This window comes from Drosophila navojoa, chromosome 4 (assembly GCF_054131105.1).
Source record: "Drosophila navojoa isolate 15081-1374.11 chromosome 4, UAZ_NAV_1.0, whole genome shotgun sequence".
NCBI lineage: Eukaryota > Metazoa > Arthropoda > Insecta > Diptera > Drosophilidae > Drosophila > Drosophila navojoa.
This window is the reverse complement of record NC_142892.1, coordinates 6,414,217-6,545,109: the sequence shown is the minus strand read 5'-3', so window position 1 is coordinate 6,545,109 and position 130,893 is coordinate 6,414,217. Positions and strand designations below refer to the sequence as shown.

At 41.8% G+C, this 130,893-nt stretch overlaps 14 protein-coding genes and 1 long non-coding RNA gene across 25 annotated transcripts; 3 read left to right on the top strand and 12 right to left on the bottom strand.

Annotated features, from left to right (window-relative positions):
- Positions 1-4,907: 4,907 nt before the first annotated feature.
- On the bottom strand, positions 4,908-17,157 carry Cad74A (cadherin 74A). 5 transcript variants are annotated; one of them, XM_089259157.1, is made up of 9 exons: positions 17,134-17,157; positions 15,814-16,112; positions 10,654-11,018; positions 9,060-10,551; positions 8,738-8,999; positions 7,061-8,678; positions 6,700-7,002; positions 5,504-6,645; positions 4,908-5,438 (listed from the first exon to the last, which is right to left on the bottom strand). In XM_089259157.1, exons 2-9 carry the CDS (start codon positions 15,995-15,997, stop codon positions 5,312-5,314), a joined length of 5,493 nt encoding a protein of 1,830 aa, XP_089115283.1. In that variant the 5' UTR covers positions 15,998-16,112; positions 17,134-17,157; the 3' UTR covers positions 4,908-5,311. The 5 variants fall into 5 exon arrangements, with proteins under 5 accessions (XP_089115283.1, XP_017956885.1, XP_089115280.1 ...); XM_018101396.3 differs by lacking the exon at positions 17,134-17,157 and adding an exon at positions 16,858-17,127; XM_089259154.1 differs by lacking the exon at positions 17,134-17,157 and adding an exon at positions 16,913-17,127.
- Positions 17,158-17,821: 664 nt separating this feature from the next.
- LOC108650129 (uncharacterized) lies at positions 17,822-20,971 on the bottom strand. Its single transcript, XM_089259776.1, has 2 exons — positions 20,296-20,971; positions 17,822-20,240 (listed from the first exon to the last, which is right to left on the bottom strand). Exons 1-2 carry the CDS (start codon positions 20,440-20,442, stop codon positions 17,895-17,897), a joined length of 2,493 nt encoding a protein of 830 aa, XP_089115902.1. The 5' UTR covers positions 20,443-20,971; the 3' UTR covers positions 17,822-17,894.
- A 489-nt stretch (positions 20,972-21,460) lies between these two features.
- On the bottom strand, positions 21,461-26,829 carry LOC108650128 (uncharacterized). 5 transcript variants are annotated; one of them, XM_089259031.1, is made up of 4 exons: positions 26,595-26,829; positions 23,833-23,901; positions 22,856-23,766; positions 21,461-22,813 (listed from the first exon to the last, which is right to left on the bottom strand). In XM_089259031.1, exons 1-4 carry the CDS (start codon positions 26,595-26,597, stop codon positions 21,919-21,921), a joined length of 1,878 nt encoding a protein of 625 aa, XP_089115157.1. In that variant the 5' UTR covers positions 26,598-26,829; the 3' UTR covers positions 21,461-21,918. The 5 variants fall into 5 exon arrangements, with proteins under 5 accessions (XP_089115157.1, XP_089115156.1, XP_089115158.1 ...); XM_089259030.1 differs by having other exon boundaries at positions 21,461-22,849; positions 22,892-23,766; XM_089259032.1 differs by having other exon boundaries at positions 21,461-22,828; positions 22,892-23,766.
- A 9,284-nt stretch (positions 26,830-36,113) lies between these two features.
- On the bottom strand, positions 36,114-65,416 carry blot (solute carrier family member bloated tubules). Of its 2 annotated transcripts, none has more exons than XM_018101397.3 (6): positions 65,055-65,416; positions 49,449-50,078; positions 40,994-41,225; positions 38,686-38,831; positions 38,491-38,627; positions 36,114-38,432 (listed from the first exon to the last, which is right to left on the bottom strand). In XM_018101397.3, the coding sequence occupies exons 2-6, from the start codon at positions 50,067-50,069 to the stop codon at positions 36,683-36,685; spliced, it is 2,886 nt and encodes a 961-aa protein (XP_017956886.1). In that variant the 5' UTR covers positions 50,070-50,078; positions 65,055-65,416; the 3' UTR covers positions 36,114-36,682. The 2 variants fall into 2 exon arrangements, with proteins under 2 accessions (XP_017956886.1, XP_017956887.1); XM_018101398.3 differs by lacking the exons at positions 49,449-50,078; positions 65,055-65,416 and adding exons at positions 42,789-42,983; positions 43,929-44,098.
- A 146-nt stretch (positions 65,417-65,562) lies between these two features.
- On the bottom strand, positions 65,563-68,643 carry Sec3 (exocyst complex component Sec3). The gene is made up of 6 exons (XM_018101399.3): positions 67,966-68,643; positions 67,686-67,913; positions 67,182-67,631; positions 66,620-67,122; positions 66,057-66,564; positions 65,563-66,001 (listed from the first exon to the last, which is right to left on the bottom strand). The coding sequence occupies exons 1-6, from the start codon at positions 68,641-68,643 to the stop codon at positions 65,654-65,656; spliced, it is 2,715 nt and encodes a 904-aa protein (XP_017956888.1). The 3' UTR covers positions 65,563-65,653.
- Positions 68,644-68,736: 93 nt separating this feature from the next.
- On the top strand, positions 68,737-69,486 carry COX7B (Cytochrome c oxidase subunit 7B). The gene is made up of 4 exons (XM_018101408.3): positions 68,737-68,867; positions 68,935-68,985; positions 69,121-69,290; positions 69,346-69,486. The coding sequence occupies exons 2-4, from the start codon at positions 68,940-68,942 to the stop codon at positions 69,400-69,402; spliced, it is 273 nt and encodes a 90-aa protein (XP_017956897.1). The 5' UTR covers positions 68,737-68,867; positions 68,935-68,939; the 3' UTR covers positions 69,403-69,486.
- Polr3G (RNA polymerase III subunit G) lies at positions 69,463-70,362 on the bottom strand. The gene is made up of 3 exons (XM_018101407.2): positions 70,104-70,362; positions 69,920-70,048; positions 69,463-69,869 (listed from the first exon to the last, which is right to left on the bottom strand). The coding sequence occupies exons 1-3, from the start codon at positions 70,251-70,253 to the stop codon at positions 69,501-69,503; spliced, it is 648 nt and encodes a 215-aa protein (XP_017956896.1). The 5' UTR covers positions 70,254-70,362; the 3' UTR covers positions 69,463-69,500.
- Positions 70,363-70,411: 49 nt separating this feature from the next.
- Positions 70,412-71,831, bottom strand: Gorab (Golgin, RAB6 interacting). The gene is made up of 3 exons (XM_018101404.3): positions 71,632-71,831; positions 70,839-71,505; positions 70,412-70,775 (listed from the first exon to the last, which is right to left on the bottom strand). Exons 1-3 carry the CDS (start codon positions 71,720-71,722, stop codon positions 70,574-70,576), a joined length of 960 nt encoding a protein of 319 aa, XP_017956893.1. The 5' UTR covers positions 71,723-71,831; the 3' UTR covers positions 70,412-70,573.
- Positions 71,832-71,886: 55 nt separating this feature from the next.
- Positions 71,887-76,308, bottom strand: Coq4 (Coenzyme Q4). Its single transcript, XM_018101406.2, has 5 exons — positions 76,193-76,308; positions 72,715-72,934; positions 72,448-72,652; positions 72,152-72,375; positions 71,887-72,061 (listed from the first exon to the last, which is right to left on the bottom strand). The coding sequence occupies exons 2-5, from the start codon at positions 72,930-72,932 to the stop codon at positions 71,911-71,913; spliced, it is 798 nt and encodes a 265-aa protein (XP_017956895.1). The 5' UTR covers positions 72,933-72,934; positions 76,193-76,308; the 3' UTR covers positions 71,887-71,910.
- frc (UDP-sugar transporter UST74c fringe connection) lies at positions 74,131-75,906 on the bottom strand. The gene has a single exon (XM_018101403.3). It carries the CDS (start codon positions 75,581-75,583, stop codon positions 74,423-74,425), a length of 1,161 nt encoding a protein of 386 aa, XP_017956892.1. The 5' UTR covers positions 75,584-75,906; the 3' UTR covers positions 74,131-74,422.
- Positions 76,309-76,410: 102 nt separating the features above from the next.
- Positions 76,411-80,818, top strand: LOC108651592 (uncharacterized). Its single transcript, XM_018101401.3, has 6 exons — positions 76,411-76,621; positions 76,678-76,822; positions 76,880-76,942; positions 78,844-78,903; positions 79,007-80,076; positions 80,142-80,818. Exons 1-6 carry the CDS (start codon positions 76,427-76,429, stop codon positions 80,418-80,420), a joined length of 1,812 nt encoding a protein of 603 aa, XP_017956890.1. The 5' UTR covers positions 76,411-76,426; the 3' UTR covers positions 80,421-80,818.
- On the bottom strand, positions 76,999-78,852 carry LOC108651594 (uncharacterized). Its single transcript, XM_018101402.3, has one exon. It carries the CDS (start codon positions 78,783-78,785, stop codon positions 77,085-77,087), a length of 1,701 nt encoding a protein of 566 aa, XP_017956891.1. The 5' UTR covers positions 78,786-78,852; the 3' UTR covers positions 76,999-77,084.
- Positions 80,819-81,937: 1,119 nt separating the features above from the next.
- On the top strand, positions 81,938-102,686 carry LOC108652106 (uncharacterized). 2 transcript variants are annotated; one of them, XM_018102185.3, is made up of 2 exons: positions 81,938-82,093; positions 93,433-102,686. In XM_018102185.3, the coding sequence occupies exon 2, from the start codon at positions 93,447-93,449 to the stop codon at positions 97,533-97,535; it is 4,089 nt and encodes a 1,362-aa protein (XP_017957674.1). In that variant the 5' UTR covers positions 81,938-82,093; positions 93,433-93,446; the 3' UTR covers positions 97,536-102,686. The 2 variants fall into 2 exon arrangements, with proteins under 2 accessions (XP_017957674.1, XP_017957673.1); XM_018102184.3 differs by having other exon boundaries at positions 81,967-82,509.
- A 2,528-nt stretch (positions 102,687-105,214) lies between these two features.
- Positions 105,215-106,194, bottom strand: LOC149091356 (uncharacterized). The gene has a single exon (XM_089260111.1). The coding sequence runs from the start codon at positions 106,027-106,029 to the stop codon at positions 105,343-105,345; it is 687 nt and encodes a 228-aa protein (XP_089116237.1). The 5' UTR covers positions 106,030-106,194; the 3' UTR covers positions 105,215-105,342.
- Positions 106,195-119,909: 13,715 nt separating this feature from the next.
- LOC149091355 (uncharacterized) lies at positions 119,910-126,982 on the bottom strand. Its single transcript, XR_016196661.1, has 2 exons — positions 120,369-126,982; positions 119,910-120,046 (listed from the first exon to the last, which is right to left on the bottom strand). It is a non-coding gene; the product is annotated as an uncharacterized LOC149091355 (long non-coding RNA).
- Positions 126,983-130,893: the final 3,911 nt, after the last annotated feature.

The following is a 130,893-nucleotide window of genomic DNA, read 5'->3' as shown; positions in this document are numbered from 1 at the left end:
TCAGAAATTTAACCCTTCTGCAGCACATGTGCATTAACGTAACCCCTTCTGGAAATCCCTCTTTCTCTTGTTTTTTTTTTTTTTTTTTGGCAAACAGAATTCGCTTTGGTGGGTCGAGTTGAGCCGAGGCGAGTCGCTCGACCTTTTTAGCGATTCATTGCCCTGCTCGAATTGGTTTATCTGTGAAATCTGTGACGCTGCATGTATATGTAGGTCCTTTTAGTCCTGCCCTACCTTGAGTTGTGTGCTCATCTAACCGAAAAACATTGGATAAACAAACAGCCGCTCGAGTATTTTGTTACATTTGTTGCCGCGCCGAGGAAGCCAATCTGTCGCATTTGTGTGCATGCTCGTCCTTGCAGGATAATCATTAGACACACACACATTCTCTCTGTGTGTGTGTGAGTATAAACTGTAAACTGTGCTCGCAAGTTTTGATTGCGATTTTAATCCGATCTGAGCGGTTTTAGTCAAATTTAAGCAGATTTGTGTCACATTGTTGCAACAGAAAGTGGAACGCACAAAATGTAAACACATGTAAATCAAAAATCATATTCGATACACACGATTCGAATTGAGATAACAGCGGCCGAATAACTATTTGAATAGCTTGAGTTCTTCTGATGAGAGAGCTGAGCGTAGCTCTTGAGCAGATGAGCTGCCTAAGTGAAGCTGCTGTGGTAGTAGTCGTAGGGTAATGAAGGTACTATGAGAGGGGAATGCTATTGGCTGAACTGATAGTTGATTATAGTCGAAGAAATACTCGTTGTGAAAGCATACTCTGAGTATGCAAATGTCTGTCTATACTGAAAGACTATAGAGACTCAAAGACTTGGAGCATCTTCTTGGATTCCCGTCGGGAATCATTCTTGGTATGACCTCTCGGATGGTTGACTGGGTTCATCCACTCAGTGTTGACTTAGATTTTTGTCTTGGATCGTCAAATCAGGCAGCTAGAATTCCCAAGACTTGCAGGTGGATCACTGCTGTTCCCCTCTTTATTTGTAATTATATCAATATCAGGATACATGATATATGTGTTATGTTTGAACATAGTTAAGGCATGCCTTTTGCAGCATATTTACAAAAGATTGTTTTTCTATTATTTCCCCTCTATAAAAGTTCATAAATAATTTGCTTTTTACCTGAGATTTTGTAGGTCAACGAAATGGAAATGGTTTTAGCTATTAGGCGTTTGGCAGGCGCCGGAAATGTCAGTCGTTATTTGCAACCCCAACGGGGAGAGAGAGAGAGTGTGAGGTCGCTGCAGACATAGTTATATTTCATATTCCAATCACATAACGAATATTTCCTTTTCCTTTTCCAAATGAATAAACTGTTAGACAAACAATACATTAAACTTTACAACTTCACACCCGCTGGCTCTGTGTATGAAAACCATTAGAGAGCCCTACCCCGGCAGCAGGAGCAGGAGCACGAGCAGGAGCAGCAGCAGGAGCAGGAGCACGAGCAGGAGAGTCTGGCATTGTACATATATATAGCCAGTAGCTGAGGCTGTACCACAAACTACGAGTTGATTGTTATGCAAATGAGCTGAGTAGCTCAGGACGAAACCAGGACGAAATACGGAATGGAGAGTGCAACCCTAAATAAAAAGTGCTTGGGTTAGCTTTGGCTGCAGTTCATCAAGTGGTCATAAATATATTGAGCCAAAGGAAGAGCGCCAGCCTAATTAATATGCAGCGCCATGTGCATAATGAATGTGACATTTGTAATTTATGGTTGATATTTGTTAACATTCCGACTCTACTGCTGTTCCACTCTTTTTTTTTTTTTTTTGGTTTTGCAGTGCATAAATTGAATTTGTAGGCTGGTGCTAAAAGGTCGTCACAACAACGGTTTCATGCCCAGTTATTGCGAGTGTAAACAACCTTTGATCGAGTGCAAGGGCCGAGCTGACAATATTTGCTATTCGCTATTGATTCGCATACACATTTCGCTTTTGTGCCTTTTAAGCCGCAGCAGCCTGGACTTCCGTTGCATCTATAAGACCTACTTCCGGTTTAGCGCAAAACTGCGCGAAAATCCCCTGATTAAGCCTTCATTGTGCTGCTGTAAAAAATGAGCGAAAAACTGCCAATTTTACCCCCAAAAAAATTGAAATTGATCGAACGGGGAGAGCCGACAAGTAGTTAGCTGCAATTACAATTGCGTGAATTTGGTCGACGCGGGGTGTTGCCCTAAGTCGCTTTTTATGGCACCTCGAGCGGGCCAACTCGGCGTTGGCAGTTGACAGAAAGCGACCGTTATGATTTAGTTAGATATATGGCATTGGCACGCAAGGACTTAATACCCTGCAGGGAACTGAGCTGGAGAAGGTATATGGTTAGTGTGGATGAATAGAATAAACAGGAAATGGGAAATAGCTAAATTGCTTTACTAAAAGTAACTTTGGCATATAATTTAATATAAGTTATATATTTATGATATAATAGTTATATATTTATGATATATGTATATATATAATTTATTTACTTATGATATATAACAATTTATAATGATAGTAAATATATGATATAGATATGATATATAGCTATGATATATGTATATATGAATTTTAAATTCCAACAATGTTTTTTTTTTTAGGAATAAAGACATAATACAACTGATATGGATTATAACTATGTATAGCTATATATGTAAAAGCATATAAAAATATATGTTAAATGCTATTTTCAATGCTACTTAAATTACAATCAATATTAAAATATTATTAAAATTTAATTTTCAATTTTTCATTTAAATTAAATCTCATTAGCTATCTCTTTAGTTAGCCCTTCCCATATATGTATCTCTCACATATCTAATACACGTTCAGCAAATATACAGGGCATTTGTTGGTCATTCACATGTGCCAACTAGGCGCTGCCTATTCATTCATTATCCTCACATAAATTGTTTGTGCCGCAAATGTTAAGGAAATGAGCGACTTCCCTCAAGCGCGAACGTCCTTCGTACCACGGCTCACTCATTAATTGTTCGCATTGTTTGTCCGCTGAAGTTGGACATCTGGCCAGCTGCCCTTCCCACTCGCTGACAGACAGACTGACTAGCTGAATCTAGGGTAAAAGCTGATGTGAGCTGTAACTACATTTGCCGGGACACCTGCAATGGGCCAATGGGCGCTAAGGGTGCTCGACTCTCAGTAGCTGATGTGAGTGTGTGTGTGTGTGTGTGTGTGTGTGTGTAGGGATAGCTGCCATCGACAGCTCCTCTTGGGGCTGGCGCCTCACGTATCGAGCGCATTAAATGCTGATTACCTCAGCTTAGTTAGCTCAGAGCTGGCGCCGACCTTTTGTTTGGCCATAACACAGAAAGGGGACGATGCAGTGTCACTCGAGTTTGAAGTGTGATTTACGATCGACATCATCAATCAATGTTCAAGTGGAAAGTGATTTGGCAACATTTCACAGACAAACTCAAATGCCAGTTGGGTTTTATGCTAATTGCACTGGAATATATATAGAAAATTCTGCTAGTATTTTGAAACGGGCAAAACCTCTCACTCTCCGTATATATATTGCTGTAATTAAACAAGCCAGAGACAACCCTCATAAGAGTGCAGTCTGACTACACTTGATTTGCTGATGTTGACTATGTAGCTGTCGTTGTTGTTGTTGTTGTTGTTGTTGTTGTTGCGTTTTAAAAAGTTATAAAAATAACTCGTTAGATGTGGCAGCAGCGGCAGCTACAGTTAACTATAATGCTTGAACTGCCCTGCAACAGCAACCCCCGATCAGTTCATCTACTGACACACACACACAGACACACACACTCTGCCACCCTTGTATACCAGCAGCAGCATCATCATCATCATCATCCCTTGCAGCACTCGCCAAGGAGCTCAGCCTGAGGCTAATGAGCGCCGCACATTAGTTTTAACAACATTTATTATTTATGGGTTTCTTACTCATTTTTTTTTCTATATAAAATATAAATTGTTAGACGTTACAACTTGGCATTGAAAATTCCCGTTTGCAATTAAAACAAGCACACAGATTTTAATTGGCAGACGCATTTTCTTATTTAACTCATTAATATTGGATGTTTTATATAGGAATATGTGTCTTGGAATGAATGATATTTTTAATTGATTTTAGAGTGGGGTACTAAGGGAATTTCAACTGTGAGCTGTAAGCAAATGAAATGTGAACTACATTAATCATATAGATCAATATACGTATTCATATATTCTTAGATAGTGTATAGGACTCGAAATATAGCCCATTTAAGATGCCGTAAATGCGTCTTGTATGTAGTTTAAAGTACGGAATGTGTAAAAATAGTCAAGAATTGAGAGTCAATTAACCTTATTACGATATGAGCACCTTTAACTTTGACTATCGCCTTATTATGAACAAGATAGGAATCTAAAGATCTCGAAGATGTCCTGCCATCACTTTGTTCCAGTCAAGGAAACTGAGTCCACCAAATGCTTGTCTATGTTTGGCTGCTAAAACAAAGCTAATCATAGCCTGATATCAGTTATATTAGGCACATTATGAACTCCAAAAGTCAGCCATAAGCTAGACTATTTAGTTGAATGCTTTGTTGACTTGCTTTCACATATTTAAGTGCGCCGTATCGCTTTGCATGTCCACGGAGTATAACCAAGTATTCGTGTGTTTTGTTGTAGATACAATTTATTTGCACACATGCTCACATTCCAAAAAAAAGCTAACTAAATACATAACACATAACATATGCATAAATAAATATATGCATGTATGTATTTAGTTTTAGTTCGAACACGTCAAGCTCAGACGTGCAAAAGATGTGGAAATTCCTGTTGGAAATCGAGCTGATATTTATATTGAACTTATTACGCACTTGCCAGAGAATAAAGAGAAGTTATAGTTTCATATACATACAAGTCATTTATTTAATAATATTATTTATTTCAGGCGTTGCAAAAATCTCTTCAGCAGATGACACACATACATATAATTAGAATGACTTTCGATTCGTTGTTTTTGCTAGTTTATGAGAGAACTTAAGCCTAAAAGTTTCGCTGTCGACGAGTTTATACAGTAGCTAATATTACACAGATGTACTCTATATACTCTAGACATAGTCGTATATTATGTACATACTAGATCACATGCATAGTGTGCTTATGCTTATGCTTATGTATGGACTGTTTGGGACCCGCTCAGCCCAAGCCGCGCTGAGCTCTACCTATAGATCATATGCTCAGGCGTGGCTTGGGTATCGGGTCTTGAGCACTAATTTACTAGAATTGAGTTGTTCAGTAATGCCGCCGGCTGGCCGTGCAGAATATGAGTGGGGGCTACAAGGGTCCGTAGATGGGCTCCGAGTAGAGCACGGCGGGCATTGAGTAGCTGTACGAGGTGGGCGTATGCTCTGTGGGCGTGCGCAGACTTGCCTGCAGACTGCGTTTGCTATAACGCTTGAATCTGTCAAAGAAAATATACATTCAATTATAGCTCCCTCTCTCTCTCTCTCTCTCACACACACTCACTTCTTTCTCAGGCAACAGGCCGTGCAGAGCGAGACCAGCGCTGCGATGCCAATGAGCGCCGCCAGTATGACCAGCCAGGCGCCCGCCGACATTAGCAGATTGCCAAAGAGAGCCGCCGTATGGGTGCGTCGCACCGAGCAGGACTCCAGATCGCTCACGCCGTACGCCGCATAGATGTCGATGAGCTCGTGTCGCAGCTCCTTGGAGTTCATCAGCTTCTGCATTTCGCTCAGCGATAGGGCGGCGCCGTTGCGGAACATCTGGAAGCACGAGCTGGTCGCCGTAAAGTCCAGGCTCATGTCCGCGCGCGTAAACACCTGCGTGTCCAGCACGTGCAGCTCCAGACCTAGGGGCTTCAGTTTTTTCTGCAGCTGCTCCTGGAAGGGCCGTATGTTGTGTTGAATCTCGTTCGGCGGCCGTGCGAAGACAAACTTCAGCAGCGACTTGTCCCGTATGACGAACACTTTGATGTTGCTGTACGCCTGGCGCTTGGCCTTCGCCGAGTTGTTGGCGCAGATGCGCATCTGGAAATAGCCGTCCACGTAGTCGGCAAAGGAGCCGCCCGTGCGCAGCTCGCCCGTCCGGTTGTTGAGGGTGAACAGCGTTTGCAGGTTGCCCGTGGCCAGTTTCCGGCTGCGCTTGTAGAACTGCGGCACGAACGTCACGTTCTTGATGGAGAGCGCGATGGGCGCTGCCTCGGCATCCGCGTCGGTGGCACGCAGCGTGGTTATCACCGTGTCGATGGGCACATTGATGCGTATGCCCACCGTTGAGTCGGGATTCTCGAACTTGGGCAAATTGTCATCAAGGTCGAGAATCCGCACGGTGACGCGCAGATGCGAGGGATCCTGCCGGTCGTAGGCATCGCCTATATACTTGTACGCCGGCTCGCCCAGCTTCAGGCACTTGATAGTCAGCGTAAAGGACTCAACTTGCTCGCGATCAATGGGCTGGCTGGTCTTCAAGATGGCCAGGCTGTTGTTATCCCGCTCGATGGTGAAGAGCTGCTCGTTGTTGCCCTCGATGATGGCATAGTCGATCGCCGCATTCTCGCCAATGTCCTCGTCAATGGCGCTGAAGTTGCCCACAACGGTGCCCGCTGGCTGCTCCTCGGCCACGGACATGGGTATCGGCCCCGCATCCTGTTGGGAGTTGACTTTCAGTAAAGGAAATTGAATGTTGATTTCGTAACTCACAATCTCTCTGGCGAATCGGGGCACATGATCGTCCATGTCGAGCACCTCGATCTTCAGTATGCGCGTCACCGACTGCTTGGGCTGTCCATTGTCGCTGACCTCCAGCAGAACCTTGTACATGGACTTCTCTTCGCGATCGAGTACCTCTCGTGTGGTTATCAGGCCCGTGTGCGTGTCTATGGCAAAGGACTCGGCATCGGGCGTATCGGGCAATATGCGATAGGTGATGGTGCCGGAGGGCGTGCTGTCATCATCCGGATCCGAGGCAATCACCTGAAAGACTGGAGCACCAACTGCCGCATTCTGGCGGAGGATGCGAAATTAGTTCAACCTCTCTTCAAGCCATCCCAGCTCCACTTACCTCCGTCACATTCGCCATTTGACCCACTCGCGGCGCCACAAAGTATGGCACTCCATCGTTGGCACTCACATCGCCTATAAATATGCGCACCTCAGCGTCCGTGGACAGGCTGGACTGCTTGGGCACCTGACTGCCATTGTCCTGGGCGCGCACGATTAGCACATAAGCCTCGGCGCGTCCCTTGCCCGTCAGGTTGCGGCGTGTGGTCAAGAGTCCGCTCTGGGCATTCATGCTGAACAGCCCATTGGCATCGCCTTCATTGACCAGCTCGTAGCGCACCTCGCCGCCAGGTCCTTCGTCCGCATCGGTGGCTTCCAGCTGCAGGACAGTCTCCATCTTGAGAGCATTCTCCGGTATGACTGCGCTGTAAACCTTCTTGGTAAACTCGGGTGCATTGTCATTCACGTCCAGCACATCGATCAACAGCTCCACAACGCTTTGCTTGGCGTCAGTGGGCTTGCCCGGCGAGTCCTCCGCCTTCACTTGCAGGCGAATGGAGGGCGTGCGCTCCCGATCGATGGTTTGATTGCGAGCCACGATGATCTGTCCGGTTAGGTTGTTGATCTCGAAGAGCATTGCGTGCTCGCCCTGCAGCGAGTAGATGATCTTGTGATAGCCCAAGCGCTCATCGCGTGCATTGAGGGCAGCATCCTTGTCCTGCGCCCTCACCTGCAACACCGGCTCCGGGTGGCCCTTGTTCTCAATGATGGTGGCATGGTAGGAGCTCTGATCGAAGATCGGACTGTTGTCGTTCACATTCTCGACGGTGATGTTCACCCTGCTGATGGTGCTGCGCTGGCGATCGGCGCTGCTCGCACGCACCTGCAGCTCGAACTCTGCGCTGCCCGACTCCGCCAGCGCCTCGTAGTCCAAGCGCTTCTTCAATATCACCTCGCCAGTGCGCTCCGAGATGTGGAAGTACTCCAGCTCCTTGGGTGTGACTAGCTCAAAGCTGGTTATCGGCTGCTCGGTAACCGGATCCTCGGCTTGCAGTATGAATAGCGCGCTGTCTATGGGCATTTCCTCTTTGATCTTGACATTGACGACGGGGCGGGAGCTACTCCAGCCGGGATTCTTGAACACAGGATCCTTGTCCTTGAAGGACTGCACATAGACCGTCACCTCAGTGGTGTCCACCTGCTTCTCTGGATCCACCTCAGCGTTCAAGTCTCGCACAGCCACAGTGAAGATGATGATGGCTGCCACATCGTGTCGCAGCGTGCTGTTCACAAAGATCTCGCCGCTCTGCTTGTCCACCCGAAAGGCCTCTTGCACGGGATAACTGCTGCGATTGGCTATGCTCACGCCCGCCTTGGTGGTGGCTTGAACCGGTCCCTGCAGACTGTACTCCAGCCGCGAGTTGAGATCCTTATCGATAGCCTTGACGCGCAGCACACTCTCGCCAACGACTGTGCGCTCGGAGACATAGGCGGCATAGCTGCTCTGCTCGAACTTGGGCTTCTCATCGTTGATGTCCTTCACATTCACGTAGACCGTCGTGGTTGCTGTTTCCGGTATGGGCGTGCCAGAGTCCACGGCATTCACAATGATCTCAAAGCTATTCATGTTCAAATCGCGATCAATGCGCGCTTGAGGCGACACTGTGATCTGGCCAGAGCTGAGGGCAGGAAGATGAGCATGAAATTAGGGTTTAAGTTTAGTTCAGCTTAGACTTACAACTCATTGATCTGGAAGTTGTCGTTGGCGCCCACAATGCGATATCGGAGCAGGCTGTCCAGGCCGTCCGGATCGTGCGCAGAGACTGTGGTCACATTGTAGCCTGGAGCAGCGTTCTCTGGTATGGATACGCGATAGCTGGGCGGGCCAATCACTGGCAGGTTCTCGACATTCTGAAAGTGACCCTTGAAAATGGGTCGCTGATTGCCGGAGATGCCGACGCGTATCAAAACACGTGTGGTATTGGTCAATGGGGGAATGCCTGGAAATTAGTAGGGTATATATAGATATAGGTATTCGCTTAATGAGATTAAAAACCTACCAAAATCTGTGGCAGACACGACCAGCTCGTATTCGCCACGCTCCGTGTCCATGGATCTGGCTGCCTTCTGCAGCGTTATTTCGCCCGTGTCTGGCTCAATGCGGAACACATTGCCAGCTATGCTGTTCTCCGAGACAATGGCGTACCTCACTCGGCCGTTACCCTGGCTGGGCCCGTCTGCGTCGTGGGCGCGCACAAAGAACTGCGGCTCGAAGATGGAGGCGCCCTCTCGGATCGTGCGGCTGTACTCGCTGCTCTCGAAGCGCGGATGATTGTCGTTGACATCGAGCACGTCCACATAGAGATTGGCATTCGATTCGCGACCGCCGCCGTCGACAGCCACCACGGTCAGGCTGTAGGTGCTTTGCTTCTCATAGTCCAGGGCTCTGAGCAGATAGATGCCGCCGGTCTCTGGATTAATGTAGAAGTTGTCGGCGCCAAAGCCCTTGAGCACATACTGCACGTGGCCAAACTGGGCTGAATCGGCATCGGTGGCATTCACAATGCCCACCAGGGAGTCGCTCGTCAGATTCTCGGGAGCGGTGAAGCGATACGTCTGCTGGCGAAACACGGGAGCATTATCGTTGGCATCCAGCAGGTGGACCTCCACGCGAGCCTTTGCCTGCTCCACGCCGTGGGTCGTGGCCACCAAGTCGAACTCGAATTTGCGCTGCGCGGGATTATCATAGTCCAGCTGGCTGGCATCGAGCACTTTGACCACAACAGGAGTGCGGCCCTGTCCTTCTGTGGGCGATACGGCGAATACGCCGGCTGCCTTGGAGACGTCCTGCAGCTTGAGCTGATAGCGACTGTTCTCGCCCATGTCACGATCATCCACGAATATGGAGAGGCCCGGCAGGGGCATTCCATTGGCCAGGTTCTCGGCTATTGAAATATTGAAGTGCGAGGCACTGAACTCTGGCCGGTGATCGTCCACGTCGGTCACAACGATGGTCACTCGAGTCACCGAGAACTCGGCGGGTATGGCGCCATCAATGAGCTCTGTGGCTCTTATGGAGAAGACATAGACGCCGCCATTCTGCAGTATATCAGGATTCTCGCGATCCAGTGGCTCGCTTGTGGTCTGCAGTACAGCCGTGCCCTCCTTGGCATCGCCAAAGGGCACCAGCTCAAAGTGCCCGAAGGGCTCGTCCTCCAGCGAGAGGAAGATATCTCTTGGTATGCCCACATCGCCATCGATGGCCTTCACGGTCAATATGCTCACGCCGGCGGGCGTATTCTCGGCCACAGTGGCGGAGTAGGGGGCATTGGTGAAGACGGGCGCCTGATCCTGCACATCGATGACATTTATGGAAACCGTGGCGAATGAGGTGAGGCGGTTCTCTATGGCACTATCCGAGGCTGAGATCGACATGATGTACGAGGGCCGGCTTTCGAAATCCAGAGCTTGTTTTAGAGCAACCCTCGCGGTAAAGTTGCCATCGCTCAGCTTGACAGCGCGCACCTCAAAGATGTCGCAAATGTCGTTCTCCTGGAAGAGGGAATCAAGAGAGACAGAGAGAGACAGAGAGAGAGAGAGAGAGAGAGAAGTTTAAGTCATGGTAGAGCTGAGTCTGCCTTAGATTTGACCTACCTGCACACACTTGATCTGCACCTCCGCATTCAGTCCGTCATCACGATCCACAACTATGATCGGTGGCTCCACGGTCAGCTCGGAGCCCACGGGCAGGGATTCGCTCACGCTGGCCGTATAGGGACGTCCGAGGAATGTGGGCTGATTGTCGTTGTAGTCGCGCACCGGAATCTCCCGGCGCTGGGACACCGTGTTCGGCTCTGTGCCATAGACGCCCTCGTCGGTGATGCTGATGATCACCTCAACGGTATCTTGGGTCTCGCGGTCCAGTTCCTGTCGCAGCCGCACCACGCCCGTCTCCCGATCCACCGAGAAAACTGGCCCAGATATGCTGTACTTAAGTCGTCCACCCTCCGGGTCGATGCCTTCAAATGTGTAACAAAGTAGTTCAAGTCAGTTAGGCGTGTGGGTAATCGTGTGAGGCATTGTAGTAGTAAAAGCTGTTTGTCGACTTCCCATTTTGCTCGACACGCTCACTGCTTTAATTACAACATCTGACACTCTGCGCCGGGGTTATGCTTAAGCGTGTGAAAAATGCTAATCAGGTTCCCACAGCCTGCTCCATTCGCGCTTTGCAGTTTAGTTGGGCGTGGAAATGGAGCTAAGCTATGCAACCAAGTCTGGGAGTTGGGTCAACTCAACTGAATATGGGGCCATCTCTACTTTGGCCAGTTTCTCTTTCGCTTTTGCCTCTCTGCCTATTTTTTGTTTGAGAGATTTCTCAAATGCAGGAAACTGCAGCTTGGGGGCAAACACGAAAAAAAAACATTAGAAATTCTTTTGAATGAAGTGGCTGGGGCCAACAGAAAGAAAACAAATGATCCCAGCAGAGCAGAGCAGAGCAGCCGAAAGACAAACCATAATAAACCCCATGGCAGTCTGGAAAACTACTTTTTTTGGCACACACAACAGACGACAGACAGCAGACAGCAGACGGCAGACGGCTTTTCAGGTTTTCAAGTTTGCTTTAACCATTTCGAAAACGGGCCGAGGAGCAGAGGCAGAGAGGAACAGAGGGACAGACGGCGACCGACAATTGCAGCACAGCCAGAAAGCGGGAAGCAAACAACACGTTCTCTATACAGCATACTCTACTCTCTACTCGACACACACCCAACAACTTACCAATTGCGGTCGCCAACCCGAATCTTTTTCATTGCCTCAAGTCACATTCTCCACTGTTGCCCCTCCCCATGCCCTTCCGCTGCCTCTCCTACATGGGCGCGTGAGTGCCCACTTTTAATGTACATAATCATTTTTCTAGTTTTTCTTTTTCGGGTCTTAGACATATTTTCATGTGATTTCTCATATACACGAGTTGCGTATGTATTGGTGCTGGAATTTGGTGTATCAAACGATTGTTGTTGCTGCCACATATGGCATCTGGTTGGTGGGCAAAAAACAAACTGGGAAGGCCTAACAGAGCTCAGTAATAGTAACAATTATCCAAGTTTTTCAATGCTGAAATATATTTGGACTTTTCTACTTTTCACTTGATGTTTTTCTCTTCGTCTTCTTCTCTTCTCTTTTGCCTTATGACACGCAGCATGTGTGTCCGAGTTGTGGCAAGTGGGAGAGTCGCGACTGGGTCTAAGCAATTTCTGTGATTTCATGCTCTGCGAAGCGTATTTGTTAATATTTCGCTATTTATTAGACACACAGCAAAAAAAAAAAAAAAAAAAAAGCATGAGGCGAAAAGAAAGAGAAAGAAACGCCCGCATTGTATTACACGTTTTTAAGCAATTATTCATTTGGCGTTTGTTTTGGGTTTTACTTTTCTGTTTTGTGTGTTGGGAGTCAAAATAATTACAGCACGCCATTTGCTTAATTATGTTGTTTATATTTTTAACTTCATTTAATTTAATAATTGCGTATAGAAAGTAAAAATATGCATGGGCAAATATCATGCAAGTTAGGAAACTTTTTTGCGGCTTGAGCAAATGTATGTATATGTATATATATTTTATGAATATATTTTGCTTGAAAAATTGATTTATTTATTGGCTGATTGATTTAAGATTTTACATTAATATATGCATGTCAATATAATACTAAATACGGCATAGTTTGTAGAAGAGAAGCAGAAAGGCTTTGACAAGTCAAGCTCAAAGAGAGAATATTTTGGGGTGAAGCGATTTCGACTATTTGAATGCTGTTCAATTTAATTGAAGGATTAGAAAGACAAATGGATATAATTTTGAAAAAAAAAAATAAATAAAGAAATAGGTGTATATATTTATATATAATTATATAATTCAAGAAAACGAAGACGAAATGGGAACTGTTATGTTTTTTATGCAATTTTTCATTTATATGCACTTTTTTAGAAAAGCAAATATTCGAAAAATTAAATTATTAAATGCTTATAATTTTTTTAAAAAGAACCATAAACAGAAAATATATTAAAATAATCAATAATTTAAATATTTTAATGTAAAACTAATTGATATTTGCACGCTGGCCACGCCTTCTTTTGCGTTTATCAACTGTGTAAAACGTAGCAAGGCCATCAAGAGCGCCTGCTAATAAAAAGACTTATAAAAATGCCTAATGTTGATATAAAGAACGAATCAATTTCAATAAATTTAAATAAATGTTTCCTAATGTTAATATATAAGCATACTAAGGCTCAACAACAATGCTTAGTTCCGAAAAATGTAAATAAATAAATAAAATCCAAGCACAAACAAAAAATCTAGTTCTTGATAAAAGCGAGGCTATGCTTGAAGAAAACTCGATATATCCAAATATATACATATACATATATTTATATGTGTTAAGCACGACCCTGAGCCTGTTTTTTTGTCCCATTTTCATTTATTGATTAGCCGCTATTATCGCTTGATTTGTCCACTGACCAATTTGTATGTAAAACAGACAGAGCCAAGGGGAGACCTGTAACACGCTTGTTTGTTTACCGCATATACAGCTGATGGCAGCCAGTTGGTCCAGTCGATTGGCCTATTGGCAGCGAGCCGAGTGATGCAAGAAATGTTGATTTTTCTGATGATTGCCTGTCGAAAATTGCAATCACAAATTATGCAGCTGATAGAGGCGAGTCGAGGCGAGTCGAGTCGAGTTGATTGGGGTCTTGGCTGCTTCCTGGCTCACAGTTTAGACAATGTTTTGTGTGCCTGGCAATTTTTCAATTTGTGTGTGTATATACATTTATGTGTGTGTGTGTATACACATTTATGTGTGTGTGTGTGTGTGTGTGTGTGTGTGTGTGTATTTGTGTGTGAATTTATGGCACTCTTAATTTCAAACGCAGCGCGCTGCGAATTGTTGGCCTAAACGTGTTTTTTTTTTTGTGTCGGCGACGTTTATCTCACGGATGCAGCTTGCAAAACTAACTGGCTGGGCGACCGCTCACCCAGCCACACACACACACACACACACACACACACACACACACACACGCACACACATGCACACATATGAGCAGCTCAATGAGCACTTGGCTGAGTATCAACTCCCAAGTTAATGCAAATACTTGTATGCATTTTGAACCTTTAAGTTGAATTGTGAGCTCTTCATTGAAGCGCAGATGCATTTGATATATGTGTGTACATAAAATATGCAGATACAAGATACATTTATAAATAAGTTACATGAAAGTTGTCTGCCTTGGTGTCTGGCCCATTGCTGCTGCTGCTGTTGCGTTGGGCGCATCAAATTACAGGCCGCAGCCATAACTGGGCTAAGGTGTCAACGGGGCATTATTTTGTGGAGCAGGTGGAGCAAAAACAAAAGCTCACACTCGAAAGCAGCACGAAGATGCAACCGATGCAATCACAGGCAGCTATTGTTGTTGCTTGAGCCAAGCAGCTGTTGCAGCCACGCGCCCAGCCCAGCTCAGCAGAGCCAGAGCCAGCTCCTTGGCCATTGCGAAAGTCTGCGATTACGACATTTGCAATAAAGCAACAACAACAACAGTTGCTACTTTCAATTGATTGGCTCCACTTAGCAGAGTAAAAGTGTCGCCAGATTCTATGCGGATAAAAGTGAGCGCTCGGCCAATATCAATAATGGCCAACATTTGCATCTAATGCAGACTTGGCCACACGCCAGATTCCCATAATAATTGGCATCGTTATCGTAGCGATTGCCTTGCTATCGCGACTGCTACGCACAGACGTGCTCAAATGCATTTCCGCCTGTGTCTATCCCACAGATACAAAAGACACACAGACACACACAGATAGACAAACAGACAGAGATACATGTGTATGTAACCGCTGGCATTGTTTTTGGGGTTCTGGCGACTTGATTACCGGAATGCAATCCCAGGCATGCAAGACATACGTATTATCATTTTGACATTACTTAGCGCTTATCGCAACATGCAACGAACATGTCGAGGCACACTTCAGCGAGCGAGCAAACAAAATGAAAGACGAAAAATAAGTGGGAAAAAAAATTGATACTCTGCACAAGGTTGGCCAAAAGTAGGTGGCGTTGCGGCGAGCCGAGCGCTTAATATTTCAATTATGGTCATATAGACAAAGTCCCCCGCCGACCCGCCTCTCGAGTCGCGAAATGAAAGTCAGCAAAGGCAATTCGAGACTTCAAGCACACAAAAGTCAAATTACAAAATAATTAAACTATCAAATGACCAGGCCAAAAGCGCAATACAATTATGATGTATGTATGTATGTATAGACACACACATAAATATATATATCTATATATAGACACTATAGAGAGACTCGCCGAGTTTTAGGCCAAAAAACATTGTCTTAAAATTAATTTAGTATTTTTGTGAAAGGTTTTGGCCGCACATAATGTGAGAATTGGGGCTATTGTTGTTGCCTGTATACCCTGTATGCAATGTAAATGGGTGAAGCAGGGTATATTAACTATGAAATTATATGTATCACTCAAAGAACTAGATAAATAATCTCTATAATTGAATAAATGAAGCTTGATCTGTGGCATACCCTTTTCCAGTTAAAGCTAGGGTAGCATACATAAAAACTTTGCCAAAGTAGCTTTGCTCTAGCTATACTCTATCAAAGTCTGTTCCCAGCTTAGTTCTTAGCTGACCCATTACAGGGTATCTCTTAGTCCAGCACCCACTGTAAACACCACTGTCTGTTTATTATGAAACATGGGTTTGTCCACTGGCTGACCTCAGTGCACAATGCAGCCACGACTTACCTTTCAGTTGATAGACGGGGCTGCCCACTGGCGTGTGCTCGGACAGGCTGAAGCGGGACATGTCGCCCGAGCCGGGCACAAAATGCGGCGGATGATTCAGCAGCTGTGCCCCGGCCAGGCGGCCGCAGCCACAGAGCAGCAGCAGCAGCAGCAGCGGCAGACACATTAGCGACGGCAGCAACATGTTGCCGTTGCTAATTCCAATGCCGTTAACTATAGATATCCGTTAGCTTGGCAGTATTTCGGTTGTATTTACTTGAGTGTTTAGCACATCTAGCACAATATTCACTGTCGAATTTCTTTTGGTAGAGAGAGAGACAGACAGAGAGAGAGGGAGAGATGAGTTGAGAGTGAGATAGAGCTAGAGACAAGTTTGTGTTAAGCTCAGCTAAAATCGAGAAACAATGCATAAACTCTTTCAATGTTAGCCCCCATCCGCCCATTCGACCTTGGCTATGGCTGCAATGCAACGGCAGCAATTACCTGCAGATGCGCAGATTTGTGCTCGCTCAGCGGAAAGCCGTGTGTGTAATGCTTCAGAGTTGTAAAACAAAAACAAAAACAAATATTTGACCAATTCTAGAAAAGAAATTCGATTCAGCTGCCAATTTCACTTTATGCGCATGTGAAAAGTGGCACATGATGATGATGAGGCGACTGCTGATGATGCTCCAATCATTTGGCGCTCAGGCGCTTAACGATTGGCTTTCTTTCGCAGCTGGAGAATGAGGTATGAGGAATGAGGCACAAAGCAGGGGGAAGTCAAAGAAAGCAAGCTAACACACACGCACACATGCATACACCAAAATGTGCAAAAAGGCAGCTCAAATAAATAAGCGCAGAATACAGAACTGGTTGCTCTCTGCGCTGGCGTAGCGTGCAGATACATAAGTATCTGCAAGATACATACATACACACATATACATAGACCGCTGGTCAGTTGGTGTTTGGGCAAAAAAAAAAAAAAAAGAACTAAAATGGAAATGGCCAGGAAGCAGCGCATAAAACATAATACTGCTGATGCCTAGGGTCTAGCCAACTCACGTTGTCTCTCTATCTCTATCTCTGTCTCTCGCTTAATTAGCTTAACCGTTATTACACTTATTAAATGATTATTTCACTTTTATTCACGCGCAAAAAACCAACCAAGTTCGACTATGACGCCAGGCAAAAAACTCGATTCTCGTTCCGAATATATATTTTGTTGCTTTACTTTTTGCGCTTGTTTTTTTTTTTGTCGTTGGTTTTTGTTTCTCTGCCGACTGTTTCCGACGAATTTTTGAACCGCAGCAACGTCTTAACGACGCGACGCTCGCTCACCTTCTGTCGATCTGGCCGTCTTACCTGTTGCTGTTACTGGCTGCTGCTGGCGTCCTTTGCTGGCCAACGGCGTGCGTGATTCGGCCAACCAGTGGTAAATACTGGTTTCGTGCCTGTCGCCGGTTTTGTTTTGATACACATTTCGCGCATGCGCAAAACGAGTGGCAATGAAATATGCGCTAGTGTGTACACACTTGGCGTTGGGAATTTTATGAAGCTAATTTTCTGCGACAGCCCAAAAGTATGCTACACATTTTTGTTATTCAATGAGAAATTCAAGAGGTGAAACATTTAAAGTCCAATTAAGAAAAAACAACTTGTCCAGTTGGAAAATGGAAAGAAAAAATTGAATTTAAAAAGCAAAAAAAAATTGAGCAGAAATTTTATATTATATGCAAATCAAAAAGAATTTTCCATTCGAAATCGATGAATAAATAATGTTGAAAGTTCAGCCCAGTTCGCCTAAATATATTTTAAGGTAAAGGGAATTCTGACTCAATACAGACCTCCCTCCTTTTTTCTCTCTCTCACTCTCTCTCTCTCTCTCTCTCTTTATCTCTCTCTATCTCTCTCTCTCTCTCTCTCTCTCTCTCTCTCTCTCTCTATCTCTCTCTCTCCCTCTCTCTCTCTCCCTGTCTCTCTCTCTCTCAAAAACTAGACTTTTCATGAACCAACTCTCGTTTTGATATAAACACTAAAAATATTTAATGTATTTATTACATGCATATTGTTATTTAGATAAGTCCTACAACTAGAACGATTTAGAGCGCATCATCCACCTGGAACTGTATCAGATCCTCAACGGGAAAGCGAAAGAGCGAAGCTGTTTGCGCCTCGGCAGCCAGTTGATCGATGTGGGGATTCTTGTGATAGCGCATATGCTCGCCTTGAACGCTGTAACGTCCTCCATGATTGGAGGACAGAGCTGGGTGGCCGGTGAATGCAGCAGGTTGTGGTAATTGGGGCGGCTGCGGCACCTCGGCTGCGACAATGGGATGCTCGAAGTCAATGAGCGAGAGATTGTCGCTGCGTGAAATCGGATGATTTACAGGTTGTTGTTGTTGTTGTTGTTGTTGAGTGTGGTTCTGCTGTTGCTGTTGTTGTTGCTGCTGTTGCTGCTGTTGCTGTTGCTGCTGTTGCTGCTGCTGTTGCTGCTGCTGCTGTTGCTGCTGTTGCTGCTGTTGTTGCTGTTGCTGCTGTTGCTGTTGTTGCTGCTGTTGCTGTTGTTGTTGCTGTTGCTGCTGCTGCTGCTGCTGTGACTGTGTGGCAGCAGCCTGCCGTGGCTCAACGGGACTCGGTGGCTTGGGCAGTGGCTGATCCCGTTCGCTGGCGCTGAAAGTATTGCGCTGCAAGCCCGAAAAGTTGTGATTGTAAAAGGGATTTGTGGAGGCGCGCACCACGGGCGAAGGCTTCTGCTTGGGAAAGACATTCAGATGGAGCATTATCTGATTGCTGCTGCTCTCCACGGCTCCACTATTGGCATTGCCGTTGCTGCTGCTCACAGCTGGGCCATAGACGCAGTCATCGTTCTGCTGAGCCTGCGGCGCATACTTGCCGGCCTGATAGACTGCCTGCTGCTGGCTGTAGCGTATGGACTGATCGGGAAAGATCATCGGCAGGTGGCTGGGCGGCTGCGTGGGGAACTTGAAGGGCGTCTGGTAGAGACTCTGCTGCAGCTGCGGCTGCGCGTAGATGGAGCCAGGCGAGGCAGCCAGCGCACCGGCTGTGGGCACTGCGTAGTCGCTCGGATAGGGACTGCGGAGCACGGACGTGGGTCTGGAGGGTGGCAGCACCGGATAGATGTCCAGGTTCACCTTGAAAGGAATGCGCTTGTGCTGCGGCTGGCGCGTCGCATTCAGCGCTATGATGGGCGGAAAGCTCTGCAGAAAGGGATCGACCAAGTAGTGTTGCTGGCTGCCGTGCTCCAGCAGCATGTTGTTGTAGTTGCTCTGCTCCTGCTGTTGCTTCTGCTGCTTCTTGTGCTTCTTCTTGGAGCTGGGCTTGCTGGCTGGCGCCTGCTGCAGGGCCAGCAAGTTGATGTCCTGTGGCGAGCGCGGCTTATACGGATACAGCTGCTCGATGGCTACGCGCTGATGCGGCGCACCTGGGTACAGGGGCATCGGCACGCCCATGGGAAACATGGGCAGCGGAATGCTGAACTGCATCTGCTTCTTGCCGCGCTTGCCCCGAAAGAAGTTGGCTATGCCACTGGACTTGAGGTTCTTGTAGCTGCCCGCAATGTGCAGCCCCGTGGGCATCATGACCAGGCCGGGCATCTTGCTGGGCAGCGGATTGTTGATGTGCATGTTGTGCAAGATGTCCTGGATGTTGTTCAGGCGCTCCGCCTCGCCCTTCTTGAACTGCTCCGGCAGCGGACCGTCGAAGGGAAAGTGAAACGGCTTCGGCTTGAAATCATCGCGCATGGCCAGCGTGCCTGGCGTCTCGGAGTATTGGCGCCTCAGCAACGCCGCCGCCGCCGCCGATGAGGGCGGCCGCTGCGTGGAGAGGCGCGGTGGGCGGGGCAGCTGATCGCGCAAAACATCACGCAGCGGCGTCATGGTGACGGCTCGCTTAGGCAGCCGCTCATACAGATGATTATCGCCAGCGTCGCCATCATCAGGCGTTGCGTGCTGCAGCCCGTTGCCGCTGCTGCTGACGCCTGGCGGCTGGGGTCGTCTCGCTTTCGTGCGCCATGTACCGTAAATGGGCGCAACATCGTCGGCACGCTCCAATAAGTAGGCAGTTTCGCCAGCACCACCACCAACACCACCACCAGTGCCACTCTCCACCTCCAGATCCTCCACATCGTTGGCGTGCAGGTGGAGCTGCTGTTGCATTTGCTGGAGATGCAGCTGCATCTGCTGCTGCTGCAGACGATATTGCTGCTGCTGCTCGTGCTGCAATTGCTGTAACTTGGCACGCATCTTCTCAATGTTTAAACGTTCCGCCACTTGACTCGAGCTGTCGTCACTTTCAGTGCTGGGCGTTGTCTCCGACAGCGTCTGGCCCTCAATCTGGTTGAGTAACTGCTGCTGCTGCTGCTGTTGCTGCTGCTGCTGTTGATATAAGGCTGCTGTTGATGCGACCTTGACGACCATAAGAGACATCTGTAAAATGGAAAGTTTTATTCGCTCTGCACTGATCTAATAGCACTCGTCTCACAATTGTGTACACATAGAGCAGGCCCATAATCCGTGGCCAGCGGCCGCTATTAGCCTTTTGCTTTGCGCCGCCTTTGGCAGGATGTGGATCCCGCTGCGATTTATCGTTTGACTCGGGCTCCGGCTGCACTCTTGGCTTTCTAAACATTGTTCACAGTAAAAATTGTTGATATCGGTATCTGTTGGCGCACCGGACGCGACTTCCTCATCGCGAATCGCAAAGACGACTGCTTGCAGCTCCGGCCAAGCAGCCCCTAAAAAACTTGCGGCTGCACTTCGGCAGCTAATTAGAAAGTTTAACATACGAAAGCAAAAAAATAGACAAATAAATTAATTGCCTAAATGATTTCGTGCGCCCGATCTCTGGGTGGAAAAGAAAATGAGATACTTCCAACGCAGCCACCATGAACAGCACAAGATCGCGCCGCGCCATGCACGCGATAAAGAATTCAAAACGAGAAACAATTGCTTAGCCGAAGTGTCTAAAACTCTGCTCGATTGAGTGCAAAGTCAAGCTGAATAAAGTAATTATCGAATTTAAATTGTTTTAAGGCTAATTAAACAACATTTGACACTAGCGCAAAAGTTGATATTGCGACAGATGAACTGAAATTGTTGATGAAACTAATTTACTTGAATATTTATATAACATAGATAAAGGAGATGAGCTTCCATTTACAACTATAACATAGCAGAGCACCTGGTAAAATATTCAAAAATATTGTAAGACCTTGTCATAACAATACTAAACCAATTATGCTCATCATCATTAAATACATCAACATGCATAGCTATCATGATGAGATCATATCAAGTCAGCGTTAACATCCTTCTACAAACATCCTAATATATCTGATCATGCATCCCTATATATAATCATCATCATGCAATGCTCATCATCATTTTAGGCCTCTTAATTTCGAGTCACGTCTTATTCCATTCATCACGTCCAATACAAACCTTTCGTTACAGTCATACGATCCACACTCTTGAAGTTACAACCTCACGCGAGTTTTATCTGCTCTTAGCATATCTATAGAAAAAATAAGTTATTTACTAATAATAATAACAATAGCAAGCGCTGAAAACACTTCCCGTTGTCCAATTGAATATGCATTGAAACCACATTTAATAAACCCAGTTTTTGGTTGGGTCTGCACAAATGATTATAAATGGTGTTTGTTTTCATTTTATTTGAACATAGAGCTAAATAGTCTTGAGACGGGAGACATAAAACATAGCAAGAGAGCGTATTATAGTACATATTTAAGAAGTTTACAAAAAGTTAGATACATATACAGTGATCCCTAATTGTATGAGTATGCGATTCATTAATTCATAAAAACAAACAAGTTGAATTCTTGCTGACGCTTCAGTGGTATCGCAATTTGGAGCACCCTCATGAAACGCTGTAAAAATCTTTTCGACTGCATTGACTAGATGTATCTAGCCCTATAGATATGGTTGGCATTTGCATTGCTAGATATATTTAGAGAGCATCAGTTATTGCATCCCCTCCCTCAGACGATAATATTTCAATTAAAATGAAATGATATGTCACCCATCTGCCTTTCGAGCGTCGTTGAATTCATCGACGGCTATAACTGTGCTGCTGTGCGGGTGCTTAAAAGTCAAAGGGAATGCTGGGCTTAGGATAATCGTAGCCCACGCGCTTGGTCGTCGGCGGTGCTGTCACAATAGTCCTGGTGGTCCTAGGGGTCGTTATCCTCTGGGTGGTAATTATTATTGGAGTCGTACGGGTTGGCGGAGGTGTTACTTTACGGGTGGTCGATGGAGGCAAGTACGTGGTTGGTGGACGGGTGATAGGTGGACGAGTGGTAGTCGCACGAGTTGGCGGAGGTGTTGGCTTACGGGTGGTAATAATTACTGGGGGTTGGGGCTTATTTGTAGGAGGCAAGTAGGTTGGTCCTACAGTACTGGGTGTGGGCCTACGGGTAACCGGTGTGGTTATTACCTTACGGGTAGTCGTTGTTGGCCTAGGGGTAGTCGTTGTTGGCCTACGGGTAGTCGTTGTTGTCCTACGGGTGGTCGATGGAGGCAAGTATGTGGTTGGTGGACGAGTGATAGGTGGACGAGTGGTAGTCGCACGAGTTGGCGGAGGTGTTGGCTTACGGGTGGTAATAATTACTGGGGGTTGGGGCTTATTTGTAGGAGGCAAATAGGTTGGTCCTACAGTACTGGGTGGGGGACTACGGGTAACCGGTGTCGTTATTACCTTACGGGTAGTCGTTGTTGGCCTACGGGTAGTCGTTGTTGGTCTACGGGTAGTCGTTGTTGTCCTACGGGTGGTTGAGGGAGGCAAGTACGTGGTTGGTGGACGGGTGATAGGTGGACGAGTGGTAGTCGCACGAGTTGGCGGAGGTGTTGGCTTACGGGTGGTAATAATTACTGGGGGTTGGGGCTTATTTGTAGGAGGCAAATAGGTTGGTCCTACAGTACTGGGTGGGGGACTACGGGTAACCGGTGTCGTTATTACCTTACGGGTAGTCGTTGTTGGCCTACGGGTAGTCGTTGTTGGCCTAGGGGTAGTCGTTGTTGGCCTACGGGTAGTCGTTGTTGTCCTACGGGTAGTTGAGGGAGGCAAGTACGTGGTTGGTGGACGGGTGATTGGTGGACGAGTGGTAGTCGCACGAGTTGGCGGAGGTGTTGGCTTACGGGTGGTAATAATTACTGGGGGTTGGGGCTTATTTGTAGGAGGCAAATAGGTTGGTCCTACAGTACTGGGCGGGGGACTACGGGTAACCGGTGTGGTTATGACCTTACGGGTAGTCGTTGTTGGTCTACGGGTAGTCGTTGTTGTCCTACGGGTGGTTGAGGGAGGCAAGTACGTGGTTGGTGGACGCGTGATTGGTGGTCGGGTGGTAGTGATCACTGGAGGCCTAGTCGCACGGGTTGTCGGAGGTGTTGGCCTACGGGTGGTAATAATTACAGGTGGCTGTGGCTTATTTGTTGGAGGCAAGTAGGTAGGTGCCGGAGTAGTGCGAATCGTAGGCTTAGTAGTTGGTGGTTGAGTTGGTCGGCGAGTAGTCACTGGAGGCACAGGCTTGTACGTGGGTGGCAAGTAGGTTGGAGGTGGAGGAGTACGAATGGGAGGCCTGGTGATTGGTGGTAGAGTTGGTCGACGCGTAGTGGTCACTGGAGGCACCGGCTTGTACGTGGGTGGCAAGTAGGTTGGAGGTGGGGGAGTACGAATGGGAGGCCTGGTGGTTGGTGGTAGAGTTGGTCGACGCGTAGTGGTCACTGGAGGCACCGGCTTGTACGTGGGTGGCAAGTAGGTTGGAGGTGGAGGAGTACGAATGGGAGGCCTGGTGGTTGGTGGTAGAGTTGGTCGGCGAGTCGTCACTGGAGGCTGTGGTTTATTTGTCACTGGTGGCGCAGTAGTGCGCGTCGGCAAAACAAATGGCACATCTGGTACAGGATACGAGTATCCCTCTACAGCACGAGCCTTACGCTGAAATTGATCAATTGTTCTATGAATGATCTGCACTGTAGTTCGGTTAGATTTCTCTGTACTTACCACATGCGTGTCAGCCGATGCGGTGGCAAAAGCCACAGCGCAGAGCGCCAAGACAAAAAGTGCACTTCTCTGTGGAAGAGCGAAACAGAAATAAATCGAGTTAGTACGGATGGCTTCAAGAAGATGTTCAAATGGAGTTACTTGGCTGACACCTGAGCTAAGTACCTTAACGAATTGTTGTCTAATACTTGGTACTAAAGTGATTTGCTCTAGGTCTAAATACAAGGCAACACTGTTAATGCATAGACAGCAACGTTTAACGGCACAAAAGTCGTTTGTTAAAGTTCAGACGATGTCTGCCATTTGCATATAACAACAACATCAACAACAGCAACAACAACAACAAATAACTGGCAATTACAATAAAGATGTTAGCGTGTAGAGTCGAAGGCATTCAACTTTGACATCATCTCTAGGTCACGGTAGCGATCCGAAACCTAGCCAAACTCGATTATGCTCTCAAATCTCTGATCCTCAAACCAATTAAAACCACGAAAATCACAATGAAAAGCAAAACGACAAAATACAGATGAGATAATTAATTGACTTTGGAGACAAGATGTCTGACCACAAAAAAAACAAACAAATTAAAATAAATAAAAATGAATAAATGAATAAAATAAAATCAGCATAGATTAAACCTTCTTCCGTGGCTGTCAACGAATCTAATGTCTTATAATTAGCATATTATGCGATCTGGGCAAGGTCGCCAACGGAGAACGTTAACGAAAGTGGTAAATGGCTATGAGTGCAATTAATTTGCGGACATCTCAAAATCACTGACAATTTCTTGATAACTAATGTCCGTGCGGTTGCCATCTACAGAAATAGCTAATTATGCTATAAACCAGCTGCGCTAGTCAGCGAACAAAAATTCTGGCTGACAAGTTCTTTTTTTTGTTTGCTTTGCGTTTTTTTTTTTTGTTTATTGGAGACTACGCGATTATATAACAATAATCTGCGATCGGCCATTAATAAAGTGAGAAAAGCTGAAGTCGTCGCTAAAACCAAATTAGCATACGCACTAATCATTGATCGTCGCCATAAAACTGAGGCCGTATGCCCAAATTCCTACAACAAAAGAATCTTTTCTATACAAGCATATATAATATAAATAGGTATATCTAAATTCGTATGTATTCTAGTCGAAAGTTTGAGCTATCGTCAGATCTTTAAAAAGACAGCAATCACAATTCATAGCATATTGAAATGTAAATGAATTTGAAATTTTGGTTGTTAATGAACTTGAAATTTAATCGAGATAGTCTAAACCCGTTTTATATACAATTGCTTGAATCGTGTAGATGCTCAACTTGGGGCTTAGTTAACACCTCGAAGCTGGAAAGTGAAACAATATCAAAGAAACATCCGCTTCCAGTTTTTGTTGTTGTTGTTGTTTTTTTTTTTTTCATAAAAAGCCTAATGAAGTGATGTTAACTCTAATATTAAGAACTTAAAGACCTGTTAGTCTTCTAGACTTTGAAAAAACAAAAAAGGTTTGCTTTAGCGAGACGTGCTGAGTCCTTATGTCATATTAGGTTTTCTTCATTTGGATTTTCATTTGACTGTAATTTAATATGCTAATTTATGGTTAATTAATTTGTTTTACAACCGATCTGACCTTGCGTTCATATCGGAAACGTCAATGACGACGCTCATTTGGGTCAAGCCATCAACGAAAGTGAGCGAATGCTACACGTTTCCATTAACGAAGATTTTTCGGATGATTTATGTAAAGTGGCTTGAGTGATTTTCAAATTGGAAAAACACGAACCACTTCTGATTGATTTGAAAATTAAATAAATAAAGTTAAGCACAAACAAAATAAAGGACAAAGGTTATATTTTTACCCGTCTAGATATAAATGGAATTTTAATATACAATTCTTGAATATTCTTTTTGCTTTGATTTATTTTTTAACTGCATCAGCACTAATTGCTCTTCAATATATCATCGTTATGGGTTTTAAGCCCCCTTAATCTGCCTTTGGCACTTTGTTTCAATCGCGTCTTTGATCTTTTGCCGTACATCTGAATGTTGCAATCGAATGACTTAGGCAACGAACTTGATGCAGTTGATTAACCGATCGACGCTGATCATCTCTCAATGGCACAGCCAAGAATTTTACATCGAGCTATAACTAAAGGCAACACTTAATGGTCATTTGCCTAAATATGCCAATTCAAATGTCAATCCATGAAATGTATGGATAATTAGCAAACGATGCAAACAAGTTTTCATCTCATTCGCTGCGTTGACATAGAAACCCTGGCCAAAACGATGCCAGCCAGAGCTTCTGCTGCCAACTGAAAGTCATGTTAATGATTAAAGACGCAATTGCTGACAGCTGAGCTAGCCTGGCCTAATGCCACACGGTGCAGACCACGGTCACGTTGCTCTATCCACGTGGGCGCAATGGGCGTATGCGTAATATGGCTAAAGATATTGCCGTTCGCTCACTAGCACTGGCACAATGTGGCCCAACCGGACGTGTAATTACGATTAAATACATAAACTCTAAATGTCACTTGGGTCGTAAGACAAACAGAGCTCTGCACCTGCTCTGCCTCGTTATACATACAAATTTATATAGAGTGTATTGTATATAGAGTATATAGTAAAGGCAAAGTACGAATAATTGATTTTTGTGGTTCCTTTGCTTGTCTTTTCTTTCTTCTCGCTTTTAGCAACACTTCTTTTTGAGCACTTTTCATCACGATTGTCTTTTATTTGCAATACAGATCGGAACTGGGTTTAGTTACCATATTGAGCACTTTTAACTGCAACGGACGGCAGCCAGAAAACGTTTATATATATTTTTTTATACAGAGAATATATATCCCGACAGTTTATTGTGTTTCGTGTATAATCCTTGAGTGTGTCGATCGTATCAAAATTCAATGGTCAATTGAATTTTGGATCGATGCCGAGCAAAAAAATTGCCTCAACTTCTGGGTCGACTCTGGGCTAGCAACTAAAGCATCAAAACTTGTGGATTCTCTACTTATATATACTCGGGGCGTCAGATCCAACGCTGTCGCAGTTACTGCGGCTGCTTCTGCTTCAGCTTCTGCTGCGGCGACGACGACGTCGACTTGGGCGACAGCTGTTAACACTCGCAGCGAGTGAAGATGCTGCCAACAAAGACGCTGACGCCAACAACTGACCAACCCGTTGCCAGTTTTCGGCCAGGTATTCGAGCGCGAGCCTCAGTCGCTCGGCAGCTGCGCAGTCGCAGTGGCGAGTGCTGCTCTTGATGCTATTGTTGTTGGCTTTTAACAGTCGCATAACATAGCTAAACGCACTAAAACAAAATAATCATAGTTTATTAAATTTTAAAATATGCAAATCAATAAAAATAGAAAAAATCACAGCAGCAGCACCTGAGACAATGCCTCGAAATTTTGTTGCTCTTTTATTGACTTTTCTATTTAGCTACTTTTATTTGTGCAAATATATTAGAAGACTATTGACTGGGTCTAAGCCCAGACTAATTCCTCAGCTTGAACTCTTTTTTTTTTTTTTTCTTCTTCTCTATTTTGATTTAAGTTTCTTTAGTTTTTTTTTTTTTTTTTCTGGCTGTTGTTGTTGTTGCTCGCTTTGAGTGATTTGAACGCCCCTGGATAATGTGGTCGCCGTGTGTTAAACATATTGTCATGCCAAGTCTAATTTGTAAACGAGATTAACATTCGAAGACGAAGATGTTGTAATTTTGGCAATCGCTTTCAAGGCTTCAATCGATGCGAAGCAATGGGCAAATACCTATTTAGTTGAGTTGCAAATGAAATTAGCTGATGCTGCTGCTGCTGCATTCCATGCAGGCGTTGTCTATGTGCAAACATGGCCAGGCATGGCTCGCAGAGATTACAGCTGTTTGTGGCTGAGATTAGGCCTAAAGCAACAGAGATGAAGATGAACCGGTTGCTGATGCTGATGCTGGTGCTGTTGATGCTGATGCCGATGCTGCTGGTGCGTATGGCGGGTCAGTCGTGTCGTCCAACTTTGGAATTGAGCTCTGAATGTTAAGGTAGGCGCACACACAGACGCTGCAGCCCCAATAACCAAATGACCTTTAAACGCAAAATGAAAAAAAAAAAAAAATAAAAATTAAAAACATAAAACAACAACAACAACATGAACACACACACACACGCGACAATCGCCCGTACACATTTAGTTTTTTTAAACAGAAAAGATGCAACCAGATGGAGATGGAGATGCAGAGATGCGAATGCGAGATATGCGAGTGCCAGAGCCAGTGCAACTGAAGCCATTGGCGCATCATTTTTGCGCGTCCGAGCGGCTGACAGCAGCAGTCGAAGCAGCAGCAGCCAAACGGGTTTCCAATTCTCTTCTTCTTATTTTCATTATTAATTTAAGCTGCATTTATTAATTTGTGATGCCCAAAACATGCTCAAGTGGCAGTCACGCCAAAGTGTCGTTAAAACGTCTCCGAGCTGAACCATTTTGGCTGCTGCCCACGCGACAACAGCTACAGAAAGACACTCGAAGCCCATCGAAAGCTGAAACTGATGCTCATTGAGCTGACGACGGCTTTGCATATTTCAAATATTTGTCGCTTGTCGCGCATCTAGATCACTTTTTCATGAATGAGGTGCTAAACGGGACAACAATTGGCGTTTGATCTGTGTGTGGACAAGTGAGTAAATACACTTGTCGACAGCCAGCGAGAGCAGATAAAGATTCAAGCAAATCACAATCATTGAGAGCGACTGTAACTTGTTAATACACAAAATATTCTTCGATTCGATTATCGTGGCACACTGAACAAAAATTGATTGAGTTAAGGAAGATTATTGGATGCTAACATGAGGAATCTGGAGGAAGTGCAAAGAAGAAGAGATGATGCAGGGTTTAAAGAGAGCGGGTTAAAGAGAAAGGCCTAAAACAAAAGAGTAAGAACAGAGAAAATATGAAATAGTCTAGAAGGATTCCAAGAGGAAAGAATGGGATAAATAAAGGTGGGAAGGGAAGGAAAAACGCAAATTGAAGAGTAAGGAAAGCTGAAAAATGAGACAACTGCTGAGTGCGAAATGATGAGGGAAGATGGAGGTAAGCAGCAGGCAGACAGAAGAGATAAGACGTTAAGCCAAAGAGTGAAGAGGGGGAAAAAGAACCAAGAAAAGCGAGAGGGACTAACTAACGACTCGAACCACTGCTTTTGCATTTTAATAGATGTGCTCAACAGCTAAAAATAGTAATGTTTTAAGTTTGCGTGTTCGTTCTTCCGTCTGCAAATTGATTTGCAAATAGCCATGTTATGCAGGCAGTTAACTATTTGTCAATAGATTCGCAGCCAGAAATTCGCTCAGTGTACACGCTGCTTGTTCGAATGACATTATTAAAAGCTGTTTATATCTATCTGCCAAAGTGGCTATCAGCGATGTGTGTTAGCAGTCGTAATTGCGTGCTGCAAAGTGAGTGCTATGCAATGGCGGGGGCCATTAAATGCTCCTAAATGAGGCAGACTCGTAAACAGTTTGGCTTTAGGAAGTCACCCCAAGAAGCTAATTGCTTGGATGACCGTCACAAGCACACACTTATGCATCCGCCTATTAGATATTCTTTTTTTATGGGGAAACCTCCACCTAGACGGAGATCAGATGGCCAGATGAACGATGCTGTGCGACCATTCGGGTCGCAACTTGCTTTGCACAGAGGCAATGACATCGACTGACATTTTCGAGAAGTCATTGTGACAAGAAAATAATAGTAATAAAAAAAACTAAATTTTAATTCAGAAAAATCATGCCAAAAACTTGATAGAGGAAAGAAAACTTTTTCAGCGGCATCATGGCTGCTTGCAACATGTGCCTGTTGCTATGATGAAACGAAATTAAAGCTTGAGTGTTATCCAACTGCGATGTAAAGATGCAAATGAGCGAAGAACGTGCCAATACTCTGCTTTTTCGGTATTTGATTGATCAAACAGAGAGTGTCTGTGTGTGTGTGTGTGTGTGTGTGTGTGCGTGTGTGCGCATAAAATTGATTAAAATTAATTACAAAACTGGCTTGTCAAATTAACGCACCCGATGTCCATGACATGGGCCAAAGCCAGATGTATCGACAGCGACGTCTAACCAGATTCTAGACAATGTTTTATATATTATAAAATGTACAATATATATACATGTATAGTTATGCTATTTATGTATGTATGTGTATAAATTAGCAAATTTTTTTTTTGTGGTTTTTACGGAAATAAAATGTAAATTTTGTTGTTAGCCAAAATATCGCGTTTAATTTAAAGCAAGTTTACACATTTAAGTCCATGCCTCAATCTTTCATTTTAGGTGTTAATTAATGGCAAGGAAGAAATGTATCATTATCTGTCTATGCGTAATTAAAGAGTCTCACGCACAGCTCTTTAAAATTATAATCAAAGCCATTCATTATACGGCCTATAGCATAAATATTGTGGCACAGCGCTGACTAGAATAGGCTTTGCGATTTCTCATATTGCTCTTTCAGATGATTCGCCAGCTATGTATATATTATAAATTGGCGGATCTAATAAAATAAACATCGTAAAAAGAACAAAAAGCAGACATGTATTTACCCATGCACATACATACATACACATATACTAGCCAAATGTCAGAATGTGTTGCGCAGCTATAGAGAATACAACTTTTTGGACATTTTAAATTGTGCTTATGATTTATGCAAATTTATCCTTTATACAAATATATGTGTATACATATATGTATATGCGTAGGTATTTATGTATGTGATCACATCTACATACTAGTCAAGGCAGAGCAAATTTTATTACTTGTCAAGCTGCTTTAGATTTATACTTTATACTTATGTAAATGAGCCAGCCGACTATCAGACAGACCCAACCAGACTCGACCAACTAGTTCGGTTTCAGATTTAAGTTATTTGTTATAATTTATGTTGCAATTTTGGCTATTTTCGAGTTTAAGGAAGTTCACGGTAAATTGAAATAGAACTGATAAGGTGTGGGATATATTCGGAATCAGGAGAACAAAGCTCGCTTCTGCTCTTTTGTTTACCAAAATATGGAAAAATCTCGAATTTACTCAATTTCTATGCTAAATATAAATAATATAAATTAGGTTTCCGAGAATATATATTTATTAGAAGCATGCAGGCAGTGTTGCCAGCTTAGACTATTTTGATTTTATTTGATAATAAATCCACCAAAAAGGAGTATGGAATGGAATAGCATAATAAGAGAATGCATAAGAGAATTATAGAATAGTAATAATAATAATATAATAAATATTAGTGTACAAAAGCTAGTTAGCATAGCAGCATTTAGGCTTATCAAGCATATAAGCAGCTAGTCCGATTGAACTATGCGCATTTGTTTGCATATGTATGTGAGCGAATGCCTGCATTCAGTCTCTCCTTCTGTCTCTCCGTCTAGCTCACAGACTGTCTCTACTCACGAAGTAAAACGACGCTAGAATGCTTAGAGCAGCAGAGAGCGCTCCCATTGGCTACTTAAGGCCCGACTACAACGACCCCTAGCTCACTCCAGGCGCAACATTTGAGCACGAGTTGGTGACTGAGCGAAAGTGGCCCTATATAAAGGGCAGCAGCTGCAGCATTTCTTCAGTCGTCCAGGCCTGCTGGGGGTCACTAGATCAGTGCAGTAAAGTGAAGTGATGTGCGTAAGGACTTATAGGAAATTCTTAAAGGAAATTCATAGAGAGAATTCTTAGAGGAAATTCTTAGAGGAAATTCTCGGAGGAAATACTTTGAAGAAATGTTTAGCAGAAATACTGAGAGGAAATACCAAGAGAAAATACTAAGAGAAAATACTTAATAAATACTACACGTTGTGTGCCAAATTATTAAATTTAATTTTTTATTTTATTATTTTTAAGAGCACTAGAAATAATTTGTTATATATATTTACTTTTTTTTTTTTTTTTTTTTGTATATTTTCTTCCATTTGGCCTCTTGCCGGCTTTTCCAGCAGTTCTTCCTGAAACTTTGCCTACTTTTTTCTACAATCTAACCCATTTTATAGCTCGTCAGCTAGAAACACTGCCTTTACGATGTGCGGGAATTCGCAGAATTAGTGGAATATTTTATACAAGTCGTTTGCAAATTTTTAAGACTACTTTCGATTTCCGATTAATTGTATTTCAGGAATGGAATCCGTTAAGTTTATGTGGATTTTGTTTTCATTCTCTTTATGTTATTGTACAATTTGTAGCGCTATAACTCTCGCCATAATTAACATTTAGCATTTGACATAAAAATCGTTATTTGAATAGCAACAATTTTATTGATATATGAACGAAAAAGTGATGACAGTCGATTTTTATTTATTTATCGGCTGCACACGATTCTAACGGTTTATTTTCAATTCAACTTAACATTTATTAACCAGCTGTGGAATTTCATTAAACCCAAGCGCCGAGTCTGAGTACAGAGTGTGAGGCTTTCAGGTTGTCAAAAAAAAAAAAAAACAAAAGTAGAAACAAAAATCGAAAAGAAAACGTGTTTGCTCTTCCATTAAAAACGCGAGAGGAGAAACCATTAATAACTAAGTCGTATCAAGGACACCCTCAGTCAGGCATCAGGGCAACAGGGTAACTGGTAACCAGCGGCCAACCAGTTTCAGCCTGGCCAATTTATTGGCCCAATTGCCGGCCATTGGCATTGAAATCCTTGCGTTCATGAGGGTCACAATTTGGAGCTGGGATACGATGCTTATCGGATTCCATTGAAAACCTGTTGCTCAGAATACTTTTGTGTGGGAATTATGTAATTTCAGCTTACACGCAGCGCGGCCAGCTTAAGCGAAAGTTTCTTTTCAAGATGTTCGCCATTAATCAAGATTTTATTGTAATTAGCCAAGCGTCAAGAGCTGAGTTTCAATGCTCAACCAGCTGTAACTCGACTAAACAAAATCGGATTATCAAACTTTCGACATCTATCGTTACATGCATACATCGTTTACATACATCAAAACAAGTTCTAAAATTTGAAAAAACCCGAAGAGCTCTAAACGTCTGAAATTTGAGTAAATGAACTGCAAGCCTCGTAAAATCTGTAGCTTCTTGAATTTATATAAATCTCTTCGAACTTGCGATTGAGCCAATTATTCATTTGGCTTTCAAGTTCAGCTCGGGCCAAAACGACCAAACGGAAGGTGCTTGGAGTGACTCTGAGTTTTGATTTATGGCCATGCGAGAGTGCTGCACTTCAGCTCAATGGTCAGGCCTGTAAATTAGCCTAGTTAATCTGCAAACAAGAAGAAGCAATGTCTTGAATTTTCGCAGATTTTTTTCTTTTTCTTTTTTTGGCTTGGTTTTTTAGTGCGAATTTAGCCAAAAAAAAAAATTGGAGCAGTGTCGGTCACACGCGCCGACAGACACAAGGCTGTTAGGTGATCGGCGTCGCGAGTCAAAACAAAAGCAATTTTAGAAAAACATACAAAAAATGTAGCCACACATAATGAACCACCACCACACACATACTTATGCACTTATGTCTCAGTGTATGTATGTATGTATATCGAAATATATATGTACGTACATCGATATATGTATTTATACTAATGGTGGGTTCAACTGGCTTTAAGATGCTGCTTAAAACATTCTACTTGTCTTGGCCAAATGTGTGAGCCAAATAAAAATGATCAAAAATTCGATATTCCAAATTAATTTAAAATAAATGACGCGAAGAACGAGTTATTTTATTTAAATACGAACTGGTTCGCTTGCTTGATACGAATGTACATATAGAAACGTACAACCAGACAAACAATCGCACACACACACACAATCACACTTGCTTATGAATTTGGTGTAATCTCTTAGGCTGGTCGGCCAGAAATGTTATTCTTTACAAGTTTCACATGCAAATTATCAAGTTTATTATATACGAATTTATGACTATCGCCGGCCTGTTTTATGTATGTAAATTTAATTATAGAGGGAATTTTCGGGTTCAAGTTTGCTAAACGAATGCGGGACTATGCTGATTTTTTTTGCTGTGTAAAAGGCTGAGCTTGAATTGATTACCGGCCATCAATAACGGAAATTGAGCTCGGTCCATCACTGTCATAATTATGCTATGACGAATCCTTTTCAACCTGTTGGCTTACTACATGACATCGGCTGCTCACTTTAATTAATTGCTGCCGATTAATCGATTACTGAAAGTTCATCGCAGTTATAATTATGCTACGGCAAGTCCTATGTACCTGTTGCTATGCTCATCGTTTCATGCACGACATCGGCTTCTCAATTACGTAAGCCAAGTTACGTCAACAGAACGTAATCGATAGCTTAAATTGAGCAGAGTTAATCGCTGTTACAAATATGCTAATGGAGTATCCTTTGCCCCTTGCTGCGCTCAATTCACAGCGTTGCCAGCTGTCAACGCACTTAAGTGCTGCCACTCCCCAGACTATTTTTGGTCTTGCTGTCTGCCTTAGTCGAAGGTTACTTGGACAAGTTTTCAGATTTTCAGCGTATTTAAATGAAATCGATAGATAAATATATAAATAAGTAAATAGAAATATAATTTGGTTTTAGGCAAAGGCTGTGACCGCAGCGCGTATAGCTTGCAGCCAAAAAAAAAATAGAAGAAGAAGAAAAATCAACCGAGCGCCTAACTATTTATTAGCTTTAATTTGAATTTCGTATGATACTGCGAACAAAACTTGTTCAGCCGCTTCTGCAAAGATGCTTCTACATATTTCACAAACAAAAAAATAAATAAATACAAACTAAAATAACAGCAGCAACAAAAATCAAGTTCACCTCGAGTGTATCAAATTTGTATAAAATTCATCAGTCAACAAATAAGTCAGCTGGAAATATATTTGTATGTGCATACGTATATAAATGTAGATATATACCCACTATATAAATATGTTCGAAGCCACAAAGTCTTGAGTTATGCAAAACAAAGGAAGCATTGCGGTTTCAGCTTGAGCCAAGCCATGAGATAAAGATACGAAAGATACAAAATCATATGCTATTTGGCACGTAGATGTATCTATCTAACTATGTATATCTGTGTATCTAAGTGTAGCTGTTGAGCACACCGATTAGCATTTTAGTGTGGGCATTAATGATATTTTCACAAATGCTGAAGACATAAATCAGTCACTTGTTTGGCCATTAGCCACGGTGGGTATACGTATCTACCTTTATATATTATAATTATATCTTTTATACGCTTGTAGACATCATGTCTAATGATTCTTTTCGATTATAGACCCATCATTATGGCTGTAATATGTACACAAAGTTTATGCTTGAAAGCTGCAGCCGCAAGTCAGTTAGTTGCCCATATATTTTTAGCTAATCACGACTTCTGTGAGTTCTTGAAGAGCTACCAAAGTATAACTCGAAGGTGTGGGCGTAATTGTTGTTTTTTTTTTTTACCGTTCTATAGTGACTGTATATAAATACATATATATAATTAAAATTAACCAAAACTCGATATCTATTAATTAAAAGTCATTCCGAAATAAAAAAAACCAGATCTCATTTAGTGGTATATGTTGTCTAAGAATACATATTAAATATATTAGCATTCAGGTTTAAAAAGCTATTATTGTTTATGACGCATGCAATAAACAATTTTTGATTTTAATCATAGTCTAACAAGCATTAAAAAAAATTAAAAATATATACAAATAAATTACAGTTCTTATTTGAGTAGGAACTGGCAAAAAACGTCTTAAGAAAAAAAATATATATATTTTAATAATGGTAATTATATTGTAAAGAGAGAATATTAATTGGAAGAGAATTGCAATAATAATAATGCACAATAAATGCTAATTATTTATAATATTTCTTAAGGTACGTTTAATATATTTGCTAGATTTTTATAAACTTTTTCTTTTTGTTAATAATAATGTTTATTGAAGCCGTGAATTTAACAGTGAGAATTCAATTCTAATCCGCACTTAGGGTAATTCAATTTATAGCTCTTATTGTGCAGGGCTGTTATGAAAATAATGATGCCTAAAAGCAGGCAACAGATTTTTACGGAGTAAATATATATGGAGCGCGCAAAAGTATGCAATGAAATTCGTTGTATACAAATTAATGTAAACATTACATATTAGCATAGTATGTATTATAAGGTAATAATACCTAAACCAGGTATTAATAAACTCATTTTAAAAATTCGATTACCTCAGCCAGTAATGACTCAAAAAAGGTTTGTCTATCAGCTCATTTCAGTTCTATATTCTATTCCTACAGCTAATTTGTATAAATGTATATTTTATATAAATAAAAACAAGAGCCTTTCGTTTATAATTTACTAATTATATGTTTTATTACATTATATCGTTTCTGTAATCGTTGTGCAGTTGACTAATAGCTAAACGCAGTTTCGTACACTAACTAAATGGTAAGCATTATTATAATTATTATCGTTATCGTATGGGACAAACTAAAAGAGACTACATATATTCAAATGTTTAACAGACTCATACAAAATACATAAACACATACATACACAATACATACGCACATGCATTCACAAAATATATCGAAAGGGTCTAGAGGTCTAAGATAAAGCTTAACTACACGTTATTCTGCTTAGTTGTGGCGGCTGAATGACAACTGAATTGTGTATATATCAAAATTTGCTTAGGCGACTAAACTAATCTTTTATCATTATCGCTATCTCTATGTATATGTACAGTTGAAAACTAGAAGATACACTTTGCATATGGGCATAGTTCGTAGTAGTGGTTCGTAGCTTAAAGATAGATCTGCACAGATTCAGATACATGTTTTCTCTTATTTTGGATGCGACAAGTCTTTTGGGTGTGAATGCTTCGTTTCCGTCAGCTCACAGCTCACACAGCTCACAGCTCCGTGGAGTACTCCTCGGGATTGATATTGAACTTGCGCCAACAGATGTGATCGCCGGCAGCCGCGGACGTCGGCGGAGGTAGCTTGTGCGTGTTGACATTCACCACGGAGCTGGCCGAGCGCTTGATGTGACTCGGATTGTGCGCCGGCGCCGGCGCCAAGCAGCCAGTGGAGCGGCCCAAAGGGTTGCGGGACATGGCCAAATTGGCGCTACCGTTGGCCTTGCCATTGCCATAGGTAATCGACTCGTTGGATGGCGATATCTCAATGCGTGTGGCGTGGCTGCCGCTGCCGCCATCCGAGAGCCGCCTGATGTACACCACCTCGCGGTGCTTCTCCACTGTCGTCGGACCCGGCGGCAGGCGAGTCAACGTTTGTGGCTGCGCTGTTTGGCGTGCCCGCTGCGAATATCTGAGCGGCTTGCCATCGCTGGCCTGGAATGGCACATACTGCTGCGTGATGCCCGGAAACTTGTCCACGCTAATGTCCTCCTCGATGGCCGAGTCGCCAAACATGGAGCCGCTGTAGTTGGGCGAACTGTTGCCCGGCGTGGAGGATTTCCAGTGCGTCTGCTGTGGATGCACCGTCTGGCCGTTGGCGCCGAGCTTTTGGCCACTCGAATACTGTCCCTTCTTGATGGAGTGCGTGTAGTCGCGGGTGCCACGACGACGCAAGGTGAAGTCACGCCGGCCGGTGTCCTGGCAGACGGAACGCCATTGCTTCCACGAGTGGCGCGCCAGCGGATCAGCTGGACCCCATTCCTTGGCTGGCTTCGAGGCCTCGCAGATCATGCCAAAGAAATTGTATTCCACCTGCCGGAAGATCTGTATGCAGGCGATAATCATGATCACCGCCAGGGCAAACAGAATGGGCGCCCAGCGGGGCAAGTAGCCCGCCAGCAGATCGAACTGATCGTCGTCGGCGCACCACCACACCAAAATGCCCGTCAGAATGGCCGGACAGCTGCACCACATCCACATCCAGCCACGGAAGATGGGCCGTCCGATCGAGAACTCCAGATCCGTATAGATATTCTTGGCGCCATAGATCCATGTGATGGCAATCAGCTCGAACACCAGCGCCGTAATGACCAGAGTGCCCACAATGCGTGAGTCCAGGACTCGGGCAATCAGGAACTTGGGCGCCGCGAACGACATGACGGCCACCACCAGGGCAATCAGGCAAATGACATAGCTGGGCCGACGGGGCACCAGGCGCGTCGATGTATAGACGGCGACGGTGATGGAGACGAGCGCCGACAAGATGATCAGCGCATAGATCAACGAGGGTATCAGATGACGCAGCAGCTCGCCCTCCGACTGGGCGCCATAGAGAACCCGATCATAGATGGCAGTCAGCGGCTTCAGCTCGTCCATAAGCGGAAAGCCATTGGACGAGAAATCGAACTGTACCATGAACAGGGTCACGGCAATGGCATTGATCAGCAGATTGAAGCACAAGTAGACCACGGAGGTGCGCACTGCGTCGCCCTTGTAGAGGAACTTGCCCGTCACCATGGGCATGGCGCCGAAGCCGCAGTTCAACGAGAACAACACCTGCATCAAGGCATTGAACCAGATGTTGCTCTCCCCGAGCAATGTGCGGTCGAAGGCCCACAGCTCGGGAAAGTAGTGGCGGGAGAAGGAGTTGCGCACCTCCCAGCCAGTCAAGGCGCAGAGCAAACAAAGCCCCACCAGGCCATAGACAAACAAGCTGCGTCGCAGAACTTTGGCATTGTGCGTGCTGTCAAGGAAAGTTTAAATTAGTTAAAACTAAATAATCTTAGCCTGCTCATACATACCACAACATAACCACTATCCACAGACCAATTAGACCCGCAGCCAGCAGTCCAAAGTAGAGCGGATTACGCCAGAAGGGCGTCAGAAAGGTCTGCTGCAAGCACTCCTGTCCGCTGTTGCCCGTCACCGTATATCCTTGCTGCAAGCAGATCGCGTTAGCTTCACAGATTACGCAAATTCAATATGAGAAGTCTTACCATGCTCAGCTTCAGGTTGCCCACGCACTCGCGAAATGGGATCCCGTTGGAGGCAAACATGCCTATGTAGCCCAGCGCAAGCACAGCCTGCAAGGATATCCATATAGCTGACACCCAAGATGCAAAGCGGCTAATGATGCTGGCCCCTGTTTGAAATTAAAATTTATATATTTAAATTAAGAATTAATTATGAAGAATAAAATGTAGCTAACAATATTTACGATTGCAAATTAAATTTATGATCATCGCCACTTCCGCTTCAAAGTTTCATAGCACTCAGCTAGCGTTGTCAGCTAGCACAAGGAAGTCTGCCTAGAAGTTACGTAACGTAAGTCCTACTACGTACGCTCAATTACAACAAACGCTGCCGCCAATCAGAAGTTAGCTACGTAACGTAATGTAATGAAAGTCCTAACGTTAAAGTTTCATAGCACTCAGCTTGAATCTTGCAAGGCTTGCAAATTAATTTGAATTTTATACTAAATGTGGCCACCCATATAAAAATTAACATAATCGCAACGATTAACTCTCACTAATTGGATGCAAAAGTCTTAAAAAATCAGTTTTGATTTTTATATGTGGCAGCTATCTATCTGATTTACATAAACGTAACATTTCACACTTACTATATTTGGATGGCCAAATGAGAAGCGTTGCCAGCTGTCTTGCTGATTTGCATATTTCTATATATATATGAGGGTAACCGCATATCGAATTCAAATTTGAACATAAATTCAAATGCAATTTAAATTTCCGACTGACTTTTAAAATAAAAATTATTGCATGTGGTTTGCCGATTGCAATCACACGCACGCATTGCCCAATCCACACACATTGTAATTAATTTAAAATAATATTATCTATCAATATGGTGAAAAAAAAGGGGCGATACGGCTATGGCATTCCTTTGCAGCACCCAGCATTATGTGTATTATACTGAGGTCTTTTTCGAAGGTGTTGTGTCGTAATTTGCAGTTTTTTCATTTTTGCTTTTTGCCATTATTAGTATGTTGCTCATATTGCTCATTTTTGAATATCGTTTGTTTCTTCGTTACAATTGTGTTTTTGTTTTTCATTTTTGGTTTTCTTCAGTTTTCATTTTCCTTTGTTTTTCTTGGTTTATACTTTTGTTCATTTAGAATTTGCCTTAAACGTCTCTATGGTTATTTTTTGTGGACGCGCCAAGTCGGCCAAGCGTTATCCCTAGCATATCCTCGGCTTGAGGTGAAGGGGAGGACTGCCGGTCCAGGACTCTGTGTGGCCAATTGACGTGTCAGCGATTACACGAACGGGACACACACACCAATGCATTTTTGCAGTTTTAATATTTTTTTTTTTTAGATTTTCTGAGAGATTTTTTTCTTGTCCTGATAACACGATGATGATATCTTTAATCTACTAGGTCACATTTAAGTTAGTTTACTTTCATTGTTCATTTTTTTAGTGTATTTTTATGCGTTTTATATGTTTTTTTGTTTGCATTGATATACTTTTGGTCAGATAGTATCTTTTGTCTTCTTCATCAATTATCTTTGCGTATCGTGATTTCTAGTTTCAACTTTTGCATTTTATTCAGATATACATGTATAGTATATATTAATAGTTGTTCTGTGCCTTGTACATTTAGCATGTTGCGTTTAGCATCAGAGAATGACGAAAGTTTGCGCAGCGTTTGATTTCTGTTTGTGCGTTTGTAGTTGCTGTTGTTGTTCTACAAGCGTTAACCAAACGGACACAATTTCAGAGTGCGGATTCGACGGGCTGTGTCCAACCGTCTTTACTGCGGAACACACGACCGCCCCAACAGCATGTGGCTGGCATTCGCCTTATATACGATGTCCTCGCGGAATTCCAACTTGGGAATTGTAAACGAAATGCGCCAAAGTGCAGCCAAATGCAAGTTTTTTCAAATGAGCTTTAGAACTTTTCACAAGGACTGCAGCTTTCATGATTCACAGGAAATGCTGGCCGCAAGGGTTGATTGCTTGCCACCTGTTGCACCTGGCATGCCCTTGCTATTGCCAGGAAATGAACCTTAAGCATTCTTGAAAGCTTTACGTAGTGTGCTGCACTTCCGTTAACATAATCCTTTTGTAATAGCTATTGCTGCATCCAAATGCAAGAGCTTTGCCTTCTGCATGAGCTTTACAGCTTGCCACCTGTTGCATCTCTTTCCATATAGTTGTTGCCATAAAAAGTGCACTCAACTGCAAGCTTTCAGCCTGTGCTTTCATAGTTTTTAGAGGACTGCAGCTTTGCCATCTCATGCAGCTTTACAGAGGACAGTTAGTCCATCACCTTTGCTTACCTTTGAATATGGGCGATGCACGCCAGGTGTGCGCCGCTCCTTGGCCCAGAAATTGACCCACAGATATCTCGAGCAGTATCATGGGCAGGCCGACTAGAAACAGCAACACCACATACGGCACCAGATACGCCGAGCCATAGTGGTCCAGTTCGCGTGGGAAGCGCACCACATTCGCATAGCTGACGTTGAGGCAAATGCACAGCACAAGGCCGCGAAATACCGAGCATTTGGTCTGCAAAGAGTTGAAAATGGGGAAGTACATTAGTCATATGATAGGTAATACATATATATGTGTGTTTGTGTGTGTGTGTGCGTGTGTTGACAGACAGGTGTCACAAGCATCCGCTGGCGAATGCTTAAAAGGTGAAACGCCACCCACAATCCAAAACTCATTTCCGGCATTTCCGCTTTCAAGTTGTGTAATTTTCTTGAATTCGTTTAATAATTTGTCTGCCAGTCTGTCTGTCCATTTGTCAATCTGTTTATTTGTTTTACAGCTCCATTTCGCACACACACACACACTCTCACACTAGTTAGCTGGCCCCTACCTGAGCTCGTTCTTATATTATATATTTATCTAAGCGCGTAATGAGCAGCAAAAGAAAGTACGGCCCATTACGGGGGTCCCACAGACCAAAATGCCGCTGCCTGCAAAATGTGCCGCATAAGCCCATTAGATGCGGAGCAAAAACACCAACGCCAACAACAACAACAGCAACAACAACAATAGGAGCAGCAACTATAACAGACTTTGAGTACTTTCAAATATAAAACTTTGCAGCTCGCAGCTAAATTTACAACAACAAAAGATCTTTTTATATATAATAAAACGTACATCAAAAATAAAAAATCGCTTTGCCACTACTGGGGTACGCTTTTAAGTGAAATTCATTCAAGAGCGAGACGAGGCGACGCGACGCGACGCGACGCTCGGTTATCCGGACGAACGGACAGACGTGACGCCCAAGTAAACGCAGTTAATAAAGCGAAAACCGCACAGTGAAAATGTAAACAAAAGCAGCTCGCAGCTCAGCTGAGTGCGCGCTATTCAAATACACCCATCTATAGGCATTGACTGAGCTCCCGACTACTCAGCGAGTCTAATATTATAGGTTTATGAGCGTTAAACATCATGTGGCATATCATGCATGCACTCCAGATATATATAAGCATATAGATATTTATCGACAGCTATTTATATAGATGTAAAGTATTTAAAAACAGAAAACAAACCAAGCTTAAAACTTTAACATTTACGGCTGCATCTTTTTATAGCTTGTTTTCGCACATACTCTTAGAGGGTATTATCGTTTCGACAGGCATTATGTAACAGCTTAGATGCGATATGATCTAGATCATGTAAACAATCTTGTTGATCTGTTTCTATCACCTATTTATCTTTCAGCTTATATGTATCTATATTTCACATCTCATGTGAGTCTGGCTTTGCATAGATTATATGCAGTAGATATGTATAGCAAAATTGTCTGGATTTAACTAGAATATCATATAGATGCCATTAAATAGATTGTTTAACTAAAGTTCTTACATAAAACATCGAAGCTAAATCTTGATATCAGCTCTGGTTTTTCACTACCTTATTAAATTACGATATTAAATTATGATTATTATTACTACTACATTAGTATATTATTTTACATTGATCTATAAAAAGTATCCATTAAATAATTATTTAATAGCTCTGTTATCTTTAAGTAAAGAAGTCCTCCATATGTCAGTCTATATTTTAGTTCATTCATTTTTTTATTATTTTTTTTCTATGCATATTACTTACTTTACGATAATATCTGAAGGGCACATCCTCGTGCACAACATATAGATAATCGGCTAGATATTTAGTCGTTGGTATTTCCATCTTTGGACAGATTTTATATTGTTTGTAGGTGCAACAGAATTTGTCATTTTCTTGCATTTGATATGATTTGCATGTAATCTACTCAGATTTGCTTTTATACAAAACTTATTTCAACTAAAATGATATTAAAACGAACGTCGGATTTTAGAAAACACATTTTTAAGCTCCATCAAGAGCAGGTAAAATTCTATTTTATTTATATTATTTTTTGTTGCATTATTAATGTGAATATTTGTATATTTTCAAGTTTATACAAGATTTTTATATTTCTTTATTTTTGTTTTTGTTTTTGTTTTTTTTAATCAGTATTTTAAGCCTCGACATTTAACATTTCAGTTTTTTTTGGCTAAGAAAACAAAAAGGCTGAGCAAGACAGCGAAACGCATATGTATGCGTGCGTATATATACATCTATATACATATGTGGAACAAGTTATCACGTTACGAGGCAGACGCTTTAAATATTAATTGGCAACACCTTCATTGCTTAGCCCTGAACTGCTTACTGAATGTCTTTAGCGAAAACGTCACAGCCATAGCAACGCATCATATAACAACAATATGCACACACACACACACAAACACACACACACACAATTTATGAAGAAACAAAATGTAGCTGACACCGACGCGTGCTGGTTCCGTAAACGAAGACAATTGTCAATTGCAGCGCGTCTGTTATTAGATATGGATTGTGGCCACTGAGCATCGAGCTGGCAATCGCGACACGCGGCGTATGCGTAATGCACTCCAAAATGCAATCGATCGGCAAATTTCGACTCTCACACACGCACACGCACACGCACACAGACACTCTCAGTGTCTATTCGTATTCACACGAGCAGCACTCCGCATCGGAGCAGCGTCGACTTGCGACTGACTGCCCAAAACGTAAATCGCGCGCGCAGACGGCTTTTGATTCGAGAGGAAAATTCGTATCGAGAAAACATGAAACGAGTTTTCCCATTACAAAAAACTGAGCAGAGCTGAGCAAATGACGATTTATATATGATTTTCCTCTTCAAATCAAACACCAAATGGAATGGCAGCAAACACTCACTGCAGCTGAAGCTGAAGCTGTGCACAGTTGGACGCTCTTTACGAGCTGAAGGTACCGCCGGGGGATGACAAGGCGGGGGACTGGGGAGAAGACACTTGGCAACTGACACTGGGGGCGACCACACGTAGCGTGCGAGCGAGCATGAACCGAACTGCTCTCTCATTAATGCAGAACTGACTCCGGCCGGCCCAGTCGATAGAGTCTAGAGCGTGGCTTTCTACATCGCACACTGGCTGCGAGCAGTTAACGCTCAAGCGCCGTGTCGCTCCGCTCCGTGCCGAGCCGAGCTCTGCCGAAGCGCCCTGCTTCGTTTGGCACGCCTCACCAATTCCCATTGCGTCAACGAACGAGGCGGGCCATGTGTTGTTTCTTTGCTTTCTGATACACTTTGCGTCTTGTTAAACACATTTTTATGTTTTTATTCTCTGCTATCTACTTTTATTATTCCTTATCTACTTTTCACTTGTAAAAACATAAAATGAAGAGAAAAAAAACATCAAACGCCCACGAGCTGCGACTGCGAAAGTTCTGAAGATGTTTAGAAATATCTGAGGCGCCCATTCATTCCCAGTTCTCATATCGTGAGCATAATTAACTCGTGAGCAGAGCAGAGCAGGAAGTGGGCTAAGCCAAACCAAAGAGAACCCATCCATTAGACTCGGGCTTCGTTTGCGTCTTCTTCTCACACTTTAATTGAATTTCGTTTTAACACGTTCTTAGCCGCGCACAGCACACACGGCATAATTTCATAATTTTTTTTATATAATTATTATGTAAGCATGCGAGCGAAACTGGAGCCCGAACTCGAGCCATGGTCCCGATCCCGGGGTCCCATTATTAACAGCACACACTGTAAGCGATTAAAGTCTTGAGCGTCTTGTTTGGTTCGCGTTAATAGAAAATAAAAATATTATTTCTGACGCACACCTCGACTCGAGTCGAGACTCGAAGGCGATCGCATAAGAAATAATGTGCTGAATATTTGGCATTAGCCAGCTACGAGTCGAGCACGGAAATGCGAATACAAATTGCTGCGTTTATTGGCCAACTCAATAAATTTGCGAGTATACATGTATATACATATGTAGATATATATATATCTATTGACTGATCGAACTGGCTGGCCATAGAGCTATCTGTGCAACGGATATGTCGACTCTTGATGGATTGCCGGCCTGAGCGTTGAGAGCGTGACTTACCCGAATTATTTGATAGGCATTATATGAGCGGCACTTGACGTATCGCCTACCCCTTAAAAGTGGCAATAAGGGTATATGGGATTGTTGTTGATTCTTATGAATATGTGAGTAATCATAGATGTAATCATTTAAATACTTTCTGATCTCTACTTTGTAGTAGATTATCTATAGCATAAATATAATTTAAATAGTCTATTTATTATATAAATTACTATTAAATATATTAATTATTTATTGTACTTTAAGAGTTTATATAAAACCTATAAGAGTTACAGCTAGAGACTTGGCTCACTTTTCCACCAAAATGCCATTGCGAATTGCAAAATTTATTCTTATAAAGTCACCTTCAATAAGTCATTTTAAAATTCGCAAGGTATTTTACCAGGGTATCTTACAGTCACATTCGCTCTGCCACAATAACTCGCGTTGTCTGCTTGCGCTTGTATTGGTATATTTATTGTGGCATATAGAACTTAGTGTTTTCGCCTTACGTTTCGTTTAGCATTCATAATTGCTTTATTTTCATAAGCTTTTGGCGGCTCTGGCTCTGTGTGCCTCGCATTGCAAATGGCCAAAGTGGCCGTTAAAATTGTGCTTCATTTGAAAATATATAGCAGCCAAATGAGGTGAGCCAAAGCCAGGCAGAGTAGAAAATAATTTTGTTGAAAGTGGCCTATAAATAAACCCTTTCATTAATTACTTTTATGCTTTTGCCAGCATAGAATCGATTTCGACTGACATTTCTCGACTTCATCATATAGAATTCAAAGAAGGCTGGCTGTTCAGCTGTTTTGTTGCTGTCTCCCACTTATGAATTTATATAGTTTTTAATGCGGCTGTCAATTGTCGAAGCCCAACACGAAATTGGAGTGTGAAAATGCGTTCACAATGCCAACTGGCTTGGAAGTGGAGGCTGCACACAAAGGCAGCATGAAAATCTTTTGTCAACAGATTGAATAAGAGACGAACGAATGCTTTGTATGCTCGGACAATCCCTTTTGTGTCCGTACTCACTTACACTTGCTCAATGTACACTCTATCTACACTGAGTGCTGTTATAAAGGGGGATGCATTTGTTGGGCACTGGAGCATTGCGCTCTGTCTATCCGACTGTCCGACTGTCCGACTCTCCGTCCGTCTGACTCTGTCCGAGGTGTGAGTGTGACATGGGCTATTGTTTTACGATTTTTGGTTGCGTCTCGTCTAATCAGTGGGCAAGTGAAAGGAATTGGAGTCATGAAGCCATATACAATGCTGCCATATCGCTAACTAGCCAAGTGCTCCGTTACACCCAACCCGGTAGCGCAGTGTTCCGTTGCGTTGCGTTGCGTTGCGCCTTTGCCATTGCCCAATTGTCGTCGTCTGCTGAGATTCTGTGAAGCGCGCACACAATATAAAATTCTACTAGCAATCAATGGCACACACACACACACACATACACATTCACATTATACACACTTAAACACTCACATCTTGGCCACTTTCACTGTTCGAACCGCTTTCAACAGTCTTGTTCGTCCATGCAATTCTAATAACCGCCAATTATCATATTGCTGCCCACAACTGCTACAACAATAACAACAACAACAAGAAAAGCCAGCAGGCAGCACAGCCGCAAATGCTGAAGCCGGTTTGAAATTGAGACTATTTGTATCACTGCCTGAATGCAGCCAGCAAATGACGTCATCAGCATTCAGCCAACGCACCAAAACATTCAGCCAGTCAGTCAACCAGGTAATCAACGGGCACTCTCGATCGACCAAAAGCCCGTCATCAACTCGAACTATGTAGCCATGTCTAGAGGGGGCCATGGGGCGGCTTGACGCATAAAACGTGCAATTGACGTCTCCAAATTTGCACCAAAATAAAAGGCAAAAACAAAATAAATGCAAAGCACAAAAAAATCAAATCAAATCGCTGCACATTTTTCGTTTTGTTGAACTTGTTAATCAGCGAATTGGAAACGAAAAGGCATAAGAGATGAAGTAACTGAAACAAGTGCAGCTGTGTGCGTGTGTATGTGTGTGTGTGTGTGCACTTGCTGCACACGCAGAACGAGCGAAGCTGCTACTGGGCGTCTGCTTGCTGTGGCAAGCAATTGCAAATCAGTCTTGAAAACATTCGCATGTGCATGTGCATAATTATAATTAGGAATGCGAATGTGGGTAAATCTTATATATATATTTGTTATTAATATACAGAAATATCCATATGTATCTACATACATTTAATTATCTGTTTATGAGTGTATTTATAAATATTTTATTATTACTGTTCAACATTTAATATGTCTTTGCTTCATGTAAACTTTACCATTCTTGTGGCAACACAAAAGACTTAAGCGACAAACGCATTTTGCCCCTGTGCGTATGCTATACTTTTTATCGTACTCATCTTGGTATCCAATTATGCTGCATGCTTTTAGGCTGCAGTTATTTTCGTTATCGTGTAGATTTTCGAGCTCGAATTATTACTCGACTGTTATACACGCAATTATTAATGAAATTGTACTCAGATTTGTGATATTATCTACAGTAATGCGTATTAAAAAAGGATTATTTATAAATTATAAAATATAAATTATATATAAAATCTTAGATAAATTTCAGTATTTAGTAGCAGTTAAAATAAAAAGAGGTCTTCGAAAATATATTATTTTATGCTTCCCTATCAAATCAAAATTTTATGCCGTACTTTACAAGAAAGATAAAAGTAAAAATATATATTTACTAATATCGAATATAAGTTAAATGCAAACATATAATCTTCATACATATTTCATTTGCAGGGCTTTGAAATTGATTAGAATTTCTCCAAGTGTAACCATGTCTGCAATAAAATTCCACACATCAACATTATAACAACTAAATTAGTCATCCCTAAATTCAAATTAAGGACAAGTGTAAAACGAAATGACTAATTAAAGTCAATTTGCACAGTTCTTTGGCATATATTGTCCGCATGCACTCTGCACTCGTTAATGCCCAAAACATGAATACGAATTGCAATTAGCGCAATTGCGAAAAATCCGCTAGACACACACTCAAACAGAAGGCATTAGGAAAGCAAATTAATGATGCTCTCAGCAACAGCCACAGCCATAGCCCAGCCCATGCCTCACTAACCCAAATAAACAAATTCAAAACGGAGCACTAACTAATGCCGAAACTAGTTTTACGACATTGTACGGACAACCCTATAAAGCTGAAGCATTAAAAGCTGCTGGAAAAACAAAGGCAAACGACTCCAAATTTATGTTGATTGTCCTATTTCTACCTCTTAACCTCTCTCTTTCTCTCTCTCTCTCTCTCTCTTTCAGAGCCATCAAGGCCTAGAGGAAAACAAGTTTGGATTATTTTGACAGATTTTCGATTTCAGCTGATCATCGAATGTAATCGTCGCTCAACATGTTAATGAGCAAGGCAAATAAAAAGTGCGAAAATAAATGAATGAGAAAAAATGTCACAAACAAAACATATTCATATATGTATGTGTGTGTATGTATGTGTATATAGACAGCCACGGAAGCTTTGCGCTTAGATAAGTCGTATTACAAGTCTGTATTTCATATCACACGTAGAGTCGACCATAAAACAGATCTAAGACGATCTTAGGCGCCCCAATCGATCGATTCGTCTGAGAATATTCTCAACTGGCGGCGGCGCTTGGGTCACGTACATTCCAAATTTTTTACCCATTATTCAACAGTTCGCAGAGTTTTTGTGGCGTGAGTAATTGATTCATTCATGACTAGCTAAAAAGACGAGCAACTGATAAGCAGACACTCTATATGGCATCTATATATATTATTTCGTGCTTAGGTTGTGCGCGACAACAGCAGAAAATAATCTGATATGAGATAATGAAGCAGTTATTTAAAGCTGTGCGAACATTTGAAAAATGCGATTTGATAAAGTCGAAACAAGATTTTAGATAGCGTTAGATAATATAGGCATTTTATAAAGGTTCATATAGTTTTAGATATATAATAAAGCATTTTAGTTCTAGATTTCATTTATACGATATTTTCTACAAGCTCTAAACTACGTATTTCGCACATTCGTCTTTAATATTCTAAGTTCGCAGCATTATAAATATTAATCAACAAAAAAAAAAAACCACAGCAATTCCATGAAAATCTCCACACCTTCCCCGTAATCGGCTATATCCGACAACAATGCTCTGAACTGGTTATAAATGTGCGCAAGAATAAAAATACATTTCCCATAAATGAAACCAAAAACTCCGTAAGCAATCGGCATTCTCATGTAAAACCCCCGACCGCTCCCCTCCCTAACCTATCATCCCCTCATTTGCTTACCTGCTGATTTGATTCATCCTCCGGCGCTGGCAGCAGCTTGGCATTGCTCGCCGTGGTTATGTTGTGCGCGGAATGGGCCGAGGCCGAGGCGGAAACCGAAACCGTGGAATAGTTCTTGGAGACGCCGTCGTGCAGGTCGTGCTCGTGGTAGCCCTGGATCTCGCTCAGTGTATTGTTGCTGCCGCTGAGCGTGATGATGCCGCTGGAGCTGATGCGGCCTGAGGTGGCTGTGGTGCGCCCCCCGCCGCTGTCCACCACACTGGACACCGTCGAGATGCAGCTGCGCGTTGTTTGTGGCGAGGGCGTCACCGTCGCCATCTCCCCGTCCGCCTTCGCCCGTCGCATATTCAGCCAGGACAGGCGCTGTGGCTGGCGACGATCGAGGGTGGCCGCCGTTGTGATGCCACCCGCACCGCCAATGTAGACGCAGGTGCGCGCGTTGCTCGAATCACTGCGCAGACGATGCTCGCTGTCGGGGCGTGGCAAGGTGGCCATGCCGCCGGATATGTGTTTGTAGATGGGCGCGCCCGTGGGCTGTACACTTCTTCTAGGCAAACTGCTCAGCTGGTCCGCGAGGGCCGCGTCGCTGCTGCGACTCTGCAAATTGTTGTTGCTGCTCATCGATCAGATCTAAAGAAGCCAGAGGAGAGATCAGAGACAGATGTGAGTTGATGCCACACATACATATACATAAATGAGTTCAAAAGCTTAACAGATTCACACGAAATCCAAAATATCCGCTTATAACTTATTTTCAAACGAAATGATTCACATGCGAGGGTTTTGTATGAGGTTTTTTTTTGGATTTGCATGCGAATCGAATTCGTAGCCAAGACAAAGTCACAACCAACGAAAGTAAAATTCCTCTCTCTATCTCCCTATCTCCCTCTCTTTCTCTAATTGTGCAAATTTCTCGCTGGGAGACAAATATGTCTGCGAGAAAGTGAAAGGCACAATTCTGGAGTCGAGGTACTACAATGGAATTAGTCGAGTATATTATGCACGATTATGACACTATATCTGGCCGACTTTCATTGGATTCTATTCCATCTTTTATTATACAATACAAAATATAATAATATGTGGCAATAACTTCTGTTTGCCCGTTTTGCGCAAAATTTCACTGAGCTGAATACAGCTGCGACTTATTCTCGTTGTTGTCGTTGTTGTACTCTGCGTTTTATCTCTCTCTGTCTCTCTGCCTGGCAGTGAAAACACAGAAAGTATACGAATATATGAAAAATAAAACGAGCCAGCAAAGTCATTAAAAGCAACTGTTTAAACACAAAATGAAAACAATGAATGTGGCTCAGCTTACAAATTTTAACGAATTTATGCATATTAAAGAGCAACACAATTTGTAGTACATTAAGCCTGAATGAAATTGGGGTATGAAATGGGACGAAGCTGTATAGATAAAAGGTCTCTATGAAGGTTAATCATAAACTGAATTGAAAGCTGCGCCAAGTGTCTTAATATAACTCTGCATTTCTATATACGATGTATTTTTGCTCTTTCGCGATTTCGAGTAGTAGATCACTCTCACCTTTCAGAGCCGAGTCTTCAAGAGGCTTTTGTGAAACATGAATAACGCTTCCCTTAAATTTGAATAAAATTTGCAAATATTTATCGTTTATTTATTTGAAGTCCCACAAAATATTTTATCTGAATGAATTCTAATCTATTCTAATCTCCCCAGCAATGCATTGTTTTAGTAAAAGAACTTCTTTTTATATATATGATGCTTTCTTAAATCATTTCCAATTGATTTAAATTCAAATTTAAAATAGAGTTTTTAAGCTAGTCTTCGTTTCTAATTAAAGCCTCGAATATATGTGGAATCTCGCTCATTTATATTTCGCTCATGTATATCTAACAGGAAATCTTGTCTTTAGTTCATCTAAAGAAACAGTTTTAAGGTAGCTTTCGGCACGAGCTTAATCAGGTTTATTTTGCATGGAAACAATACGAATCTCGTTTGTTTTTCCCCCTTTACTTTGTGGAGTGAGTCAAAAAATCGACTGTCGCCTATCAGAAAGGTTAAACAAAAGTTGTGTCATTATATTAATGACTGTGTTTGTTTGTTTTTGTTGTTTTTGCTCTTGACAAATATGAAAACAAAAAAAAGTCAAGCATCTTATCGTCACGATGGCATACATTTTATCTTGCCAAGTTAGCTGGAAACAAGCGCAACACACACACACACACACATATATATATATATACACTAAAAATAAACAGCTCTTATCACAATCACTTGGAATGCACACTTTACAAAATAATTATGCACGCTTGCACAAATCAATGAGCTCAGCTCAAAATGTTTAAAAACCATTTTAACAACAACAACAACAACAACAACAACAACAACGGTCAACAGCTTTTATCACGAGTTCGTTGGCACTGCTGACCACGAAACAGGCCAACAGCAGGCAACACCCTCATTGGATACGTATCTGAATCTTGAAAGCATTTTACACACACTCACACACACGTAGTCAGAGAAAACTCCACTTCATTTGTAAAAAATGTTTATGGGCGGCTCTTAACGCAAATTAAGGCACCAAAATGTGGACGCCGGCTACGGCTGTTTATTATTGGAAAAAAAAAAATGTTTTTTTGTTTGCGAAAAGAAACCAGGCGCCAGCCACGCTGGAAGAATTGCAAGCAATGCAAATGCGGTTGCAGATACAGACAGCAGATAAAGATATAGATACAGACGGCTCCAGATATAGATGGATGGATAGAGTAACTCGATATGCATAGGCAAGCAACATACAGTAGTACTACTTATGTACGTTGAAGGGCCCAAATTCGCTGGACCGTTCGAGCCCGGGCGTCAGTTTAGTGTCTGGAACGGAATCGGAGAAGTTATGTAGCACTTGAAAGTGGCAATAGGCGACAGGCACACATACATGCATAGAGAGTCAGACCTGTACAGAGGGCACTCAAATGACGGACAGTGCATTAAGTTACAGGTTATTAACAGGTAAATATTACTGCCCGGCAACTGCACGTACATCATTATGAAGCGAGCGCAGCTCTTGACAGCCTTTCAGTTGCTTTTCTTTGTGCACTCGAATCGAACGAGCGACAAGAGCGAAAAGCAACAAACACTGAGTATGACAATGTGGATGCATTGTAGCCAGGCGCTGCCATGATAAAGGTTCTGACATGCCAAAGCAACAAGCAGCAGCAGCAACAGCAGCGACTAGAGCGACAGCACCACCAACGCCACCAACAGATGGCATAGGCAGCCGCGCGTAACCACAAAAAACTCGACTCGGACCCGCACTCAAAACTCAAACTGGGCCCAAAGTCTGGAACTGAAAGTCTGAACATTAACATGCTATTTGGCCCAAACTGCACTTGCCGGCAAAATAAAAGCGCTTTTACTCGTTGTTGTTGCTGTTGCTGTTGTTGGCCATAAAATGAGCCAAACTTTTTTTTTTTGTTTTCTGTTCAAGTCGAAAAGTTCTCGGAAACCGAGAGCCGGATCCATAAAAAATTGGCAACGGCTGGAAACAAATTTGTCTGCTAAAAATATGCCAAATTTATGCACTCTTATTGCGCTTGCTTAAAATGCAAAAAGGAACCGGAAAGAAGGCAATAATTACAGGATAGTTTATATGTACATATATACTTATAGATATATATAATATCTCCCTAATTATATCTCTCCTAAATTCCCAGCGCAGTTAAATTCTCTAAAATTTAATATTAGACTTTGTTCTATAGCAGCAATAATATATATATACTATTATAACCAGTAGCTCTATAATTATACTAAGTCGAAGCTGAGGGAATTTTGTTGAAAAGTAGCTACGACTTTGCATATGCTACTGTCAGCCATAGAAAGCCTTAACTTGTCTGCTGATATCAATCAAAAGTAGTAAATGAAACCGGCATAATATGTATTTCGTGTCACTATTTGAAAACTTTCTATAAAAGTCTAGAAATCTACCAAATAATAGTCTAAGAATAATATGTACTAAAAGTAAAGCAGAGATAAATGATCTGCTACCTACATATATAAAAGTTCGGAAATGATTTTGCTGTATTTCAATCCTCAGTGTGCGAATATAATCAAATAATCTCAACATCGATTCACTTTTTGGCTTGAAAATGCCTTTAAGATTAGCCGGAAACTTGGCTGCCAAATGACAACGGAAATTTCAGTTAGTTACACTTCGAGTGCCATACTATATATAGACTATACCAATTATCTGCCGTGAAACATAAGGAAACATAGACTTTGACTAACATTTAATCAGCTGAACCTTTGCACAAATCCGGGAAGTCGCCACATTAGTTCAGCTTGACCTCTAGTTGGAGCGAAAGTGCACATTAAGGGGGTACGGGCGAGTGCCCCCAAACAGCCCTGAACCTATTAACAAATGTCACAATTATAGCACAAGATGTGATTCCCATTTAACTAGAATGTGCAAGTAAATAACTAAATAGCTCTATATATAATATATATACACGTAATTACTCTCGCTAAATTAATGAAAGATTCTGTAACGAATTTTTCAAGCTGCAGCGCAAATGTTTTCATTAGCTTTGAGTAATTTGGATTAGCTTCTGAAAGTCAATTACCAAGCCAGAGTCGACTCTGGCTGTGTGTGTGTGTGTGTCCATGTATCTTAGTATGTGTATTTAATAATTGAAAGTCGCGACGCTTGGCAAGAAAGGAAAGTAAAACTAGAGGCGGATCGTCTGTTTGTTTCTTGGCTCTGCTTATTGTGGAGCCATGCAGCGCCATGAACGAAAGTAAAAATAACAAAAATAGAAACAAGTTCAGCATAATAGTGCATAATACGAGCATGACAATGCGTGCGCCACCTGGCACCTGTCGATCCATCAGGTACGGGCGCAGATACAAATACAGACACAGATACAGATACAGATACAGCTGCAGGTGCTTTGTCATTTCGCAGTCGACTTGACACAGTTTCGCATGCAGCTAGATTATGTAAAACGCGTTGGTTAGTCTTTCAGTCTAAACGTTGTTAACAAGATGCTAGCTACAAGCTACAAGCTACAGGCTGCAAGATACCAGCTACAAGCGACAAGATACGAGTAAAAGTATCTGACAGATACTTCGTATCTCTCGCTCTCTATCTGTCGATTTGCTGCAGCGCTGATTGCTTTTTATTGATTGTTCAATCGAATGTAATTAAATGTCGGCGGGGCCAGTGGTGCAAATCACTGTATACAACCACGCCCCAACAACAAGTAAAACAACAACCAAAACAAAAACAACGCTTCATTGATTTCATTTCATTAATTTACAAATGAAATTTTTTTTTTTTCGCCTTACAAATTTTGCAACAATTTGTCAAATTGTGCCATTGACTTCATTTCATCAGCTGTTCCACAAATTTGTTTATTGTTTTTTTCTCGGTTTTTTTATGGATCACATCTCTAAATGTCATCTTTGTCTGGAAACACGTCGCGCATTCAAATAGCACTTGGCCATAATAAAGATCAAGTCAGATTATAAAAGACCGAGCATAGCGCATTTTAGGACATGGACAAACCATTTCGAGCAACTCTTTTTTTCTTATGTGCCAGATTTTATGTAAAATATTAAACATTTTAGAGTCTGCTACAAATTGCGTTCATTAAGTGAGTTTATTGAAGTGTTAAATAGTCGCAGAGTGTAGCTCTGATACACTTATTGAGGGTACTTGAATAAGAGTCACGAAATGTGCAAAGAAGTTGAGGTCGTTGAGTTCATTATGTAGATGATCTCGGTATCTGAGTATTTGAAAAAACTTTGCATAGACTTGACTTGATATTGCGAACTGTATATACATATATAATAAACTTTAGTATATTATATACCTACTATATGCACCATCAAAGTATTTTCCTTTGGATAGGTTAGAGATATCTGCTTGAGTAATCTTTAATCTATTTGCTGCTTTAACTGGGATAAATACACTCTATCATCCTCATAGAATAAGTGTATTTAAGTTTCGTCTTGTCACGCTTAGCTATTTCCCTCTAGTTGTCACTTTGTCAGTGGGTCAAGTGCATATTAAGTTAAACAAGTTTCAGCACTTGGCAAATTCAATAATTATGTTTGAAATCATTTTGCAGCTAAACATAGCTGAGCACAGCCCAAGCTGAGCTCAGCCAGCCCAGCCTGCCTGCTTGTCTAGTTATGAGCGTTAAGTGCCCGCAATGATTTGCATAAATATTTGTAATTCGTGGCGCCCTTGTTGCGTTTTTATACCCTGAACCCATTGAAAATGGGAAATCAGGGTATAATGGTTTTGTTAAAAGTATGTAACAGGCAGAAGGAGGCGTGGCAGACCCCACAAAGTATATATATTCTTGATCAGGGCGACAAGCTGAGTTGATTTGGCCCTGTCCGTCTGTCTGTCCGTCCGTCCGTCCGTCCGTCCGTCCGTCCGTCCGTCCGTCCGTCCGTCCGTCCGTCCGTCCGTCCGTCCGTATGTATGAACGCGTCGATTTCAGAAGATATAAGAGCTAGAGACTTCAACTTTTTTTTAAAATGTCCGTATATATCACGCGCAGATCGAGTTTATCACTAAAAAACGATAACTCATTCCGATACTTTTTTATCGATAAAAAACCTTATCGACGATCACTTAAAGAATTATATCTCCTACATCTTTCAAGCTAGAGTCTCCAAATTTAAAATGTATATAAAGATGTATTTTATACAATTTCGGTTTTTGTTAAAATTAACCCCCCACCCCTAAATCCACCCCCTCACCCTCATCTTTGTAGAAGTCGTATATCAAATACTAGAGACTTGTGATTCGGTATACACATATATTTTAACATTATGATTACGTTCTGAAAGTTTCATTACGATCGTACGTCTAGAAATTAAATTATTCAACAAATAAGTTGTCATTATATTGCCAACACTGCAGCGCAACCCAAGCGCAAACGCCTGTATATGCGTGTGTGTGTGCGTGCATGTGTTTGTATGCGTGTGTGTGTGTGCGTGTGTGTGTGCTAACTATTATTGAAATATCAGTTGATTGTTGGGTTCAGGGGATCTCGTAGTCGAGCTGTCTCGACTAGAGCTTTCTTTCTTGTTAATTGCAGACATCAGGCCGCAAAGAGTGGAGGGGGCAGGGACAGCGATCTATCCCCACAACATACACCTGGCTCAATCATAATCTATGCAAAACAATGCAAACAATCTTTTTGCCAAAGAGCGTGAAACGAACAGCGCCTTCGTCTTGGCTGTCCATTAAACAAAAAGGCATTCACACAATGCCAATTATCGGAGTCATTAGCTACAAATTTGACCCCAAGCCCCCTTCGACGCCAAAGGCGCCAGCACACTGAGCCAACAGATATTCAAAGTCAATAGAATCGTGTCTGCGGCGCTGAATGAAAACTGAAAACAAAAGCTAAGCGCGAGGCCAAAAAAAGCGTAGTAAACACAATTATTTATAGACAATTGACTAAAGCAGCGTATTCGCCTAATAGACACAAATCACACACGACCTGGATGAGCAGCGGAATATTTTTCGCAAATGTTACATAATCAATTGATGAGCTCGAAATGCTATACTAATTTTGTTAATAATATATAAGGAAAACAGAATACTTGTGAATTGTAAAACAAAATTGAAGGGGCATTGAAACATATATAGAGTTTACATAGAAGCATTGAATGATAAAATAAAGGATTGAATGGAATTTCCAAATTGCAACTGTTCTGATTGAAAAAAATAAATAAATAAAATTATGAATTGAATTGATGAATGCACATTCAAGAATTTGTTTTGAATTGATGAATTGATATGAAGAAGAATTTCAATAAAAAGAAGAATAAGAAATCAAAGCACGTAATAAAAATATAATATTGAATGACCGATTTCAATTACAAAAGTAAGTTCACAGCAGTTTCAGGTTCAATCAAATTGATTGCCTTCAGTTTCTAAACCAGATTCGCTGAGGGCAATAGGAAAATTTTTATAACCTTTAGACAGAATGTAAATATAACAAATATGATTAGACACTTATCAAATTAAATACAAGATTTAATAAACAAGCTTTATAGCGAACCTTCTACCTATTTTGAATTTTAAGTGCCTTAATTCTTAAGAATACTGTTAAAACTTATACTTAAAATCTTAGTATATAAAATATATCTGATTTCCTTATGCAATAAAAAAGGTTTCATTGAAAATCGTCTTCCAGCATTGGCTTTAGTCACGCTTCGTATAAATAGTTTTAGCATATTTTAAGCCAAGAATATTCACACAGAGATTTATAAGTTATAAATAGCCCAACTGATATTTATGATTCACAAGCAAAATAATTAGTTATATAGCGGAATCTTCAGCTTCATGATCATGCATAAATTACCATTTAAATGAAGATTTATGTTCGCATATTCCCAATCGATTATATTTGCATATTTGCACAATTTGATATAAATATTATTCACACACACGATCGTGATTTATGAGTATTTGCAATTTATAGATTGCTACACTTCTGGTTTCAATAGTAATTCGGTAACTGTTGCTCTAGCTGTTAACGGTAACACTGCACAAAACTGGTAAATGGAGTCGCGTTGCTCCACAAAACTCATTCGGCTGACAGCTTTTAGATGGAGCATGGAAATGACGTCGCGTCATTTACATACGGGTTCTCGGTCCATTCATTCACATACAACACAACACTCACGAATACACTCATATGCATGTATGTATGTATGTATGTATATCCACACTCGATGTCCGAAAAATCAATTCCAATTCAATTGCGAAATTCCTGGAAATTACGTCGCACTCAATTCAATCGCTTTTTTATTCATTCAATTCGGTTTCGTTATTTACTTCGAGTTATTCTCAGCGAATCCGATCCGACGATGCGTTCCCAGCTGAAATCGTACACGAAACATTAAAATCAAAAGCAATGAAAACTACACAATGCCGCGTTCAGGGTCTGGCCGAGCTGAGAGGAAACGCGAACGACAGCGACGACAGGTAAGGCAAGACTGAGCTCACCTCAGCGGCGTTGAGCTAAGCTACCTGTCGTCCGCTGGAGTTGTTTGGACATTGACTGAGCGACGAAGAAGCAGAAGCGGGCGTTCGCTTACATGAACCGTTTCGCAGTGCTGCAGCGAGCAACACGTGTATCTGTCAGATACATGTGCGCAAAATATGTAAGTATCTGATCAAGCGTCTGGTAATTGCGGGTAATATCTGCGAAGCACGCCAACAATTGGCAACTGCGACAGAGCATATCCTCGCCAATATCGAAATCGTGAGATAATGTGACGAATAGTCGAATGCTCTATATATATATGGAGACTATATATATGAAGTGTGTAACAGATTTTAAGCATATAAGCAGTCGAATTGCTGTTATATTTCATTAAATATGTTATTCTATGGATGCTTAATTGTGGAATGATTTCATGTAGAATTTTACCAAATTAGAATGTAAACTATACTGATATCCTAATGAATTATCATAAATGAAATGGACAAGCTTTTTATACATAGAATTTCACTGTACTGCCATATGAATTGTATTAAATTTCTCCGCCATTTCAATTTTCTACGAACATGTATAATAAATAAAACAAATATTTACATATCTGAGCACAGTTGGACTTTGAATATTGAATCATATAAAACGGCTTCATTCCCCCTAAAGGTGTTACAAATTTTATTATAGCACTTATAGGGCCCACAGCAAGGGTATTGAGCAGTCATATACATATATTTCTTCTGAGCACCGCCTTAATTTCATTGAGAAGAAAACCTTCAAAAAAATAGTGCGTTTCGGGTTTTTTCGTATTGTATTGTTCCTGTCAGTCCCAAGAAGAAAATGAAGAAGAAGAAGGAAGCCACACAAACAAGAACGAAGAACTGAAGAACAAAATGCGCATAAACAGGAAATTAATCACTCGAGTGTGTAGTATAATGCCAATACCTTTTCACACATACACACACGTATACATATATCTATATAGTATATGTGTATATATATATATATATGTACCTTTGTAACTGCCTCCTCGTTACCTGAGCCCTAAAATACAAGCCTCGCTGCCGGCAGTTTGTTCAAACAAAAAGAACGTAGGAGATAGGCATAACTGACTGCATGATACGCGTTAACAACTTAAGATATAGATTTATTATAAATATAATATAATTATGTAAAATCTACAGTTGTATACCGATATTCAATTCAGGGATATATAAGATTAAAGGGATCAATAAAAGCTTCTAATAGCCATAGATATACATATGGCATTTTCTTCTTTTCTGGAAATAGGGAAAACCAATATGCCCCCGTCTTGTGTTAGGCGAGTATGCCGTAGATATTTCATTAAGGTTTTAGGGTACAGATACACATACATTTATTTACCCATAGCTGGCGAAAATACTCAAGGTCACCGCACAAACATTTACAACTTCATTCGTTTCACGTTTCGCCGTTGTCGACGTCGTAATTGAATTCTGTTTATTTTGACTTTTCGATTTTTCACACAATGCAAATGTAGACAGGTAGGTAGATAGATAGATAGATAGCTGCAGGTAATGCTAATGAGTTCCTAGTTGCCATTATAAATAGGTTTTTATGATCTTTGCGTTGATGATTCAATGTGTCGGCTATGCGAATTACGTTAAAGTCTCTTTGCGTCTCTTCTGAAGATGCTGCTAGAAGCTGTAGCAGTTACCGGTTTCCCGTCTCATTTCTAATTATAAACAGACAGCGCAACAATTATTCTTAATCATAATTCAAGCGTACATCTCGTGCGATAGAACATTTTCCTTAATGAACCCAAAAAAAAAGCAAACAACAAAACACATTTTATGGCTCCCAAAAAGCTTACACACGCGAGTGTTTTAGCTCCTTTTGTTTTTTAATGTGTTGAATAAATTTGAACAATTGATCTAACTTGCAGTTAAATGCTTCCGCTAAGAAAAAACAATAGCCCCTCTGTAACCTCTCTCATTATCTACATGGGTCACTGTTTAAGGTTAAGTTGAGGGCAAATTATTAACACGAGGATCATCGTACATTTAGCATGTTACAAGCTGGAATATGTACTTAGTAGAAACATAGCAATAATTTAACTGCAGGCTAAATTCGTTATACGATTTTTCCGCTTTGGCTAAAGCTAGTTTGTTTGTAATTAATTATTTACTTAACAGATGCATTACATTGTGTTTACAGCTGAACTAAACATAATAATAATTATACCCGGAGGACAAATTTAATCTGTTTTCTTATCCTTATTAGAGGTATGCCTATACCGAGTCGATAAATAAATAAAATGAAGCATTTAAGAATGAGCTATATTAATTTCTTAACAGCTGCTTGCTAATATAACCGCAGGATATTTAATACCAAGAGTTAAATGTGTGTTTCTCTTATCATTTGAAGTCGTAAACAAATGTAGATAGACACTTTCTCTGCCCACACTTATACATTTCCTCCACAGATAAGCCACGGCAGCTCCCCCTATTGTTCACCTGTTATTCTTAATTCTCATGTCAGCCGTGCTGTGCCGCCTCGCTGATAGCTGAACTAAGCCCAACTCAAATGTAGTTAAATTAATTGCCTAACACCTGCTAGATAGAATTTCTTTAGCACCTACCATAGAGCTCGTTTTAGTTTATGGAGTTCTTAAAGTTTTAGCTTTATAACACATAATTTGGGCTCACTGAACCCAGTTAACAGTGAACAAGACTTTGCTCTTCACCCTCTACATCAAAGCAATTGTGCGTGCAAAAGCGACACGAAGCAAGTTAGCATGGAAAATGCTCGATGGCACAGACATTAGAACCGGGCACATGGAAATAGGTAAACTAGTCTGTATGTAGATATATGTATGTATGTACGTATGTATATGTGTAAGACACGAGTACGACCCCACCGATCAGCTGCACGTTTCGGCTGGTGAAAAGAAGCCAAACCAGAAGCAGACTTTTAAAGGGGACGAGCGAACGAGTCGAGCCGCCTGTCAGTTACCAAATTGAGTGCAGCGCCATTTTCCACAACATGCTTTACTTTATATACACTTACATATATACATATGTATATATGTACGTCTGTCTCTCTCACTTTTTTGTTGTTTTGCTTTTGCCTTTTTGGCCACTTTCTTAGCAGGCAGTCTTGGCCATGGCAAAGAACTTGAGCACCATATATGGTAGAGAGCCACAGGCCCAGAACCGGCAACAGAAATTGCACCACTTTTGAGGGCCGTACCAGACCAAAGCGGGGCATCATTATCATTATCAAGACCATACCATTTATTTGCTGCAGTGTACCTTACCTTACTGACACCATAAATGGTCCCAACAGCAACAACAACGACTTCTACTATTTAGCTGCTAGAGTTACTTTTAGGCTAGCTGAGCAGCCATAGTTGGAGTTTTGTCTGGAACGTTAAAGTCGGCCCTTCAGCAGTGGCTGATTAATGCACTTGGTATTGCTTGTTTGACTAGTGTTAGTTGTTGTTGTTGTTGTTGCTGCTGTTGCTGTTGCTGTCGTTGTTCACATGGCTGAGAACAGCCACAAATAAGATTCACTGCCCCAGACGCTGTGTAAGCTGTATTATGTGTGTTTGCGCCCCATGTGCATATATTTAGTTAGTTAGCACTTGCCGTAACTTTTCTCCCCTGCCCTATACCCCATTGAAAATGACTAAATGGGGTATACTGATTTTGGTTATAAAGGCATGCTGGAGGCAGTAGAAGGCTTAGCTTGGAAGAGAATTATTTGAATATTCAAGAGATCGATAAAACTTAATCAAATTTATATACGCACTTCATGTTTTAAAGATATCGAATTATCACATTGGTTAAATAGATTTTCAATAGAAATAACATATAAATATAAAGTACTCGACTTGTTGGATGACTCGAAAGACACAAGATAATACAGAAAGAATTGCAATGACTCATTTTACCTTTGCTACCTATCTATAGATATATATATATATATGCTTTACATCAGACGAACACCATTATCAGGGTATGTCATAGTCAATCACACTGCAATTCGACTTGTAATTTACTTTTTTTTATATATGTATATATATTTTATATAGTTTTTGTGGGTCTTCGGAGTGACTTAATTTTCCCAGCTGCCGACATGCAACCCGCTTAATTTCTATTATCGTATAATGCCATTGTTTTGAACAATGTGCAGTGCACATTTCCAACTGCATAATAAACTAAACACACAAACCAAATATAAAACTCGCTTGATGTTTTACGTACAAGCATGCATACATATGTATAGCTAGGTGTTTGTCCATATATGGCACACTTTAGTTTGTTTTTTTTTTTATTATTTCTTTTTACTTTTGTGTTGATTACCAAATCCAAAAATATGTACAAAAAATTATTGTTTAAGCGTCACGTATGTCGACGCCAACAAGTTGAACTGCTGCTCGACAGAAAGTTCATTAAATTTTTAGACCTGGTCAGCGATTAGAGCCCAAGAACTTTATGCGATTCTAGCTGAGACAAGCATATGGGCGTCCCTCTTTAATTAGTCTAGTCTGTGAAAATAATATAATAAAAAGCAAAAATTGTCTTTCAAATAGCGGTCACTCGCTTTCCAAAGCACCAAAGCGACCCACTGCAAATGGCGAACGGGCGTGGAAATGAAAATGTCGCCCGCCCAGCAGAAAACAGTTGCATTGGCTGAAATGCAAAAAGAACGACATTTATGTGTAACAAAATAAGTAAAAAGAATTCAGGAGAAACGCGATAACGAATGTCGAATGCTCTGCAAACATTTAATGAGGCAGAAACTGTTAAATTTGCTACTTTTCTATCAGATCTCAAACATCTTGAAGAGAATTGTTAAGGAGAGAAATCACAACGACAAGAGAATGCTCTAAGCATACTTCTTAAACAGATGATAACTTTAAACTCAACTAGAACAGCGCCATCACATAATCAACTATACCCTCTCCAATCTACTCTACGCTCTACAAAAAAAAAAAAAAAATTGCCACATTTTGCTTCTGGGCTATAACCGAAGTCAACTGACATATCCAGTTCTTTGCGGCCAGCATTTGCCATAAAGTGCAAAACAAAAGGCTGCAAGAAAAGGTGTCTGAAGAGCGCGTTCATGACTCAGTGGCAAAGCCCACGATGAAGCCCAGTAATGGCCACCACTAAGGTTACCTGCCCTCCTCCTCCCTCCCTCCCGATTGCCGGTTACCAAGTGATAGTGGCAGTTGCTCATGGCATTGAGTCGGGTTCCTCTATGCTTGGCAATGCAATATCTGAAATAGCGGCAAAAGTTCTTCGCAAATATGCATTACGCACTACAAAGCTATCGAGCATTCTCACAGCGGATATTGCACAGTCTCTAAAGTATTTCCTTTATCGTTTGGCAGGTATACAAAAATAATAAAAATAGAAAAGCAAAAGCTAAAGCAAAAGTAAATATTTATTGTTTTTTTTTTCCCCAACAATCGCGAAAACCTTCATTTTTGTCACGGTTAGTAGAACGGATGAAATTACATACAGAACACAGCGTGCAATATTTATCTAAAAGTTTTTACTGAAGGAAACGCATATAATGTGGGCCTGAGTGATAAAGTTTACTTTCTACTATACCTCAAAAGTGTTCTGTAAGACGCCGCCTTCTCTGCGATTCTCATGAAATTGAGTAAATTCTAAATGCTTTCTATTTTCTTTATTTATAATGCAATTTGTTTAGATGTGTGTAAGAGGAGCCAGACGATTTGTATTATATTTCTTTCCCAATTTAAAAACTACTGTTGCTGGCTTCCGTACCCAGATCCTATGTACAAAATCAGACTTTGAACTTATTCAGGTAAACAAATAGTGCAAATTTTAATAGGTAATTCCAAGGGATATTTAAAATAAATTAAGTTATTTATGATATTTTTAATATACTCCATAAACTGCGAGTTTATATTTTCACATTTATTAATTTAAATAAATTGTTTCTTTTATAATTTAATAGTTTCCCCTACAGTGCTGGTATATGATATCTGTTTTGTTTTTAGGCGCAATGCATTTTTATGACACTTAACCTTAAAGCTTTTATTTGTCTGCCTTACTTTGTAACACACAAACACACACAGTTAAGTCATGTCCAAATCTTGCGCACGTTCTTTTTTTGTTCGTGGTAAGCAACTAATTAATGTTTATTGACCCGCGGGCGCATAGCGGAAGTTGAAAATGCATTGCAACAGCATTGAACTTGGTTGAGGTTGCCAGCAAGTTGGACCTGCCAGCGGCTTATCAAGGTGGCCAGCTTTTAGCAAAATTTAAAATACAGCTACTACAGCAACAAGAGCAATAGCAATAACAACAACAGCAGTAACTGATGACCGCCAGAACTAAACGAAGCTCGAAGAATAACGTAGAGGCAGAGAGAAAGGAAACGATATACTCGTACTTAGTTGTTGTTGTTGCTTTTCTACTACGACTGCTCGTTGCTGTTGTTGTTGCTTTAGTTGCCTACGTGCATTTGTATGCAAACAAAAAATAAAAAAGAACAGGAACACCAAAAAAGAAAAAAAAAACAAAAGCGTGTGCATAAAAAATGCAAAGGCAACACAAAAAACTTGTCGAACTGGTCGCTTACTTTGGAGTTGGGTAGTCGGAGACCAAAGGCAAAGGCAAAGGCAACGCCTGCGCCGCCCGCGACGACAGCGTTAAGGATACGCCGAGTGTGTGTAGGCCAAAGCTGTAGGGCACTTTTTGAGCCAGTCACAGTCGAGCAATAAATGTATGCACCCCGTTTACTGCCAATATAGTATATGCGATCGCTGCGGCTTTTTCAATTATCATTTGCATATCATACACGCGTGCATACAAACTCACACACACACACACACACGCACGCACGCAAGCGAGCGCAGACACGAGAGTAGCTGAGAAGCGAACAAAACGAACACACCGACGACCAACCAACCGCACGGAACGAAGCGCGCAAATTGACTGATGCGAAAAAGCTAGTCTCAGAACAACACCAACTGTTACGTGAAGTGCTCTCGCTGACGCAGAAATGCTCTCTCGCGCTTGGGGCAGCTTCAATCTACAACTCTCTTTCTCTTTATCTCTCTGTCGGAGCTCTGAACTGTAATCAGCTGTTTAAATATGTGCGCGTATATTTTTGTCTTAAAAAACACATCGCTCTAAATACTATTGCACCTAAAAGTAAATCTCCGATGTAGCGCGCACTCAGTGGGAGCGCGCAATATCGGAGAAGAAGGCGAGTATGTCCTGTATGTTAAACTCCAGATTGATCATGGCGCCCGCATAACATTTCTGTATGCGCTCTTCGAGATAATTGTACTGGGCTATGAACTCTTCCTGCATGGCATGCCATACCACCTGAAGGAGATTCTCCTCCTCGCACAGATGCTTCTCCACCTTCTTATAGAGGTTCTCCAGACCCTTCTTCACCTCACGCGCTGGATATTGGCTGATCACCTTGCGAAGCTCCTGCTTAGAGAAGGCCATTTGGTAGCTTATTTCGGTCTCTTTGACGCCCTGCGCTACCTTTTGCTGCACACCCTCGAAGAATTGCTGAAATTGGGAAAGGATTTAGAAATATGTGAAGGCTGGACTCTACAAGACTTACGTTCAGCTTCTCCAGTGGCCTGCCAAAGTATTGCGTTACGTATGCTTTAAGTGCATCATTGTAACGTATCTTCGCCTCCTTCTTAAGGGCATCTAAGCCGGGAACCTTAAGCTGAGCCAGCAGTGAATACATATGATGATAGTTCTCCATGCGCACCACCTGTGACGGCGTCTTTGGATGCTCCTGCGAATGTATGCTGATCCCTTCGAATATGGCATTAACCAACTGCAGGTACCATTTCTCCATGTCCGTGCGACGATCCGACTTGCGAAAGATTCCCTCAGCCGTCTGTGCGAAGTTCTCAAAGTTCTCCACATAGGGCAAAATGGCCTTTGATCGTTTTGGAAGCTTAGCCTCCTTAATGGACTGCAGTTGCTGCTGCATAAAGCGATCAAAGTTGCGCTTGACCTGCACCAATGCCGAGGCAAAGGTCATGCTCAAAAAGGAATGTGTGTCCTGGGCGGACATGACGTGCTGCGTTAGACGCACCAACACATATAGAGAGTAGCTAAAAGAAAAGAAGTGTTACTATAAAAGATACTTATGTTATATAGGTGACTCACAAACTATCCACACGCTCAAAGCTTTGTATGAAGCTAACTAGCTCCGGTTCCAGGCAACTAAAGAGTCCCATCATCAGTTTGCGCACTTCTTCATTGATCTGCCGATCGATGCGCTTCTGAGGCACTCCACCAGCGTCAGTACTTGCGCTGGTAGGCGAGGCGGTAGAGGCGTTGAACGACTGCGACATATCCACGCCCTTATCCTTTTCCATATCCAGCGTCGTTTGGGTGTTCTTCGTTGTAGGACTTATCACATCCATTTGAAAGAAATTGATACAGAACAACTGCTCCTGCAGCGCAATGGGCTCTAGTTCGGCCAGAACTTTTTCCAACAAGGCATCGAAACGCACACGATCCGCACTATCCACGCCGGGACCCCATTGATCACGATTGATACCCAGCGTCCCATACGGAATGGTAGAGACAGCAGACTTACGTGACGAAGTGGACATATCCAGATCTTCGCGAGAGTTACGCAGCTTGTCCGAGACTTGAAGCTTGGCCTGAAAAGGAATCAGAGTTTACTATGGGAAGCAGCCCAACTTTATGAAAATATTATTACTAGATTAAAGAAATTTCTGATATCACGATCGTAAATCTTGCTTAGCGAAGCCGTATAGACGCGCATCAGTCCGTCGTAGGTCTTGCGATCCATGGCCTTGGACCAGTGCATTAGCTCCGTATACGGCGTCAGCTCGCGATGCACATTCGAGTGGTTAGGGAGTACCAGCTCGGTGGTAGTCAGCGGCATATCACCAATTTCATTGCCAAGATGGATGAAGAGGTTATTCAGGAACCGACTAACTGTAGTTGAGAACTTTTGTTTCCACTTCTCAAAGCGTTTGCGTTGATCCTGTACAGCTTCCAGGCGTAGCAGCGCTGGATCTATATCGCTATTCATGGCCTGTTGCAGACACTGCGCTGCAGCAATTGCTGCCTTACGTCCGGCTGCGGTCTTTAAATCGGGATCCTCCAGCGCCTGCTGATGGCTATGCGGCAAGTCCAGTTGGCTCTACAACAAAATTGGGAGTTAATACATATCAAGAAGTAACATTGTAATACTCACAATGACTTTATTAAGCTCCTTCATTAATTTGATATTATTGTTATTGGCAATTTCAATCATGGCATTCTTGCCGCCTATCTTCTCCATGGTCTCCTTCACATGACCCAAAATATCCTCATAGGTATCCAGACGTGTTTCAAACTTATCCGCCTCCGTAATAGCATTGTCTATGTGCTCCATCATTTTGAGCACCTTTTGCTCCGAGGCCAACACACTTTGCATATTAGCCTGTAGATATATGAATAATTAGCTTAGTTCTAACATATTGAAATTTACTTACACCATCCAAATCGTGCAGCTCCTTGGACAGCTGTTCGATGAACTGCTCCGCATCCTTAATGGCAAAATCACATTCGGAAAACAATTTACCCAGCTCGTTGGCCTCCTTATCCGTGAGAGCTGTAAACTCTTGCGCCTCCTCCTCGTCCTCTTCATCGTCCGAATTAGTCGGTTTCTGGGTTACATTGCCCGCTCTTCCTTCGCGACCTGCCGCAATTTTCTCTGGCGATTTCTCCGATAGCCAAGCTTGAGGCACATTACGGAACTCGGCACGGGGTCCACGCACATACTTTTGTATCTGGCGATTGAGCACAGCCAGAAAATTCTGACGCTCGTGCAAATTTAGGGCGTACCATTTGTACAGCTTTTCCAGTTGGATGTCAAACTCGTGCGTCTCGAATTGCTCATTGCGGCCATCGATCCACTTGATTTCATCCAATTGCCAGCTCCGTTTCCGTTTATACTCGCTATCCCGCTGCTCGTATTGCTTCACCAGGCAGAGCGTAACCACCGGTACGGGTGGCGCTGTCGTCAGCACACATAGGTAGCAGGCCCGCTTGTCTTTCTTTTTGAAAGTCTTCGTCACCGTCACCACTGAGAGCAGACGTTCGCCGCTACTGTTGAACAGCTCTTTTTGCAGTATGTGCTTGATGTTGGCCAAAGTGCCGATTGTCAGCATGGCTACGGAATGTGGGCAGCGTAAAATTGCTTTGCAATTTTTTCAACTATAATTGTTTCCAAATTGAAGAACGCCTCCGCCAAGAACAGCTGTTCGATGAGCCACTGCCAATGTGCAGCTAACTTCAAGTGAGTCTCAAAGTTGCGCGCAGCCAACATAACGTTGTTCAGTATTTTTTCAACGCTTGCACACAGTCACACTGGTCGATACATAAGTAACTCTTGGTGAGTAGTTTTAATGCGAAAAAAAATATTGGAAAAATAGAAACATATACTTTGTCCAATTTTATAGCAAACATGTTGGTTAAGCACATTGTCAAGCAGGGTCTGCTGCTCAGGAATGGTAAGTACAAGTCTTGTATACTGGATTTGAGCTGCTTTTGCTAACCTTAAAAATTACATAATATGTCGCTCCTGCGTCATGGCGATTTATGTTTATTGAGTATAATTTGATTCTTTACTGACTTCTATTTTACAGCTGGCGCCATGTCCCGCGCCGCTTACCACGGTGGACACCATAAGCACTCCACCATGGACGATTTGCCTGTCCCAGCTGGTGACTGGCAGGAGCAATACAGCCGTAACAACACCAAGTACAATGCCACCCTCTTAACTGGAATTTTAATTCTGGCTGGCACCATTGGATTTGTGAGTAACTTTTCGGGTATCCAAATTATCCACACTAAGACTCCTCATTTTTCAGGTTAAATCTTCCGGCTTGATTCATTTGAACTACAGTCCACCCAGCAGCTTGGATTAAATCTTCGCCAATCCCGTACATTTCTGATAAATATGTGTTGAATAAGCTTAAAGTGGCGAATTAGTAAATCACAATCCCAAACAATGTTTATTTTTTGCTTAATAGACGGGACCATCGTCCAAATTGTCGTCCTCTTCGTTGTACGCTTCGCCATTATCGAAATAATCGTTGGCATAGTCGTTCTCCTCGTCCATTTCATCGTCGAGCGTTGCATCTGGATCTTCTTGGTCGTCGTCATGATCCGAGTCGCTTTCCTGCTTGGCTTCGTCATTTTCGTTTTCACCACCGCTTGTGAGCTCCTTCTGCTCTAACTGTTTCAATCTATCCTCAATGTTTGTCTTTTTGAGCAGCAGCTTGGGTCGTGGCTCAGCTGCTCGTCGTTTGCGGTTGTTCAGATTTAGTTCCCTTGGCATCGCTTTGTAGTTAAATTCGGGCTGTGCCTTATGCTTAAGGCGCTCCATAGCTTTCTGAAAGATGAATAGATAAGTGATGTTGATATTGATTTATTAACTCTTACCTCTCGCCAGTCCTTAACACTAATATGTTCTTTCTCCTGGCTCGCCGAAATAATGTAATACGGGGAGTCACGCATGCGGTTTAAAAAGTCTTCTTTCCACAGTAACTGATAATTCTGTGAGGCAGTGGTCTAAAAGAAAACCAATTTTTCTATATTATTTATTATAAGGGCGATTCTCACTTACCTCAAGGGAAATTGGTTTGTTGAGAAGCGGTGGAAATGTTGGAGGCGGAGCTGTTTGCACTTGCGGCATATCTTTGCCCATGCAGCCCAGCGCCTGCATCTGCTCGGCAGTGAGCGATCCTGTCTTTCCACCACGCCCACGTCCAGCCATTTTCAATGATATCTTTTATTTTATTAATTAAGGACTTGTTTATGTTTTAAAACTCGCACGCGTTATTTCCACATTTCCAACCATTGGAAGCCAGCTGTTTTACCAGGGCTGCGTTATGTCAATTCCGATGTTGCCAGCTTGTTAAAAACAACAGGAAATACCAATTTGAATTACATTTATTACAATTTGCACTTGATACTTAAAACTAAAAAAACTTAATACAATTATATTTGCAAACATACACATGATAATATCAATCATAAGATCTATGCAAGTTAATATCCCTTCAAACTGAATTTATACAAATTCGCTATATTCGATTATTTCTTAGGCGCTGGCTCATCATCCGTTGGCGCCAGGCCCACTTTTTGCATTAGCTCCGTCAACTTTTGTGCCTTACGATCCTCATTATGCGCTATAACCGTGCATAGATGCTCTGTGAGCAGTTCCTTTTTCTCTGAAGCATTGTGAAGATCCAGTTTTGCCTTTAGAAATTGAGCCTCGATTCGTATATACTGTTTTCTGTTGATAAATAATAAATAGGTTTTTAGAGTTGAATCGGTTGTAAATATTTTTATGACTTACTCAACATTGGCGAAGTGAATGCATGCGTTGTCAATCTGTTTGCGCAGTAGAGCAACATCCACGGCCAGATCGCTCTCCAGCTTTGAGAGTTCGTGACGTATCTCTTCAATTTTACGGCATTCAGCGGCAGTTTTTTGCGTATGCTGTTCGATTGCTTGGTACAGCATTTCTTTCTTTTGCTTGTTCTGCTCCTGAATCATTTTACGATGCTGCTCGAAGTCTTTAAGCGAAATCCCTTTGAATGGGGAATCCGTGCTGATCCGCTCTTCCGTCGAGTCTTTGGTGCTGGGCAAGATGCTGGCGTCATCGTCTGTGCTGCTTACCTTTAGTATTGAGCTATCATCCGTCGTTTCGCTGGCATACGTGGCAGCTCCAGATTCTGGTTGAGATTTTCCGTTTGTCATTGGCGCTTTAACGGAACCACAATAGAGCGCTTCGACCAGTGAATCAGATAAGCCACGTTCCAAGTTTAGTGATTCTTCTTCTAGTGTGGGAGTGGGCGGTTCTTTCGGTTCCGGTTCTGTAGGCGTGGTTGAGCTTGATTTGGCCTTGGCAGCAACAGTTTGTTGAGGCTTCTGTGGCTGTTGCTTTCGCAATTGATCTGCCTGCCGGAAGAGCTTATCCGGCATCCGTCTAATACCGGGCTGGCTTTTGAGCGCTTGCTTTGCTATAAATATTCATGTATTCACATATACCCATGTTTATGTATGTATAACAACAATTGTTTTGTTTAGCGCACGCACACACACGCGTAAAACTGAGAGAAATACTCTCTGCCAATCTCAACAATTACCTGCTTCTACATTGAGCTTTTTTCTGCCGTCTTTTATTCCAGTTATTTTAAGTATCTCATCGTGGCTAAATCCATTAAATTTCTCAGCCATATTGTAATTTTAATAAATAATTAGCCATTAGCACTTTAACAACACATCAGCGATGCAAACACAATAATTGGCGTTGCCATCTAGTTCTCTTCGAAGATCGCTATAATCGACGACGACCGAATTGGGGCCGATATGCCCGCGTTTCTAAACAAAAAATTATCGAATTTCAAAACTAAATAATAAAAACTTTATTGGAACGGCTTAATGCCTAACTCGGCGCGCAAGTCGTTCGTTTTTTGCTCCCATCGCTTCTCCCAGTAAATCGGCATTAGTGGCTTCATTTGCTTGCTATTTTCGATGGCCCACGGCAAATAACGCTTCAAGTACTCTCGACGCTGTCTGTGGGTAAAAAATAATTTTAAAAAACACTCAGCCATGAGTCAGTCGTTTTATGTTGTGTTTTTAATTAACGCTAGAAGGTCGACTCACCTGGGTCGCAACCGCACCGCTCCAAACACTGCGGCTCCATAGCACATGGGCAGTCCGTTGTTCAGGGCTTCCACCCATTTGACAGTCACCTCACAGAGCATATTCGTCGGCATATCCAGCACGGCATGAACTAAATCGTGACATTCGCGATAACGAGTCATTATGTAAGCCAACTTAGGATCTTCCAGAAAGCGCACTTCCATGCGCGTATCGGGCGTCACGTTCTATATTGACAAATATGTAAAAAATGGGATATGCTTTAAATGAATCATATAATAAATATAAAATATACTTACGTTATCTTTCAAGAACTTGGCATAGGCAAAACCAAACGTGTCTGATGGCAACGCTTCCAAGCTCTTGAGATCAATTGTTTTTGTATTGATGCGTGGCTTTTCGACAAGGATTCGACGCCCTTCCTCACTCGCCTGCATAGTATCCAAAATATTCAACAGCGCATTCTCACCCGTTGTCTCGCCCAGGCAGGCAATCATGTCGTGTCTGCGAAAGATAACTATGTACCTAGTATGCCCCATTTACAGCCAAGTATACGCTGTGCCCACCTGTGCGGATTCAGCAATGAGGCAATGGATGAGCCGGCGCCCAGCAACAGCCTTTGGAATGTTGTTATCTGAATGCGTTGCTGAAAGTAATCACGCTCAAAGGCATCCAGCTCCTCTGGCGGAACATCCGTGGACGTCGAGCCGCATCTGCTCCACAGGCTCAAGGTCACGTTGCGCTGCAGGCGCGACAGTGAGATGCGCCTTAGCTGCTGCATCATTGCTGTAGATAAACATGGTTAAGTGACGTTAACAATAGATGCCGCGAGCTTGTTGACCTCATCACCAACGACTCACTGACTAATTATATATGTGTGACTCGGCTCTTAAGCGTGACCATGAATTACCCCTCCACAGTAGTATACCCCCTTTGCGTAAGCGATTTGTCTATAGACCAAGCCGAACAGATTCGTAAGTAAACATTGCCGGCCCACAAACGGCTTAAGACTCAAAAAAAAGACGAACTAAAATGTGGAAACCGGTTTGCATTTTTCGCTTCCACTCTTTGTTTATATCAACACAATTGACTCTTCGAAAATACGTTGAACCTGACTCGACCCGTGTACCTATTAACTTTTATGTTTTATTATTATTTTTCCCACTCCATCTCTGATGAGTAATTTGGACAATAAACACGTGCAAATTCTAAGATAAATTAGAAGTAATCGCAATTAAAAAGAAAACTATATATAAAGTTTATTTATACATCTTTAAGGAAGATAAGCATTACTGCAGGCACAGAGATAAGCGCTTAATACAAGAAGCTGACAAAATGAACAAATATTATAAGAAATGGGATTTTTATCAGAGCGCTGTCTAAATTATAGGGGCTAAGCATTTCCGTTTTATTCTGAACTCTAAGAGATAGGCAGAGTGGGTTAAGTAACGCTTAAAGATGTGAAGTGATTGATTGGCTGATTGACAAGGCACACCTAAAGCTCTAAGGCAATAAACATAGCTTTTATCAATAATTGCTTTTTGATAAGAGGAAATTTGAGTTGAAGCAAATTTTGGGACACTAGTGTTTTATGCGTAAATAATATATTTTATAAAACTGCTGTATAGATTTTTGTAGAATGCCAAAAACATCTAACGAATTTAAAAAGTTCATATATGTATTTAAAATCGCGCACACGTCGCACATGATAAATTCAAGACATGACAGTAAAGAGTCTTTCGAACAGGTAGCACATGGGTGAAGTTGTTCTCATAATTGAACAATACATTTAACTAAGAAACAGGTAAGAGCAATCGCATTTGCGGAGTCTCAAGCCTTATCAATGAACAACCTTATCTTAAGTGTAAGCGAAACAGAACAAATTGTTGCTTTTTGGTGTAGGTGTAAAAACACACACAAATATCGATATACATTTATGTACGTATATCTATATATTTTGTTGAGATATATTCAATTAACTATTATGGTTTGTGTTGCTCTTTTATGACACTAACATTATGAATTGCGCGAGTGTGATTCAATTTACAAAGACATTTAAATAACATAAGTGCTTACAAATATGCATATACATATATGCTCAAGTATATATAATATTTAAATCCATAACTACATATGTACATTTTATAGTTTTGCTGTATACAATGTGTGCTTCTTTATAGTGTTTAGTTGTTCTCTTAATCTAGTCGTTGCTCGACGCTCTACATGAAGTTTTTATGGCTTTGGCAGCAGGCTCTCTCACTGATTAATCTTCGACTAGACGCTCTCTCCTCGAGAGCTGGGCAAGTGGGCTTGCTTATCGGGAGCCTGCTTCCGTCGGAATGTGACGTACGTATAGAGAAGGCTTGCCATTACGCTGATGTTGATGCCAATGCAGTTGAGCCACGAGAATACGTAATCTCCTCCAATGAACATGCCCAAATAGGTGACACAGATGTTCTTAAGGCAACCGACAATTGTCGTTGTTAGCGCAGAGTTAAACTGGGTGCACAGAATTGTGCTGTGTGATAAGATAAAGCCCATCACACAGCTGAGGAGAAATTGCACAACAAATGCCGGATCGTTCCAGCTGGCGAAATCGATGGCCTTTTGGAGATCGCCCGTCACATAGTTGAGCAACAAGGCAGGCACAAACATGAACAGCGAATTGTAGAACATCAATCCGTATTTTCCGATCTCCGAGGTGTCCAGTTTCTTTTTTACAAACACGCCGTTCGAGGCTGTCAGCGCATTGGTGATCATCACGTACGTGTAGCCCTGCATATTGAATGACAGATCGTCGGAGGCGGCTATCAAAGCGCCACCGATCATAGCATAAACGCTAATTTGTACTGCCGTCGTCGGCCTTACTCCAAGTATCTTCAGCTCCAGCAGCATCGTCATCAGGATGGAGAAGCGACGCAAAGCAGCGAACATGGGCAAGCTGAGCGCTTTAGTGCCTCCAAGGCCGAAGATCATATTGAAGCCAAAGATCAAGGGCAGTGGAAAGATCTTCGCAAACGTATTTCGCTGCAGGGGCGGATACGTGACTAGCCTCAGTCGTTTGCCAACTCCGAGCACTATAATACTGGCCGTTAGCTGACCCAGACTCAGAAAGAGGAACGAGGGAAAGCGATAAGACGTGAGGACGGTCTTATTGACGACGGTGATCATAAACGAGGCGATGCCATAGAAGAGTGCGCTGCCAACCTTCTTCACAAATATTGCCGCATCCGCTTCCTCTCGCTCTCTATCCCGATGGCTACTACGCAGTTCCTTGGAGCTAACACTGGAGGAGGTATTCAGCTGGGCGCCTCCATTTGGTTTGCCGCCCGTTTCTTGATCGCTATCATCGCTGTTGTTGCTGGCATCGAGCAATGGGGTTAAATCGAGCGAAGTGCTGCCGCCGCCGCTATTGCCCCCGCGCGGAATGCTCATTTTAATTGCTTTGTAGCGTAATTTTTTTTTCGCTTTGCTCGAACGTCAGTTTTTGCATTTGTGTGTACGTTTGCTTAGATGATTGAAAAGTGCTTTGCATTTGTATTTACTCCGCACATATAATTACATATTGAGATTTATTTTGTATTTACACAGCTATTGCACACATACATTTTTAATGTATTTTTAAATTTGTTCTTGTTGTATTAGCGGTACGAACCGCTTTATGAAACGGAAAACTATTTTTACCGACGCTTACACTCTCACGTCTCTCTCTTCTATAGTTAATGAACATATGGCTAGCGGTGTGACCATTGCACACTAAGCCAATATATACCAAATATAAACGTACGAGAGCCCATATTATATCTAAAACTATTTACAGTGAATCAATTTCCTTTAATAATACACGCCACAGAAACGAGATCAATTTGATTGTTTTTACAGACTTGGTTTTATCTCTGCACATAGTCGAAATAATTTACATAGAAACATGCCTATTGTTATCCAATTCGCAATCGAGCACGAGCCACTTGTCGTTACCGGCCGTTCATTATAAACGTAAAAAAATAACTTGCTGAACAGCAAAGCTTATTTCTATATACTTACTTTCTTATTTAAGCTAAAAAATTAAACGACACTTAATTTCTTTACAATTTAAGCCAAAACTGCCAAAACACAATTCTGCAATGATGTGCACTCAGCTGTTGCCGCACAGACTATCGATTTAAACGAGAAGTACGACAACTCTAGTAATCAGCTGTTCTTGTTTTTCGGTGTCTAACAAAATTTAGCGAAAAACCTTATTTGGTTTTAATTTGGGTTGAATTGTAAATTACCAACATGAGCAGCTCGAAGAAAAAGATTAAAAGTGATCAAATACCCAAGCCAATAAACATTAAGAAGGAAAAATCAGAGGAGGATCGAACACTTCATCCTATTTCTTACTACATCGATGATCGCCTTGAGTTGGTCAAACAAATATTTGCTACACTGAAACCAAAAACAATTATGAATTTAGCACCAGCCTTTTTAAAGGTAAGCTGAATAAAATGTGTAATATGTATGTATGTGATAAACGATATTCCTTGCAGGAATCTAGCTTGGATGAAGTCGAGGAACTTTGTCTAAATGAGCTGCTTTGCATTTCAACTAAGCGACTGAAGTCGATAATCGAAAACTCGCGTTGTCCCACGGACACAGAGAGCTCCGATGATTCTGATGTAGAGCAAAAGGAGGGTAAGTACAAGCAGCATGCTCACAATACATATACCTTTATATTCTCTGTACTTACAGAGCACATATCGCTGGAAGAGATATCATCGGACAGCGATATTGAAGGCAGTCAGCTGCGTCGTGGTAAGTGTTCAAGTGTATTCATCTATGCCCAACCCGCATTCTTTAAACACCTAAAGGCTAGATAACATACATTTAATTTTGAATGATCATCAGAAGAGGTATCTGTACAACTGCACGTCATGATTAAATCTACTCGCAGCTCTTATGTGCCATATTTGAATTTCTCGCAGTTGAATACTGGGGCCACGTAGAAAGCGCGCAGTATGCACACATCCTCGCCGACACCTAGCACAACGTTTTCCTCATCCTCCTTGCCCACTTCCAAGGTGACCACAAAGTCGCCAACCTCCAGGCAGCCCTTGCGCCGCATGAAATCAACGCCAAACTCAATGGGGCTATAGTTGCATTCGTTCAGATCGGGTGTATAGACAATAGGATGCGTGTTTCGACGCAGATGTAATGCGCGGGCCAAGTCGAATTTACATTTGATGGCGAATTCATCATCGTCATCATTTAGTGGCATCATCATATACACTGGACAATAGATTTCTGAGCGCGCAAGCGCAACACTCGCGTTCTCGCACTTGGTATACACAAATATCGCTTGACACTCGATGGTGGCAATCGTACGTATGATGAAGTTAACAATTGTCTGATAGGAGGTCAATATGCTCTTCACCTGTTGCTGTGTTTGTACCACACCCACACGGTAATCCCGTATGGGCATCAGTTTCTTAACAATCAGTGGATACTTGTTGCACCACGGACTCTTCTGCATATGTATCGTATCAATTTTCCAGAGAAACTCGTGCAGCTCAAACCGTTTAAAGTCGTTGCAACGCTCCAACGGCACTGTGCCAATGACCGGTTTCTTCTGGCATTGCGCAATGGGCAGCGCATCCTCCATGATATAGTTGTACACACAGCAGTTTACACTAAACATGTCCGGTATCCAAATATAGTCCAGTAGCTTGATGATGCCTAATAAATCGAGCATGTTATTCCGTACATACTCAAAGTCAATGCAGCCAATCAGTCGCATATCGAACTCGGTCATAATTGCTGCTCGAACTGCGCGAAGGAACGATTTACATCGAATCTTGGGCAACACCACAAAACTGGCTTTGAGCGCTGCGGCCGCTTGCAGATCGGCCAGATAGAGTTCTGGATATACGCTGGGCGCCAGGGAATGGCATTGGCGAGGTAGCTCAATAAAGTCATACGAGGATAAGAGACCTGCATCGATGATCAACACGGCCAGCGCTTCGTTCAATGTTTTGACCACACGACAACGAACCTCGCGTCCAATTAGCAGCACATCATTTAGCCTTATTGAGCTGAGATAGGCGCGTAAATTGATTACGTAGACAATCTCTCGGAAGCCGGCATAACGATAAGCTGGATCTGTTGTTAGCGTCACCACTGAGCCGCGTGCCAGCATTGTGGTGCAGTTGTTGCGCAACCGACCAATGCGACAGCAATCACCATTTATCTCAACAGCCAGACCCGTCGCAGTGCGCAGTTCCCTCTCATCCGCATGTGCGGATATGGCTATGTTTAGGGTCTCCAGTATGGCGGCTAGTTCGTCCGGCTTGAAGGCAACCATATCTACGTGAAATGTATAGGTGCCATGCTCGAGCATGCGACGCAGTTCCTCGTGAGTCGTCTCCATGACGACCTTGGCCATCAGACCCATGTGATAATAGCGACGCCTTTTGCGCTTTCGTGCATGTTTCTCGTGGGCATCGCAGGCAGCCTTGAATTCGCGGAGTCTTTGTTCCAAATCCTTTTGTCCATTTAGTCGTACCGTGAACTTTTCGGGTTCCGCCTCACCCTCGGCCTGTTCCTGTTCTCCCTGCTCTGTCAGGCTCATATTGTCAACATCACCAGTCGTCGCAGCCATGGCGTGCAGTCAATTTTAATTTTTAACTAAATGCTATTGCGTAATTTGAAATTTGCAGCTAACAAATTGCGGAAATCAAGCGCTAAAAGAGCCGATAAAATCAATGAAAATAAGGAACGTAAGTTGAAAAAAAAAATATAAAGTGAATACTGAATGGCAATAACTGCCTACTCTAACTAAATCATATTACAATAATGTTTCTACAACTCACTTCCACTCAGCGGATGGACAGATCAGTGTGCTGGAGCTGCTTGAGCTGCAGGCGAGAGCGCGCGCTATTCGGTCTCAGCTGGCCATGGAGCCGATAACAAAGATCGAGGTGAAATCGGATGATGATGATGATGAGGAGAAGGAAGTGCCTAAGAAGCTGTCGGAGAAGGACAAACGCCATCACAAGCGAAGGTCGAACGAGTCGACAGCAAGTAAGCCCGCTAAAAATCAAGATCAAGCTCAAGCCAATGGCAACACCAATGGAAAACCAGATGCAGCTCCTACGAAAAAGATTAAGCTAAAGCGCAATTATCGTACGTCTACTAAATCGCCGGAAAAGCAAGCCGTTAGCAACGCAAAGGTACCCGAGACAAAGGCTGTGCCGGTACTGGAGCAAAGCAAATCTCGCTCTGCCTCACCAGATGTAATACCAATACCAGCTGAGCCAGAGACACTGCTCATAAGTGATAGCACGGATGACGAGAGCAAGCAACCAGCAAAGAAGCCAGTTGCAACAACATCAACAACAACAGCGACAGCAACGACAGCCGCACCAACCGCTGCTGTGCCTCCAGAGACACCTGCTGCTGCTGCTCCAGCTCCAGCTCCAACTCCGGCAGAGGAAAGCGAACCCGAAGAGGGCGAGGTGAGAGAGGACAGCGAAAACGAAGCTGAAACGCAGCCAGCAGCTCCCATCGAGCAGAAGCAAGCAACAGAGACGGAAGCGCCTAAAGAAGTAGCAGAAGTAGTGGAAGAAAAAAAAGCTGAAGCCACATCAGAGATTGCAGACACAGCTGAAGAGGCGTCCGTTGAATCTGTGGAACAATCAAATGTAAAAGAAGAAGAAGAGGCAGCCGAACAGCCCGCTGCAGATGATGAAGATCAAAACGATGATGTCATATCCATAGGCGGCGATTTGGAATTGATTGAGGAACTGAATACTGTAGAAGACGAGGCAGCCGTCAAAATCAAAACTGAAGAGCCCGAGAAGGTAGGCGAGCCGGATGAAGAAGACAACGATGTAATACTGCTAAACACCAGCGACGACGATCACGAGAAGCTGCAAGATACCAACTCAGAGGTAATGTATACACATATATAAACAATATTTTACATTAAACTAAACTCATTTCATTTCCCTGACAGTCATGGCGCACTCGCTACCTGAAGAGCTCCAAGGTCAGTCAGGTGCTAGCAGCCTCGCGGCTGGGCAAGCGCGTGCGTGACAAAATTAAGAAATCGAATCGCGCACAAAAGCGCAACGATTCAAAGTCCGCCAGCGATGAGAAGTCACCGTCTCAGCAGCAGCAACAACAAGAGCAGCAATTTACCTCGCAGCATGAGGATGGTTCCATGGAACAATATCAGGAACTACTACAGCACCGTCAGCGCAAAAGCTCAAGTAGCAGCAAGGGCGACAAGTAAACAGCTCCGCGCAGCGATTGTTATTGAAAACACGCTTAGTATATAGCCAAATTATATGGCATATAAAAATAAATAAAAAACAGAAAACAGAACAAAAACTCAAATAAAATAGGTACCAAGCGAACGCACAGAAAATTTGAATATATCGTGTTAAGCGCATATTTGATTTGCCTCCACGTAAATACCCTGTAAACAAGAATTTCGAGAGAAGGGTTATTTAAATATTTAATGTGCTAAAGGCAGCTGACAATTTTTGCTGATATTTATAAAAGAATAATAATCCATTTAAAATTTAAATAACTGTATTTTTGACGCAATTGTAAAATTTAAATAATAACAAATATTTTTTAGACGAAATTAGTAATAAAATTATTTATATAATTATTGTATAAAAGAAATGCAATTGGTTTTACTTTGGGAGTAGCCAGGGTATATCTTAGTCTACCAAGTTGAAGCTGTTAGGTTATTTATTTTTTTGTTAGCTCGCGTTTTTAGTTTTGTTTATAGTTTAAAAGAAATGCGAAAACTATGCCTTGTCATTTCCTGCGTACATTTAGCTGCTCCCCCCATAAAATGAAACTTTTTGGGCAGCCTTTAACGAGCCGCACGCTAAGCGCTGGTTACGCATACGCATACGCATGTGGGTGTGTGGCAAGTCGGTGGGTTAGACACAGGGAGCTATTCAAAAATCATTACCCATATTTGTGGGCTGGTTATATATACATATATAAATTTCTTCTTTTTTTTTGCATTTGAATTTAACCCAGTTTGGCTATTGTCAGAGGACTTGACGCGTTTCGAGTTGAGTTGAACCACCCCCGCAGGCTAGCGCTGAGGGGTAGGCACAATATCTCAATCATGCTGTGAGCTAGGCGTGAGTGTGTGTTTGTGTTTGTGCTTGTGTGTGGCATTTGCTTTGAGCGTGTTGCACCATAAACGATGATTGTTTTATCAGAGACTGCGATATGTTGATAAAGTATATTAAAAAACTGTGGAGTGGACGAGCGAACAGACTCTCAGAGAGCTTGCAGCGAATGCGCATGTTCCGTGTGCTGAGGGTGACGCTGCAGTGTGTGTGTGTGTGTGTGTGAGTCTGATGGTGATTGTGTGTGTAGCGAATCCATCAAGTGGGCGCGCTATACAAATATATAGATTTATAGGCTCACGAGCAGTTAATAAGCCATCCATATAGGGACACAATTTCAATTTATGAAGCAGCCCAAAACTATGCTACAGTTTTTTTTAATTTTTGGGTTTTACCACACAAGCACATGCATTCAGTAGAGTGCCACGCCTACTGCAGTCGATCGCCCCCGCAACGAAGGTAAACAAAATAGCAACAGAGCGCCGCCAAATGCCCGAATGGGCGTTGGGGGAGCTGTTGTTGGTGGTGGCGGTAATGATGGTGCTGCTGCTGTGGCTGGTGGTGGTTTTTCCAAGACTCTCTCTCGTGCACTGGCTCGGGTTCGCTCGCTCTCTCTCGGGCCTGCCTCTGTGTGTGTGTGGGAGTTGTATGCATCCTTTAGGGCAAACGCGGCGACAGGCTGTGTCCAAATTGAAATTCAGTCTACAGAAAACGCGTACGTGGTGCAGAAGTAGCCGCGCGTGGCCACCACAACGGCGTGCTAGACTTGTCGGTATGATAAATAAGTGAAACGCCCTGTACAAGTTCTGTAAGTTTCAACAACAACAACAACAAGAAAGCAGCAACAGCAACAGCTCTATGAAATATATGCAATCTAAAGCCAATCTCAGTGAACAAAAAGTGTTTTTTAATTAACAAATAAAGAAGAAGAAAACAAAAAGGTGTCGCAGGATTTCTATAAGCCAAATAACACTAATCAAGTGCTGGGCCAAGCAAGTGTCTCAATACATGTATATCTCAAGGCAAAAGTGTAAACAAAATAAATCAAGGAAACATAAAAAGAAAATAAATGTCGCTATTTTTCTCAGCTAACGTATTTTTGTTCAACATAATGAAGTTTCACAAACTGATTCTGATCAGAAACAGAAAACTCGTAACGTTGCGCGTTTGTTTTCATATAAGTTTACACGTAGGATTAAGGTGCGCTCTCTGACTAGAGACATTGTGAGTTCCACAGCTAAAGTCTACAACAACAATAACAATAACAATGCAATCAAACAAATCCCATATAATATTGTAATCCGAACTTACGCAGTTTAAGCGCTATAAACAAATTTGCTTGCTAAAAATAAAAACTAAAACGAAACCAAAATTTTAATTGGCAACTTAATAAAATAAAACGAACATACAATTGGCTTTACGAATTGGCAAGAATATATGAACTGTATTGCTTAATGCTTATATGCATATATATTGATATATACTACGATCCCTTAGTTAATCATATGAGTGACGTTAATTTCTAGCTGAAATATAAACAATATAAAAGTTTGAATTGGTCTTAAGCACTTGCAGGAAGTTAACGCACAATCTATATAAATCTAAGTAGATGTACACATATACAATATAACCTATATATACCTATCTATCCATACAATCCTAAAACATTTATTGCATGCTTTGAGGTTGACAGCTGAAAGCTAAGAAAATCCTTGAACTTACCTACCATATTAAAGTAATTGAATTACTATGGGGATTTTATAGAAATTCTAATAATCAGGTATTTTGATCATAGGGAATCTATATATATTAAGGAAATATATTTCAAATTCTGCATGAGAAGCGCATACTTCGTCTATGATAATCTTAATGTCTATGTATATATAGATACAGCTAAAATGTCATTTTTGTTATACTCGACTTTTTAGCGCCTTCTTGTTTGGTATATAATAATATATAGACCTACTTAGCAACGTTCCCATCCTTTAGTATAGACAGTAAATTTAAAAGGTTTTTCGATCATAAATTCTGCAATGGTAATTATTGCTTCTTTTTTTTGGTAGCAATCCACTTTTAGGCGCTCTAATGCACATCGTCCTTTGACGTGGACATGACGCACACAAATAAACAGACACACACACACACACACACACGTAAAGTCAAACAATCGCACACATACACATACAGCTGGGAACTTATGAAATTTAATTGGACTCATAAATGTTTGTGTGTTTACGCTTTTTAATACCCTGTAAGCATTAAAAGCAGGCAAAGGGGTGTTAAAAAGTTGTGTAGATTGTATGTCCTGTAATGTATAAAAATATCCTGTTTAAGTTTAGGAACACATATCCAAAATATTGAGTAGCCAGAGGCTGGAAGCGGAGGACTATGGAGTCAAAAGTCGATATATATACTTTACCACAGAAAAAGTCCTGCATTTACATAAATCCGACACACTCTTCTTCGCAACAGGGTATGCCCTAGTCTAGCTCGCCTGCCGACTGGCTCTGTTTTATTAAACAAACGCACATTTACACAACACATACGTGTGATATATATGTCATAAAGTTTTATTAATAATGAAAATTGTACTAAAAATGGTGGGGCAATTTATTAAAAAGTCTCATTAGTTGACAGTCACACACACACACACACACACACACACACACACATCGTCACACAGTCGCGTTTTATCGCGCATTACGCATACGCCACGAGAGCCCTACGGGTGCTAATAACGTAAAAATAATAATAATATTACGAACGACGCACACTAAAAACAAATACAAAAACAAAAACAGAAAAGAGAGAAAGAGAAAAAAATGAGGCAGCAAGCGAAAAATCGCGATAAAGTAAAATTTCGATATGGACATTATTAAAGAGCTACCCTCCCAATCCCCAAGTGCAACCCCACAAGTGGAGCCACAGAGGGTGGTTGCCGTAATAGCTTCGCTGTGAGATTAAGTATTTTTAATGCGAATGCCAATAAAAATATAAAAATTTCAACGATAAGCAAGATAAGATCGAAATCAATTTCGTTATAATGCACCCACACACACGTATATATATTTATGTGTGTGTGTGTGTGTTTGTCCGAGCCTGATAAACATTCAGGCAATCATTTATAGCCTGCGCCGCTCTGCCATTCATTTTACTTTATTTTATTTTGTATATTTTTTTTCTTGTTTCTTGTTGGGTTTTTGTTGCGCTCTCCTCTCGAAGTCAAAATCAATAAATTTTCCACAATTTTTCCGCCACATTCTCATTTGGTCGTGTTGCTGCCTTTGGGCAACTGCTCTGCGCCGTCGCTTGGCTCATTATTAATATTTTTACATTTTGTATGCCTTTTGATATTTGTTGTTGTTCGTATATACATATACATATGTATATAGAGCATAGAGCAAGGCGCCAGTCGCACAATCGCCCGACCCAGCCAGCCGTTTCGACCATTGGGCGGGCTGCTTAAGTGTTTTTCTATTATGGCCTGCCCATTTCTCTCCATTTCCCCAGTGCCTTTTAGCCCACCAATATTATATTTGCTTTTAAATATTTTGATATACAGCACAGTTGAGGCTTATAACTCGGCCCACACACTCACACACACACACAGACATACAGAGACGATTACCAGTTGCCCAGTGGGACCGAAGGACTAGTGTCAACCAATGGATTTTTTGAAAGGATACTTAGATACATAGATACCTATTTAGATACCTAGAGGAAGAATCTATGTGGAATCAGTTAGCTATAGAAGCAGCTATGAAAGTAATACTCTAATGATTAATTAACTTTTTAAATGAAGTGCTTTTTAAGCAGTGCTTTTAGCATGTATTTCTGCAAGAATTTTACATTAAAAATATTAACTAAATAAGCTTCTTAAAAATACTCACTAATTTACTCTATGAACTACTGAAGAGCTAAGCGAAAGCATGCATTGAGTACTGCCTTTTCATGCAACTGTTTCCCACTGGGTATTCAAGTAAACAGACACACACACACACACATACAGATACTTCAAGCAGCAGCAGTTGAGCTGGCAGGCATTTTCTCATAAAAATTTCGTACTCGAATAAGACGAAGTAGCTGCACACACACAAACACAAAGACACTCTTAAACACACACACACACAAAGAAACGAACAGAGATGGAAAAAGTAACCCGCAAGGCATGTGGGCAGAGAAAGAGAGAGGGAGATGGAGAGCGAGAGCGATTGGGGGGGCCACAAACTTTGAGCCAGCAGCACAGCCAGAAAAGCAAGAAGAAGAAGAAGAAGAAGAAAGAAAAGTAATGTAAAGGATGTGCCATGACGACGTGGACGGAGACGAGCGTAACTGGAAAATAATATTTTTGCCTCCTTTGGCCCAACTACTTTTGCGCCGTAGCCATGTAATTCCCTTTTTGTTCACCTACTGCTGCTGCTTCTCCTGCTGCTGCTGCTGCTGCTGCCTCAGCTGTAGCGGCTGCTGCTGTTGTTGTTGCTGTTGCTGTTGCTGTTGCTGCTTTCTTTGCGTTTCTTTTGAGTGTCAGAAATGGAAAAGAAAATAATTTGATGGTTTCATAAAGTCGCTGCATGAGGAGGTTGGGGGTGTCTCTATATGTATATTTGTGTGTGTGTGATAAAATTGCAAACTTCCCCTCTACATATGCTTGTAGCTGTGCGTGTGTGTTTATGTGTGAAAATGAGTGGGAAAGCATATCAGCAAAAATTTATGGAATTTTTGTTGTTGCCAGCGCTTACTTTTTCGCATAGTTTGTGCAAAATTTGTGCGATAGATTTCACTTGTGCGCTCGAAATTATTTGCTGCATACTTTTAGGGGTTGGCTGTTTGTGCGGCAGATAACGATGCCGATGACGATCGCTGCTCGCCCAACCCCACCACTGCCACCACCACCATCACCGCCATCACCAGCTCCCCCCACCCCCACACACACACACACGCATAAGACCAAAACTTGGCTGAGATACACTTGCATTATTATAAAAATGATTATTATTTGCGCCGCCCTTGCCCAAAATAACCAGCAAACACACACACACATACAAGCAAACGGCTTGTGTATATATGGCAGACCCACACACACACACACACGCATACATATTTATATATAGTCTACATGCTTGTCCTTGTCTCTAAGCGTGTGTGTGTGTGTGTTTCATTATTAATTTTTCTTGTATTTTTTCCACATTTTTCGTATTTTTATTTTATCATGCCACACAGCAACACATACGTACATACGCTTGGGGGATGGAACAAACACACACACAGATACATGTAAACTCATGCACACACACACATACAGTCACTCATTTTAGTTTATTGTACAAATAATATTTGATAGAAAAAATTTAGTGTCTGAACGGGATGGAAATAGCCGCATTCGCATTCACATTTGTTCTCTCTCTCTCTTTCTGGCTGGCCAAATTAATTTTTCACTCTTGTTCGACATTTCTCCAATCACCAGCGAGATGTGAATATAGCAGAAATGCGAACGAAAAATATGTAGAAAAATTTAACATAATGAGCCAAAGTCGAATACTAAATGATGTCCAGTATAACTAGCTGTGCGAGAGAGTGTGTATGTGTGTGTGTGTATGTTGTTATTGCCAACACACCTTCATTAGTTTCTAATGAGATTTCTCGACTAATGAGCAAGCTAAGCAGAAATCGTTGGAAATTTAGCTGCCAAGTCAACTGTAAAGAAATATTGTACATTTATTTGTTGAGGTGGTTGTCTGTGTGTGCGTGTGTAGGCAGTGTCCGTTAGTTAGAGCGCCCTTAATCTAAAAATAATAGCTGGCATTTCAGCAAAACATGAATTGCATCACATTTGTTTAATTAGACAGATTTGTTAATTTTAAATTGAAAAAAATTCTTAGTTTATTTACGAATGGTTCCATGGTTGATAATAGCCTTATATAACTGAAGTACTTGATTCGTGGTTTGTGTCTTTGAACACGTGAGTCCCTTAATCATATTCTAATAAATACAACATTTTCTTGTCTTCAGTTTCTTCTATCGCTTATAATATCCATCAATTTTATATGTACGGCAAATACTATGAAGAAAATACTTTTAAAAATTAGTTTAAAGTATTCAATTTTATATCAAATTGATTTTTACTATCGAATATATTGAATATATCTAAAGATCTTCCAATTCATAGACCTTCAATACAGTCTACCCTTCATAAAACTATATCAAATAATTCTTATCTTGTCTGCTCTTCGTTTGCTTCAAATGAGCATCAAATAATCATAAGTATTGCATATATAATAATTCTTTCCAGTAATTGGAATAAATATATTTTAGGAACTTACGTTTTCAATTTAAATACTATTATATTTTTTAAATTTTAAAATGATAAACATAAAATATATCTCAATTCATTAAAAGTTCTGCAAATAAATTACCCTTTAGCACTCTATACATCCCATGGCTAAGTGCCCTGCCAAGCCTTCCGCATCAGCCCACTCAACAACATTTATAATAATAATAACAGCAGAAGGAGCTGCAAAAACAACTCTAAAATCAATTTGTCGCACAACCAAAAACCATCGGCCCACCTCCTGCGGCAGCTCCTTCCGCGCAGCACAGTGGCGTGAGCCCGTTTGGTGGTTGGTTTTAGAGGCATAATTTCAATTTGATTTTCAACAAAATATTAATTGCATATGCAGCAGTGGGCGGGGGTGTCACATAAAGTGCGGCATATGCGCGTACGGGGGCAAAAGGCTGGTCATGCTCATATATCAATCATATGGTCTGTCAGGAGTTGCACGCACACACACACACACACACAGGAACTATTCGAATAATTTCAATTGTAATTGTCCATGCAAATGTGTGTGCAAGAGAGAGGGAGAGAGTGGGAGAGGGAGTGCACTGAAACGCGGTTTAAAATTCTCTTAATGATTGTTTAGCTGACGAACTGTCAGGGCGGACGACAGTTGACACCCGCGCCAGAGGAACAACTATAATTACGTCCATGCGAACTGTAGTCCAGCGCCTTTTGTTTACGTTTCGAGTGCACACACGTGTTGTGTCCAGCAACAGCAACAGACATGCGCCTACCAGCGCTTGACCCACTAGCCACATAAGTCCCCGCCACCCGCCCACTCTCAACTGCCTACTGTGTGTGCACGCGTGTGTGTGTGTGTGTGTGTGTGTAGAAAGCGAAAGTGCCGGCATCGGCTATAACGCAACCGCAAAACGGGACAGTGGGCGAGAGGGACACACACACACATACACACACACACGGACATGTGCCGACATGTGAAAAGTGAAAGTCAATAGCAAACCTTGACCACGAGACGTGGCCAGACAACTGGGACGCAGGCTGAAGGCTCCATGCGCTCCATGCGCTCCACGCGCTCTGACCAATGGCTTTTCAATGCTGTTGCTGCTGCTCCCGCTGCTGCTGTTGCTGTTGGGCTAGTTTGTTCGCCTGGTTCGTTCAACCGGCGGATTTCGACTTTTCACGCACACACACACACACATGCAGAGCGGGAGTCGTAGCCGGTGCTGAGAGCGCGTACGAGAGAGCTGAATGTATGGAGCAGAAGGAGGAGGAGGAGTAGGAGGAGGAGTAGGTTGTGCCACACTCTTTGCTGCGCATGTCCAGAAATCAGAAAGCATTGCGAGCATTGGACATGGCAGGACAACAGATAGAGAGACAAACATGAGGACATAGAGGCCGACAGGCAGACAGCCAGACGGACAGATGGACTGAGAGATGAATTTAGCTAGCAGAGAAGTCACTTTCACTTTCACTTTCACTGTGCTGTGCTGTCTAGTTAGCCTGACATGAGTGGGAGTTGGGGGCGGAGTGGGGGGCTGTGGCAAAGGGGTGGCAAGCACATATATCAGCGAGACACGCTTTTGCCCACATGCGAGCATCGTGTAAAGTCAAAATCAATCTATCAATGAGTAAGGGGCAGAAATTGGAACACAAACCTTGCTTGTTATAAATATATGTCAGGGGAGTTACGTATTACGATCTGATTTAGGTGATGCAGCTGGGCTAGCCCTAGAGTAAGCACCCAGATTTAGTTGTGATTTTTATTAACTGCTTATGGAGTCGAGAGTATAGAGAATAGAATGTCATTAATATATTTTAATTAGCTCTACAATACAACTATTGTTTCTACTAATTCCAACCCACTTTTCACTTTTGCTCATTCACACGCAGACTTGGACCATAGATTATAAAATATTACAGCATTTCATACATATGTATATCTACCTGAGAGCCCCTTGTAGACTCTCATAAACACATCTCTGTTGACCTCACACCAATATTTAGATATCTTCTAATTGATCCTAATTGACTTCTTTACCAACCATGTAAGCCCTGAAAACATCACTTGAGTTCAGGTACAACATAAAAATGTTCCTAGCAACCACCAAAGGAATAAAAAACATATATGCTTAAGTACTTCTCAATTATCTGCTGCAACAGATATTCGATAAAGAGACTTAACTGCCCGACCCTCTCGCCCTATGAGCAGAACTCTTCAAAGAAGACGGCAATTACATTGCTTCATATGGAAGATTGAGTTGTGTCAAGATTAAAGCCTAAGAGTAGGAAGAGGGAAGGGTCTTATACAGCAATTGCTACAATCAGATGTAGTACACACACAGAGAGAGAGAGAGAGAGAGAGAGAGAGAGAGAGAGAGGGAGAGAGAGAGGGAGAGAGAGACTTGTCAAATGCATTCGCTCGCCAAGATATGAATACAATGAAAGACATTGGAGTGTGCATGGAGTGAAGCATATCGGAAATCGCGTAGCAACTTTTTTGGGGCGCGACCGACGGAAAAGTCGTGACAAAGTCACAAAATGTTGAATACATTTAAATAACAACAACTGCGACACGATGGCAACAACAACAGCAGCAACAGCAACGGCAACGGGAACAAGAGACGGCAACAGTAGCTGGAAAGAAAACAAATTGAAAAACTATCGAACAATGATAAATTGGCACGAGCACGAGGCAAAAAAAAAGTCAACTAGAAATGTGAGAGTGTGTATGAGTGTATATGTGCGTGTGTGTGTGGTGGTTAGTGAAAAGTTGTAAAAAGGGGCGGAGCTATAATGGTTTTCCGAGCAGCGACGCGCCGCTCAGTTGTCGCTTGCATGTGTTTGTCTGTGTCTGTGTGTGTGTGTATTAGTGTGTGTATTTTTTTAAGGGAAATTATTTGATTTTTGATATTTTGGGGTGTTTTATTGAGGTTTTTTTGGGTAAAAATGCTGTGGGTAGCTATCTATCTATGCATGTGTGTGTATGTGTGTGTGTTGGGAAAACTATTAAATGTGCTGCGGGGTGTGCATTGATACATTGGTGCATATGTGTGCATGTGTGTGCATATGTGTGTGTGTTTTTAGTATCAATGTTATTGCTGTTTTGATTTTGCGCTTGTAACTGCGATTTGACAGTTTTTTTCGGGTTTTTTTTCATCAATTTTGTTGTGTTTTGGTGTTTCTGCTGCGTCATGCGACAGTTGAAATCGAGCGAGCCACTTGGCAGGACACGAGCAGCAGCAGCGAAGTGCGCATGCGCCAGCGACTCGACAAACCGCGCGAACTTAACGAGCATTTGTGCAATATCAAAGTGAACGAAACGTACTAGAACTTGACGACAATTGAACATTGATTGATAATAACCGATAAGCTCTTGCTCAATGCAAGCAAAGTGAGCTTTTTGTTGCAGAAATATAACAATTTAATGAGTATGTGTTAAAGGTTTTTAATTTTTTTAATTACTATTATAATCTACGTTTGTTTATATACAAACTCTCCTTTTGGAGAATCAGCAAATGGTTTAATATTAGCGGGATTACGTTACGAATGTGTGTGTGTGTGTAGAGGTGCGTGAGCCTAGGGTTACTGATCCGCGATGTGTGAGAGATCTAGCGTTTGGTGTCTTCTCAGCCTTTTGGTTGTGGCGCTGTTGTCAAGGAGGTTGATCGCTGTGGGATTGGCGTGTTTAGCCAGACGGTGTTATAAAGTGAGACTAAACTGTTATACAGTGTGAGCAAGATATATGTATATATATGTACGTCAAGTACAATGCGTATTTACTAAACCGAACTTAGGCTGTTATATAAAATGATATTTAATATGTGTTATACTTCTGGCGCTAGACTAAAGTGTTATATATGTGGTGTGACTGTAATCAATTTCTCATCTCTTGTCGAGTATGTTATATGAAATTATACAAATATGTGTAAGAGCTCTGTGTACATGTATTTCACTGATCATATGTGTACATTTATCAGACTTATCATATTTATTTAACATATCGAGCAGTCAATGCATAGCGTGCCCCAATATTTAAGCCAGCTTTAGCTTCTATATAAACCCGCAGAACACTCACAATCATATATACACATATATGTTCACATACACAACTACATATATATTTTCTACATGATGCTATATCTATGTATAACACATTGTTATATATGCCAATTAGACGCATTTGCTTGCCTCTCAGTCTGTTATACAGAACTGTTTACACTCTGCTCCTGCCCATTTTCATTTAAGTAGACGCAGAAAAAAAAATCAAATAAAATAACATCAAACTACCTTAGGCTTTATAAAAATCCCAACACACAGTCAGCCGCCCACACACACATACACAGAGACACACACACACATGTGTATATAGGGAGGCATTTTTGCTTAACTCCTGCAAAGTACCAAAAGTGGGCGTAGATTGGGTGGGCAGGGGTTTTGGGCCTTCAATGCTGAAATTGTATAAAAGCAAAGTCAACAACAGCAACAAAATCTACGAGAGAACCAATTTCCAACCATGGAAACTTAATTTATGTCTGCAGCATAGTTGAGAATATTTTTCTTCTGCCTTCACGTCGAGAAAATAGGGAAAAAAATTATTTTTCTTCTGCTTTCTTTTTTGGGTTCATTTCGACATTTTTGCCTTTGCCTTTGCCTTGGCCCCTTGCCACAGACACAAACACTCACACTCACACACACACACACACACATACACACACAGACGGTTGCATGGCAGCCTGTGCTGGCTGTTCGTCAGCCACTGGCTCCCCTCTCCGCCCAGCTTTTTGGGCCTTCTTCGTGTCGTTGTCGGCTTCCTTTTGCTTTCTTGAGAATCAAATTTATTTTACCAAGTCATGTTGAAGAAAATTTTTATAAGTTTTATGCGCAGTTCAAGTTGGGACTGTCCAGAGAGGGGAGGGGCAGAGAATGCTTGGCAAATATTACACAGGGCATGCATGAGTGTATGTATATATATATATATATGTGTGTGTGTGGGTGGGTGGAGAAAAACTTAGCGTGTGTTTGTGTGTGTGTGTGTGTTGGCCACACAAAATAAGCAAAATTTGTATTCCTTAAATCGGATGACTTTGTATAAATTTTCGTGTGCGGCAATGGGGTTGCAAGTGTGGGTGTATGTGTGTGTGTGTGTGTGAGTGTGAGTGTGTGCGGGTGTGGGTGGCAGCTGGGCGCACAAAAACTTTTCTATATATAATACAACACACATACATATGTATGTGTATGGGCTGTGTGCGCATGTATTTGTGTACATAATGGAAAAATTTTTCATAGAATTTGCACAAAAATGAAAAAGTGCTGGAAGGAAGAAGAAAAAAAATTACAGAGCGCAAAGGAAAAGCAGAAGAAAAATGAAATTAAGCGCATAAGGAAATGAGACACAAAATGTTGTATGCCAGCTGTGCGAGTGTGTGTGCGTGCGAGTGTGAGTGTGTGTAGGTACAACATTTTTGGCAACATACTTTTGCGGCAAATAGAAATAAAATTGAATGGAAGTTACAGCATAGAGAGTGAGAGAGAGAGAGAGAGATAGAGTGAGGGCAGAGGATAGGGCAGCGGGTGAAGCTTAACACGATTTAAGCCTCCAGCTATTCATGCCGTAGGCTCCCGCCACCCACTACATCTCCATCCCCACCCCCCCGGACCCCCGACATCCTCCTCTCTTGACCCACCACACTAACCAGTTATAGTTAAACCCCAATAAAACCCCTCGTAGTCCACGTACTATATTCAGCTGGCATGCTTAAGCTTCCTCGCAACTTTAGACACCCAATTAGTTTTTTGGGGCTTCTTTAATTAAAGTACATTGGCCTGATGCTTTGTCGTTCCGTTCACAGTAATATCATCCAAAATGGCCGCATCCATATATGCCACCCCACCGCCGGATCTGAGCAGCGAGGATACAGCGCTCTCCGATGTCTCCAACTCATCCACACTCAACACAAATCGCGGCGGCGGCGGCAGCAGCAACAACAGCAGCACCAACACCAGCAACAACAACAACAACAGTCACACACATGAAGCCACAGCAGCAGCAGCAGCAACCACTGCAGCTACTAGAGCAATGTCACCCACTCTGGAAGCGGAGTCTAAGCCACTTGGAAGCAACACAAATGAGACAGACATGGCAGCAGTCGAGGATGAGGTCGAGGGCGAAGCCGAGGCCGACGGCGAGGGCGAGGGCGAGAACGAGGCAGCTGACGGTCTGGATCAGACGGCGATGGCTGCAATGGCTGCAGCAGCAGCTAACGCAGCAGCCATGCAGCTGCAGCTGCTCGAGGCGCTCAACGATGCGGCCAAGAAGCGGCGCAAGCAACACAATCCCAGTCGTCTGGAGGCGCTCAATCTGAGCGGCGGCGAGCAGGAGGAGGGAGCCGCAACGGGCGCTGCGTCAGCGGGTCAGCTGGACTCAGCGACAATCGACTACGAGGAGAAGCTGTCGAAGATGTTGCTGCCCAAGTCCATAGAGAAGCTAAAGGAGACATTCGAGCTGCTGCAGCAGCAAAAGCTGCAGCCCGAAGACATATCAGAAGCGGAGGAGAAACAGCAACAGCAACAGGAGGAAGAGCAGCAGCAACAACTAATTAATCCCTATCAGACCTACTGCAAGCAGTGCGGCGAGAACTTCGAGACTGAGTTCAAGCTCAGTCTGCACATGTTGCAGGATCATCAGCAGACACAGCAGCAACATCAACAGCAACAACAGCAGCAGCAGCAGCACCAGCAACAGTTGTCGTCTGACGAGCCCATGGACTTGCTGGCCTCCATCAAAGTGAAGCTGGAGCGCGCTGAGAGCCCCTCGCAGCTGGAGCTGCAGCAGCAACAGCAGCAGCTGGAGCTGGCCAACGGGCATGCCGGCAGCAACAAGGAGCACGAACTTTGGCTACAGGCCATGGCTCAGCAACAGCAGCAGCAGCAGCAACAGCAGCAACAGCACCAACAGCAGCAGCAACAGCAACTGCCCGGCATGCCGCCCGCTTTTCCCTTTCCGCCAGAGGCTGCACTTGGCTGGCCACTTCTGGGCATGCCTGGCTTTGCCGGCGTCGATGGACTCAATCGTCCGCCGTTGCGCATCTTCAATCCGGAGGCCTACTGCGAGCTCTGCAACAAGGAGTTCTGCAACAAATACTTTCTGAAGACGCACAAGGCCAACAAGCATGGCATCTTTGATCCCGCCGGCGACTTGAGCACGCCCAACAACAATATCAGCACCCTCAGCAACAACAACAACAACAACAGCAGCAGCAACAACAACCACAGCAACAGCAACAACATTGGCATCAGCAACATCAACAACAACAACAGCAACAGCAGCTCAGCTTCCATCTTTCCAACGCTGCAAATGCCACGTGAGCCGCCGCCACAGAAACCTGAGCCACAACTGACACCACCCGCACCACCGGCAGTGCACTGCGACATCTGCTCCAAGCGCTTCACCAACGTCTTTGCCATGCGCCGCCATCGCGCCAAGCAGCATGAGCAGGCCACGCCCACTGCCTCACCGACGCCCAACGAGCAGACGCCGTCCACCGCACAGTCGGCGGTCAAGCAGGAGCCCACGCCGGAAGCTTTAGCCGTGCCGGAACAGAAGCCGTACCAGTTGCCCGAAGGATTTCGCGAGGACTTCACGCTCGAGCAGGAGGAGGTGGCCTTTGCGCCGCCGCCTCGCAAGCTGCCCAGTCAGCTGCAGCAGCAGGCGCGCGACTCCAACTGGGCGCCAGAGAAGCTGCGACGGCTCGGCGTTCAGCTGCCGGAGGCATTCTGTGAGCTGTGCTGCAAGGAGTACGCCAATCGCTACTTCTTGCGCACGCACAAATGGAAGCGTCACGGCGTCTTTGTGCCGCCCGAGGAGCTGGGCAAGGAGGAGCAGTCGCTGATGCCCGCTGGCTGGCCATTCATGCCACTGAATCTGATGCTGGCCAAGGCAGCTGCCGAGCAGGAGCAGCAGCAGGACGACGAACAGCAGCCGCCGCAGCAGCCGCAGCAGCAGCAGCAGCTAGAGGAGCAGCCCAGCAAGCGCATCAAGCTGGAGCCCTACGACGAGACGACGCCGCCACAGGACAAGCTGGACAACTCCGTGGTGGGTCTGCAGAATCTGCAGAAGCTGCAATCGATGCTGCAGCAGCTCAACGACTTCAATGGCAAACGCCCGCTGCCCTGTCACCTGTGCGGCCGGGAGCTGGAGCATCAATATGCCCTGCGTGCCCATTTGATGACGGAGCATGCCGGACAGCTGCTGCCCGAGGGACATCCCATGCTCTACCAGCAACAGCAACAGCAGCAGCAGCAACAACAGCAGCAGCAGCAGCAGCAGCAACAGTTGCCGCTGAAGCTCTCGCCAGTGGCCGGTGCTGGGGGCTCACCCAACGCGGCCACGCCCACCCCCAACGAGCTGCGCTGCCAGACGTGCGAGCGCGACTTTGCCAACTCACAGGAATTCAAGCAACATATCGCCGAGGTGCATCTGGGTCGTCTGCCCGGCAGCAGTCCGCTTCGCGAGGGCTTCTACACGCCGGAACGTGTGACGGTTGCCGCTGCGGGTGGCGCCGCTGGAGGCGCGGCACCCGGCACACCGCGTGCCGCCTACACCATCACGCCCACGTCCAGCTACTGCGAGATCTGCAACAAGGAGCTGTGCAACAAGTACTTCATGAAGACGCACATGCAGCGCATGCACGGCATCGAGATCGAGAACGGGGCACAGATCGGCGGCGTCGTCTGCAACATATGCAACAAGGAGCTCTGCAGCAAATACTTTCTGCGCGTGCACAAGCACAACACGCACGGCATCATCGAGGACGGCGCTCCGCTGCCTCAGCCGCGTGGCAGTGCCCAGAACGGCCTGAAAGTCGAGGCGCAGCAGCAACAACAGCAGCAGCAACAGCAGCAGCAACAACAGCAGCAGCAACAGCAGCAGCAACAGCAGCAACAGTTGCTCGAACCGGAGATTAACCTGACGCCGCTGCGTGGCGAATCGAACGAGCTCTGCCCGCTCTGCGCCCGACAGTTCCGCAGCTCCAAGTGGCTGCGCACGCATCTGATGAACGAACACGGCGCCGCTGGCATCGAGAAGCTGCGCGAGCTGGAGCAGTCGGCCATCGGCAGCAGCAACAACGGCAGCAGCAAGCCCAACAGTCCCACGCTCAAGATACCCAATGGGAGTGCTGCGGGCGCTGCCAACAATCTGGCCCAGGCGCTGCAGAACGCCCAGCAGCAGCTGTTCGGCCAGATGCAGCTGCCCAAAGGGATGCCGCTGCCGCTGCCCTTGCCGGGCATGTTCGAGCAGACGCCACGCTTCAAGGAATACCAATGCTCACTGTGCCCCTTCACCACGCCCTACTACGCATTCCTCTTCATACACGAGCGCTCCCATGCGCTGCTCAACAATGGCGGCAACGATGGCAACGACGCTCCTCTGGAGGCGGAGCGGGAGAGAGCCTTCGGCGCCGTACAGAGCAAGGCCCGGAGCAAGCCGAGCAGAGAGCGTGCCCTCAAAGCTGAACGCTCCGAAATCGAGCCCACAAATCTGACCACCAACAACAACAGCAACAACAGCAACAACAGTAACAACAGCAGCCACAGCAAGGCAGGCACGCCCACGACCTCGCCAGGCGCAACTGCCGCCTCGCCCAAAGCCCGTTCAGCCAGTGTGACTCCCAGCCACAACTCCAAGCCGGGCACACCCAACGGCCTGCAGGCTCAGCGTTCGGCCGCCACCTCGCCCTTCGAGCTGTGCGCGGATCTGGCCAATGGCAGCGGCAAGCCGGCCAGCTATGCCCAGCCAGACAAGTCGGAGGAGGCATACCAGATGCAGGCCTTCCACCTGACGCCCGCTGATGCCGATGCCGAGGGCCTCTTTGCGCCGGCGCTCGTTTATCTGCCAGTGCGCGTGCGCGCCTCGGAGTCGACCACACTGAGCTTCAGGCTGACACCGGCCTAAGCCCAGACAGGGCGCAGAGGTCAACAGGTACCGAACACACAGATCACAACAACAACACCAATGTGTTGCCAGCGTATGTAAGTTAAGATAAAAGAAACCCCAAAAACCGTTTTCTGCAAAAAGCATATACCACACGTGGTGCAATGACACGAGCTTAAGCTGGGATCAAACTAGAAGAGAAACATAGAGGAAGAAATAATTAGATTATAAAAGTTTTAAGCAGCAATAAGTTTGGTTTATCAAATCACATTTAATGCAGCTTTAAGCTCTAATCAAAACTACATATAAAGTCCTTATAATATGACTTAAAGCTTATATGAACTTGAGTAACTCTCAACGTCAATGAACTATACGATACGAAGATAAACTCAATATTTCCAATATCTGAAGTTCAGCTCGTGTCATTGCATCACTACGATTACCCTAGCCAGGCTACAGAGCGGGCTAGCAGTATTCGCTCCCCCTCTCCAACCCAGTTAAACCGACAAGAAGACAAGACAAAATAGTGGAACTACAAAAGACTGAGTGCGCATATTAGTTGAGCTCATTAAAGTAAAGTTTATATACAATAGCTATAGCTACAGCAACTGCAGAGATCGAGTTGTGTATAACATAAAACCCGATACTAAAAACGATCTATAAGCAAACAGAATGAATCAAACTATAATCAAAATGATAAACAAATAACAACAAGTCCGTTTCAGCTGGCAACACTGTGTGCTAAAAACATATTTTTCTATATAAATCCATAAATGATAAACATCAAACATTGCATAACATACCAAAACAATACATATATCTATATCTCTAGTGATTAATATCAAAGTTCCTATGCGTAATAGTAATTTTTAAAAGCCATTAACGTATCGTAAACGGAAACGGAAACGGAAAAGGAAGAAAACTAACTTAGTCAAAAAAAAAGGAAAAAAGAAAATACCATAAATCAAAAAGAAAATTGAAAATTAAATACGTACATAATACATAAGTCGCAAAGCATGGAATCGAGAAAGAGAGAGAGCGAGACAGAGGAGAGCGATCTAGAAGAGAAAGGCGATATATAAATATACATATATAACCGAAACATATATCGTAGTCGCCAGCTTAACTTAGATAGTTGGACATAGGTGTGTCTATGGCTAGGTTCGGTGCGCTTAGCTTAAGGGATTTGGTATAATATATATAAATATATAGTAGTGCTAGTAAAACCTACACAAAAGATAGGGGTAAACACATTGAAGCTTCAACATATAAGAAAACCAGAAACAAAAACATTTTATGCACAAATTTGCTCAAAAATCAAAAAAAGTAGTCGAAATCAAAATTAGGAGAACTAAGTAAATGATGTATTTAGAGATGGTGTGCTAATATATACAAGACAGTTCCATAGTAACATATATTTAACTAACACTGAAAACGTTTTGCAACACTGCTCTTTCAAAGAAAATATCTAGGTAAATCTAAATACTATAGAAATTTCTGCAAATTTTATTTTACACTTCCATATAGAACAACCTATGCCAAAAAATAACTGTATATATAGAACGAGCAACATCTATAGAGCAGAACCGATTCAGATTTGAATAGATAATGGCGCCAGTAAAGACATTTTTTGCTAATTTTTTTATGCAGCAGGCAGGAAAACCAAAACAACAACAACAACACAAACAACTCAGGGCAAAAGTACAATGACCATTAGTACTTTAAATACACTAAATAAAATACTAAATGAAATATATATAAATGATAAAGCGAAAATAAATACATAAAAAAGTTAAATATATAAAAAAAAATGCTACCTCAGACGGACTTGAAAACAATAATTTAAATAAATGAATTTGTATAATAAAATATATAAACATTTATGCTTATAAAAAAGATAAAAGAAAAACGAACAAAAAATACTGCAATTTATAGAGCAGCAAAGTAAATGAAATTTTTAGTGAATTTACCTCAAAAACAAAAACAAAAACAAACAAATGAAACAACAATAACAAGAAAAAGCACAAAACAATTTATATTTAGTATTTAGTTAAAAAGTATTTTTATTATTATTTAGTTTTAATTGTAAGTGAAACATACCAAAAAACCAAACGCATTCCCCAATAACGAAAACTGACCAAAAAATTACGAAGCTAGTCGCAAAATACTAAAAACAAAAGCAAAAAGAAAAGACGCAAATGCAAATCTAGTCAAAGTTTGGCAGTAGCCAGCCAAATGGCCTGGCCATTTAGGCATAGGTCTGCACCAGCTTATAGATGATATATATACATACAATCCATGAGCAACAACAGCGGAACTTGCATGAACTTTTCAGTATTTATTGCGCAGATTTTTGTTTATTATTTTTGTAGTATTTAAGGCGTTTGTTCTTTACAAAAATCTGCGCAGCTGAAAAGTCAATGCAAAAAAAAAAAATCAAAAATAATATGAAAAAAATCAAAATGAATAAAATACCAAAACCATAAACAATAAAATGCAGCGACGTTAATTTTTTGCTATTTTTAATTTTATTTTTTAAAAACGTGTGTTTTTTAAAATGCTGCGTGCCTTTTAGCAAAAAACATATGCGTCGCTGTACAACACTGAAAATAAAATAGCTAATCAAAAAAAAACATACATACATATATACAAAATATACCATGCAAAATACTAAACAATATTTAAATACATAGCTTATAATTTTCATTTACAATTAAACATAATTATTTTCATAATTTTTATTCCAATTATTTTGATAATGTATATACATAAATCTATATGAATAAACACGTGTATTTGTTAAAAATTTAATTCAAATAATTTTTGTACATTTTATTTCCAAATTTTGTTGTTGATTTCGATCATTTTTTTTTTTACTTTGTTCCTTGCCCGAGTTCTGCTGCAGGAATGGGCGGTTTTTAATTGACCACAAATCTTATCGAGGCACACTTAAAAAATTGTCGTTGATTGTGCTCAATTAGAGTTCACACCCAATTGTGAACCTTTTTGTTGTTTTTTATTTTTCTTTAAACAGCTGAGAGTGATTTTCTTTTTATTTCGGATAGGGGTCTACTTGATGCCGGCTGAACGCCTTTGATAGCAAATTATTGAATTGATATTTGATTGAATTTTCAAGCAAATGCAATTTGTCAACAAAGCGAGTCGAAGAAACATATTTATCCCAGTTTGTGTTTTCTTTCTATTTTTTATTTTTTAATTCATGCCACTCACAATTCGCCTGCAGCGGCAGCTGCCACAAAACGGAGGCACCCTCATAAAAATAAAAAAAAAATAAAATAAAATTTTGTGTGCGCCGCGCGCTTCCGGCTCAACCCCCACGCAAAGGCTGATTAGGCTATTTGCCTAAAAAATATGTATGCATATACATACATATATATATATACTATAGTAAAAAAATGAAAAAATGCGATAAGTATTATAATGGAAAGTGTGTGTGTGTGTGTAAGGAAAATGGGAAATTCAGCGCACGGTCAACTGCAACCGTTATGTGTGGGTCAAGCCGGGCATTTTCCACATTTTCCGCATTTTCAGGGGAAAATTCAAATTGTGCAGCTGCTGGCTGTAAAAAAAAAAAATTGTATGCAAGTAAAAATCAATATAGACTACATGCTGCGATGCAATTGATTAAAAATATATGCATACACTCGGAGAAAAATATGTTGAGAAAAATATACATATATATACCATATTCTTTCATAATATAATTCAGCAACTCTCATGTTACATTGCTAAAATTTGTACCGTCTCTGGGTATATTTCGTACACTAAACACTTTCCGGCTGCTGTCCAAGCAACCCCTCCATAAGCTACAAGTTACATAGGACACTACTTCAGTACATCTCAAGTTTTCTTAGCAACTAATTTCTCTGAGTGCTTACACTAGACGGTAATTCAAGCCTCAATAGACGAATCGTTATCCAAAAAATCTTTTGGCAATCCTCTCAGGAGTTGTTTAGTTTTTCCCAGCTAGAACACCACTTGATTTCTCCGAGTGTATGCCGCTGTCCGGCAACCCTCCGTTGGCTCGCGGCCTTTTTCGTTAATTATTTGTCACGTGTCCATGCAAATTTCATCTCATTGATTACGCGCCGAGAGGACATTCGATACTCTCGATGCAATTAAAGCTACAATTTTCTATAGATATTTATAAATATATATATGCATATACATACATATGTATGTATAGTACATGTGTGTGCTACTGTGTGAGTCTGATAGCAACCCTCGCTTGGGCACCCTCCGTCTTTCCGTCTTTGCCTGTGGCCATGCAAATGTTTTTCTCGATTTTCTATTGAATTTTTATGGCTATTTATAATGGACTGGCATTTGGCATTGTTCGGCATAATCCTCGCCCAAAAAGTTGTCCGTCCCGGGGGGTGGCTGTCACAATTTGCATGTTTAAAAAGATGGGTGTATGGGTGTGTGTGTGCAGGAAATGCAATATAAATGCAAGTCTGAGTCGATGTGAAAAATGAAAAATGCAATTTACTTGACAACGCGACGTTTTCCTCCACAATTTCCCGCCAAAGCAACTAGCCCTCACTCCATCTCTCTCCCTCTCCACTCTCTCTTTCCATTTGCAAATGCAAAATATTGTATATTCCGCGTCATTTGCCAAATTTTCTATGCAAATCGAAGCGTTGCTGCCATTAAATCAAATGACTTTATTACAATTTCTCATATATATGCATAAAACGCAAACAGAACTCGGGTTTGGTTTATTTCTTTTTTTTTTTATTTTATTTATGTTTTATATACACCAAAGAGCGCACAAATCAAAATCTAAACCAAAAAATCAAAATGAAATATATATTAAAAATATTACATATATAGAGTATATATATATATATATATGGTATATAGTAGGCATGCTATATATATGTTGGCTAAGTAAACAATTTTACAAAGAACTTGCAACGTACCTTTAAAGATGAGCATAAATCAAAATTTTTGGCCGCCAGCCGAAGCAAAAAATCAAAAAGGAAAACAAAAACAAGAAAACTTTTTATTAGACTTAAGCAAAAACTCCACAAACAAATGAGATCAAAATCAAAATTTAAACAAAATCAAAAACAATTTAGTTTTAAGCAAAATTCAAAAGAAATTTTCATTGAAAAAAATTTATTATTAATTAAAAAAAAAAAACAAAAATGATGTTGAGTTAAGTTAGGAGCATGAAATCAAAAACAAAGCAAAAGTCAAAAGACACGAGCGAAAATCAAAAATTATATTAAATATGTGAAATCAAAAAACAAACAAAAATTTATTTTGCAATTGGCAAATATACATATATATAAATATATATTATATTTAACATTTTACTCTTCGAAACCCAACCCAAAAAAAAAGAAAACTTTGTTATTATGTAAAACTATGTGTGAAAATTCCGAAAAACAAAAATCAAAATTAAAAAAAAAAAAAAAAACAACTTAAAAATAATTATTTATATTTATATATATATTATATGTAATGTGTAACAACAATTTATTGAGCCAGAATCAAAAGCAACTGCAGCAACTAAACTGTAGTACCCTGTAATAACTAACCAATCACCCACTAACCCAACCCAACCCGCTCCCTTCGCTCCCTTCGCTCCCTGTCCCCTGCTCCCACCCTTTGTAAGCGAGAGCATTTATTAAAGAAATTGTATGTGTTTTAATGATTATATTAAATATATATACACACAACCATATACATATATATATTGTATGAATTTAAACCATTAAATATAACAACAAAAAACAGAAACATGCGGAAAATCTCTTTGCTCTTATCTTTTCTTATTACAGGCCTTGATTTTTCCCACTAAGGCGATTTTTGTGGCACTCCAAGACTTTTGACATTTTCTTTCAGCCATGTGTATAACATACAAGTATAATATATATAAATGTATATATATATATATACCATATCGGAACAGTCGCCATTTCCCACCACCCGCTGGCAACTACCCCCAGGCAGCACAAATCAGAGTCTGTCAATATTTGTATTACATGCGAGAGTGTCTTATCAATAATTTTTGGCTCTAAAGAATAGAATGGATGCTGCTCAAGGCGAAACCGAATGGAATTTGGGGGTGTGGCATGGGCGAACGCGTGTGTGTGACAGACAGTTCAATAGAAGAACTTTTCCTGTTCATAATTTTTGCCCAAATACTTAGTTGAAATACACACACACACACATATATATATATACATACATATGTGTCTGTGTGTAATGTAATGTGTATTTTGTGGCAGCACTAACATGCGAGGGGCGTCACTCAAGTTGTTTGCTTAGACACCGCCCCGCCCCCCCACGCACTCAACACTTGGTCTATCTTGGCCCACAGCACATAATGAGCTGGCCAATTCCCGACTAGGGCTGGTCATTAACTCAAAAACCAAAAACCGTAGAAAAAAACAAAAACAAAAACTAATACAAGTTGAAAATTAGTTTTTAATCGATTTTACAATCACACACGCAGCAATCACACACTCCCAATTGCACAGCCCCAAACACACGCACAACCAATCAAGCATACTGCTCTCTATGTACAGCTCTAGACCTTTGTAAACCTTATAAATATATACACCCATACATATATATTATTTGTGAGCCTTGTGTATATAATTTGGACTCTCAATTAAATTGAGCAGGCGGAGGCGAGCGACAAGCGGCGCCAAACACAAACAACAACGACAACTATTTTGTCACCATATGCTTTGGCACCATTTTCGAATGTCGTCGCTGTGGTGCGCTGTAACGAAGTTCTACTTAAAGGGTATGTATGACTAGGCAGTGTATATAAATATATATATATATATATATATATATATATATATGTGTGTGTATGAAAAGTAATAGACGGTTGCACTCACTGGTAGGCGCATCTGCAGTGTTGTATAGGATAATGTGAGTAAACTAAGAGCATCATTTTAGAGTACTCTGATATGAAATGAGGATGGGACGACCTTAATGCTTAGCTCAGTTATCTATTAAGGCAGGAGAATTATTATTAGAAAAATCTGAAGCATTTATCTCTGTCTCTCTCTCTCTCTCTCTCTCTCACTCTTTCTCTTGCTCTCATAGACACACTCTCTCTTGCTCTCGCTCTCTCTCTCTCTCATTCTCTTTCTCTCTCTCTCTCTCATAGACTCATAGACATAGACTCTCTCTTAGTCCCACTCCCATCTCGTAGAGTCACAATAATAATATCAATGAATATCAATTACAATAATCTATCTATCTATCTATAACATTTCTTTACCAACCAATACAGGGTATTTTGCTAGTCTAAGCTAACTTCTCAAGTAGTTTGTCGCTCTGTAAATGGACGTCAGTCCTTGGTTCGTCGTGTCAAAAACCCGCAGAGCACGCCAGGCAGTCAGCAACAACAACAACAACAACGAAACTTTAATAATCTAACTCATTATGGATTTTTGTTGAAGAAAATATTTGAGTTGTGTTTGTTGTTGTTATTGTTGCTTTTTTTTTATCCATTTTCCAGCCGAGGGTGGAAATTTGAGGTTTTTATTTCGGCGGCATATGCACATTAGGCCCAAAACGGGGCAATTTAAATAAATGACGCGAATGACACGCACTAAGCGAGGCGCCATACGAACAGGAGGACGGAATAGCACGAGCAGGAGTAGGAGCTGGAGCCGCAGCTCTGGGCTAATGAGTTTCGAGAACGCAACTTTTAAACAATCTTTTTACTCCAGTGAATCACAAAGCGAATTATAGCGAAAGGAAAAGGGCGAAAAAGGGTACAAAAAAAAATTAGGCGATCCAATGACAAAATTTGTGAATGCTATAAATGTTAGATTCATGTCTGGTACTGGGACACGTCTCGAGTTTGGGCCCGGGTCAGCTGCTGGGGGCGATCCATGGCCTGCGGATAGAGCAGACGCCGCAGCAGCTGGCAGCTGACGCGCAGGTCGATGTGGCCATAGCCGCCGTGCAGCAGCATCAGCTCCTCCTCGTCCAGCACAAAGGTAGCCTCGTCCAGGGAGCGGCGACGGTGCTTGAAGAGCAGCGCGGCCGCGTCGCGCCGAAAGATGTCCACGGCCCGGTAGGCCGCCTCCTTGGCCATCTCGCAGCGCATTCTCGCCCGGGGATCGTTCAGCTGCTGGTCCACCCGCAGCTTGCGGGGCATGCGCAGCATGGCCAGCTCCAGCTGCAGCAGAAGCCGTCGCACAATGAAATCCGCAAATTGCCGCCGACGATTCCTGCGCCGCATCCTGCTCACCGTGCCCTCCACGGTGCGGATGAGCCGCTGCTGGATCAGAGCCATTGTCAGCAGCGGACAGAGCACCGTGGCGACCAGGGCGGCCATCAGACACGGATGGCGCGAGGAGAGCAGCACCACTTCGCGCCAGTACAGCAAATCCCGCTCGTCGCTCTCATAGTTCTGCTTCAGGAAGTACGTGAGCAGCGCGAGGGCCGCGATGACTGTGGCGACAGTTCCATGGCGACGCCGCATACACCGTGTCAGGCACCGAAAGCCGTACATCACGCCAATCTATCGGCTAGCAATTTTAATTAAGTCAAATTTACCTAAAACTAACAAAAAGCAATAAAATTTTTAAGTTCTTTTATTTTGAATAATTTTAAAAAGCCATTTGGCTGGTCTATGAATTGTGTAGGCAGAGAGTTTTGAGCTCAAAATGCCGAAAATTATAGAGTTGGAAAACTTGAACTTGACAAGAAAGGAAATGGGAATATAATGTGAGATCGGAATAAAATCAGATGATGGAAGACTTAAAGGCGATATTGCGATTTCTTAGATGAATAACTGGACGATTACTCGGGAGATTATAGGATTACAGGCAATTATACCTGATGCCCAGTTTGAGCTAGCTTCTCGGGAAGTAGACGTGAGACCTTCAGTAAAAATAAAATAAATAAATAATAAAATACAGGTAAAAGTATTTTTAAACTATTTTCTAGAGAATTATTTCATATAATACTAATATACTATATCATATTATATAATAATGGAATATTCTCGTTTATCTACATATGTAAATATATAGCTCTAGCTCTTGTATTTGAGTGATTTATGAAGCTGTAGGAGCGAGCACCTTAACTCACTCTACACTCTTATCAGACTCTTCCCTTGTCCCGATACATACACACATCTAATGCGCTTACTCCTCGCTTAGATCTACTTTCTATACCCAGCTCTATCCATCTACTACCTGCCTAGCTGCCGCCCAGCCTTCTTCAAGCTCCTTAATATACATTTCTCATAAGACTTTCAATCTCAGTCATGCATATATAGGCTAAGAGTGAGAGAGAGAGAAAGAGATCTACTACCACTACTACTACTATTTGGCTCTAGCATTTGGCAAATTATTACAGGTTGGGCAGCATTGGAAACGGAAGCGGAGGCGTCAGCATTTTATTAAGTAGGGCCAAATGGAAGTTTCACTTTGCAATCTGCTGGGCAGCCGAAACAAAACCGAACCGAAAGCCATCAAACTAAACTGGGACTTAGCTCAGTTTGTTGCGTTTTGAGATTTCTTTCTTTTTTTTTTCTTTTGCCTGCTTTGCCCCTTCAATCGAATACACACACACACACGCACTTACAGGGGTTGGGGCAGGCCAAAGCCAGGCACAAAAGTGCCTCAGGCTATACAATCACACACACACACACGACAAGCTATCTACATGTATGGTTACGTAGAGGTAGTGGACAGAAAATGGGAGTGGGAGTGGGCGGGGGCAGCACACAAAGAAGCTGTCGAAGAAGAAGCAGGCAGGAAGCCAGCAAGCAACAAGATGGCAGCAGCAGCAGCAGCAGCATTCCATATGAAAGTTGAGAGAAAAATAAGAGAAAAATTGTAATTTTCATCAAAACAAAAAAAAAAAGAAGAAGAAAAATCGAGCAAGAAGAAGCAGCACAAGCAAGAAGAAGCAGCACAAGCAAGAAGCAGCAGCAGGAGAAGGAGAAGGAGCAGCAAGGGGAGGCAGAAACTTTCATTTTATTTTTATTCTGGCTTGACCTTAAAGCAAAAAGAAAAGGAAGCTGCAGCTAGCGAGGGGCGTGGCACCGACTACAAGTTACACTGCAATATTTGGGAAGTTGAAAATTATTGGACATATGGAATTATTAGTTCGGAAATTTATAATATAAAAGATTTAGTTTTAAGGCTTTTTGTGCTGACATTTATAATAAAATATTGTAAAGTTCCTTTACATATTTGTCTTCCTCTTCTTCCCTCCATTTCCTCGGCAATCTTGTCACATAGCCCGGCAGAAAGCGAATATGCCCATTGCACTCTGTGTTTGCTGAGCATAATGAGTAGCTTGTGTTTCGCCTCCACTTATGCATAAGTGTGTGTGTGTGTACATCTATATATACATACATGTGTGTGTTTGTGTGTGTTGTGTGTGTGGCGATACGGTAAGACTATCGAAAAATTCCAAAATAAAAAGAAAAATTTAACGCAAAGGCAAAAGGCAAAAGTTTTCGGTGAGACGGCTGCAGGACACACAAGGATGTGTGTGGATGCTGCTCAAGGATGCTGTTGCTACAGCAGCTACGACTGGCTGCCTGTGTTGCTGTGTGGCAGCTTCTCCAATTTCAGGCTGGCCGCCCTTTGAGATGAGGGTGTTCCTAGTTCTTGCTGTTGCTATTGCTATTGTTGTTGTTGTTGTTGCCTTTTGGGTGCGTGTGTTTCGTATTAGGCAGCGGGCGATGCGGCGGATGCCAAAGTGAAAAGTAGTAAATTGAACTTTTTTTTTTTTTTTGGTTGCTTCTCTTTGGCTTTGCTTGGGCTCAGTCGTGGGCTGGGGGTGAGTTTGGGCAGCTGCGTGTGTTGAGGGGGGGCCGGCGGGGTGGGACTTTGGGTCTTAGGTTTCCTTTCGTTTTTATATTTTGTGGGCAATTTGTACTTTTCTGCGTTCAGCACTTTTTGCAGTTGTTGTTGTTGTTGCTGCTGCTTTCCTTTACTTTCTTTTCACTTTCATTTGTGTTTTATTTTACGGCATGCGTATGTACATATATGTGTGTGTGCGCACATATTGTAGTTTTTCTTATAGCCAAGTCGCCTGTGGGGGGAGCCTTGCTTATTTATCGCTTTTCAAATTAAAGCCGAACGCCTGCGCCACTGTGCAAATTATTTATAGCCATAAATATGAGCGGCAATTAATTCAAGCGAACAAAAAATCAAATGCAGCCCAGGAAAATCGAAGGAAAATTGATGGCTGCCAAGAGCTTAGCAGGCAAAGGAGTGAATGGCGTGAAAAGTCAAGGCAAACATGTGGGCGGTACGGCTATGTATCACATATATATATATATATAGATATATAATTTATTTATTTATAAATGCATTCAGCTGCTATGGACAACAGAAAACGTACGAGCAAAGCTTTCCCCCTAAGCTTCAGCTGAAAAGTATGCTACACTTTTTGCCCGATTCCATTTCGCATTGTAAATCATAGACTCAACTTTATTTGCAGGCATAACCGAAATCAATATTATGGCCAAAAACACAAGTTTTGACTGTAACAGCAGGCGTTCCGCACCGCCCCCCTACTCTATCGCCCCCTCCCTGATGCGCCTGCTCCTAAGTAGTTCAATTTCAATGACAGCAATAAAATTTCGATAGAAAAAAAAAACCTAAACCCCATGGCAAAAACAAAATTAATTAATTTATGTGCACAGCGCCAGTCGGAATTTTCCATGGCAATATACACATACATATACATACAAACATACACCCACACACACACACACACACGCCGGCTACAATCTATGTATACAATTTTTTCCAATTTCAACGTCATCATCTAACATTTCTGTCCTAATTTCGTCAACGTGCACGTTGTTGTTGTTGTAGATGTTGTTGCTGTTGCGCACTACAACAACAGCAACAAGAACTCATTACAAAAACATAATAACAAAATAAATATTGAAAGAAATGGCATAAAATTATAAAAGCCTCGCGTTGCCTGCGTAGCCAAAAACAAAAATAAGCAAGCAACGCAACTTGACAGCAACAGACCGTGCCACGCCTCCCGCCAACCCTAGAACCCTACAGCGCCCACACACACACACACACACACACAATTCGAAAGTGTGGCGCCCCCAATGCGCCAATAAATTTCATGCACTATCACACGGACACACACACACACAGAGAGAAAGAGAAAGAGAGAGTGAGAGGAGAGCTACAGAAACTTGAAGTGCGTAAGTAAGCCGCTTATAAGTATGCGCTTGTGTGTGTGTGTCTGTGTGTGTGTGTGTGTCTGTGTGTGTGTGGTTAGAGTCTTTGTGTTGAGTTTATACTAAATAAGTAAAAAAAATAAGAACGGGGAGTCAACGATACAAACAATCAGCCGCTGACCAACTGCCCAGCGCCCCTGCCCGCCTCCGTTCCCGCCGCCCTACGGCCTGCAGCCTTTTATTTTTATCTCCTGGCTGTGGATGACAAACAGCAGCAGCAGCAGCAACGCATCAATAACGTGAAGCAGCAGCAAAACTGAAATGTATTTGCTCAGATACTTCAACACACACACACACACACACATTTCTATCTATTGGCAAGTTCTTCTTCGCTCAATGACAGCCTTGAGCATTGCTTCGATTTTATCTGCTTCTCGAATCAAAATATTTGTTAAACTTGAAAATGTGCGAGTGGAAGAGCAGCAGCAGGAGATTTGCCTTGAATTTGTATAACTGAAATGAAATTGGATTATAATTTAAAAATAGATTTTGTAGCTAAATGACAGAAAATGTTTAAATATATTAATTTTATATAAGACTATTATATATAAGATTATTATTCTCATTATAAAATCTGAACAGAGCTGAACAGAATATGGCATGACAGATAAACAGATCAATTTTTGTATCATATCTAGCCTTCTCTAGCCTTCTCATTCCCACTACTCCGCCTCCACTTTAACTCTTTCACATCCTCATAAATTTCTCTTTATTAGAGTCCAGCATTTCAACTATTTAGTTAGCCTACTAAAACAACTCCAAGTATCATTAATAAACTTTAGATAATGGGCCCATATAATGGGCCCTAATCCGCTGCTGCTGTTGCCCAGTGTCGCGTGGCCCGATTGAAAAGTCATAAATTACGCAATCAACCCCCCGCGCGCTCGCCAAACTGACAACAAAGAAGAGTCAACTTTAACACCAACAACAACATCAAATGATACCAAAAAATGAACAGTTTTTCTTATCTTTTTATGGGAAATAGCGCAACCCGATCCCTGCAGAGCGTAAGCCCCTTGGACAAACACACGCGCCAATATATACATATATAGTAGAATATCGAAAAATCGTATAAGCAAACATCAAACAGACATAAAAAGATACAAATGTTGTGTAGATACAGGGCTTTAAAAACTGCCCTCACTCACACACGCTCTCCCCCCTCTCTCTCTCTTATTCTATCTCCCTCTCTGTGCGTCTCTCATTTGCAGCTGCATTGAATTTTGAAGTTGAAATCGAAACGCGTGCCCAGCTCACGATTGTCACATGCTCCACACGTCGCATTCGATCGCATGAGGGTTTCAGCTTGGGCTTCCCACTCCGGTTCTATGTGGTCTTTCTTGGTTTGTATGATTTGATGGCAGCTGGCCAGCAAGGGGGTAAATCAATTCGAGCATTTTTCATTGAAATTCTATCAAAAATTTTCAACTCTTTTTCCGACCATCGGAAAATTACAAATGCATTTAACCCTTTTCAGGGAAAACTCTTGCAATTTGCTGCGCATAATGCGAAATTTTCTAGCGCAAGAATTGAACTTCAGGGTTCAGAGGCTGTCAGGGCGCTCGGCCAGGGGTTGGGGGGGGGTTTTGCACAAAAGGGTCAGCCAATTGTGTAAATAAAGGATCAGCGGCAACTGTCACCGAGCCATGCGAAATTCATAAATTACGATACCAATTTTCTTTGTTTTCGCCGTTTTTTGCACCCAAAATTTTTGCCAATTTTTGAGCAAACCAAAAAAGAAAAAACGGGAAAATTTAATAAAATTTTCTCTCAAATTTTTTTTGTTTTGTGAAACTAATCTAGTGGAAGGGGTTAAGGTTAGGGTTAGAGCTAGGGTTATCCCTAGGTGATCTATGATGAAGGGGTTGCGACACATTAGCTGAACCCATTAATAGGCATAGCCCAACCCCGATTGGCGACCTTCGGCGCAGTGCCTGACACGCGCGGGTCAGCCGGTGCGAGCCGTCGAAATGTGCCAAAAATAAAGGAGCGGAAAAAAAATGTCAAAAAATTATTTGAAAAATTGGAATTTTTCAATAAAATTCGCACAGCAGCAGCAGCAACAACAACAACAGCAACAAAGGGACGCAGCTCTGGGAAATAATCCTCTTAACTGCGAAAACTGTCGCAAAATGCAGACAAAGGACAACGGCAAAAACGGACCCTAGACAAACAGCCTTGTTTATAAGGCTGAATAGCCAGACTACTGTTATTTTGTTGTTTTTTTTATAGAAATGAGATTTCATTTGGAAATTAAGCGAAATCCAGGGAAGCTGAAATGGGAAAACTAGCTGAGGCTAAGCTCGAATTAGCTGAAAAATTTCGGTTCGTTAGATTTGATAGCACCTAATCAGAGCGATTAATTGTAAATTATTTGTGGAACTATAGCAAGAGATCGGCATGACATGTAGTATGTAGGCATTTTATAAATAAATTGAAAAGGACTTTAGATTGCAAATTTGAGTGTAGAAAATTTTTAGTAGTCAAAGAAAAGTTTTTCCTTTTACGAGAGGTTTAAGATGAAATGTATTGTGTTATACTTCAGAAAAATTGATTATTAATAGGTTGCAATATTTCAACCTACAAATTTTACATAAAATTTGATGTACAATTTTGATAGTTGGGATTTATTTCATTACAAATTTTGCATTCAAAGCCTGGCTCAAATGGCATTCCCTACATTTTCGCCTTCTTTATGCTTATCTGCAATTTGTGTGGCCCTTTTAGTATATATTTCCTCATAATATGATCTCCGTTTCGAATATATAAACGGACTTAAAATAATTTAACTAAATCTTCTTTTTCACTAAGTTGGCAACGCTACAGTAAACTAAGTTGGCAATGCAGCAGAGCACCGAGAATATCAGCACGCCATCTGTTGACAAGCTGCATTATCCTGTTTCACAACCCCTGTATAACACGGCTGCTGCCAGAATTTATGACAGAATTCGTTGCACTCGTCAACACAGCGTGGCGCTTTACGCATGCAGCGCCATCTATTTTTTAATGACTGGCTAGCCACATTCAATTGAACGCAATTCGATATCAACAAAATAAGTCGCAAAATTATTCGAAGTCGAAAAATGCGACTTATTCAATACTTGAATAAAGTGTGTTGAAGTGAATTGTGAAGCATTTTTGGCAATTGTAAATTATTTACATTTTATGTAATCCCTCTATTGCTTGGTCTTGTAAGCTCGTCTATAAATATTTAATTTCCTCTGCTTAAGTAACATGTAAAGTAAATACATACATATAAAAGAAATAAATAAAAACAAACTATAAAGCGCAACAACAACAACAAGAAAATCTACGCAAATAGTCGAGGTCTTCATAGGTCTTAATAGTTCTACGTCTATAGCTATGTGTTGATTTTCTGTTGTTGTTGTTGTTGTTTTTTATGTTGTGTCATTTGCTGTTGACCCAAATTCCTTAAGTAATATTTAGTGATAAGCGGAAGTGCATATACAAAATAAAAAAAAATAAAAAAAATTAGAAATGTGTCTCTGTCCCTCGCACTGTGTGTCGAAATAAGACGGAAAAAACACTGTGCTCGCTGCGACGTTTTTGGAGCTTTTTATGTTTCATTTACAACTTAATTAAGAATGTATTTGCGCAGCATATATATGGCATACTACTGCGCACTCACTCACGCACACGTACCCAACTCGCTATCCCTCGCTCCCTCTCGCTCTCTAGCTGTAGAAATATGAATGGTGTTTGAATGAATGAATGAATGAATCTGTGCGAATTGGGCAGCGTGTGTGTGTGTATGTCGGATCAGGCCAGGCCAAATATGTATAAATGCCACACACTCACACACGCACACACGGACATACGCACGCATACTTACACAGACACAACCGGAAATGAGTTAGTTGAACTTCCGTCTTCGAACGACTGTGAATCTGACCCTTGCACTGTGGGCGAAATGCTTGATTTTCTTGGCAACAATTCAAAGATTTCATGGAAGGTTTCTACGCTCATGAAGTAGAGCAGATAAGAATGATTTTGTTGTACCCCTGATATTTCATGAGGGTTTGTATATATGTATGTACATTTCATATGAGTATTTATAGGATTTTTATTTTATATAAAAGGTGTGAGAGTTTCCCACAGTGCAGGAAATTAGCAATGGATTTCTGGTAGGCTCTTCATGCTAGATCTAAGGAACGATATGACAGAGTGTATATGCCTCAATTGTATTTAGAGAGGCATTTCGGGCATTTCGCCCATAGTGCCTTGGGCTGCCTTGCCTTGGCTTGCCTTAGCAGCAATGATTTGCACAGTCACAGCAACGAGCCGGCAGAGGGAAAGACAATTCTGGCAGGCGGACGGAGAGACGTGCAGACGGACGGACGTCCGACGCGAACTCAAAAGGAAACTATGCACATATGAAATATGAATCGGACTGTTGGACAAATGGCATTTTGAAATCTTGAATATCATATTAAATTATTAAATCATTGATGGAACTTGGAGCATAATTGGTTTAAAAATATAAGACTAGATGCAGAGCGTATATTTGGTATAACTAAGACATCTAGCTCTGTTTAGATGCAGCTCTATTTAATAACTTTCCTTCTGGTTAAGTGCTGCTCAGTGGTATAAATAGGGTAAAGTGCAGATAGCTATTAAATAAATAAATAGTATTAATATACAGATCTGCTTAGGTTTCTTTATGCTTATAGAATGAATATTGAGTATATTTAGTATGCCTTCGGGATGTATCTTTAAACTATGCTGACTGATTGCTGAATATATGTAGATTTATAAGCTGAATGGAGGTTCTACAGTATGAACGCTGAATATATCCCAAATAGAAGATGAATATACATATATTAAATATAACTGAACATGAGCTTATAATGTATGACTGTATGATGAATGCTGCTGAATATATCCTTATATGCTGAAAACATATATATTCCAAGTCTGCTGAATACATATGATTGAAGATGTAACTGAGAGATTGATTACATGCCGGGAGTAAGTTGAATATACACTAAGTAAGTATACTAAGTAAATCCTAGGTAAATCCTATATAAATCTTATATATTAGCTGAATATAATCTGAATTCTGAGTAAAACCTTCTATGCACAGTGCATTTGCCAGTCGGGCCATGCACTCTTCGATGTTTTCCTGAACAATCGAGAAGTATTTGCTGCGAGCGTCCATTAGCTGTTTCTATAAGGCAAAATTATCTCCGAGTGCATATCTATATTTGTTAACTACCCGCACGCCCTAATCCCAATGTTCAGCCTACCCCACCCTACCCGCCTTGCCGCCTTGCCGCCTGCTGGCCCTTCTATGGCATTTGATTTCGATGTGAGTTGAACTGGAAAAGCGGCTGATTGCTGACGTTGTTGTTGTTGCTTGTTGTTGCCTTTGCTGACTTGAGCTGGGAGAAAGTGCCGCACTTTTCACATGGCCACGGGCCGTCATAATCTTTATCAAATGTGCAACGCACTCGGTCAGAGGCGTGGCTGGGGCAGGGGCAGGGGCAGCCGAGGGGCGACCACAAATCAAGCAATTTACATTTCGTGCACTTTTTGCCCAGCGCATGTGAAAAATATGAAAAACGCTGGCTGCCCGCATGTCGCTGACTGACACGGCAATTGGAAATGCGAGATGGCAGCAGGCGGAAGGGAGTCGGAGTCGTTGATGTTGATGTTGATGAGAGAGGCCGGGACATCGGCATAGGCATAGGCATAGGCATAGGCATAGGCATTGGCATAGATGTCTCGGCGACTCTGTGGGCTGTCAGTCTCTCAAATTGCTCGAACAAAAGTTTTCAATTTCCAAATTAAAGATATGGTTAAATGGAATTCATAAAGCACCAAAAATAAATGAAAAACAAAATATGCACGAATACATACATATATAATTAGCCAATTACGAGATATACATATATACATGTATATAGATATAGATATGTCTGCTTGTATGTTCATAAATTATATAGAAGCGGGCGCACTTAGCTTGTGTGAGTACAGTTATAGATACGCTTAGAGATTGCGCTAATGCGAGTGCGCATGTGCGACAGCTTCAAGTTTAAGTTACACACACATACACACACACACAGAGCTCTCACACGCACATAGAGAACTCTAGCAAAAAGGAGCCGCCGCTTCTTACGCAATGGCGCATCAAGTTAAAAGCTGATGTAGAGAACGGGCGAGAGGGGGGGACAAGAGGCGAGCAGCTAGGGTAGTTGAGCTAACTTTACAGTCTCTATATGATCTCATTTCGACAGTTGTAGAACAAAAGCTCAAGCACGCTGCTTGGCCTGGCAACAGGCCACAGCAGTGCGACCCAAAAACCGAATGAGGAAAGAACTTCAGCGAAAACCCATTCCCATATGCCCAATAGCCTTCAGTTCGATGAAGCACACGTGTGCCAAGGAGGACAGAAGACAGCCCTGAGAAACAGAGAGAGAGAGAGAGAGAGAGAGAGAGAGAGAGAGAGAGTGAGAGAGGGGGGAACAGGGGCAGCCACCCTGAACGCGATCGCATCTAACTCGTCGGGGCACCCCATTTTCACACACATTTTACGACCTATTGATGGCTGTGAAAATGTGCTTATGAATATGAATAGATCCTCAGCGCTCACTGCTTGGCTACCTGAAAGACTCGTACCAGGTACACTCAAAGAAATGCAACAGAAACAATTACAATTTATATTGCTGAGGCAGTCAGCGAATTATTTCCTCTGCAAGTTAGGTAGATCAGCTTACTGCCACTCATTTCTCACAGTGTAGTCGCACGTGTATTTCGCCCTCCTTTAATGGCAACTTAATAAGCTGAGCGAGCCGAGCGAGTTGCTGAGTTGCCGCAGCTGCTTGACAAAAGCGCATTCATGCCATAGAAAATGTAATTAGGCGTCTGCCGAAGGGGTTGCTGGCCAGACAAGATATAAATACAACTTGGACAATATCTGCAGATATATGCAAACCGATAAAGATACACATACAGATACAGATACAGATACAGATACAGATACAGATACAGATACAGATACAGATACAGATACAGATACAGATACAGATACAGATACAGATACAGATACAGATACAGATACAGATACAGATACAGATCCAGATACAGATACAGATACAGATACAGATACAGATACAGATACAGATACAGATACAGATACAGATACAGATACAGATACAGATACAGATACAGATACAGATACAGATACAGATACAGATACAGATACAGATACAGATACAGATACAGATACAGACTACAGATACAGATACAGCTACAGATACAGATACAGATACAGATACAGATTACAGATACAGATAACAGATACAGATACAGATACAGATACAGATACAGATACAGATACAGATACAGATACAGCTACAGATACAGATACAGATACAGATTACAGATACAGATACAGATACAGATACAGATACAGATACAGATACAGATACAGATACAGATACAGATACAGATACAGATACAGATACAGATACAGATACAGATACAGATACAGATACAGATACAGATACAGATACAGATACAGATACAGATACAGATACAGATACAGATACAGATACAGATACAGATACAGATACAGATACAGATACAGATACAGATACAGATACAGATACAGATACAGATACAGATACAGATACAGATACAGATACAGATACAGATACAGATACAGATACAGATACAGATACAGATACAGATACAGATACAGATACAGATACAGATACAGATACAGATACAGATACAGATACAGATACAGATACAGATACAGATACAGATACAGATACAGATACAGATACAGATACAGATACAGATACAGATACAGATACAGATACAGATACAGATACAGATACAGATACAGATACAGATACAGATACAGATACAGATACAGATACAGATACAGATACAGATACAGATACAGATACAGATACAGATACAGATACAGATACAGATACAGATACAGATACAGATACAGATACAGATACAGATACAGATACAGATACAGATACAGATACAGATACAGATACAGATACAGATACAGATACAGATACAGATACAGATACAGATACAGATACAGATACAGATACAGATACAGATACAGATACAGATACAGATACAGATACAGATACAGATACAGATACAGATACAGATACAGATACAGATACAGATACAGATACAGATACAGATACAGATACAGATACAGATACAGATACAGATACAGATACAGATACAGATACAGATACAGATACAGATACAGATACAGATACAGATACAGATACAGATACAGATACAGATACAGATACAGATACAGATACATCTGCAATCCAAACGTGGCCAGTTGAAGGCCAACAAGTAGAGGCTAAGAGAAAGAAAGAGGAAAAGTGTAGAAGAAGCCGCGTGCTTCTCTAATGCCAAATGCAACAATTGTAGCTGTATCTTTATGTGCTGTGCAAATGTATCTGTATCTGTATCTGTATCTGTATATGTGGCTGTTGCTATGTATCTTTGTTTGCTGTGCGTAGCTGGCGCTGTCCGCATTCGCATTCCGGTGCGGATCCGGGATTGTGAAATGTTTTCATTTCGAGACACATTTACCAACGCGTCTGCACGCCGTCTGCAAATGTATCTGTGTGTCTGTGTGTCTGTATATCTGCTAGCCATGGCCTGTTGCTGTTGTGGCCCGTCTTTCTCTGGGCCACTCACCTCCGATACGTGCCGCATTTTAAATAATCTCGCGACCATCATAAACGACATCCATTCGTCTTACCATCGGGAAGTTTCTACCTTCCAATTCTATTTCTATTTTACAACTTTTGCATGTTTCCTCGTCTATTTTTAGACGCATTTTTTTTCAGTATGGCCATAAAATTCAATTCAAACGTTAACCAAAATTTTATGATCATATTTTTTTATTTTTTTGTTAATTTATTTTATTTAAAGCAGTTGACGTATACGGATACATAAAATATACTATATACATATATTTAATTATCTAGATATATCAAATACTGAATACTGAATGAAAGATATTTTTTAATAATACTTATGTATATTACATTATGGCAAATTAATCTACAAAATATTTAAAATTAGGATTTTTTTATAAATATATAGAGGAGAAAAATCAACATATTTTTAACAAAGAAAAACCAGTGGAAATTATTTTATAATGATATAGGTTTTATATAAAACATTAATAAATCGTATTCTTAATATTTTAATTTAATAATATAGTATAACTTATTTATTTTTTAAATGTACAAGCAAAATATGTTTCTAATCAGTTAAAAATTCCAATTTAAAATTTTGACTGGTCTCAGAATTTTAATTTATTTACATAATTCTTTAATATGATTTATAGATTACTCAAATTATTTAAAACAAAACATATACTGTATTATTATTTTTGTTTTTAATTGCATAACTTTTCCTAAAATTATATAAATAAAATTTTATGATTTCTTAATACTCCAGATCTAAGTTCCCAGTAGTTACGATCAGTTTCGTGCTCATAGAACTCTAGTCCTGTCCAGGTTACCTTTTTCCAGTTCAGCTCTGTGATTTTGGGCTAGCTAAATAAAAATCTTGACAGAGTTTATGATCCGTACAACATGGGCATTTAGAAAGTCGCCCGGAAATTCACAGCCACAGACGGCATATTTATGCTGATTAGCACCTATTGGATTAGCTATACCGAAAGCATGTGCTGTATGTATGTATGTATGTGCGTGTGTGTGTGCGTTTGAAAATAATCAATTGGTAAATATGTTTATCACGACTTGTGGAGCCAACGTGCGCATAGCTTTCCTTTCCGTGCTCCATTTTGCTGCGACTCGAAATCAAAAGCAAAGGCGGCAGCGGCAGCGGCAGCAACAGCAGCAGAAGCGTAGATTGTGGGGCCAACGGGGGCGGCAAGTGGGTTGCTTCAGTCCATTGGTATTTCATGAATGAAAAACATACATATATACATCCGTGAATGTGAGTGTGTATGTGTGTGTGTGTGTGTAGGTAGGTAGACAGCATATTTGTTTGTCGTTTACTGATCTGGCTGCCCCCGCCTGTGGCTTTGCCTTATCACCGGGGCCTTTTGTAATGCGCAAACAAAGCATAAATACCAAAACATCAAGTTGTTTAGATTTGTATTCGGCTTTTATTTTCAGTGTGCATGTGTTGGTGTGTGTGCTTTTTTTTTTCATTTTTGTTGGTTTTTAGTTGCTGCTGGCATGCTCGGAATGTGTGGCGCCCCAGCTCTAGCTCCAACTCACCTTGGGCTGACTTGATTTGACTGACAGAAAATGAAACAACAACAGAAAAATGAAATAAAATATAAATAATACACATGCACATACACATACATACATAGATTATATACATACCTACATATATACATATGTACATATACTACATACATAATCAACGATATGGGCCGATTTGTTGCTTTGACCCACTGTTCAAAAGCTTGGCGCTTACATTCCATCTACCCCGCCTCTCCGTCTTCCTCTCTCTCTCTCTCTATCTGTCTCTCTCTTTTACATATATTTCTACTGCAGATCCAGTCACATTGTGTACTTACCTATACACAGTTAAACGAAATATTTTGTACTCACCTTTGGAGCATTAGCAGCGACTGCGACGGCGACGGCGACGGCGACGCTGACGTCGACGACAACAGTTTCACTTGGAGGCTGCGCTGGCGGCATTACTTCAAAGCTTTGTAACATCACACGAATCTCTGTATAAGTGTATGTGTGTGTGTGTGTGTGCAGGGCACACAAAAACCATTGGGATGTGGAATGTGGTTATTCATTGACAAAATCAGCTTTCAAAATGATCTCACTTGTATAAAAAACAGTCAAACCAAATCGAAAACCGGTTTCGTAGTCAAATCATAGTAAGTTAAACGGCGGCCAGCCCACAAAGAGAGAGAGAGAGAGAGAGGGGGGGAGAGAGACAGTGAGCACGTTTGAGAGAGATAGAGATAGCACTTTTAATAATTTCAATTTAGTTCGTTTTCCTTGAATTGAAGACACTCAAGCTTACTTACACACACACACTCACACTTATAAATATTTATATGTTATTATACATACATACATACATACCTCGATCATTTCACAGTTTTCACCGAGCGCGTGCCTACCTCAAAGCCCTGAGCCAAATTTAATACTTAATTATGATTATAATGTGTGTCAAGTCAAAATTAACTGCTGCCATTTAACACATTGCACCAACAAAAAAAAAACCCAAAAACAACTAAAAAATACCTTTCATAGAGCATAGCCTAAATATTTTCACACGCGCAAACAAAAGAAGCACAAGAAAGCAACACGAACATCAAGAGGAAAGAGGCAGATGAAGAAGAAGCAGAAGAAGCCGAAAGAAAAAAGACAGCGACTAAATTCGGGCAAGATCTTACGGTTTTTGCTTTTTAATATAAATAGCACACACAATTAGTGGCGCTGAGAGTCGAAGCACACACACACACACTCTCACACACTCGCGCACAGCAAAGCTAAAAGAAAGAGGGAGAAAATAAACTGTAAATATTTCAAACTTATCACAGCTGCAACTATGTAAGTCGATTGCTATCGAGGGGAGTTTATCAAATACTCGAAACGTGGAGGGGATGAGGCGGGCAGTTGCTAAATATAGAAGTGTGCGGAGGGCGGCAGCGGTACGGCCAATATCAAAGGTGCACATAACTTACTTCAAACTTTAAATATAGACACAAAGCTGTTGCTGCCGCTGCTGCTATTGCTGCTGCTGCGCAGGCGCGCCCTGTGCGCGAGGGAGATGGCGCGAGGCGTGAACAAGCGCCGACAACGCATTGGAATGCTGGGAGCAACAATCTTCATTTAACAGTCATTAATTTAGACGTCGTTCCAGCTGTTTGGCTAAGGGAGCGCCCGCCGCTGCTGCTGATGATGATCACACGCTGCTCGACTGGGAAGCTGTGGGAAAGTAGCAACAGCAGCAACAGCAGCAGAGACAGCGCCAGTGACGGCAGCGGCAGCATCAAAAATTGGGTCAACATTTTTTCATTCACTCTTTTTTTTGTTGTTGCTATATTTCGACATATTTTGTGTATGTTTAGTTTTTAGTGTTTTTTATGTTGTTTTTTCTTTCTGCTTCTTTTTTGTTGTTATTATTATTGTTGTTGTGGGCCTGCCATTTTTTATTAACACAAAACTTTCTATTGAGCGGACACAGCACAAAATACACACTGAAATGATTTTTTTCTGTTGGTTTTTTTTTTTTTTTTTTGTAACTGAGAGCCACACACGAACTTCAGCAGACCGTAGCATTCACCGTTACTTTTTTTATAGCACATTTTTATGGCTGTGGCCTGGCGGTCAGGAACTGACAGACTGACTGACTGCTCGCCCGACTAGCCAGCCAGAGAGCCCGCCTGCCGCCCCGTTAATACAAATATAATTTTTAATTGACATTTATTGTTGTGCATAAAATTAAACGAGCAACAACTTAGTCTGCGCAGCCGCCCAGCCAGCCAGCTCTGCTGTCTGTCCAGCTTTGATTATCGATAGTGTTGGCGATGGCGATAGGCCCGACGATAACTGACAACGGCATTCCTTAAACTTGTTGCTGCTGCCGACCGACCACCGCCAACGTTGCGCTGTTGGCGTTCTTTGGTCTTTTTTTGCTGACATTATTGCTTTTAACGTACAAGAATAACACAACAACAAGAACTACAAACGGGATCAGTTTGCGGCTGTCCGTTAGCCCGCTGCATGTGTGCGAGCGTGTGTAAGTGTGTAAGAAAGGGGAGCGAGAGCCAGTGAGAGAGAAAACGAGAGCGGGAGAGCACACATATTTTCGCTCCCTTTTGCACCCTTTTTGTCTGCCCACTTGGACTTTGGCGTCTATCCCTGTCTGCCGCCAGCAGACGCCGTTGCATTTGCCTTTTTGCGCTCGCCCTCTTTCTTCATCGTTTTCTTCTGGTTCTGCTTGCCTGCCCTGTGCCTGCAGTTGTTGTTTTTGTTATTGTTGTTGCTGCTGTTCCTGTTGCTCTCTGTGCTCTTGTTGATGTTGTTGCTGTTGTTGCTGTTGTTTTCGTTGCTGCCAGCCAGCCCGCATTCTATGCTGGTGGTTGACTTTTCTTCATTTTGCCTTTTCTGCTTAGTGATGCAACTTTTGTTGTATGGCGTTTGAAGAGAGCGATACCCAAGACCCACAGCGCCGTCGTCCAGCGATTGCAATTATGATAGGCACACGAGGTAGTGTACTCACGCTCTCCTCCTCTTTCTCTTCCTCTCGCTCGACACCCCGACCCCTGCTCCCTGCTCCCTTCTCCCTTTATTATCGCCAGCAACTGCATCGTGCGCGCAATTACCATCAAAATTGCTTTAACCACACAGCGCCGCAATAAAAGCTTCAAACACCAAAGCGACGTAACTGTTATACAGTGGAAATTGCTTAAAAGCAACAAAACGATTAGTAATAGAAACTAATTATTTATATAATTCTATAAGATGAACATCTTCAATGAACAGCTAAAACTCAATTTATATATACTGTATATAATTTATTTATCCTGACTTTAGTTATATTTGTGCGTTTACTTATAGGCGGTTGATACCGTACTGAAGCCGAAGTTGCAGCTAAAGTCTGGCTCAGACCCACGCGCTTCGTCGGATGACGCATGCTTGAAAAATTTCAACTTTGAATTTCTAAATAGACGCTACACACACACACACATACGCACGCTCACACTGACAGAGACAGCGACACACACGCGCACAGACGTCGACGCGCAGCATCCAATTTGAGCCAATAAATATTTTACTTCGTCTCCAAAGACGAAGCCGAGCTTTTGTCTTCGAGACTTGTAACTGGCAGCGAGACACTGTGTGTGTGTGTGTGTGTGTGCGAGTGTCTATATGTGTGTATTTGTGAGCGCATTGACTGCTGGCAAATTCCACAATGCTTACTCGCTTACCCATGTGCCTCTACTTGGAGGTTAGAATCCAAAAGCTCCTTAGATGTCAATGGATGTCCCCTGCAACAGCAGCAGCAGCAGCAGCAGCAACTGAAGACGACGACACAAAGTCTTGGCCAGCAGAAACCAGTTTGTGGTCACATTTTTTTGCTCTTCTCTTATGTATTACTCCTTTTTGAAGCGTAAGTTCTATTTGGCTTAGTTCTTCTTCTAGTTGAACGGAACAGCATTCCATGCTACACCAACACAGGCACACACACACACACACAGACACTCTTTCATACATACATACATACATACATGTGCAGAGAGTTCTTTAACTTTAATTTTTCCACGCTGCTTATGCTGTGGCCCACCGTCCGCTCTCCTCCGTCGCTTGCTGTTGTCCACCAAATCGTTATTTGAACTTTCGGAATGCGGTCGCACAAGTTTCATATGTACATACGTATGTATGCATGGATGTATGTGTGTGTGTGTCTCTGTTTGCTTGCGCGTGCATGTGTGTGTGTGTGTGCTTGTTGTCTGCTCCGTTTTGGGCAGCTCCTTGCTGACAAGCCTTTTAATTTAACATAACTTCTGCTGTTTTTGTTTCTTTTTTAGTTGTTTTTTTTTTTTTTCATATTTCTGTTTTCTGTTTTTTTTTTTTTTTTGTTATACAAATCGACGCCTGAGTGTCATTTCTGCATTTCAATATTTACTTTTCGCACTGTTTTTGTTGTTCGTGTTCATGTTCGTGTTGTTGTTATATCCGCTCTCACAAAAAATCCACAGTGTCTGCTGCGTAACATCCGCGCACAGCTCGGCAACGACCATGCCGCTGTAGCTACAAAAATTTACTGAATGAAAACATGAATTTTCCTTCATGCGATCTTTCGTACGGAACGTCGCGCATGCGCTGCAGCGCTGAGACGGGCAGAGCCTACAGCACGACTCCGACGTCGACGTCGACGGCGACGTTGACGTTGCCGTTGAGGTTGACGGCGACTGCGACTGCGAGAGCGACTGAGTCAGCTACAGCAGCAGCAGCAACAGCGGTAGTGCTTCGATAATGTGTGGAAAGTAGTCGCTTGCGTATATGTATGTGCCTATGCGTGTGTGTTTGTGCCTGTGTGTATATTTGTTTGCTCTGTCTGTCTGTATGTGTGTGTGTGTGCTAGAAAGTTGCTGATGTTTGGGTCACATGCATATGTAACTTACAGAACAGCATTCCACAGCTAAAGCACTGAGCACTCCGCCCGCTCCCGTTGTCTATGCTGCTGCAGTCAAGTTATAAAAGTATCTTAGTATTTGTATCTGTGGCTGTTGCTGTTGTTGCGTACGAACAATGCGCTACTTCAGACTCAACGTCAATGTCTCTTTGCTGCTTGTGGAATTCTTCAGCGCTTTTTTTTCGGTAATGTTGTAATCTACGAAAAGGTTTGTTATTGTTGTTGTTTTTCGATGTGCGTGTGTGGAATGGAATTTATGTATGTATGTATGTATGTGTATTTATGCATGTTACATATGTATGTGCGTGTGTGTGTGTGTAGCTAGTGGCGTTCTTTTCCGTATATAACACACACGCACACATCAACCAAAATTTGCCATGGAACGGTAAAATAAAATTCCAACATGTTTGACTTTGTCAGTGGAAGTGTACATACGTGTGTGTGTCTGTGTGTATGTATGGTCTTTTTCAATTACATGAACGAGGTCATTTACAACGAAAAACCAAAGCATAGACGGAGAATGACAGAGGGGAAGGGCCGAGAAGCAGAGCATTAAAAAGCTGTATATTTTGTGTGCGTGTGTGTGTGTGTGTGTCTTTTTGTCGAATTTGTCATGAAGGTATTTATAGGAAATTCCGTAGGTAATACTTTTTAAATTTAAAATAGGCGTTATTTATAGTTGCCGAAGCAGCGCCCTGACATGAATACCAAATGCAGAGCACACAAAGGGGGGAAAGGGTATATACATAGAAAGAAAGCAAAAATAACAAAACTAAAGAAATTTTTGGGTGACAATGTCGAAAACGAGACGAGATTAGCGTGAAAACAAATGACTGGATTTTAATCAGAGAATTATCATAAATTTCCCATAGTACACTATCAAATGGACAGTTAGACAAGGAATTAAGAAGATAGTTCAAGATACAAATAGTTTGCGTTATGGAAAATTCAAACGATATGAAAAACAATTCAAATAGGTTTTCCAATTCTCAAATGGTTTAATTGGTCGGGTTATTTAGATGATAATTTGAATTTTGGAAAAAGTTTTCCCATCTCATAAATATTTCATGTTAGTTAACAAAATGATAGATACTTAACAGAAACAGTTAACATAATATGCTATAAATATGTTAAGCAGCTAGTGATTAACGTTACCGATAGTTCATTAAAATTTATTTGGAGAGTTGAGCGAGAAATAAAAAGCATTCCCATTTTATAGATAATTGAAAATAGTATTAGAAATAATTACTATTGTCCCAAGTATTCAATCACTTTGGCTCCTATCAATCCGCCGGACATGCCTTTCGACCTCATCATGTCATTCGAATATCTATAAATATTTCTGAATCTCCTGCTTAGATCATCGTCTGTTCGCGTTCTTTATCAATGAGAAGACAATTCTTATGGCATTCGCTCGGAGGAAGTACGTCATGTGGCGTTCACTTGTGCTGTGACGAGGCCTACATAACTCAACTGAACTCTGGAACTCTCTATGGACTTAAGCATTACAGTAACTTTTGTTGGCAAGCAGTACAGTTTGCTGTGTGTTTGTACGCACGATAAGAGCGGTGCATCATCGAAAGTTCCGTTTAAATGGGGCGCCAGGTGTAAATTTGTAATGCCAGTCAGCAATGAATGCAGTCCCATTCACTGAGCTGTCGTCAGTGGCTGGACGATTGATACTTATCAAGTAACGGCGGCTACTTGACGCAAGTATTTCTGGAATTCCAAAAGGTCTACACACACACACACACACCTGTCGCACGCACACGAATGCAGAGCACGAAGCACGCGCTTGTAGGGCTTATCAGAAATTCAAAAAGGTAAAGTACTTTAAATCACATGTTAACACTTACCTGAAAACGGTATTTGGGTGGGAGTTTAGGCACTCGAGACAGAGGGCGACAGAGACAGAGACAGAGAGAGAGATGGAGAGAGCTGTAAGTGAAAAGAATGTGAAGGTAAAATGGTTATTAATATATACAAAAAAATAGAGGTAAGTAAAAATAAAAGTAAGCTTTCTCGACTAAAAGATACCCTATCATACAGTCACGCCCTTTTGTAACTGTCACATACATTTGCATAAAGTTCATATACCCTAGACTAGCATTGCTTGCAGGGTATTCGAAATAAAAGCAAACAAGCAACATGGACTTTCGACTGTTTGTACTATTTACATCAAAAACGTCAAGAACATACAAATAATTAATAAATCTTATCAGCTATAAAGCTGCCCAAATAACAACAACAACAACAACAGCAGCAGCAGCAGCAACGACAACAACAATCATAAATACTTGAGTTTATATTGGAATTGGAATTGGAATTCCAAGTGCTCAGTGTCATGGGTTAATTGTGAATTGTAATCACAAAAAATAAACATGAAGAAGAAGAAGGAGACGAGGAGGAGAAGGAGGCGGAGGAAGACGTAAAAACAATATATAATGAATATCATACGCTATCAATAACAAAAAATACTCGTAACGGGGCTTTAAAGGACTTAATAATGCCGTCTAATAGGCAGCACGTGATGTGCATAACCATTAAAGAAGAGAGAGCGAGTGGAAGAGAGAGGGGTGAAGAGAAAGACGGGGGGTAGCTAGGCTAGACCGCCTGCTAGACAAATTGCACAAAAGTGCACCGAACCTGCCCCAAATGCAAAGCGAGACGGCAATAGCTAGACAGCGTGAAATGGCAATAACAATGATGAGAGCGAGTCGAGTGAAAGAGGTAGACTGAGAGAGAGAAGGGGGAGGGGCAGATCGGGGAGTCCGAGTTAAGTGTAAGCCCTGAGGCTGTCAGCTAGTTAGTCTCAGTTGACGTCGCCCGAGTGTCAGTTCCAGTCACCGTTCCAGCTCCAGTTCCAGTTCCAGTTGCCGCCGTCGACGCTGCCAGCCATTTCATGGAAATTATGTCGTGTGCAATTTTATGCATGAGAAAATCAGTTGCAAGCAAAAAAAAAACCAACAGCAGAGGGCGAGAGAGAGAGAGAGAGAGAGAGAGAGGGAATGGGTGAGGAGAAGGCATAAACTGAGGCGCGTTGCAAATGCCGCCGGCACACGGGCAACTGGCTCAGGTTTGTTGATAAGCCGCTGCGAAATGGCAACTCAACAGCGAGCGACTGCACAGTGACACCAAAGACAGCGAAAAAGGCATTCAAATATAGCCAAGAAAAGGACTAAGCAACATATAATATATGATACACATATATATGCTCATTTATACATATACATATGTATGTATATAGTATATGATCCCTTGCATTTTAAGAATTCTTTCAACTCTGATCTACATAAATCGCATTAATATAATATTTACATATGTAAATACATACATACATATATGATCTTTCTCAATAGAGTCATATATACAGTCAGTCAATTCTTTCAACTCTGCTCTATATAAATCAGTCATGCCTCAGTCGCTAACTTTCGTATTGCTAGTAGATCAATTGTATCCATTGATTAGCTGCAATTCAATGAATGCTTCGATGGTCAAAAGAATAACTGCCTTCGGTTCATGGTCTGATTCGGTCAGCATAAAAAGTGCAAAACCACAAAATTATTTCAATTAATTTTACAACATAGATATGTACATATGTATGTACATATGTATGTATGTATATAAATATACAGCAAGAGATAATTGCTTTATAAGCAACGAGCGCTTTCTTTTGATCGGTTCAATGAAGATGTGACAGGTTAAATAATGCATAGGCTGCACTAGGGGTATGCGTTACTTAAACGTATTCTATTATGATAATAAATATGATTATACTATTATAAAATTAATAATAAATTTTAAAAATTTTTTGAAATTGGTTGAAGAATTCTAAGAAAATGTTTTCATAGTTTAAATTATATGAAGAGATATTTGTAAATTTTAATTGATTTTAATGGAGCATATGTATGTGGATAAAACGAAATGTTGGTAATTATTATATCATAAATTTTTTTAAAATTAAAAATATTAATTAAAAATGTAATAAAAATGTGTTTTATGTTTATTTAAATAATCCCAAAAAGAATTTAGAACTTCAAGTAATTATTTAAAGTATTTCTCATTTTTATTATTTTTTTATCAGGAAATTTCTTGCTTGTCTTCTTTTCAAGTTTTTCGCTCATTAAATAATATGTTTTAGTTGGGTCTCACTGTGTTGCTTAGACTTGACTCTTAGCAGTTGCATGTTGCATGCATTAGCATGCAAGTGTTGGCCGCAGAATCAAATCTGCAACAACAACAACAACAACAACAAACTCCTGCTAACGAACTGAGCGACGCCTCTAGGAGAAGTTGAATGCATTGAAGCGACGCTGCCGCTGCCGCCGCTGCAGCAGCTGCTGCAGTTGCAGTGGGCGCTGGCCCGATGATGCCCCGTGGCATGAGTCCGCCCCCCCCCCCCCCTGGCCAGCCCCCTTGCGAGACATCCATTCAGTGTCTGTGTCTATGCCCTCGGCTCGCTGCTGGGTGTGGATAAGTCTATGACCGCCGCCTGCCTAGAGGGAAAGTTGCCGCGGGGGCAGCAGCAGCAGCAGCAACAGCGGCAGCAGCACAGCAGGCAATTGCTCTGTGCCGCTTCCTGAGCCCACACAGCGACAGCGAAGCTGCAGACAGCTTCACATGCATAATTATAGCACATTCCACGCCACAAAGTAGCTGCAATCGGATGTGGACTTGAAGTTGACTTTTCAACGTGGGCAGCCGCCCCCACTCGTGCGCCCCCCGCTCTCTCCCTCTCCCTTCAGCATTTTCTCTAGTCAGCTGCCGACGCCGCCTTCGATCTCGAGACGTATTAATGACATTTGGCCCAGTTTCTTAACAGTTTGCCTTCTTCTTCATCTTCTTCTTCTACGCATTTGCCCCCACACGTACGTTACAACAGCTGTGCTATGCTGTTGCCGTCCCCCTCCTACTCTCATTCATATTCATAAATTTAACGCATTTGGTTGTTGTTGTTGTTTTTTTGCGCGACGCAACGGAAGTTGTTAGCCCCTGCTCCCTGCTCCCTGGCCCCAGCCCCCAGCTCGCTTTGGCTAGACAATGCGCCGCTCTATTTTGGCGGCCTAACCGTTTCAATCATCGTTCCCCCTACAGCCCCTTACCGTTTCATGCCCATTCCCATTCCCATTCCCATTCGCATTCCCTTTCCCATTTCCATTCCCATTCCCGTTCACGTTCCCAGGCGGAAAGCTAAAGTTCAAAGCACTATTGAACTCGCCAGGGCAACACTTTCGCCATAAATAGCAAAACTAACGGCATCCAAGCAGCCGCTGCGCTGCGCTGCGCTGCGTTGCCGGCAACACTGCGCTATGTTTTTATCGACGGAAGCAGCAGAAAGGAGGAGGAGGAGAGGAGCGAAGCAGCCCATCGATAGGAAGTAGCAAAAAGTAGTTGAAGAAACAACAACTACAAGAGCAGCAGCAGCAGCAGAAGGCAACACAGAAAGAAAGAGAAACGAAAACAAAAGTGACTAATGCGCCAAGTGTGAGCCGCTCTGCTTCCTCCCGCTCACTTCCTGTGCGTGTAGCCTTATGAGGAAGTGGAAGTGGAAGTAATCGTGGAAAGTGGCCGGGGGGCAGAGCGAAATGGGAATGGTAATACATATATGCACATACACATGCATGTGTGTACATACATATGTATGCATGCAGGCATGTATAGTGGAAGTGTAACTGCATTTTGAAATGCCAGCAGCAGACAAACCAAAAATAAACCATGTGAGCGAAGAAGAAAGATGGAGAAAACGCAAAAAGGCGACAATTGAATGCTCTAACTGTGAGTAAATTGAAGACAGCAATGGAAATATGTATGTAAATATATGTATGTATATTTATATATATGTTTTATTAGTAACTACTCTATAATAGAGGAAGTTAGCTAATTCTTAAGCTTCTCTATTTGCCAGATTCTTCATCAATTTGTGGGCATTCGGCATGCAGCCCTGATTAGGGTATATGCAAATGTACT

What these genes read in the sequence shown, in the direction of transcription:
- COX7B (XM_018101408.3), top strand. Translation starts at nt 68,940, where the DNA reads ATGTTGGTTAAGCACATTGTCAAGCAGGGTCTGCTGCTCAGGAATG. An exon ending in GGGTCTGCTGCTCAGGAATG is followed by an intron (nt 68,986 to 69,120) that starts GTAAGTACAAGT and finishes TCTATTTTACAG; the next exon opens with CTGGCGCCATGTCCCGCGCC. An exon ending in TGGCTGGCACCATTGGATTT is followed by an intron (nt 69,291 to 69,345) that starts GTGAGTAACTTT and finishes CTCATTTTTCAG; the next exon opens with GTTAAATCTTCCGGCTTGAT.
- Gorab (XM_018101404.3), bottom strand. Translation starts at nt 71,722, where the DNA reads ATGGCTGAGAAATTTAATGGATTTAGCCACGATGAGATACTTAAAATA. An exon ending in AAAGCTCAATGTAGAAGCAG is followed by an intron (nt 71,506 to 71,631) that starts GTAATTGTTGAG and finishes GAATATTTATAG; the next exon opens with CAAAGCAAGCGCTCAAAAGC. An exon ending in ATTCACTTCGCCAATGTTGA is followed by an intron (nt 70,776 to 70,838) that starts GTAAGTCATAAA and finishes ATTTATCAACAG; the next exon opens with AAAACAGTATATACGAATCG.
- LOC108650129 (XM_089259776.1), bottom strand. Translation starts at nt 20,442, where the DNA reads ATGTTTAGAAAGCCAAGAGTGCAGCCGGAGCCCGAGTCAAACGATAAA. An exon ending in TGCTCTATGTGTACACAATT is followed by an intron (nt 20,241 to 20,295) that starts GTGAGACGAGTG and finishes TCCATTTTACAG; the next exon opens with ATGTCTCTTATGGTCGTCAA.
- blot (XM_018101397.3), bottom strand. Translation starts at nt 50,069, where the DNA reads ATGAGCAGCAACAACAATTTGCAGAGTCGCAGCAGCGACGCGGCCCTC. An exon ending in AGGATGAATCAAATCAGCAG is followed by an intron (nt 41,226 to 49,448) that starts GTAAGCAAATGA and finishes AACTCTTTGCAG; the next exon opens with ACCAAATGCTCGGTATTTCG. An exon ending in TGGATAGTGGTTATGTTGTG is followed by an intron (nt 38,433 to 38,490) that starts GTATGTATGAGC and finishes TTTCCTTGACAG; the next exon opens with CACGCACAATGCCAAAGTTC.
- LOC108651594 (XM_018101402.3), bottom strand. Translation starts at nt 78,785, where the DNA reads ATGGCTGCGACGACTGGTGATGTTGACAATATGAGCCTGACAGAGCAG.
- Coq4 (XM_018101406.2), bottom strand. Translation starts at nt 72,932, where the DNA reads ATGATGCAGCAGCTAAGGCGCATCTCACTGTCGCGCCTGCAGCGCAAC. An exon ending in TCATTGCTGAATCCGCACAG is followed by an intron (nt 72,653 to 72,714) that starts GTGGGCACAGCG and finishes TATCTTTCGCAG; the next exon opens with ACACGACATGATTGCCTGCC. An exon ending in GCGGTGCGGTTGCGACCCAG is followed by an intron (nt 72,062 to 72,151) that starts GTGAGTCGACCT and finishes TTTTACCCACAG; the next exon opens with ACAGCGTCGAGAGTACTTGA.
- LOC108650128 (XM_089259028.1), bottom strand. An exon ending in CATCGGCTGACACGCATGTG is followed by an intron (nt 23,767 to 23,832) that starts GTAAGTACAGAG and finishes GATCAATTTCAG; the next exon opens with CGTAAGGCTCGTGCTGTAGA.
- Cad74A (XM_089259157.1), bottom strand. Translation starts at nt 15,997, where the DNA reads ATGTTGCTGCCGTCGCTAATGTGTCTGCCGCTGCTGCTGCTGCTGCTG. An exon ending in CCCCGTCTATCAACTGAAAG is followed by an intron (nt 11,019 to 15,813) that starts GTAAGTCGTGGC and finishes ACACATTTGAAG; the next exon opens with GCATCGACCCGGAGGGTGGA. An exon ending in AACTTCCAGATCAATGAGTT is followed by an intron (nt 8,679 to 8,737) that starts GTAAGTCTAAGC and finishes TCCTGCCCTCAG; the next exon opens with CTCTGGCCAGATCACAGTGT.
- LOC149091356 (XM_089260111.1), bottom strand. Translation starts at nt 106,029, where the DNA reads ATGTACGGCTTTCGGTGCCTGACACGGTGTATGCGGCGTCGCCATGGA.
- frc (XM_018101403.3), bottom strand. Translation starts at nt 75,583, where the DNA reads ATGAGCATTCCGCGCGGGGGCAATAGCGGCGGCGGCAGCACTTCGCTC.
- Polr3G (XM_018101407.2), bottom strand. Translation starts at nt 70,253, where the DNA reads ATGGCTGGACGTGGGCGTGGTGGAAAGACAGGATCGCTCACTGCCGAG. An exon ending in ACAAACCAATTTCCCTTGAG is followed by an intron (nt 70,049 to 70,103) that starts GTAAGTGAGAAT and finishes GTTTTCTTTTAG; the next exon opens with ACCACTGCCTCACAGAATTA. An exon ending in GTGTTAAGGACTGGCGAGAG is followed by an intron (nt 69,870 to 69,919) that starts GTAAGAGTTAAT and finishes TTCATCTTTCAG; the next exon opens with AAAGCTATGGAGCGCCTTAA.
- LOC108652106 (XM_018102185.3), top strand. Translation starts at nt 93,447, where the DNA reads ATGGCCGCATCCATATATGCCACCCCACCGCCGGATCTGAGCAGCGAG.
- LOC108651592 (XM_018101401.3), top strand. Translation starts at nt 76,427, where the DNA reads ATGAGCAGCTCGAAGAAAAAGATTAAAAGTGATCAAATACCCAAGCCA. An exon ending in AATCAATGAAAATAAGGAAC is followed by an intron (nt 78,904 to 79,006) that starts GTAAGTTGAAAA and finishes ACTTCCACTCAG; the next exon opens with CGGATGGACAGATCAGTGTG. An exon ending in TGCAAGATACCAACTCAGAG is followed by an intron (nt 80,077 to 80,141) that starts GTAATGTATACA and finishes TTTCCCTGACAG; the next exon opens with TCATGGCGCACTCGCTACCT.
- Sec3 (XM_018101399.3), bottom strand. Translation starts at nt 68,643, where the DNA reads ATGCTGACAATCGGCACTTTGGCCAACATCAAGCACATACTGCAAAAA. An exon ending in AGGAGCTTAATAAAGTCATT is followed by an intron (nt 67,632 to 67,685) that starts GTGAGTATTACA and finishes ATTTTGTTGTAG; the next exon opens with AGCCAACTGGACTTGCCGCA. An exon ending in TTTGAGCGTGTGGATAGTTT is followed by an intron (nt 66,565 to 66,619) that starts GTGAGTCACCTA and finishes CTTTTCTTTTAG; the next exon opens with CTACTCTCTATATGTGTTGG.